We start from the raw sequence: 109,973 nt of genomic DNA, 5'->3' as shown, positions 1-109,973 counted from the left end.
AACAACCAGTTTCCCGTAACGCTGACGGGACAGCATAGCAATTGCTACTTTAACAGAGACGGATAAAAAGTTGTTTATAGAGATACTCTAAAATGCATTTGCATCTTTGCAAGCTGATTTAAAGGGGGCTTTGACATTATTATGAAAATAGACAGGGTATATACTGTACATACGTATAATAAAAACATGTTATTTAGAAATCTTTTGTAGCTAAAAACGAAATTAAAATAATAACGCTTAAAACAAATCGCTTGCCTTGTGACCAGGCTATATAATGATCTTGCATAAAACTAACATCACCCCTTTCTTCTCATCTTTCACTGTGTCATTTCACAGCAGCTGAGCCACCATCTGTCTCTGTCAGTCAGCCCGCCCGCCGTAGCGTCACTCTGCGGTCGATTCGTTTTCCCCTATCGTTGATTGGCCAATGCTTAGTCTCTCGGTAAGTAATTGGTAGGCCTGCCTGTCCGTCAAACTCAATCCGGAATTCTCAATTTAAAGAGAAACTTCGTGAAAGAGACGTGAGGAGATTTGAAAACGCAGTGAGTAACCACTATAAGACATATTTAAGTCAATTTCGAGGAACTTTAGTTAAAATAAAGTAACTGTTCTAAACATCTTCATGTTTGCTCAATGTAGTATTATATATTTTTCCGCTGTATTGCGAGCGACGCAACAATGTTCAACTGTGTAAGAACGCGAATTGTTTCTGTTCAAGTTTCTTTACAATTCAGTAAAGCAAAGAATATACAATAATGTTAAAGAGATTGCATTGCGAATTCGTCTCTTCTTAAGTGCCATTTTTTCCGGTGTGTTCTTCCGGAAATACACCTTTTGTCCCGAAATCAACTGTACATCCTCGACGTTCACAAGTGGCTTTGGGGCGTTCTTGTGTTCTGGTTCAACTCTGAAGTTCGCTTCTTTTAGTGTCGTTAATCTGCAGGGCTACACTCATGGCTCTGTAGACTGATAGTCCCTTCCAACTTGATCACTCATAGGTGCTCTGCTATCATTAGACGAATCCGTCATTTCTTATGGACAAGGTGTCAGTTAAGAGAATCCTTCCTTGCTGTCGCCGAGCAGCTATCATCACGCTAGTTTGGTGGTGCTCTAGAGTAGAGTTGTCTTAAACCGTATGCGCCAGGCTTTAGTTTTCATCATTTTTGTAATCCGGTGAATATTCCATCTTTAAACTGGGTAGTAGTCTTAATCACATGTCTGGTCTCTTGTGATCTGTGAAGAAAGCTGTACAAGTAAAGCTTAAGTCTCTTTTTCATGTTTCTATACATATTTTATTGTAAAATACTAAATTGCTCTTCTGAAGCATTTTACTTATAAATCCACGGTTTAAAAAATGCATATAACGTAAATAAGTAAATTCCCTTTTCCAGTACCATAATATTTTGTTCAGTTCGCGATACATTATAATTGCTGAGTTTCTAGTGGTCTGCTCTTTGCAGTTGTTGACAATGAATTGCTGCTCATTTCCTTACTGTTTTGCATAAGATCACATGCAAATATGTTTTCCAGAGTTCGTTCACATTGCTAAGGTGAGCACTGTGTTCCAGTAAAGCAACTCTTTAAGAAACCAGTTTAATAGAATGCTATTAGGAGGATGGGTACGAGTGGCATTCTGATATTATGCAGTAGTGCTTGCAGTTTGTTTTATTTTTTGATTTTAGAGACAGAAAGAAGGTTTGTCACTTGTGTGATTAATGCCAACATTACACGAGCAGTCACATGCTGAGTGGCCTACTGCTCTGCTAAATATTGTCTTAAAATAACAGAACCACTCCATGTTCTTAGCAGCTGCTGCTCTGTTCCTGCTACAATTATCACGTTTCTTTACTGCTGTCATCATTTGTCACTTGCAGGAAATGCTAAAATTAATCATCCGGCTGTGGTTGGACCAAGAAACTAAGTTTCTGTTTGATTACAAATGCCGTTTACAGAGTGTTAAGAATTTTGGACAATAGATTCGCTACATTTTTGAAAGGGGTGACTGCCCATGCCAATGTGTTTTAATGTTAGTTTGCATTCCACGTAAAACAGTCTACAAACATTCCTATATATTTAGGGTGCTCCACTCCTTTCTTTTAGGTCTCTAGTGGCAGGTAACAATTAATTTGTTCAAATAATAGCAAAAATTACAATAATTTAACTTCTGTAATCAATCCTGTCTCTGCTGTCTCGGAATGAATAAATATGACAGTTTTTCTTGTCATTGAAATTTAAAAAGATGCCTCATGCTGCAGTTATATAAAGCACAAGATTGTCATTATTCCTGATATTTCTTATTATTTTTATTTCACTGGCTATTATTCCTTTTTATGTTGGTTGGACACACAAGTAAGAATTTCACTACTCTTTACATTTGACTATACTGCACCTACTAGTGTTACCCAAGAACCCTGGTTTTATAAAGTTTTGTCTAAAAACCTCTCTGCTGAGATCGTTTGAGAGAATGGAATTTTTGTGTTGTGTAAAAATGATTCAACAACACATGTCTTATTCCTTCCTAAAGTGATCAGATTTCAGTGGTAACATCTGATTCCATTTGTCTCCTTTTTTTTCTATAAATTAGATAGCAGATGAAATCAATTCAGAAAAGGATTGAATACAGTAAAACCAAGGGAAGGCAGTTCTCCAAAAGGGACTGAATCTTCCTGGCTCAAACATGTAAAAGTGGGCTTTTGTGCCAGTTTAGTTTGGGGTCATGCCGAGTACAGTCTTTTGGTGCAAAACACTTATACACTCCTATACTTACACATGCTGATTTTTGGGTAACATACATAATCCTTCGTCTTTCTATTGTAACAGTACTTAATACTGTTTTAGCTGCATGATGCATAATTGAGTTTATTGAGTCAGTCCTCACTAAATTATATTTTATCACCTTTTTTCAGTGGGCACGCAATCATTTTTATGTATTGCTTAAGCATTAACAATCAAAGAATTGATTCTTTTTTTTACTGTAGAGAAATAATAGATCTGTTTATACTCCCATTCTCTTTAGTCCCTCTTCATCTACAGTTGTTATTTTAAGTTTACATACCCTGGCAGAATTTGTGTAATATTGGCCATTGTTTGGAAAATATAAGTAATCATGCAGAAAGCTTTCCTTTTAATTACAGACTATGTATAGGCAAAGCAATTTATTATCACATAATTGTGTGTGCCCTTTTTAAATTATAATGGTAACTGAAATCACCCAAATGATCCTGATCAAAAGTTTACATACCCTTGTTTGGTGGGGCTGAAAATATACATATGAGTTGACTCACACAGCTTCAAATAAATGTGTTATGAAGGGAGAGTGTCCACATCTGCAACTTCTTTGATTGTAATCAGTGTATGTGTATTTCAGTGTGTGTGTGTCAGTTTAAATTCATGCAGAGCTACACTGATATTGCTGGATACCGAGCCATAGGGAAAGCAAAAGAACTGTCAAAGGACCTGCAGGAAAAGACGGAATTGTGGAAATCAGGATAATGATATTAAAAGATATCTGAAGATCTGAAAATGCCTTTCAGTAGTGTTCAAACTATGATTAAAAAAAAAAAAAAAAAAAGTGGAAGTTTAGGGGTTCTGCTGTTACCAAGCCACGGTCAGGTAGACCAACCAAGATTTCAGTCACAAATGAGAGGATCATTTGTCGTGATACCAAGAAAAACCCACAAGCCACTTCAGTTGAAATGCAGGCTTCTCTGCAAACAAGTGGTGTTGCTGTTTCAAGATGCACAAGACAAGCCTCAAGACTTCTGGAACAACGTCCTTTGGAGTAATGAGACCAAAATTAAACTTTATGGTCAAAACCATAAACGCTATGTTTGGAGAGGAAACAATGAGGCAAATGACAAAGAGGACACCAGCCCTACTGTGAGGCATGGAGGTGGATCTCTGATGTTCTGGGGGTGTGTGAGCTGTAGCGGCACAGATAACGTTGTGAAAAGTGATGGACTAATGAATGCAGCATGTCACCGGAAAATGCTGGAGGACAACTTGAATTCATCAGTCTGGAAGCTGCACATGGGACACACTTGGATCTTCCAACATGGCAATAATCCAAAATACAAGGCCAAGCCAACCCTTCATTGGCTACAGCAGAAAAAAAGTGAAGGTTTTTGCCAAGAAGATTAGGCAGGTCTGCCACATGAGAAAATCGAGGGCCTCATCCACAACTATCACAAAAGACTACATGCCATCATTGATGCTAAAGGGGGCAATGCACAATATTAAGAACTAAATGGGGGCAATGCACAGTATTAAGAACTATGGGTATGCAAACATTTGAACAGGAACCATCTCATTATTTTCCTTATTACCATGTTTTGTTTAATGTTTGTGCTATTCCGTGATGCCTTATAGTTTAGTTTGAATTCCATTAAAAGTAATGTGTTTTGCCTGATCAGTCATATTTTCTTTAAAGTATGATACACATCTTTAAAATTCAGCCAGAGTATGTAAACTTATGAGCACAACTATACCTGAAATATTACTTTCTGTTTACTAGATGTTACTTATCAAAGTTAACTGGGAGACTAATTGTTTACTACTTAAGTTTTCTGCTTTTCCAGAATTAATAAAAACGGGAACATACATTTTATATTAAGTTTGAAATCATAAGCTGTTTGATTTGTGGTTTGAATGTGCTACTTGCCAATCTTTGCTCATTAGGTAGTTTTTTTCATTGCACTATATCTTGAGCATCGTGAAGTGAATGAACTAAATACATTTTTAACAAACATATATATAAAACAAGGAGTAGATGGAATACCCCAGGTAGAAGTCCATGCACATTCTGAGTTATGATTAAAAAAATAAAGAGAATCAGATGGGCTTCAGTCCACCAAAGTAACAATTTAGTTTAGGCACTGCAAAAATGTACGTATTACTCTTCTGTGACAAGACCTTACCAAAGGTTTTTTGTGGTCTTCATAATACTTGTAAAGCATCAGTAGTAGGTCTGGGTAAAAATAATGATTTTTCTGATTAATGTTTTTTTTTTCATTTAAATGATTCAATATCAGTTGTCAGAGTCTGAAGATCAATCTTGTGAATCTATGGCCTGCTCAGTGACTATATGTAGGTTTTTGCTTATCTACATTTTTAGTGTCCCATAACAGTAGATGTTACTAATGCGCCTTTTGTGGCTTTCTATGTAAAAAAGCATTTTACTATCAAATTGGCATATTTGACACTTAAATCGGATGTGTGGATTTTTTTTATGGATTCAAAGGATGCATCGGTAAAGAAAATCTTAGTAAAAGCAAAGTCGTATGTAAGCTGTGCAGGTCAGAAGTTAACTATTATTATAACACAACAAATTTGAGAAATCATATATCGTGACATCACCCATACGTGACAGTCACGTCACTACATTAAAAATGATTCTGTTGCAGACATGCATGCTGCACGCCAGTAACAGAGAGAGCAACCTCACTGCCTATATACAGTATGCAGAGCTGCTCAGATTACTGGCTGTTCTTCCGAAAACCTTTCTAGCATTGACCACATCAATAACCCATTTGTGTGTTGGCATGTCCAATAAATGTTGCTTCTCTTTAACCATGTGGCTAGCTGTACTGCAACAGTGGAAAAAGTTTGCAACACGCCTCACCTGGCCAAACAAGCTGGCAATTTTCAGTATTTTCAGAGTAGCCTGCGATACCAAAGTGAGCTTATGCACAAAGCAGCCAACGTGAATATCTCCATAAGCTGCACTGCAAGGATCATATTAATGGAATTGCCAACCATGATAGCTAATTTTTTTTCTTTTATGTTCAATTCATCCAATGCCGCTGTCAACAAGCATCAGCTCTAGATTCTCATTTTAAAATGCTTCCTTTTTGTCTGAGGAGGAAGTTTAAAGACACATTTTCGCAAACTGATCAACGTGGCTATTACATGTGAGCAAGTGAAGATATGTTTAACTTACAGAATTATAGAAGACACAAGTCTTTCCACTGTGTCTTTCATTTCGACTAATTCAAGATTATTTTAAATGTCCAATGGGGGAATAAATTTGGCCTACAGTTTAGTTGAAGGGTGTTTACATGGAGATTCACACACACACAAATTGCTTATTGAATAACATACTTATTATTTAAAAAGCAATATTTGATTATTTAATAAAAGTATTTGCTAGATGATATAGATGTTTTGTAAAGTATATGTCATTGTATTGTATTAAAACAAGGTCCCACCCCCCATAATATGTGTGGACTCCGATGTGGCAATACATATGTTAGTTATATTATGGAGAATTTTGAATGAGTGCAGTATTGTGATTTTTTTTTTTTTTTTTATAATAGCAGTGATATTTTGTTCTGCATCTTCCAAATAACTGATCATTAATAATCAAGTTTTATTCTTAAATATTATTCCATGTTTATGTATATGTTATGTCACTATGTAGACACCCTTCAAATAAAGTGTTACTGAAATTTTGTCAAATTATTTTAACTTTCTCTATGCATAGTTAAGTAATCTCTAAAAAAGCCTCTGCTTCAAATATATTAGTGCATACTACTTCAGTTAAGATAAAATCAATGTCAAATCGGGACATTGTGAATTGAAATCAAATCAGGACATTGGTGCCAATATCCAGCCCCAGTCAGTAGATAGAGTATTCATCTAAGTGCAGTGTGGCATATTGACAGTAAACTTACCTTTTAATTTGAAGGATTCACAGGTGAACGGTCTTTGTTACTTATGGGCCCATCTTCAAGAAATTTGGTACGCGGGTTCCCAGTGCTAGCTGAATCCTACTTACGTACATATATACGTCCATAGCCTGCAGCTCGGTCACCGTGTGAGGCGGCATTGGTTCCCCCATCCCCACGCCTCCCATGTAGTTGGCTGCCTGCCTATATAAGGCTGTCCGTCGCTCCAGTCTCTTCATTCCCTTCCTTGCTTCACCACAGTATTCACATCTCCCTGCTGATAACTGCAGCCTTTTTATTTAATCCATGGCTTCTCCACTGTTGTATTGTTCGTTTATTATTATAGTTATTGTGTAGGTATTTTAGACTTGGTTTACATTGTTCAGGTACCCATTTCCTTTATCGTTTCAACCATACCTCCATTAACATGTCTATCGAGGTGATCACCATCGATCAAAGAACTGTCACTTACCGAGTGGTCTCCATGCCCGGAGATGGCGCCTGCCTTTTCCATTCTCTGTGTTGCATATTGTACGACCATATCAGGCTCACTCTTGATATCCGGAGGAACATTGTGTCTTATGTATTGAATGACTGGGACAGGTTCAAGGTGTGGACTGATGACAGTACAGGAGATAATTATACTACACAGGAGCACTATAAGAGTGAAATGCTTAAGCCCTTCACCAATGGTTCTGCATGTGAGTTGATGGCTGCTGCTGAATTGTTCGGTTGTCGCTTTCAAGTGTGCCGAAATGGCCAAATATTTTACACGTTTGGACAACCTCCAATGCCTCTTAAACATCTTAGATTCACAGGTGACGATTTGAGTAGTGGACACTTTGATGTTTATGAATGTTTAAACTCTGAAAAGCTGGATGCGAAGTTATCGATGAAACCCATTTCAATTCAAATGCCTCCAATTTCCAGTAAGGCTCTGCTTCGCAATGACAATTAATAAGTCTCTGGGACAGACCCTACAAAAGGTTGGCATTGATTTGAGGCAAGATTGCTTTTCACATGGCCAACTATACGTTGCATGCTCAAGAGTAAGCTCAGCATACAGCTTGGTCATATTACAACCGGAGGGCCGAACTGACAATGTGGTATACAAAGAGATCCTTAACAAATAATTATTGGTATAAATACATTTATCCATGATGCTAATGTAAAATAAGAAGTTCTGCTTTCCACACTGCAAAAAAGATAGCATCACTGTAAGACATGCAGAGAAGAGAAACCAGGTGCATCATAGGAGTGATGGATTGGTTGAGGAAAGTAAATCTCTTTCACCTTGAGCAGAGAAGGCTGCGTGGTGGCCTAAATTGGATCTTTAGAGGTCTTAAAGTCATAAAGTGGATCCATCAGACTTTTTTTTAATTAAACCACTGACGCTCATACTCGGGTTTGCTGTCAGATGTATGTTTAAGGAAAGGGAGACAGGGAAAAGACTTCTTCACAAAAAAGAAGTAGAAACCTTGACAACTTTTGAAGAACACAACTATTACCTACTGTATAAAAAAACAGTTTGGTGAACCAAATAGTTTTCTTTCGGTTGGGTAACTTTTTGTGTTCTTATTTGCCTCTTAAATGTTGATTTTATTTATTTTTTTTAATTCTTACTAAGATTAATAACTAATTTTACAGAGCATGAGGACTTTTATTTCTTTCTCTTCAACAGGAAATATTACTGGTAAACTAGCTACTGTATCTTTTTCTTTATTCTATTGGGCAAACAGTATGACTAATACCAGGGTATTTTTTATTCTTTCTCAAATCTGTTGACGGTGTTTTTAAACTCTATGTATCTGTGAAGCACAGTCTAGGTATATTCTTTATTCACAGCTTTGGTTTTTAAGCCACAGACTTAAAATCTGGCACATAAGTATTTCCTTTGGATCGCAACCTGCTTAAACACTGTTTCTGTGTCATACTTGAAACAGCATAATTCAGGTTTTTGATGTATAGCTTTTATACTCCTCTGTCACCTCTAACCACCTCCTCCCCATGCAGTGTTGTAAATAATTGGGGTGGGGAGAGGGCAGGGAAGGACGAAAATGTCCAATGTTTAAACATTTTTCCCCCCCCAATAACACAAGGGCAGGGCAAAAATTACCTAAAAAATACACATACTATTAGTGGTAATTTAAAAGGTATCTCAATTGCTTTAAAATTAGACTGTCTGATTTACATCTAATATTTTGCTGTTCCCTTATACTGCTTTTGTATGCATGCTAACTCCTTCAGCACACTCTTTCACAGTAGCCACTGTGCGACCAGCGGCTACAAAGTCTGCGGCAACATGTAGGGCAATACAGCATATCACTATTAAATGGATCAATCTACCAATCTTTAAGAAATTTAAGATACATTTTGTTGAAATAAAAATGTGTGCTTGTAACATACTTTAATTGTCTTACTAGGGTTGCTTAGTTTTCCATCACAGTATTAAGCACAAGATTTCATGACTGGTAGCAAAATATAACAGACTGGCTAATGCTAACTAAAACATTATGTTGGCAACCAGGCCAGAAATCTATATATCAGTGGTTCTCAAAATGTTGTCCACAAGTGTTAGTCATCTGAAATACAATACAATACATATCATATCATATTAGAGGAAAGTGACTTCAATTTTTATTTAGGTTTTTATTTGAAACCTGTCAGGCAGTTCTCCCAGATCTGTGATATTAAATGAACTGCAGTCCACAAGGAATGAGTGTAACACTACCGCCATGAAGAGTACCATCTGACATTCTTGTGGATGGTAACTATTTTGTTAACTTTGCTATGCATGAGCACATGAAGGCGATTTGCAATGAGTCAACAGGATTAATTAACAAAAACAAGTGAGAACTCTTATATAACAGGAAAACCATATTCATGTCTTCTCCATCTCTTTGTGTGCACAGGCTCCGTGGCTTGCTTACGCCATCATTCATCTTTACTGTAATTCTTTTATTACACCATGCACTACTTTGTTACTGGCAGTATATGCACATACGGTACCATAGACTACAACAGAGCTGTCAAACTTGACTACTGAGAGCAGCTGTAGGTTTCATTCCAGTCACTTTCTAAATTGCATTTTAATTGATTTGCTTTTACGATTTGTAATTGTTTTTACCAAGAATATTGCATAAATAGAAGTTTTCCAATACCAAGAATGGTTTTGTAGTAAGTACAACAAGTTTTAACTATAATAAGGGTTGGCAATGTATAATTTGCAATTCTTTTTTTCTTTTCCACTCTCTCATCCTGGTAGTGCTGTATAACTGTTACTATATTGTGTAATCTCCGGTAGATCTACTGCCTTATCTAACACTTAACAGTTTATTGGTGGCTACTGCCTTTCTTTCTGTGGCATCCAAAGCTGAACGGTTATTCTTGCAAACTGTTTAAAATCGGGTAAAAACAGTAAAATTATTCAGCTGTCCATTCAACAGGTTTACCCATTTGAAACTATTATTTGAAATTTGAAGCATTATTTTTGTCCAGAAATCATGAGCAGGTCTTTCGGGGTTATGGAAAGGAGTGATTGCCCCCACCGCGTTACAAGCAGTATCAGAGTATTTGGTTCTGTGCCGCTACCCTTGCAAACAGTTTTTAACCAGAGGCCACTGAAGGTATATAAATTCTCAACTTGTTTTCTGTAACTTATCTGAAAACGAAAAGTCCACTGTGAAGGCAGCTTGCCATTGAACTTGCACCGCCATTTTTATTGTGCTGTATCTGTTTAGAGTCTTCAGCTACAGTTGATTGCTCTTTTTAACTATTTTGCTGCTGCTTTATTTTTAACCTCCTTAGTGCTTAATAATAATAATTCTGTACATTTATGTAGAGCTTTTCTGACTACTCAAAGCACTCTCCATACAGGGAGGACCTGGGAAGCGAACCCACAATCTCCTTACTGCAAAGCAGCAGCACTACCACTGCACCACCTGTGAGGTTAGTGCTTAGTGTTTACTTCCAGGAAAACACGCCAAAAACTTCTTTTTTTTTTTAACTAAAAAATATTGCATGTAACAGAAACATGTAAATACCAAAATGCCAACATAAATGCAGTAGAAATGGTATATCCAGTGTCCACTGCTGATGCAGCTTTAGTACACATCTTTTGTGTGATATGTTTTGAAACAGTCACCCAGGCACAGCCCACTGTTGCAATCAGATCAGTAGAAGCGTGTATTTTGGCCCACTTTTCTTATATTTTTTCAGTGACTTGCGCATGATCAGGTAGAATGTCAGTGCTTTATCTGCACTATGGACTAGAGTTGGGCAATATATCAAATTTTTGATTCAATTAAATTTAAAAAAAAATCAATATAGAAAAACTAATATCGTGATGTTTTGTTTGCTACAACTTCTTCTGAGCATTAAATAAAATACACAAAATCTCCAGTGCCACATTCACAGTGTGTTTATGTCAACTTTCCCCATGTTGCCTGGTGGTGGCGAGTGTGTAGTGAAAATCAGAAGTGTTTTGAACACATAGGGATAGCTGTTCTGTTTGCAATAGTTAGACTTTCACCAGGATAACAGTTCAAGAAGTATAATATTTAAAAATAAAACAAGTTACTGCATATGAAAAGGAAAACCAGACACATGTGGTGACTGCAACTTTCTCTTCTGCCTTCCCTGCTCAGCAACTTTCCATAAAATGTTTGCTCTTCCATTGCATACTGTATGAGCAGATAGGTTGCAGGTGGAAAGAGGTAACAGCTGCAGGGACTCCCCAACTACAGTATATTGCAAAACACAGTTTGGCTATTTAACTTGCACCCAAAAATTACTTTAAGTACTTGGATAACTACACTGACCAATAATTTACATCACACCAGAAATGACACATCCATACAGGGTAAGCCCTCTGTCCATTTCAAATGCTGTTCACTCCGTGTTAACTAAAAACGCCAGTCTTTTTAGTTTTTTCTTTTTTGTCTGAATTATTCAGGGTTCTTGTAACAGTTATAAGGTACAGTGGTGGTCTGTGAATCTAAGATTATTCAACATCAAATGTCAAATTCAATGAGCAGAGAGGTTAGTCATAGAATAATACATTTAGTAATTAATGAAATAAAAATCAGCGTAAAAGTTTAGGTAGTTGAAGTGTCTCGGTTTCCAAAAAAATACCACCCCCTCCTCTCATTTTAAGTGCCCCCTTAGAGATTCTTCCTTGTTGCCGACTCTATAAAGTACCAATTGATATCTTAGAGAAGGAAGGAGTAAAGAAATTGCTAAGAACGCTGACTGCAAAAAATAAGTTGTTTTTTTTTTTAATCACAAGCACAGTATTTTTCTATGCTAGTGAATGCTGTAAGATAAATACTGTACTCCCATACATCATTAAGATTGTTACAGACAAGAAAAAGCATGGTTATGTAAAAACTTGGAACCATTACAAATGATGTAAATCATAAAACAATATATGTATAATACACATATGCACATGCATTACGATCAGTGATTCGCACAGTAAGAATCAAGAGCTTTGTTTTCATTACATAAAACAGTCAAAATCAAACTGAAGTGCAAAGTAGGCAGTACATACACTGGGAGCTTAAAAATACGTAGGGGAGATATAAAACAAAAATGGTTGGGAAATAAAAAGTTATTTGAGCTGTTTATTTCAGGTACATCTGTTTATGAAATTGTTAGTTTTTTTTTCTTTTCAAAATGTGTCCTCTTTGCTAATATTTCATATTATTGTGAAAAAATATATATATTTTTGGACTCTGTATAGAACACATGAATAAACATGTCTATATGGTGCCAATCTTCAATCTTTAAAGTGTTTTGACAGCATATCATGAAATATCAAATATTGCATTTTTGGTCAAAATAATAGCAATATCAATTTAAGTCCATATTGCTCAGCCCTATTTGTGACTACAAATCCTTGGTAACTGACCTCCATGCGAAGCACCTCTAAAATCCATCCTCGCGGCACTGCTTCTTACTCATATTCTGAATATATCAAGCTCTTGTGCAACAAGTTTTAATTTTCTTTTATAGTTTTCCTTGACATCTGTCCTTCCCATATTAAGGCAGTGAAGTAGAGTAAGTCCAGAAAATAGAGGAGGGTGCATGGTAATGATTGTATTCTTATTCCTTCTAAGATTAGTGCCTGTTTCTGGAGAACCCAGTTGTGCTGCCAGATATATTGTTCTTGGATGAAGCTTGCTTTACAGCAGTAAGCACGTGTCTAACAGAGTAGACAAGCTGGATGTTTCCCAACCCTCTACGGGTAGGCAGTACATTGTAGGTGGCTCTAAAGATGGACATAGTTCTGTTTCCTTCCATTTTCGAAATGCCGTTCCTTGTGAGTTCCTGATGCTTTCCCATCTTGTCCATTGACCCTGAATAACCTGTTTCTCGATCCACTGTACTAATTCTTTTCAAACCTAACATTTTTACTTCATACATGCAATACTTTACATTTACTTACATTAAATTTCATCTGCTACAAATCTGCTCAAGCCTGTATGTTGCCCAAGTTCCTCTTTAATGATTCAGTGGATTCCAGATTATCTGCGAATCCACCTAGCTTGGTATCCTCTGCAAATTTAACCAGCTTGTTACTTATATTCCTATCCAAATCATTTACACATGATTTATGACGTACTTCTGCTATTACAAACTCTCATTATGTTGTTGATCTTAGTTTTTGTACCCCCTGAAGTCAATTTTGTCACTATTTTTTCACCTTTACTTTTATTTCTCTTTATGTTTCTAATTCTTAGTTTCATGTCCTTTACTTTTATTTCTCTTTGTTTCTAATTCTTAGTTTTATTTTCGTGTTGTCATTGTGCCACATTTTGTGTTGTAAGATTTCAGTAGTCAGAAAAACTAAGATTTACATGTGAAAATGTAAGTATGGTTTGACTGAAGATCAGATCTTGATATGTATCTGTAGTCACAGGTGGTATAACAAACATCATGCCACATGTACATGTTGTATTCCACTGTATAATTTTAATAAACATACTGTAAATGCAAATTTCAGATCTGTAAAAAGTAAGCACACCCCACCCCTAAATTTATCACTACCTGAATTACCTAAATTAGAATCGGTTCAACAGGTAAGGTGCCAATGATTAGAATGTCATTAGGCTGGGTTTATATTTGATACTCAGAACGTTAATGTGCATCATGGCCGCCACACACATCTAACGCTCTTTTGACATGCTCTCTGATCACATTGCCAGAGGTGTGCACGAGTTACAGTACCTGAAAAAATTTAGATGGTGTGTGTGTTCATGTTTTGGTACAAGGTGTAAGCCTCATTGTTTACTATCAACATCTCTATAGTGACAGACATGCTTGTCAAAACCATGCTCTTTGAAAGTGGATGTGTAAAAGTGCAAGATGAAATGGAAGCCAATTTGAGACAGATCTGTTCATGCAAAACAGAAAATGTCTGAGAAATGGATTGGGGATTCGCCCATTGCAAGATAACACAGTGCGACGGCAAGCCTCATTGCAGCTGCAACAAGGTCAATGTGCGTGCTTCGATATTTAATGAATGGTTTGACGCAGTGAAGCAAATTGTGAAATTTACATGCTGACATACAAAAGTATTCGTAGTGCGTTACTTCTTCCATTTCTTGCATAGGCAAAACAAGCGTTACATATTCCCTATTGTAGTGAAGTCAAACATATAAAGGTCTCACATACCATCTTCTGTGTCTGTTGTTTTTATTTGCACCTTTGCAACAGCTTCAGAATGCAAAGAAGTTTTATGTTCAGCATTTTTCTTCCCTCAACTTACAACACATTGATATTATTTTCTCACAGTGATGATGTCTTGCACTGCCACCTGGTGGAATCTTCCAGATTTACAAAAAAATGTGTGTAAGTATAGACAGTACACTGATTACATAGCAGCTGCAAATATGTCACACAGTGTTAAGTATCCCGACCCTAAGAGAGGACCGCGCCTGAAGTTGTCTTGATACATATTTAGTTTGTTGTTGAAATGTGTTCCGTTATCACCATACCTAGATTAAAAGAGCTAGCCTTCAGAAGGCAGGGTATAGTTGTGTATTCTGGGGGGATTTAAAAAGGATCTCCAAACAGCTGGAAATAAACCATTGCACTGTCTGGAATATCATACACGAGTGGAGAAGATTTGAAATAACTGTTGTAAATATAAGAAACAAAAATGGAAGAGTTGGGGCATCTAGTGGCAAATCCCTATTAGTTGGTGGAGAAATTGGCATCCATTCAGTTGAACAGCTGAAAAGCTGTTATAGTGCTGGTATATTTAAGGCCTTCTCAATGGAAGAGGAGGGCCCAAGTTGTCAGAGCAGAAAGTGATGTCATTTTTCCACATGCTGTAGACTTTCAGGTCTGCAGATAGGAGAGTTAGGACAGTACTGAACCATAGCTGTGGGTGGAATTACTAACAAATGAGCCCTGAAGTTGCTACACAAATAGTCCCAGTCCTGATTATTTGAGAGAGAGAGAGAGAGAGAGAGAATCAGCTTTGACATGTAGGGAACCCTGGCAATTTATGACCTTAAACATAAACGTCCGGACATCCAAGAGCCATCTACTGATTTGTGATTTGACTCTTTGTGCAAGGCAAGTTACTGGAGAGGGGCATGTTCTATGACTAAAGTGAGTTTCTGGCCTAGAATATAATACCTTATCTGTTGTATAGCCACCTTGATCGCAAGAACTTCCCGTTCAAATGCCGCATACCTTGACTCCTGGTCCAGTAATTTCCGGCACAGATGCATCATAAGGTGATGAGCACAGTATATTTCTTTGGATTTATCCAGAGACCTGCTTCACATAGTGCTTGAAGAAAGGCCAGAACATGCTGCATATGTTCTGGAGTAGATATCAGTGTCATCCAGGTAGGTTGCACTATACTGTATGTATTGTGGGGATGTAGGACTTTATCCACCAGATGTTGGAATGTGGTTGATGCCCCATGCAAAGCAAAAGGTAGGGCATGGTACTGCCAGTGTCCATTGGGGTTGATAAATTCGGTCTTTTCTTTGGAGGATTCTCTTTTGTTATGTCAAGTGTGGTCAAGAATTGAGCCTTTCCTAGTTGCCCTAGGTGTTCGTCCACTTGTTGCATCATATAGGTATCAAAACGGAAGATTCGATTAAGCCTACAGAAGTCACTGCAAAAGCGCCAACTACCATCTGGATTTGGCACCTATACAATAGGGCTAGACCAGACTAAAACCATCCTCAGGAACACCAAGGTCTAGTACTTGTTTAACCTCTAGCTACACTTCTGCAGTTTTTCCTCTAGGAGTTAGTATGGGTGTTCTCTAACAATCACTTCAACTCTGCAATAATGTTGTGCAGTAAGGGAAGTCCATCTAGCATTTCCACCTCCTGTTGCTGATTGGGAGTCATTTAGGGACCAAATTTTAAGTTGTTATAAGGAAAGTAAGAGTAAGACTTACCAGAGAAGTTTTCAGGTTCCTGTTCCTATCTTTTCATCTGGCCAACAATTTGGTTGTTTCACTAAATAATCATTCATGTCTTTCCTTTCTTTAATTTGTTGGGTCTTTGTCAGTGAGCTAACAGTTTGGAGTGAGAGTTGGGAATTTAAACCGTGACTTGATCACCTGGATTAAAGTGACAGAATGCCGAGCTATGCTATATGTTTGGAATTAGCTGTTGTGATGGAATAGCCTCCTAAATGTGTGTGCGTGAAACTGGCAACTTGGTTCGGCTGTTATCTACATTACTAATCCACAATTTTAATTTATGCATGGAGGCACCGACATGCATGTGCAGTGCGTCATGGCGCCCCAGAGTCAAACGCAGCGGCTTCCCAGAAGTCAGTAGGTGGCGCCCAAACACCGCCCAAACACCACAACCCACAGTCATATGCAGTGGCCTCCCAGAGTCAGTAGAATGTATGTGCCAGCAGTCTGTGTGGCATGTTTGGGATACAAACAATAAACGGAGGCACCTACCATGCGCTTGACAAACACCACAAGCGAAGAAGTCACGGCTCCAAAACAAAACACCTCAGGACGCAAAGGAGTCACAGCTCCAACAACACAGAGCTCAAAGGCGCCTACAGCGCAGTTCTGAAACACTACATGCAAGAGAGGCACAGATCCAACATGAATAATCCACTGTGCCACCACTCAGTGTGTATAGGTTGGAGTATGCTTCCTAACAGTAAACGACTTCTACCTAACGACACAGCCACAGAACAACAAAGACGAGACACAACACCACCTGTAAACTAGACTTAATGAACGAAGGCGCCCACACAAAGACACCGCTTTAGTTCAAATAGGGTTATTCAATTAAATGTAAACTTTACCATGCCTACGACCTGTGAACTAAATCTGAGGTGCAGCGTGCACGCCAGGTTGTACAGCCGCCCGGACAATAAATGAGTGCACCCACAATGCGCTTTTGACAGAGCACAGGCAAAGGAGGCACGTATCCAAATGGAGGGAGCTCAACGATTAGTAATACAAACACGAGCCCGTATGGCTACGACCTGTACATGAGCCCATATGGATACATGTTATTGAATTAAATGGAAACGTTACCATGCCTACGACCTGTGAACTAAACCTGAGATAAAGTGTGCACGCTAGGTTGTACAGCCGCCCGGACGCGACCGCCCACACCACTGCATATTCCCTCCATGATATTTCATCACGCAGAAACTGATTGCCATTCTTGGATTTCCGATTCGCTGGCGAATCGCGAGCTTACTTGTGGTTGCTAACTTGAACCAAAAAGTCCGATGATATTACCCCTCAACTGTGTATAATATTACTGTACAGCAAGAAATTATATTCAAAACTCTCCTATTGAGTTTAAACTTTGTAAACTCCCAACACGTGAGATTATGTGCCATGATTGCTTATACCATAAACATTTGCAAAATGTCTTTTTATATTTTCTTCATCTGGGATGACAATTAAGAGACAAAATGGGGAACTGTCTTGTTTTATGAACAAATGCAAATTGCAAATGATTTATTACTACCGGGGAATGAACACATACAGTGGAACCTTGGGTCACAGACATCTCGGACCACATACAAATCGGGTTACGACCAAAAAGTTCGCCAAACTTTTGCATCTGTTCACGACCACACACTCAGGTGACAAACAAGCCAGTTTCCCTTCTGGTTTGTATGCGCCGCATGTGTTCAGTCTCTCCCTGTGCAGCGAGCGCGAGAGAGAGAGAGAGCCCAAGCAGGGGTGTTTTGGCCGACACTCGGTGGGGCAGAAGGAAGCGGTCGCTCCAGCTGAGCGATCAAGGAGCTGGAGTGACCAGAAGAAGTAAGTAATCATTTAGTTTACTATTACACTGTGGATTCTATGGTATAATTAACTATTTTTGTGCTTACAAATCTTTAAAAAATATATATATTTACATATAGCTCATACGGTCCGGAACGGATTAATTGTATTTACATACAATCCTATGGGGGAAATTACTTCAGGTCACGACCAAAATTGGGTTGTGACCAGAGTTTTGGAACGAATTACAGTCGCGACCTGAGGTTCCACTATATATATAAATTTAAATTGTTGTGCCCATGCTGTATACTGAGAAGCTATTTTGCATACCTTTTGAAAGCTAAAAGATACAATTGAAATTAATTTGCAAAGTCATGAAAAAACACATTTGCTTCAACAACTGAAAGCAACCTTGCATGTCTCTAAAATGATGTAGGAATGTCTTATTGATTAATGCTGATGCAAAACTAACAACTAAAGGTACATGTGTTCCAGTATTTTGTGAATTCATTGAAAATTTTTTGGGTGTTTATGATGTATGGAATCTTCACTATTTGCCAAAAACAATGCTCAAAGAGCCTTTGAAACAGTATCAGGTAACAATAATATTATACAGACACATTAGACTGCATTAGACAGTACTTTAACATAGGCCACAGGCTAAAGTGACAGCTTACAGTACTAATGTCAAGCTCATCATTTCCGCAGTCGGCGTTCTGTTCAATAACTTTTTTAGCAAATGGGGGGGAAAAAAAAAATCATTGCACATTAACTGATTCATTTACTGCTTGAAATTTAATTAGCTGCAGTAAAGAAATATTAAAAACTAGTAAGCCCGCGATTCGCCAGCGAATCGGATATCCAAGAATGGCAATCAGTTTCTGTTCCGTCCGATATCTGGATGGATGACATATCATGGAGGGTGGGTGCGTCTGGGGACATGTCATTTAATTACATACGCATATCTGTAGTAAAGCGGTCTCGTTTTGTGGAGACGTGATTTCGTTGCCTTTGCTGACACCGACCGCTGGCAGAGTGGAGCAGAGCAAGTTCAGCCCTGCGCCCATATCCAGTTTATGCCGTGTAGTTTGGACATCTGGGGCTTCCGTACTGTAATACTGTAATGTGATTCACATATGCGCTGAATCCTCTCGTTTTTGTTTTCTCTATCATGGAGGGTGGGTGCGTCTGGGGACATGGCATTTAATTACATACGCACATCTGTAGTAAAGCGGTCTCGTTTTGTGGAGACGTGATTCCGTTGCCTTTGCTGACGCCAACCGCTGGCAGAGTGGAGCACAGCAAGTTCAGCCCTGCGCGCTGAATCCTCTCGTTTTTGTTTTCTCTATCATGGAGGGTGGGTGTGTCTGGGGACATGTCATTTAATTACATACGCACATCTGTAGTAAAGCGGTCTCGTTTTGTGGAGACGTGATTCCGTTATTGTCTTCTCTATCATGGAGGGTGGGTGCGTCTGGGGACATGGCATTTAATTACATACGCACATCTGTAGTAAAGCGGTCTCGTTTTGTGGAGACGTGATTCCGTTATTGTCTTCTCTATCATGGAGGGTGGGTGCGTCTGGGGACATGGCATTTAATTACATACGCACAGCGGTAGTAAAGCAGTCTCGTTTTGTGGAGATGTGATTCCGTTGCCTTTGCTGACACTGACCGCTGGCAGACTGGAGCACAGCAAGTTCAGCCCTGCGTCCATATCCGGTTTACGCCATGTGATGTGCTGCAGTGCGGCAGTGCGCGTGCACCTCGATGTGCTCAGCGCCCTGCGTCCATATCCGGTTTACAACCTTCAGTTAGTAAGATGGATATGTACGACAAATAGTGCTTGTTGTACAGTTGCGTACCATATACAGCATTTTTACATTGTGATCAGATTTGTTTAGTTTTTTTATGTGCCTTTGAGTGCCACTAATATAAAAAAATAAATGGCCTGTGTACCATGATATAGTTGTAAATTATTGAGGTCCAGGGCCTTCAGTGCATGGTCCCCAAAATGTAAGTATTTACTCGATCAGTTAGGTAGTGCTATGTTAGGAACACAGCACAAAAAAAAAGTTTTGTTTTTTTTTAAAAGGCAACAGATTGACTTTGTAAACTAACAAAAAACTGACTTTACCATGAAGCGACTTTGAGGATATTTTATTTTCATAGCGTTCAATATCTTGTAGCATATCATATGTGGCACAGCATAGCATGTTTGAGTAGACCAAAATCAGATTAAGTAACTTGCTCAGACTCTGTAGTGAGCTGCTTTGAAAAATAAAGTTAATAGCCTGTGCATCTCTGTTCAGCTTGAAACCACTGTATCTGCTATCACTCTGCAGGCAAAAATACTGGATTTTTATGGCCTGCATTTAAAGCAGTCATAGGATTAGATACAATATAGTTCATGATAGGAAGGCATCTCTAATGTGACTTTTAATAAAGAAAGAAGCTTCAACAAATTTTATAAAAGACCATAGAAGTGTAAAGAGAAAACATTGCTGAAAAGTCAAAATGACTACATTGACTGTCAAATGTACTGTAGATTGTAATAAGTAGTTTGATCTGTAAGGTAGCATTTCTTGCTGATATCTGTTTTATAGTTCCAAGCTACCTTCTGAGGTTTCTTAAAAAGGCAGAACTTGTTGAATAAAGTTCATAGAAAGATTTTAAAATAGACAACATAAAAGATGAGAAATATTTGTGTTGCCCTGTTTGATTCACCTGCTATGTTTTCTCAATAATAGAGCGTAATCATTAAAGTATCTTGTTTGATCAGCTGGGGAATTTGTGCAAATGTTTTTCTCTCTTTCTTATATACCTTTTGAAATTTTGCAGATTTCCAGGACATTTCCCAGTCACATGGTCCCAGTCAACAATGTCAGAAAACTCAAACAGTAATGGATCCAACTCTAGTTGGACCATGGTTAGCCCAGAGGTAAAAAGAAATTAATTTATTTTTGTTCTTTTTTCCCTTATGCCTGGCAAACTAACTGTTTATTTTTCTTTTTTAGGATTCTGCAGCAGAAACTGAGAGCTCTGGAGACAATGGCATAGAAAGTCTTTCTGCTGAAACAGTAGCAGGTAAGAATTATTACTGAAATTATTTTGCTGGAAGATACACTTTTCAACTGACTGTCATTTCAAAATTTATACACAAAAAATGAAGATATAAGTAGTATAAAAATGAAATAATGTCTAAACACTTAAATAAAATAACGAGAAAATAAAGGTATTCTCACGTGTACAGGACAGGTTGAGAAGCATACACTGTGTTGCTGCACCCACCTCATAACAAAACAGCTCTGGATCCGGGTCGGCAACCCCCAGGCAGATCTGCGGTCCAGTCCCACCCTCCAGAAATGACCATCTATCTGCCATGGCCTGGTCTAGCTGCTTGGGTCCTTAACAATGAGGTTCCTGTGAGCCGGACACCCTTGAGGAATCACACCATAACTGAGGCTCCCTCACAAAGTGGGTAATGTACCTCTTTAGGGACTTTGTGAGCAACCACTCGTTTTGACACAAAGTCAAATCAGTCAAACCGAATGTCAAGTCTTTGTCATTGGATAGTGTCCATATAACAAAACAGGAAGCACCAGGACTCTTAAGTTTTGGACCTTCGTCCTTTTGCAGAGATACTGGGAGTGCCACACACCCCTTTCCAGTGACCTCATGATCCCCCCAATGCACTCCGAATTCATCTACTGACTTCATAGGAAGTGTCACCAGAGACACGAATGTCGCTGCTGAGGTAAGTAAACCTCTCAATAAGCTCAACACCCTGCCCAAGAGGTTATTAAAGAGGTTATTAAAGCCCGGATCTTGGTTTTTATCCAGCACACTTGTAAGCCCAGACACTCGGACTTCTCGCTCAGTCTCTGTCTACTAGAAATCATGTGGCTTGGCTACTACAAGGGGCTATATATGACATTCCACTTAATGTTAAACTTTTAGTTCATGCTTGACTCATTTTTGACTTCATGTTAAACTTTTAGTTCATGCTTGACTCATTTTTGCTGAGTTTTGGGTAAGTAAATTTGGAGCCCCATTTTTCACTATTATATTACAGAGCATGCAAATCAAGTACAAGTGATACCAAAAATTAGATAGATAGATAGATAGATAGATACTTTATTAATCCCAATGGGAAATTCACAGTTACGCACCCTTCTGGGAAACAAGAGAAACCACATATTAAGTTCTATAGTCTGAAGCGCTCAAAATTACAAGGCATTTTGTTTATAAACTGCGGAAGGTGTTAACTGAGTAATAATTCCATGAAGCTCAGTGTTCACTGCATTAAGGTTCAGCTAGGTTGAGGCCTGTGGTGTATATATAACAGCTTGTATACTTTCTCTGAAAAGAATGCTTGAAAGCCTCACATTTTGCCACAGATGGTTTAAGTATCCATTAACGGCCGAGTGCAAAAGAGGCTCAGTGGCTGAAAATAGGATTCTTGGATTTCTTGCACTATTGTTTATTTTGGAGAAATAGGACCATCTCTAAGTTTGAACTAAGATATATTTATTATGTTTCATTGTGGATAGTTATTATAGAATGCTCCTTTATCACACCTCAAAATCTTAGCTCTAATATCTAGATAGCTGTTTGCATAAAGTTTTTGTCTCAGTGGAGACTTGCATTAGGGACCAGGGGCCTCATGTATAACGGCGTGCGTAGAACTCGTACTATAACATGGCGTCAGCACAAAAGCGGGAATGTGCAAACGCATAGAAAAATCCAGATGCAGGAATCTGTATGTACGCAAACTTTCACGTTCTTCCACTACATACTTTTCACGCTGATCGGGATTTAACGCACGTGCACACGCCTTCTGTCCCACCCCAACTCCTCCCAGAATTACGCCTCTTTGAATATGCAAATCAATATAAATAGCCTTCTGTGAAAAGACAATGGGAAAAGCACGGGGAAAAATATAAGAATTTCAGCGAATACCAAGTGGAGGCAAAGGAAAAACATATTATTTGTTGGTTTAAACAGTGATAAACTGTTGATCGAGTGACAGAGTGTCGGATAAACTCGAAAGCTCAAGTTCACAAAGTCACACAGTGCCCGAAATAAAAAAGAAATCACATATCAAAGTCACGGTGAAAAGGCGGGTCGTAGCCCACCGTCTGAGTGTCATATGAAAGCTTATTAGGGTACAGACAGAAAAAAATAGGCACACAGTGGGGAAAAAAAGCACAAAATGTCAACTTTAATCTCAAAATGTCCACTTTAATCACGTAGTTTATTTTGCCATTAAAGTAGAACATTATAAACTTCATCTTAAAATCGTTTAATTTACTAGTTTCTCAGATCCCATTTTAACTAAAGTAGCACTTTAAATGCTTTGTTCTGTATTTGATCTTCTATGTGTGTGAATCACTACCTGCTTCTTAAACGGGCTTTCTCTTTCTCTGACAGGACACATAATCCATTACATTCGCGATATTACAGCTCTCTGGATAATTAAAATACTGAGATGTATACGTGATATCTTTTTCATGATGATAGGAATGAAAGCCTCACGCAAGAGGCTTGCTGCGCCATGCGCGACCTTCGATGAAATAATTTATTACAGAAGTACTGTCTCTTTCAAACGTACTAACCTCCAATTCTTATCCTTACTTTTCTTTCTCCAAATACCCAATCGCCACACAATCAGCTCTGTAATAGACGTGGAGCCATCTGTAAGCTTAGAACGCCGATTCTTCAAAACTTTTAAGGAACATTGAAATATCTTCGTAGTACATGTTTAATTATTCTATCCGTCTATCCTTCCAGTGTCGCGTCAGCACGAGCAAGAAAACAACACAATGCAGGAACAATGCCTGAACTAACTAGCGCTGCAGCACCGCGTCCTCACATTTAATTATTAACAATACAGATTATTTAAATGAAGTTAAAGTTTTATCTGTATAATATAATCCACATATTTTGCTGCATTTCATCTTAAAAATGATATCGTTCTCATATGTAAATGCGCACTTTATAAAGTGGCGCAGGTTGTGCAATATTATAACTGTAGTGCAAGTTTACAGTGAGGTAATTATATTTATAAGTACAAACAGTTCTACAAGGAGCACTTGATGGACAGATTGAGTGCATTTATAGTTCTTGGGATGAAACGTATTCTAAACCGCGAAGTCCGTACAGGGAAGTCTGAAACGTTTTGCCGTGGCTCAGGCAGCATCTGCTTCATGCTGTGTACCGATAATCCTCTTTCCAATCAGCTGCTGCTGTGATTCCCCACTCAGATACAGTGATATAAATACTCCGAGTGGTGCAGTGAGACTAATATGGAAAAAGATGATCTGTTGTGGCAACCCTTAACGGGAGCAGCTGAAAGAAGAAGAAGATGCATTGAGAGTAACAACGCTAAAGCAGTTATGGTATTTGGAATACTATGGCTATTCCCTGGACCATTATATTGCTGCAGGTTAATTAAAATCAGATGCATTACACTAATAAACAATATGCAGTTAGTTTCAGTGTATTTATAAAGCCGCGTCAGGAATGTGGGTCTAAGAAAGATAGTGTAACCACACAGGAACAGTAGCACTGCTTTGACGCTGGGTGCCGCCTGTCTGCAAAACTGAGCGGAAAAATTGCGTACACCAGGGTATGAGGTACCGTGGAAATGTGTGTGGCTTTACGCCAAGTTTAGGTTTTATACATCGCAATTTGAGCGTGGAAACGTTCGTACGCAACATTTCTGTGCGTACGCACTGTTTATACATGAGGCCCCAGGTTATGAAAAAAGACAAATGTTCATTCTTTTTACTTGCTTAATCCAATGGTGCCAGGATGTAAGGCAAGAAGCAATTTTAGATCATACAGTGGTCTGTTGCATCATAAGACCACTCAATGTTTTTGAACAATGAGAAGAAACCAGACTTCCATAAGGTAACCATATAAACAGATAATGTTAACTGCATTTTCTTCCAGCATATGCATGTTTTTTCTTTCTAACATAATGCATTAATTCTCCAGTCTATCCAATTTTATTATTAAGTATTGTTAGTATTATTAGTATTTTAAAAATAAAAACTATTTCAAATATATGACAAATAAGCTTGCATATTTGTCTCTTTACAGAATTTCCAACTAGTTCTGAATTGGAGCCATTGCTCCCACATACAGAACAGCTATCATCATTTGAAGATCAGCCGGTGAAGAAGGTATGCTGCTGGTGTCACAAGTTTAATGTGTAAGCTTTACAAAATCCTGATGCCTTGCATAGATTTGCAAAGTCTAAAAACTTAAAACAAACCAAATATTACTATGTACATTAGAAGGACTGAGCCAAAGGCACATTAATTGTGAAGTGTTCCTCTGAGAGTTGCCATAATTACATCATGGAAGATAAAAGTATTTGTGTAAATGACAATTTGAAAGAGTGAAACTACACTATTTGAGGAAATAAGCAAGAATGACTTTACATATAAGCTGCCACTAATATTTTTTTCAAGTCATTTGAATGCCTAAAACTATTTTAACATTTCCCTTAGCACAATATACAAGGTCTGACAATTAAGTTCATGAACTTGCCACCGTGCACTTACATTGGCAACACTGTACAAGCATCTTGGTAAGGTTTCATAACTTTGGTATATCTGTGTCTCGCAGCTGTGTTCGTGTCGATGTGTGGCGGTGTCTTGCTGAGAGGCGCTCATTATTCTGTGTTCTTGTGTGCTGTTGCGAGAATGTTGGAGCTTGCATTAGAGCAACGAACAAACATTACATTTCTTGTTAAACTTGGCAAGAGTGGACGTGAAATCAGGGACATGAAGAAAACGGCAGTGTACAAATTGATTAAACGTTTTTCTGAGGGGAGAGAAAGTGTTACTAATGAAGAGAGGTCAGGGTTGCCAGTAATGAGCAGAACTTACGAAAACATTGCAAAAATTTGTCGTTTGACTGTGAGAAGCATAGCAGACCAAGTAAACATCGATAGAGAAATAGTTAGGAAAATCTTAACTCAAAATCTTGGCATGCGAAAGGTGTGTGCAAAAATGGTCCTGAAGGAGCTCACCAATAAACAAAAGCAAAGGAGAGTCGAAGTTTGTGAAGGCCTTTTGGAGAGGCAAGACAATGTTTTGGGCCATGTTATCACTGGTGATGAAACATGAGTGTACCAATACGACCCTGAAACAAAGCATCTTAAACTGTACAGTGGAAGTCAGCCAGTTTTCCATGACCAAAAAAGTTATGTCAGTCCAAATCAAGAGTCAAAACGATGTTACTAACCTTTTTTGATATCAGTGGGATTATTCATTATGTGTTTGTATCAACTGGACAAACAGTTTACCAAGTTTACTATTTGGAAGTGCTGAAAAGGCTGCGTGAAAAATCAAAAACGACCTGAAACTTTCACCAACAACTCATGGCTCTTGCAAACAGTAAACAAATAACACCCTTCTTACTCACCTGATCAGGCCCCCAATGACTTTTTTTCTTTACCCGAAGATAAAGGAAATATTGAAAGGAAGACATTTTGATGACATTCAGGACATCAAGTGTAATACAATGACAGCTCTGATGGCCATTACAGAAAAAGATTTCCAGAATTGCTTTGAAGGGAGGACTATGCTCTAGCGTCGTTGCATAGCTTCCCAAGGGGAGTACTTCGAAGCTGACTGTAATGATGTTCAGTAATGAGTATGTAGCAGTTTTTCTAGGATGAGTTTGAGAACTTAATTGTCGGACCTCGTATTTGAACCTTGGTCTTCTGTAATATCATTTGGAACATGTTAAGGAAACAATGCAATAGAAGAAATAGTAATTATATAATTTGTCATTTCACTGTACATCTTATAACAATGCATAGCACTAGCACTCAAATTTGGGTTTAGATCTAGTATGTGCAGTTCAATTAGTTTTTTTGTTTGTATTTTATTTTTTACCTGTTTTTAGTTTTCAGCAAATTTTTAGTTTTTGTCACAATTTGTTTTGTTTTACACGCTGAAACTGTCTACATGGCCACTGTTTTGCATGTCTAAAAACACAATATTCTATATAGTTGTCAAATTATATACTGTTCCTGTTTTATACTGGTCAGACAGTTGTACAATCTGGTACAGAATTCACTTGTCTCATGATAATGTGACAATTCAATAGTGAGACCAGCTATGTTATGGGTTAGAGACGGTCGCTCTGAACAGAAAGCAGAAGACAGAGCTAGAGGTGGCAGAGTTAAAGATGCTAAGATTTGCATTGGGTGTGACGAAGATGGATAGGATTAGGTACGAGTACATTAGAGGGTCAGCTCAAGTTGGACGGTTAGGAGATAATGTCAGAGAGGAGAGATTGCATTGGTTTGGACATGTGCAGAGGAAAGGTGGCGAGTATATTGGGAGAAGGATGCTAAGGATCGAGATGCCAGGTAAGAGGAAAAGAGGAAGGCCTAAGCAAAGGTTTATGGATGTGGTGAGAGAGGACATGCAGGTGATGGGGGTAACAGAACAAGATGCAGAGAACAGAAAGATATGGAAGAAGATGATCCGATGTGGTAACTCCTAACGGGAGCAGCCGAAAGAAGAAGAAGATTTTTTGCAATACCTTTGAAACCATTATTTGAACAGTGTTAACAGCAGAAATATAGTTGAAACGTTGTACATGTATAAAGTACATTTCTTTCAAACATTTTTATATAAAATAATGAACATCTGTTATAGTAACATCTGAGATCATTCACTCAATAAGGGACATGCAAAACCTGCATGCTTGAAGTCTGTTAGAACTCATCTGTGACTGACAGTCAATTATGGTCAGTAAAATCTACAGCACAAGTCATTGGCAAGTGAGAAGGCTTTGGTATTTGCTCTTAGGTTTACTGAGTGATAGCTGAAAAAGCCAAATAAAATCCTGTGAGATTTGGACGGCTGCAGGGAGGGATATTTGCATGTGCACAAACCTCATAACCACAAGGCTTTAATGAATATACCAGCAACTACATGTGCTCACATGTATAGTATACACAAAGACCAGTGAGCTGATGTCCAAAATTACAAAAACAAAATAATAAGGAAATAAAAATGAAAACACAACTAGTTTGGGTTTTTAGAAATTATTTAAATTTTATTTTGGTTTTAGTTTATTAAATGATTATTTTTTTGTTAGTGACATTTTGATTTAGTTTTCATTAACAAGAAAAACGTATATAATTCTGGACTTCGTTTACAAATTGTGATGAGAATTATACCACAGATTTGTACCTGGTGCAATAAGACCTAATTAAATAATTGAAAGATTGTGTTCAGAATTGAAGTATAAAATTGTTTTCCATTGCTGATATACATTTTTGCATTGATTCAAGGTCTTGCTGGAAAAAGAAGGTGCAGAAAGTGAAACATTTGAAAAAAATCTTACTCAGGAAGAATCAAATGTTGTTACCATCCCTCAGTCTATTGGCTGTCTTGAGGAAGATGAGGAGGAGGGGGAGATTGGCCAAAAGTCTGGCACAGCACAGAAAATGGCTAACATTGGCAAACAAGCAGGTAGGGCAAGAAGGCTATTGACATGAAACATTTTCAGTTTATAATAGGTGCAGCAAGGCTGTGTAAAAGATGAGATTATTGAAGCAGTCCTGCACCTTGAAAGAAAACAAATGAAATACTTTACATTTTCATCTAATTTGCCTCAAACTGTTCTTGTAGGAAAAACAGCATTCTAATGTTGTTGTGCAGAGTCTTCTCATTTATTCTTGCTAGAAGAAGAAAAATATTAAATACCTGTATGACTGTATGAGTATGTAATTAGAAAATGTTTTTTAAACCTGAAGGGATCTGTCTGTAATGTGGAATCTCAGAATATTTTTGATGAATTTCTATCTCAGTGTGAGTTCTTGTATTGTAATTATTGCAATGGTTTTCAGCCTCAGTCCTGGGAGACTATCTTGGCTGCAGGGTTTTGTTCCAGTCAGTTTCACAATTGGGGGTTAATTTTATCTTGGGGTGATCTTCTAATTTAAATAGTAATTAGATACTTCTAGATAGCAAAACCTGCAGGCACAGAGTTCCCCCAGGACTTAAGATTAGGTACCACCTGTCTAGAGCAAACTGGAATCCATATTTTACTAACTTAATTTACTTGAGGAAAAATATGCTTTGTTGACATATGCTGGAAATCTTATTTTATTCCTCTTTAACTCATGATTTTTCTTACTTTCCTTTCTGCATAGCTTTAAAATGGGTACCAAATTCTACATTGACTTACCCATGGTGAGACACACAGATAAGCAACTCACTTTAGCTTTGCTGTAGATTTTACAGAAACACTGCAGCACTGTACTATACAATTTGTCACTGTGCAAAATAAAGTAAATAATTACAGCGACTTCCCAGTCTGTGACTTACAGTACCAGGTGAAACATATCTAAGCACAGAATAAAAGCAGTAGAATATCTAGGGTGGGGGTGTCTCAAGTCCAGTCCTGGTGGGCTGCAGGTTTTCATTCTAACCCTCTTCTTAATTAGTGAGCCGTTTTTGCTGCTGAATAACTTGTTTTGCCTTAGTTTTCATTGATGTGACTCAGACCCCTTAGTTGTTTATTTTTCCTTAATGAGCAGCCAAACTATAATGAGACACAAAACAAGCCACCATATGACCAGCTAACTTGAAAATAAAGAAAGGTGAAGGTCTTGGTCATGTTGGTCTGCTCAGATCATCAAAACATCTTGACAGTGGTCTAAGAAAAAGCAGAAAGTCAACAGTCTGCTGTGGCAGAACGAGAGCAGCAACAAGTCATGATATTCAATAACAGCTTTAATTAACAGCAAGAACTACCTTCTCATTAAGAAACTGGTTGGAGTGAAATTGGCTGGAGTTTGACGTTCCAATTTAGCTGGTCATCTGTTGGCTTGTTTCACATCTCATTTCTGTTTAGCTGCCATTTAAATGAAGAAACGAATCAATTCAGAGGACTGAATCCTTAAAAGCAGGGCTATTAAAATTAAGGGAAAATGAGTTAATTAACAGTGTAAACTGCTCGCTGATTAGGAAAAGGGTTAGAATGAAAACCTGCAACCACTGTAGTAGTCCAGGACTGGAGTTGGACACCCCTGTTCTAGGGCATTTTTTTGGTCTGGGATCAGTCACTGTTAGTACAATTAAAACAAAAAATGAAATGTATTTTAATTGTACTTAATATTCTCTCAAAATATATATACTGTATATTTATTTTTTATTATACCAGTTGTACTTTTAAAATTAGTTTGTAATACTTATTGTGGAGAAGTAAGTAAGGTTCAGTGTGATTTATGTTTGAAGTGCGGTTGGTGATCCCATTGGTACAGACTGTGTCTCTGGATGGCATCTGCAGATGGGGGAAGCGGCTGATTGGACGCAAAGCTGCCGGTATGAGAACAGCATGCTTACAGGAGGAGAAGCATGTGCCGAGCTGAACATTTGGGCAACAGCATTTTAGATGATATTGCTATTTCCGTCACTGGTGCCTGCTTAATGGTGGATGGAAGCCATGGACAGACTGGAATGTTCTTATAACTAAGACACAATATCACAGTCTGATTGAATGCTTAAATTTACATGGTGAAAACATGACAAAGTTAATTACGTATCTTTCTTATCTGGAACCCATGCTTTAAAACCTGATGTTTCAGGTATATAAAAAGTCTTTTGTGCAGATTTTAAGTATAAAGTCAACTACTGCAAAGATGTCTTTTAAATAATTATTTGCATGTGGTAAGTTTTTTACAAGGTTATTATAGTTTTGCCTTTTTATACTAGTTTTTATTTCTGTATTATTTCTGATCTTACTTGGAAATTAAGTTTTTAATTAGTCTTAATAATATTTTTTAATGTAGTGTTCATGTTACTCAAAAAAAAAAAATTCTAATTTTTTTTTTAATATATTTTAGGTTTAGTAATTCTGTATGGTCAAAGAAGTATTATGTAGTTACAACCTGACAGAACTGTTGATTTAATGGTTTTGGTAATATTTGTTTAACGTCAGTGGAATCCTAGAGATTATGTCCCATTTAAAAACAAGTAGAAACAAAACAAGGTACTGAATATAAACAATTTTATGAGATGCTTATATTTTTTTAATCACTTGTTCTAAAAAAAAAAAAAAAAAAAAAAGCAGTTTTGCATGCAAAGTAGTAATCAATATTTAACTGGAATAACGCTAACAACAAACTGCTGAAGTAGCCTTATGCTGCAAAAATGAAAAAGAAAATAGTTCTTTCTACATTACACAATATGCTTTTTCTACATTATCACCATAAAATGTTCTTATGCAGCACACAGGTTCTTTAATTTGAGGTTGAGAGAAGTAGCACATTTTCTAAACCACGGCACGTTGCATAGCCTTGTAGTCTTGGCAGTTTCAATGAAAAAATGAATTTGGGTTTGTTTGTGTGTTTTGTGTTCTACTGAGTTTGTGCCCCCAGCTGCTGCTCTTTGCAAACATGATGTTACTGGTCATTGTCTTGCATTCTGTGGACATGGACTTGCATGTGTCCTCTGCTTGCTGGCACTTTTCAACTTTTCATTTTCTTTGCCCTGAAATATGTCATGGGCCAATTTGTGATGACGCTGTTGGTGAATTTAAAGGTTTGTGGGGTTTTTGTTAATAATCTGTAAAGCACAAAACGTAACCTGCTCCAAGACAATGTGCTTACTTACCAGTGTCACTTTTTGATATTGTATTCATAAACTCAAGGCTTTGTCTTTTCTAAAACATTTTTTATTAATCATTTTCGGCTTTGTTGTCATTTACGACAATAACATTTTTCTAGTATTGTTTTGCTACTTTATAAAATCCATAATAGCATATTTATCTGATGTCCATCCATCCATTCTCTTCCGCTTATCCGAGGTCGGGTCGCGGGGGCAGCAGCTTGAGCAGAGATGCCCAGACTTCCCTCTCCCCGGCCACTTCTTCTAGCTCCTCCGGGGGAATCCCAAGGCGTTCCCAGGCCAGCTGAGAGACATAGTCCCTCCAGCGTGTCCTGGGTCTTCCCTGGGGCCTCCTCCCGGTTAGATGTGCCCGGAACACCTCACCAGGGAGGTGTCCAGGAGGCATCCTGATCAGATGCCCGAGCCAGCTCATCTGACTCCTCTCGATGTGAAGGAGCAGCGGCTCTACTCTGAGCCCCTCCCGGATGACTGAGCTTCTCACCCTATCTTTAAGGGAAAGCCCAGACACCCTACGGAGGAAACTCATTTCAGCCGCTTGTATTCGCGATCTCGTTCTTTCGGTCACTACCCATAGCTCATGACCATAGGTGAGGGTAGGAACATAGATCGACTGGTAAATTGAGAGCTTTGCCTTGCGGCTCAGCTCCTTTTTCACCACGACAGACCGATGCAGAACCCGCATTACTGCGGATGCCGCACCGATCCGCCTGTCGATCTCACACTCCATTCTTCCGTCACTCGTGAACAAGATCCCGAGATACTTGAACTCCTCCACTTGGTGCAGGATCTCTCTCCACCAACCATGAGAGGGCACTCCACCCTTTTCCGGCTGAGGACCATGGTCTCGGATTTGGAGGTGCTGATTCATCCCAGCCGCTTCACACTCAGCTGCAAACCGATCCAGAGAGAACTGAAGATCACGGCCTGAGGAAGCAAACAGGACAACATCATCTGCAAAAAGCAGTGACCCAATCCTGAGTCCACCAAACCGGACCCCCTCAACACCCTGGCTGCGCCTAGAAATTCTGTCCATAAAAGTTATGAACAGAATTGGTGACAAAGGACAGCCCTGGCTGAGTCCAACTCTCACTGGAAACAGGTTCGACTTACTGCCGGCAATGCGGACCAAGCTCTGGCGCTGATCGTACAGGGACCAAACAGCCCTTATCAGGGGGTCCGGTACCCCATACTCTCGGAGTACCCCCCACAGGATTCCCCAAGGGACACGGTCAAATGCCTTTTCCAAGTCCACAAAACACATGTAGACTGGTTGGGCGAACTCCCATGCAACCTCCAGGACTTTGCTAAGGGTGTAGAGCTGGTCTGCTATTCCGCGACCAGGACGAAAACCACACTGTTCCTCCTGAATCCAAGGCTCGACTATCCGACATTTATCTGATGTATACAATATAACTAAAACTTTTAGTTTTGTTTTGGGAGATGATGTTTGACATCAAAAAACAAAGTGCAGAACAGTCCTTGAGCCAATACTTATCCTCAATTAAACCACTTGTGTGACACCCTTTGTGATTTGCTCTTCTCCTAGATTTAGATCTAAAAAGGACAGCTTGTGGCTATGGGCCTCTTCTGAAATGCTCATCTCAGTTAGCTTTGTCCTTCACAGAAAGTGGTAATATTGGAATATTTCAAATAATAAAAATAGCTTGTAATTACCACACTACTGACAATAATTGAGTGGGAGAGAGAAATGACTGAATATCTGTGAAGTCTTCAGGCTACTAGCATTTATATTTATTTCAATATCTTGTTTTAAAGTGTTCTTATTCTGTCACATATTTACACTCTTTCCATATGTCATTTTGTCATTTAAGCCAGATCTTCAGATAGTTAGTTATCCAACATTGATATTGTGGCAGTGTTGCAGCACCATTAACCCTCTGGAAAGTGTGACTGTAGATTCTCTTAAGGAGGTTTTCTTTACCTCAGCAGAGTAGTCACTTAGCTGTTCACACCAGTGTAAGACTGCAGATTTAAGTGTAGGAGGAGACAAACCTGTGAATGGCACAGCCACTCTAAGCACCCAGTCATATTTTTGAGGAGATGTTAGAAACACTTCAGGAGGCAGCATGATGTACAAATATTTCAGTATTGAAAATAAAGTAATAAGGAAAATCCATTATGAATGACGGGAGTGGTCGCTTCTTTGTGTCATTTACCCATCTTTGTTTTTAAGGAGCATGTTCCCAAGTATACTTTTACCATAAACATATCGTTACTTTTCACCACACTACATGTGTTAGCTTTTCTAGGCACCCTCTTAGTGTGTTTCTTATTTTCTCTGTGTGGATATTCAGTAATGGTTATAAATGTAGCATCAACATTACATAAAATGGTCAAGTGGGGCTCTGGATAGCATCTTTTATATCACGTTGTGCTTTAAACAATTGTTTTGAATTTCTGGAATGTAGTGCACTTAAGCTGTCTGTACAGTGCATCCGGAAAGTATTCACAGCGCATCACTTTTTCCACATTTTGTTATGTTACAGCCTTATTCCAAAATGGATTAAATTCATTTTTTTCCTCAGAATTCTACACACAACACCCCATAATGACAACGTGAAAAAAAGTTTTCTTGAGGTTTTTGCAAATTTATTAAAAATAAAAAAACTGAGAAATCACATGTACATAAGTATTCACAGCCTTTGCTCAATACTTTGTCGATGCACCTTAGGCAGCAATTACAGCCTCAAGTCTTTTTGAATATGATGCCACAAGCTTGGCACACCTATCCTTGGCCAGTTTCGCCCATTCCTCTTTGCAGCACCTCTCAAGCTCCATCAGGTTGGGTGGGAAGCGTCAGTGCACAGCCATTTTAAGATCTCTCCAGAGATGTTCAATCGGATTCAAGTCTGGGCTCTGGCTGGGCCACTCAAGGGCATTCACAGAGTTGTCCTGAAGCCACTCCTTTGATATCTTGGCTGTGTGCTTAGGGTCGTTGTCCTGCTAAAAGATGAACCGTTGCCCCAGTCCTGGATGTCTCTGTCCATTGCTGCAGTCATCTTTCCCTTTATCCTGACTAGTCTCCCAGTCCCTGCCGCTGAAAAACATCCCCACAGCATGATGCTGCCACCACCATGCTTCACTGTAGGGATGGTATTGGCCTGGTTATGAGCGGTGCCTGGTTTCCTCCAAACGTGACGCCTGGCATTCACACCAAAGAGTTCAATCTTTGTCTCATCAGACCAGAGAATTTTCTTTCTCATGGTCTGAGAGCCCTTCAGGTGCCTTTTGGCAAACTCCTGGCAGGCTGCCATGTGCCTTTTACTAAGGAGTGGCTTCCGTCTGTCCACTCTACCATTAGGGCCTGATTGGTGGATTGCTGCAGAGATGGTTGTCCTTCTGAAAGGTTCTCCTCTCTCCACAGAGGACCTCTGGAGCTCTGACAGAGTGACCATCGGGTTCTTGGTCATCTCCCTGACTAAGGCCCTTCTCCCCCGATCGCTCAGTTTAGATGGCCGGCCAGCTCTAGGAAGAGTCCTGGTGGTTTTGAACTTCTTCCACTTACAGATGATGGAGGCCACTGTGCTCATTGGGACCTTCAAAGCAGCAGAAATTTTTCTGTAACCTTCCCCAGATTTGTGCCTCGAGACAATCCTGTCTCGGAGGTCTACAGACAATTCCTTTGACTTCATGCTTGGTTTGTGCTCTGACATGAACTGTCAACTGTGGGACCTTATATAGACAGGTGTGTGCCGTTCCAAATCATGTCCAATCAATTGAATTTACCACAGGTGGACTCCAATGAAGCTGCAGAAACATCTCAAGGATGATCAGGGGAAACAGGATGTACCTGAGCTCAATTTTGAGCCTAATGGCAAAGGCTGTGAATACTTGTGTACATGTGCTTTCTCAATTTTTTTATTTTTAATAAATTTGCAAAAATCTCAAACTTTTTTCGCATTGTTATTATGGGGTATTGTGTGTAGAATTCTGAGGAAAATAATGAATTTTAGAATAAGGCTGTAACATAACAAAATGTGGAAAAATAGATGCGCTGTGAATACTTTCCGGATGCACTGTATATAGGCTGTACAAGAGCCCACATTCCATTCAGGTTCCCAGGTTGGTTTAAAACATTACACTTCTTTCCAACCATTATTACACACATTTCCTACTCTTTCCAGTCTGCTGCATGATTTAATTCCAATGGATTACTTGCCACATCTGAATTTCTTTGGCTTATTGTGTGGGGTTTTTATTCCCCAGTGCTGCTCATTCAAAAATGTTTTTACAGAGTGTGTTGTAATCTGGTTGATATTGATAAAGTAAATAGATGCTCCTACTGTGCATGCATTTTGCTTGGAATGGATTCATCTCTTCTTTGTGTTGTGAAGTTGTTTGAGTGTTGTATTGCATAATTTCCAAAAGTGTAATGTAGCTGCATCCATGATTCTTTACTGTACCACATGTTTTGTATATGTATGAATCCAACATAAATACTCCAGAAATGTATCTAATCGAATCCTTAGAGTGTTGACTACTTTTAGAATGTTTTTCAATTCTAATTTATTTTAGGAGAAGATTTGGATGAGTTGAGCTCAAGTAGCGAGGAGAGTGGAAACACTGTACGGAGGAGACTTGGTACTGAAGCAAAGTCCCCAACTGGGGCCGACTTCATTGAGAGAGGCCAGCATGAAGTACGTGTGGATCAGGAGCAATGGTGGGATGGACTTACTCTGAACAAGTGTATCATTGGCGCTTTAGTTCTTCTTGGTTTGGGAGTAGTTTTGTTTTCAGGTGAGTACATCGTGACGTAAACCATTACGCTAACAACAGATGTGTTTTAACCATATGAAACTTAAACCAAAAATGAAACCTTTAAATTCAGAGTTTTTAATAAAAGAAAAGGAGTAGCCTAAATATAAAAAAATAATAAAATGGCCATGAAAGAAAACAAAATAATCTAATGATCATATTTTCATAAAATGTAATAATGTTATTGAGTTTATTTTCTAATGAACACTGTAGACAGTGAACAAACCTGGACCATTATTTATATTTTCAAATAATTTACCATGTTCATCACTAATACTTTTAGAAATTGTGAATTCACAAATCAGCACTATTACAAAGGCTGCTGAAACACAATACACATTCATAAAGCCATGCTGCATTTTATTGCTTTATGTATTTTGCTTCAAATAGGTCAACAAGACAATTAGCAGCCAGAAATATAGATTTACTATAAAAAGAAAGAAGTACGTCTCTGCAATGCAGACTAAAACTTAAAAAAATGCACTTATCAAGGGGAAACCAATTACATGAATGAAGTTTAATGAATCACAATATGAGAAATGAGTGTTGTATAAGTGTAGTATTTTTCTGGAAAAAATACTGATTTTAATTATATAAAGTTAACATTTTTGTACATTCTGTGTTTGTTAAACTGTGAAATATGAACATTTTTTATTAATTGGCATTTTCCTTTTTTTCGGTATTAGTAAATTAAATTGCATACAGTATATTCCCACTAAATGCAGAATCAGATTTTGCTCCATACTAGTGTATAATTTTCCCCTTCCTGCTTTTGTGTCTATCTGAACTCTGTTTATTTGCAGGTTCTTATACTGAAATTGAGGATGGTGAGTATTTGTGGTATATCCTGGGGTGTCTGATTTGTTTACTAATCATGAGCCACATAACTAAAAACTGCTGTTTTGCTTACTTTTGCGCTCATTCCTGCTTCCATTTATGTCAAATTCTGATTCTGCTTATGGGGAGTTCTGTGTCAGTTAGCTTTGGGAACTGGGTAGCGCATTATTTGAGTTCTGATTGGATGCTGGAAAAAGTATGCCTGACAAACAGTGTAATTATTCAACTACTTTAATAGTTGTATGATACAGAATTATATTTTTGAAAAGAAAAAGATTACAAAATAATATACCACATGGATGATTATTTAGGAATAGCTTAACAGTAACCAACCTATTAAGTAAACCATAGTAAATGCTTTACAATTTTATTAGCAATCAAAAGTATACATAGTGTAATATAATGTGAGAAAATTATAAGTGTGGACTGTCAGGGCTTGTCTTGATATCGGTCACTTTTGAATAGGAGCTGTGTCTTTCACAGATATTGGCTCTGTATCTAATTTCTACTTCCTGCTTGGAGCATGTTTAAATATCGGTAGGTGGGACTTCTGGGCTTGGACAGGAAGTGATGTCAAATGTCTACTGGCCATTCTTTGTCAGGTCTACAGGCAGATAGAGATGGGGAGTTAACGAACGTGCCCTCTATAGGCCGGGAGTACACATAACGTCAGCCCCAAAGATATCCCCTAATCTCATGAGTTGACAATGGTCATGCAATCACCAAAGAAAAAGGCAAACCTTGATCATTTGAATTGACAGAAGACGGCATCATAAAAGACAAATTGTGTATATTACTCGGGATAAGTCCACTTTATCAATTTTTAACATAATGTGAAGAAAAATGATTATATTGTGTAATGTGTATTTGGGGGAAGTCCTGTTCAACACTGTTAAAAGTTATTCCTCTTTGACAAGTTGTTTTTTTATCTTTACTCTGAGTTTTAAATCTGTCTTCTTAGTTATTAAGTTGCCATAGTTCTGTGGTTCTGAGTTGTTGCATGGTGTATCACAACAGTGCTGGCCTCCATGTACTGTATGCCCTGGTTAATTTGTAATAATATGCACAAGATATTGAAGATACTTTTTTTTTCTCTAACACTCGTTCATGACATAACATTCCCAAACCTGCTTAAATCATTTCAGTTGTGTAAAATTACTGTAGTGGCAGAATATTCAGAAAATCTTCAGTGTCAAACACATCTGCACTCTAGGCACCAGTTAGGGCGAACTTAGAATGAATGCCCTTGCAAAGTTGCTTTTAAATAGCTTTCTGTCTTGATTTGATTTGGCCTTTGTATGTCAGCCCCCCCAATATGCCAGTTGTTTTTGTGCTTGCTTATGCCATGTTTAATCCACTTTAAGATAAATTCCAAAAACGATGGTTTTTTCAGATGAGGGGCTGGAGACACAGGAACTGAAACAAGAGGCTTTAACCCAGACTCTGGTGAGAAGGAATGATATATAATATTTCATATAGAAAATCAATAACAAATTTTGTATATGTAGATAGAAACTGGCCATTGAATGGGTGAATTTTTGCACATTTTTTTATGTTGCAGCTTTGTGCTAAAATCATTTAAATTATTTTTTCTCCAAATCAATCAACACTCAATACCCCCAGAATTACAAAGTGAAAACAGGATTTTAGAAATTTTTGGAAATTTATTAAAAATAAAAACTTAAATATCACATTGACACATGTATTCATGCCTATTACTTAGTAATTAGTTAAAGCCCCTTTGGCAGTACAGGCTGGAGTCTTCTTGGGCATGACACAACAAGAGCTGCATGCCTGGATTTGGAGATGTTCATTCTTTTCTCCAGATCCTCTCAAGCTTTGTCAGGTTGGATGGAGACCATCTTTGGATAACTATTTTCAGGCCTTTCCATGGATGTTCAATTGGATTTAAGCCTGGACTCTGGCTGGGCAACTCAAGGACATTCCCAGAGTTATCCCTAAGCCACTCCTCTGTGATATTTGCTTTGGGCTTAGGATCATTTTTCCTATTGGAAGGTGAACTTTCAACTCAGTTTGAAGTCCAGAGTGCTTTGAAGCCAGTTTTTAAGGACATCTCTCTACTGTGCTCTGTTCAGCTTTCTCTTAACTCTGTCTAGTCTCCCAATCTCTCCCACTTGAAAGCAACGCCACAGCATTAAGCTGCAACCACCATGCCTCACCAATGGAATGGTATTGCATTGCAAGGACTGAGTTTCCTCCAGACATGATGCTGAAGTTGGTTTCATCAGACTAGAGACTTGTTTTTTACAGTTTGAGTCCTTTAGGTGACTTTTTGGAGAGACTTCTGTCTAACCACTCTGTTAAACAATCACATAAAGCCCAGATCAGTGGAGTTCTACAGTGATGGTTGTCCTTCTGGAAGTTTCTCCTATCTCCATATAGGTTCTGTGGAACTTAGCCAGAGTGGTCATTGGGATCATGATGCACCTCTCTTGATCACCCTTCTCCCATGATTGCTCAGTTTATTCAGATGGCGAAGTCTAGGAAAAGTGGTAGCTTTTCCATGTTTATTCCATTTAAGAATTATGAAGGCAGCTGTGCTCTTGGGTACCTTCAGTGATGCAGAATTTTTTTTGTACCCAAATCTGTGCCTCAAAAAATCCTATCTCTAAGCTTCCTGTGACCTAATGGCTTGATTTTTGCTCTGATACACATTTTCAACTGTGGGACCTATAGACAAGTGTGTATGTTTCCTAATCATATTTAATCAGTTGAATTGATCACATGTGGATTCCAAACAAGGTGTAGAAATACATCAGCCAAGATCAATAGATTGGGAGGCACCCAATCAACTGATGTTTGTTTGTTTGTTTGTTTATTTCACTTTGTCATTTTGGGGTACTGTGTGTTGCGCGATAGGGGGGTAGAATAATATGAAATGATTTTAGCACAAGCCTGCAACATAGCAAAATGTGAAAAAATGAAGAGGTCTGAATAAAACCGTGCGTGTATTCAATAACAAAAAAAAAAAAAAAAAAAAAAAAAAAAGTATTAATCACTGTCAGGGCAGATTTTATTTTTATTTGCACTTTGTATTTTAAATATTACTGACCAAATTGGTGAATTTAATTTTTTGAGAAAAAAAATTAAATCATTTTTCTTGATAAATAGATAGATATTGGACATTGCATTCGGTATTCGTTTTTGGAGGTTATCGATTTGATTTAAAATAAATGTATCAAAAATTTAGTTACTATAATTATTTTTTAGAAGGAACTAGCTATTGTTGAGATGTCTATTGGGAGAATGAGCCTACCTATGTATTTTGTGACCATTTGCCTTGTTTATTCATAATGAATAAGTACTATGCCTCAATCATAAAATTTTAACTTATTCATAAATGCTTATATTTAGGATTGGCAAAACATAAATATGGAACAACTTCAAGAAGACCCACAAGCACTGCAGATATTGACAAAATTGTTGGACAAATTGGCTAAAGAAAATCAGCAGATACGTCTCATGCAGGCACAGCTCCAAGTGAGTGCAACATCTGTTTATTCACCTTTTGTGTCTGATTTGTTGTTGTTTGTTTTGTTTTCACTGGTTTGAGCAGTTATTTCTCTAAAAGCATTTGAACAGATTATTTTCAAATCTACCGTTAATAAATAGGGTCAATGGTAAATTCCTAAAGGTGTAAAAATCATTTTGCTAGTTTCACATGTTTACCTTGTATTGCCATATAAAGTTCTGTTTTCATTTTTGGCATCTGTGAGAGAAAGATATGTCCAATGTTTATTGGCACGTGTTATCTATAAAATTTGTCTTCTAGGGAAGAGATGTAAAAATGTGTGAGCTGTTAACAGAGGTGTTATACCAACCAAACTCTCATTGTTTTTCTGCAATTATTATCACAAGAATTTAATTTATTTTTGACCATTTAATTAGATTATCCATTTCAGTTTAATCATGTTGTGCACTAAAATGGACACATTTAATAATGTAAATTACATAGGTAAAGCTCTATAACTATTTTACAGGGAGTGATGGTTTCCAGAGACCATATAATATACACGGGTCACAACACAATATCACTGCTTTTTTGTGTTTGTAAGTATTAACTATTGCAATTTATTAATGCAGAGTGTTGTATTATATTACCCCGTTTTTATTTGGTAAACTAGAATTGTATCACTGTTGATAGCAAATGTGTTAACTCTGTTAAATTGAGCGAAGCGGTTCTATTAATAGGTGTATCATACTAAATTTTCTTTTTTAATTTTGGAAATGGAATTCAGGTATTTCACGCAGCGTCTTTGCATTAAGAGTGGTCGTATTTACTTGCAATGCCTCACACACACACACAACACACACACATTGTAAAATTTCACCTCTTGGTAAGTCTTTGAGAAGTGAGCTCTTAGGGTTCTGGTGGAGTCAGCCAGTATTAGAGATTAGTTTATTTTGTATTTAAACTACAGGTGTATATCTAAAATTCTTGAGGCTTCATAAAGGCTCATTGTATGTTTATATGTATTCTACAAAAACATACATTATTGAAACTGCTTAATAGTATACAGTATATAATATGGAAACAACAATCTGAGAAACTTACTAACTGTAAGAATGTACATGAAGTGTATATTTATACAGCTCTGTTGCTTAAAATGATACCGTAAATTGTTTTCTTTGTATATACGTGTTACTCTTCAACTAAGTGTAATAGTATAGTGGAGAGACTGGTGTTCTTGGTCGCCGAAAGGGTTTTTTTTTTTTGTTTGGTTTGTATTGTTTTTTCTTTTTTGTTTTTGACTATAAAATACTAAAGTATTATGGGAACCCCTCTTAGAGAATGAATGAGCCATTGTTGCATCATTATTAACATTCAGTGCATTTCTTTTTTTTTTTTTTACGGAATACATAAACATAGTTGGCTGCTTTATACATTTCTGAACAGATTGTGCATGGCTCTCGCACCACATTTGGAGTTGGTCAGAAATTAACAGTGACCATATTAAATACAATTGTGAGTGAAAATGTGTTTTCTGTCATTATAGAACAGTTAAGTAAGCCGAATGAGGTGTTGGCAGCAGATGGGTACCAGCCATGTGAGAGCAGCAGCTGTGCACAGAGTGGATGAGATCTTAGAAAGTGAATTGATTGGTGGTAGTGACATGCATGATGTCACACTACCATTCTCCTTCATAACTCTGTCAAATCTTTGGTGCTGCATTAAAACACTAAAGTTCTTTATGGCAATGTGGTATGTCACTAAATTTTTACTTTTTTGTGTTGGGTCTTTAACAGACAGAGGATTTCCATTCCAACTTCAGGCTAGGATGCTGAGCTGAGGATGTGTTGTGCTGTGCTGATAAATATGAGTGACCACAAAATCTCCAGGTCTTACACAGCAAAAGTGTTGTACATCTGATATTTACCCAGACACTATGTGGACATGCATTTTAATGGCAGGTGTAAATGTAATTCAGTTATGTATATAATATATATAATTAAATATATGTGTGTGTGTGTGTGTGTATGTATGTATGTATGTATGTATGTATGTACTGTGTGTGTATATAGATATATATACATATAGATATATAGATATGAAGTGTCTATTAATTTGAGATATAAATCATCAGGAACTTGATGTTTCTTAAAGACTTGCAGACTAGGCCCTCATCTAAAATATAAGTACAGCTAGTGTCTTTCACAAACAAAGATTGCTTAATAAACATTTATTATTGTCCTACTGTATTTGTATTTTCACCCATTTCTTGTTCATTATTGTTCTGCAGTAGTCCTCAAAGGCAACAACCAGACAGGGGATTTGGGGGTACCTCATAAGAACACAGATACTTTTGAAAATGCCATTTTCATTTCAAGAGTTTTCAGAAAACTATTTTCTAAAAGTTTATCATTGACTCTGAAATGCCAAAAATGGGTAAATCTTTCTTATTGGGAGTAATTTGAAATGCCATAAGTACAGGTTAAATAAAATAACTTATTTCTCTGCGGTAGGGCTGGTGCCCTGCCCGGGATTTGTTCCTGCCTTGTGCCCTGTGTTGGCAGGGATTGGCTCCAGCAGATCACCGTGACCCTGTGTTAGGATATAGCAGGTTGGATAATGACTGACGGACTAACTTATTTGTGTGAACAAGCAAATATAACTTCTTGTAAAGGTATGGTTGCCAAAGTCAACTGATGCGGAGAGGTTAGGAATTGACCATACAGTGAATGTAGCATAACAGTCCGCACAGTCAGTGTCTGATCACATGAAAACATACATCAGCATTACTGAAAAGCAACATTATCAAATTTCTCCTTTTTCCCCATTCACACTACTGTGTAAATCCAGACCTTTTCAAATGCATAAAATTTCTGAAGATTTCAAAATGATAGATTTTTTTTAATGTTCAAAAAAACACAATTTAGTATCTGCGATACTAAAGCCCAGATATCTGCTACAGAGCCATAGTAATAAGCTACAGGAAAACACTCTGCCTCTCACACTGGATGTTGTCTTCTAAAAAGTACAGTGAGAGCTTCATCTTCGACCTGACAAACTGAGACTTCATTCATAACTTATTGAAAAAAACAAAAAGGAAAATGTGTTAAACTAACAGATTTCTTATATTTTGTCAGTATTAATCATTCTACGGTTTACAAATTACATTTTTTTTATTTGCGATTAAGCCCTTGAGTAATGAGAAAAGCACTATAGAAATGTAAAAATTATTATCAATTATTACAAGCTTGCAGTATTTTGCTTCTGGTAATTAAATGCAACCAGTCACTGGAAACAAATTTGCTTATTTTGAAGCTGACCTAATTCAGCCTACAATTAATATTCCCAAACTATTATCACAAATGCTAATGCTATTAACCCCATGCTAAGTTTGTCACACTTTGTGAAGTGTACAGTGAAGTTTGCTTGGCGGATGGTGATGATTTGGGGTTTCTAGGTAAAGCTGTGCTGAAAAAGTGAAAAGCGTTCAGATTACTACATGGTTTATATTTTTATTAAATATAGCAGATCATAAATATATTTATTAAATACACTATCTTGTAATACATCATACTAAGAATTGCACTACATATTTGCACTGTATGTCATTTGTATGTGAGTAATAAAATGTAATTTTATTTTAATTTGATTTGAAAGCCAAATTAAATGCCAAGTCTACTGATGAACTCCAGTCACTTTCTAAACACTTCTCAAGGGTAATTGAAGCAAACGGACGCACCTGACCACAATTTGAAATGCCACAGCAAACAGTCGGAGTACTTCTATAAAGAAGACATTTCAGTGTTTAATTTGTAATAAATTCGCAATTTTTTCTGAAAATGTGTTCACTTTGTCACTATGGTATATTGAGTGTAGATTACTGGGTAAAAATGGTAAATTTATCCATTTAAAATTAAAAAGGCAATACAAAGTGTGCAGAAAGTTAAGGCTTCCGAATACTTTCTGGATCCACTGTTTACACTTTAAATGAAAAGTAACCGGAAACATTAAGTAAACCTCAGCCATATAAATATTGTAGAGTGTGAGGGTTTGAAATAGATTGAATTTAATCAGGAAAAATGCAGCATTGCAATCCCTTTTGAAACAGTGCCTTTGGGGTAAATTTTTCTTTAAGAAGTCCTTTATTTATTGTAACTTTTATGTTTTCCTCACTTTTAAGTTGCCAGATATTTCAGTCCTGTATATCCCTTTAATCATATGTGGACTAGTATTTTAGAATGATTTAACTTTCCCAATATTGGTGTGTGCATGTGTGTGGTCTGCAGTGAGCCTGCCCACCATCTGGATGTAATTTCTCCTGTGCGCCCAATTAAGCTGGGATAGGCTTGCCCACCTTAGACTTGATTGGATTAACATCTCCAAGACTATTGGACGGATGGGGCTCCCATTCACTTGCGTAGTATTCACTGACACCTTTGAATTATTAAATTCAATTTCTGTATCTTCATACAGCATAAAATCAATAAATGAAATTAACATACTAACATACTGAATTAGCAACAATGCAATGCTAGTCTCTTATCAAACGTCAAAGAAAAAAAAAAAGACCTGCAGAGTAACAACTTCTAGACTTTCCCCCTCTTTTTGCAAAACCAAAATAAGGACCTTAACCTAAACTAAAACAAAACGTTCAGAAAAGGTGTTTACAATTATCTGTAGATTTCTGCTTCTTGTATGTGCAGCAGTCCTCATTCAAAAATACATGCCCCATGATCCTGGGCTGGGAGCCTGTTGTTTCCATGTTTTAGTAGACTGCTGCCCAGTCCAGGGATGTTGCTTACCTTGTGTCCAATGCTGCTCACTCGCTCATCCATTTTCTATATCCATTGTAAGTTTAGCACAAAACTGTCGGGTGTAAAGCGTGTCCCATTTTTTTCCTGGGGCATAATTACCCCATACACCATTACCCTTATTCAGCCATACAACCTGACTTCAACTGAAACCACAATAAAGTTCATGTGTGGAAAATATTTTTTTTTCTAAAACAAACATTCACACTAATAATCTGTGGATGGCTAGCGCTAATTATCCTTTAATTCGGTATATGAATTATAAATGTCCTTGTGGATGTGGAAGGAAAACCTATTTAGACACCCAGAGAACATGTAAAATGGTTAACAATGGACAACAATTGTGGTCATTGTTCAAACACAATAGCACTGACTTTTCAATTTACATTTGCACTGTATAACTGATTTGCTGCTGTGCACTGTAAAAAGCAAAAGAGAATCCTTTGACCTGTCTTTGAACCACCTGGCCACACCAGTATATTAGTTTATAGCAATTACCACAGTGAAGATAATAGAAGTTCTTAAGAAAGAAAAAAAATGTCCGTGTTCCCAGAACAACCTACTTGTGATATATTTTAACTGCTCAGATGCACAATTTCATATTAGTATTACTATCAAGCAGTCTTAAATCTGTGTTTTTTTTCTTTTATAGAATAACAGAAAGAATCAACCATTATATTGTACTTTCATGAAGTACAAAAAGTAGACTTTAATACATGAGTAAACATATTAAAATTATTATCTACTGTACTAACACGGCTAACACGGTACAACACCCTAGTACTATCTACTGTACTGTAACTTAACAGGTTAAAGACTCTGATGCATAGTTTGTTTACGTTTTCATAGAAGATTTAACCAGTGTTGCTATCTTTTGTTGTTACAGTAAGCATTTATGGTTATACTTTGAATGTCTTGAAAGGCACAATTAAAAAAAAAAAAAAAAAACCAGCTGCTGTTTTTATTTTCTATTATAAAAATATACTCAGATTTTTTTTTCTGTGTGGATGTAAATGTCACATGGATGTACTGTTGTGTGTGTTTTCATTGAGTATTTACTTATTGTGTTACAACCATCTTGACTGGGATGCCAGTGTGAGCTTTACTCTGGTAGAAGTACAGATGCACCATGCCCCATTTCAAGTGTCCACTGCACCACCTGGTGGTCTTTTTAAGGTAGTGCAGTCACTTTATTGCAAGGTTCTGCAACAGTGCCATCTCATACCATAACATAACCATAACACAACACTTCTTTCACATTTTGAATGACTGCATTTGTATCAGTCAGTAGAAGACATTAAAAAAGAAGGCTAATGATTGCCTTAAGACTCTGCAATCCTAGTGATTATACACAAGTATTTTTTCCAAACAAAACTCTTGTCATTTTTTTTAATACGGGTCATGGTATCAACAGGCTAAACAAGGCAGACCAGATTTATAGAGAATTTACAGGTACAGAAAGTGCTCTGTGCCCACTGCATCCCTATGGGTGGTACCCAGTGGGCATTCATTCTTGCTAGATGCTCAAATCATCAAGTTGAATTTTCTATAGATCAAAGGAGCTATACATCTACTATAAGGATCTTCTGGATGGCTGAGCTCCTCACCCACTTTTGGAGAGTGTATTCAGCATCCTTGATATAGCTGGTCAATTGTAGTTCTGATTTTATTTACATAGGAGGTTGAGAGCTCGCACTGGTAGCGCATTGTCGCACCCGCCACACAACGAAGCACCTGGATTGGGACCCGAGTGTAGCAGGTGAAACCTCAGCAAGACCCTGGAACAGTGTGAGGTTTTTTACGGTGGATGGAGTGCCAATCCTGCCACCACCCCCCAAGTTTTCCCTGCAAGCAAGTCATACCCAGGCTGAAGCAATTGCAGGTTAAGGGTCTTGCTCAAGGGCCAATGGAGTAGAGTCACTTCTGCCCTTTACGGGATTCAAATCAGCGACCTTCCAATTGCCGGCATAGATCCCATGCCTCAGCCACCACTCCGTCCTTACTTACTCAGTTAGTACTTTAAATCTTGTGGAAAAATAAGGATGAGAACATACATACTGACTGGTTATTTCAGAGCCTTGCCTGGGTACTTGGCTCACACTAATCATCACCGTCGTCCTGTCCATTACATCCTAGCTGTATCAGCTGCTTATTTAAACTTGTATTCTTAAACTGCTCAACCAGAGTCTGATGTCTCTCTATGTAAAGCAAACTAATGGTTCAGTTTCAGTCTGTTTTAAAACTGGATTTACAGCTTCTTGTTTGCCTGCCGTTGTGTTTTGGTTGAAAGCTCCACTATCCCTCATGTGTATTAACGAGTTACCTTAGAGTGGCAAAATACACAGAAACATTCATGATTTTTTTTGTAGCATAAACGTTATTTTATCCACTAGTTGGCAGCAGAATACTACGGCGAGAGTTATTTGGTCCTTACACTGTAAAGTGGATTATTAAAGTCATTCCCTGACTCTCGCTTATCCATTACATAGAGTTCTGAACTGAGTCATACTGGGAGGTTAACACCAAGGAGGTTATTCTAGAATAGTTGTCCGAGTGGGCTATGCAGAGCTTTTTTTAAATATTTTTAAACACTCTCACTCCATAATAATAATAATTCATTACATTTATATAGTGCTTTAGTCAAAGCACTACCACACAAAGAGGACCCAGGATGCAAACCCATGATCTCCTTACTGTGAGGCAGTAGCGCTACCACTGGGCCACCTATGTGGTGCAAATCCGAAGACTGCAGCTTTGTTGCTCTCCATCTATTCTCCCATTTTCGACATTCTACTATAAGGTCTTGAGTACTCTTATTACACCAAATTCTAGGCATGTAAGTTACTTTTCTTTTAATTGTAGTTGTTGTACTCAAAACCTCTTTCAAAGTTGCACAAATATTTGATGTTATCTGATCTAAGTTATTTTTCACAATTATGCTTACATTTCTCAAAATATCTACAAATTTTGATGCATAGTTACAATCTAGATTTTGTATCCTCTTTGTTGTTTTTAATTTGCAAGTCTACTGGTTAAGGGCAAAGCCTAATGAAGCCTAATTCAGTAGTGATCAGAAATAACTTTTATTTAATGGAATCAAATTTTAAATTTGAATCTCAGTTCTGTAATTAGATCTAATGTGTAGTTATGGCTATGAGTTGGGTCTTTCACAATCTAGCAAAACTCTACTGAGAGTAAGTAAATAAGTAAAACACTTGCTAAAAGTGCTAGTTTCCACATCAATGTGTATGTTAAAATCAAACATTAATCAGTATATGATCATAATTTATGGCTAAATCTGTCTAATCTAATAAGATAAAAGGCTGCCAAATTCAGTATGTGGTCTATAGACTAGTAAAACAGTTGTACTGGAATCTGTTTTAATATCTAATACGAGTGCTAGGAAAGATGTAAAATATTACCTCAGTTTTTAGCAGTGTGCAGTTCATCACACAGAATTAACCCAAGGCCACCTCCTTGAACGGTTTCTGTTGATATGTGAAGGAGTGTATAACCATTTGGTGATGTCTTGGCTAAGGGAGTATTGTCAAAATTACTAAGACAGGATTCAATGAGAAGTGACCAATCAGATTTGTACTTAAAGCTGCTTTGCTCAACGATACCGTTTACTAAGAAGCATTTTAAACTGCAAAGACTTGTCTGTACTGTTGTTATATTTTTTGTTTTAATGTGAATTAAGTTGCTAATACCAGTACCCCTAGTGGAGAATCTGATTTTAACTCTTTATTCTTTGGTTATCAAGTGATTTAGATTTTGCTTCAGTAATGGTGACATTTTTTAAAAGCGACATTTATATTACAGTACGATAGATTTTGCGATGAACCACATCTTGTATGTTTGTAAGTTCTGCGTCTGATTGTGTTGGTGCTTTATCTCACCCCACTTCTTTATAGAGGCATATTGCTAATTTGATGGACAATATTGTTACTGTGTGCATGTGTTTGGAGTATTTGGACAGTTGAGTGCAGTTAAGTAAAAGCAGGCTGATTTTTCTGAGGAGTGGCTGTATGAACTTTATTGTTTATAATTGTACATGATTGCCAGCCATTTTTTCTGAAAGTAAATGTCTAATTTTGTAAAAATCTGCCTTTTGAAACACTTAACATTTAGAGTCGTGTACAAATTAAGTACACACCATGAAATGTTTTTTCTCTTTTAACATATCTGGCTGTGTCAAGATGTGATCTTCATTTATAGTTTCTTTAAGTAGAGGTTATGTAACAAAAATAAGAAAATTTAAAAGGAACAGATATTCCATTTCTCTTGGAGGCAAATGTAAGTGCACCCCTGACTCTAATAGCTGGTATTGCCCCATTTGGCACAAAGAACCAAGTAGGCATTTCCTGTAACTTGTCTAGCAGTCTTTGACATTGACTGGGAGAAAGTTTTTCCTACTCCTTCTTGCAGGATGCTTTCAACCGTGAGATGTTTGTGGGGTGTGTTGGGTGCGCAGCCCGTTTCAAATCTCCACCTAGCATCTTGATGAAAATTAGATCTTGGCTTTGACCTTGCTATTCAAGAACAGTCCATTTTTTCTTTCCAGCCATTCATTGGTGAATTTACTGATATGTTTAGGGCCGTTGTTACGGTGTGTTGCAAGGTCTACTTTCAGTCGAGCTTTAGTCTTTAGACAGTGGTTTCACATTATCTTCAAGTAGCCTCTGGTAAAATGAAGAATTTAAAGTGTATTCTGTGATGTTAAGCTGCCCAGTCTCTGATACAGCAAATCAAGCCCAAATCATAACATTTCCACTACCATGCAATACAGTTCATATTAATTTCTTCTGGTCAGATGCTGTCTTTGGTTTTCACTAAATCTGCCTTCTGGCACTGTGGCCAAGTAACTTTTATCTTCACTTCATCTGTCCAGAGCACACTGCTCCAGGAGTCCTGGTCTTTGCCTATGTGTTCATGGGCAAAACATTCTTTTTGGACAGCAAAGGTTTTCTCCTGGTACACCTCCCATGTAGATCTAATTTGTTCCACCTCTTTCTAATAGTAGGCTCCTGCACATTGACATTAGCGGTGGCAAGAGCTACCAGGGGGCCCTGTGATGAAGGCTTCTTTCAGCATCTTCTGTTCTGCTCTCGAGCTGAACTTGCTGGGGTAGCTTGGCCGGGACACGTTGGCAGTTGTTTGAAATCTCCTCCCCTTATAGATATCTCCTGGATAGTAGAATTGAGGTCTTTTTAAATCCATTCTTAAACTCACAGGCATCTATAACTTTCGTTGTGAAGGTCACAAAGAGCTCTTGTGATCTAGGCAAGGTGATAACGCACACTTCAGCAACTAAGAACAAACCAAACTAAATGCCTGACGTTTAAGTGAGACCATCTCCTCCAAGATCCTCGCTAATGATCTTGTTCTAATCGTTTGCACCTGATTCTAATTTTAGGCATTTTAGGTAGAGATGCATGTAGAGGTTGTGCTATTTACACATATGGATTTATGTTTATTTAAATTATACCGCAAAATGTAAATGTGGTATGATGTTTGTTGTATTTATCTCCTTTATCAATTGATACTGTGTAAATGAAGAGCAAATTTTGATAAGTCCACATTTATACGAGTCCTCCCTTCTGTTCATTTCAATATAAATATGTCGTTAAAATGTATGTAAATTTTACAGATCTTGTTTGAAAAATCTGTTTTGACTATAAAAAGTCCATAGAAACATAATAAATATTACTCCAAAGAAAACTAAATTTGCAAACAAATCCTAAAAATAATAATGATAATTCAAGATTCCCTCCCCCATAAAAGGTTTGATTGGACATTTTTGTTTTTTAACTCTCATATACCATTTTGTGTACTCTTGTCATGCTTCAAATATTTAACTGATTTCTAGATTATTAATTTTAATTTTAACTAAATTTTTTAAGTGTGAACTTTTTAAACTTCAGAATAGCCTAAATACCTGATGTGCTGGCTTCTTTTTTTCTCAGACGGAGAAGGAAGAACTACAAACTGTGCTGGAGAAAACTGAAGCCACCATGCAATGCCCGGAACTTGTTCAGAAGAACACTCAGCTCATGCAGAAAGTTCAGTTGTTGCCTGCCCTCCAGGAGGAGGTAGAGATTCTACGACAGAAGGTGACCGAATTTAACGTCACAGGTAGTACTTCTTCACTGTTAAACATAACCCTGGAGTCTGAGAACCGAAGACTGGCAGAGGAACTAAAGATTGAAAAGGGAAAAACCTCTGCATTGCTGAATCAGAAGGAGACCTTGGTGGCCGAGACACTGATGTTAAGACAAGAGCTCGATAAACAAAGAGTGCTTCTAGAGAGCATGAGAACAGAGCTGGAAGGCCTGGTTGGAAATTCAAATGGCACTTACACAGAAGGCGAAAGAACGGTTAGAGGAACACGAATTAGAGAGAGCTTAGTGGAACTGGAGAAGAGACTGGCTTTGGAGCTCCAACATTCTGAAAAACTGAAGGATAAAAAATATAGCCCTCACACACGGTTTCATCAAGATCAGAAAAAAGAGATGAAAAATAAGGTTGAGATGGCTGGGGCAGGTAAAGTGCATGAATGGAAGGAAATGGGAGACAAGAAAGATTTTAGAAAGAAAGAAGGGCATGTAGAAGGCCAGCTGAATGAAAAAGAGGACACGTGGAAGACTAAGAAGGAAGAGGAATGGAAAATGAGGAAAGAAGGGGATTGGAAGACAAGGAAAGAAAGGAATATAAAGAGAGAAGATGAGGAAACTTGGAAAGATAGAAAGGAATATAGTTTGCACAAAACTGAGCATAAACATGTACATTCACAATGGAATAAAGAAAACAAACCACAGGGAGAGGACAAGGGTGACATGCATAAAGTTAAAAGGCACTGGGAAACTCCTGGAGAAGGAGCAGCCAGACCTGATCATCGTCATCATGAGCATAACAAGTTTTGGAAAAATGATGGAGAGCGCAAGAAGCATTATCGAGCACCAGAAGGCTGCACAGGCATTGAGGAATGTGCTCACAAGGAAGGCATGGAGCACTTCAAAACCTCACTGAAGCCTGTCCAACAACAAGACTTTGGGAAAATTCTTGGTGCCTATCTTGAGAAGGTGAAAGATCAAATCAGCAGACAAGAGCTGAAGAAGTTCTCGGATGGATTCTTTGAGAATGGTGTCTTTGTTCACGATCGGATGTTTTTCCGAGATTTTGTTGAAGACGTTGAGGAAATGCTTGAAGATATAATCGAGAGACAGGGAGGGAATGATGATGAGGTTGAAGAATTTGACGAGGAGGTCTTCCACCATTTCTTTGGTGTTGAACGTGGCAAAAACAGGTGGGTGGAGACCAGAGGTATACGGTAAATGTTAAGATACTGTACGTAGATATATAGTTTTAAAGTTTATGTTGCATGTGGATCCTAGAACATGTCTGATTATACAGGTAAAATTCCGTTACAATGAACTCCCAGGGACCTAAAAAATATTTTGTTGTAACGAAAATTTTGTTGTAATGAGATTCTGTATTTGTTACTATAGTGCTTTCTTTAACTTCCAGGTGTTTGCAATCATTTCAATAGCTTCTTTCGCGTTAATTTTAATCTCCTCCTTATGCTGACGAGAATTTTTCTCAGCATGTCCTTGCGATAATACATTTTCAGGGGTGCGAATGATGGCCAAATTCAATGGCTGAAGCACTGCTGTGCAATTGGGTGGGAGGAATTCCACACAAACATTATCTAAATGTTGGAAGCACAGTTATCAATCAGGAGCTGAATCATCCTTTTCTTCTTCATATTGTGAGGTTTCTGAACTCTTTTGAGACCCCCCCACTCCCCACCCAACGGTAACAAGATGCTGAAGTGCATCCCGAAGCGAGATTGCCGCGTCTGTGTAAGCTTGTTTGTCCGTTGCCGGGGCAGGGTAACAACAGGCTCATAGAGCTGCAGTGAAGCGACACAGAAGCAAATCATTAAAGATCGGGGCCGCGCCATAAGTGTCTTGCACCCCAAAACACGAGGCCAAGTCTCAGTACTTTAGCAAAACCAGCTTTATTCAGCTTGAAACAGGAACAGCAGGGTTATTTATTGTAGTGGGATCTGCCACTCTGCTATACACAGACACAGCAGTTCAGTGATCAAGTAATCCTGTTGCCTGCATTTACAATGTACCTTACATATCACCCATCGAGAACTTTTCTGTTTACTTTGGCGGAGAGACGCAGCACAGCTTTGAGCTGGATGTTGCCCCAACAACAGATAAAAAGTCTTCCATAGACGCAGAGTTTGGACTTCGGGATGCTCTTCGGCATGCTGTCTAGTTGAGGGAGGTCCCAAGAGAGTTTACAAACCTGACATTTTCTTGAATGAGTGCCGCATTAATAGGAATGTTTCTTGAACGAGCATCACTGAACCTTCAAATGCAGCAGTTCACATACGTTTGCAACCCGAGATTTTTCTTCTTTTTTGCTTGGTCTTTCAAGAAAGTTGATAGCGATAGCGAAATTCCGAATTCACTGGCAACGTCTTTTTTTTTTTTTTTTTTTGCCACAATTGAGAGCAGCAAAAATGTACATTTTTTTGTTTTTTTCTAATATGAACTGTTATTGTTTTTTCATGTCTGCCATTTCTATAGGAGGGTGACAATGAGTTAAATTCCAATGAATGTTTTTCAAATGTTGACGAGCAATAAGCAAAGGTATCACTGAAAACCACAGAAAACAAAAACAGCAAAAAAAAAAAAACAGTACGAGGAAAGTTCGAAGAAAGAAACAAAATGTACAGTGTTTCTGTTTGGGGATCGTTGTGCACAACTGAGCTGTGGCCACAGAACTAACTGCTCTGTGGATGATTCATTCAGGCATTTCAATGTCTTTTGGGCACTTTGTTATAATGAAAGTATCTGCTGAATGTATTTCGTAGTAATGAGATTTCTATAGACTCGTGTCATATGGGGAAACTGTCGGGACCATAAAAATACTTTGTTGTATTAAAGATATTCGTTGTAACGGAATTTTACCTGTATTAGTTTTCAATCATGGAGCCACATGATTTTTTTACCAGCTTTTGTTTCTTAATACGTAATAATTCAATTTTGTTATTGCAGAAATAATAAAATACACTTTATTATACAATAAGTTATTTTAGAATATTCAGTAATGACTCAAATGTTTTTATCAAAAGTATAGGAGGCGACCTGCCATTTTTGCCAGACGCATTGTATTAAGCAGTTTGTCTGTGTCCTGACTGCTGGCAGCGTTTCAGCAGACCAATAAACCGAGGACTGTCCAAGATCTGTCAACACTCAAATAACCACTCCAGAGCAGTATCGATGCATCACATCAGACTGGTCCATCTAAGAGGTGCATAATGATAGAAAAAAAAATGGAGAGGCCCACTTAGCTGTATCCAGGTTTAGCATAAAATCTGTAAAATGTTTGGCATCCATAGAGTTCTGGTAGTCAGAAATCCTGCTTGTACTTTTCAACTTCATTACTGTATTGGGCTCAGGTGTTTTGGTTTCTTTGATTATTGTGGTTTTGTTTCTGGTTAACAATTCCTCAGTTCATCTCCTGGTCCTTTCTGTGCCAATTATTGCCTGCCATATAATTTAGTCCCTTCAAGACAGCCCACTTGGCCTGCCTTTGTTTCTGACCTTAACTTTGTAGAGCACCTTTAGGATGCCCTGAATTGCAACTTCCATAGATGTGACCCTCTGCCTCCTAATGGCCAGCATCCCACAGCTGCAGATTCAGAGGCTCATTGGATGAGTGTGTCACACGTGTCAAACATGGGACAAGATAGTGAAGGACTGTAAGACCATGGTTGTTTAGGTTCACAGTTGATATTTTGTCCTGTTGTTTTTCTTGTTGTACTGTTTTCCTAACTGTACTCTGCTTTTTATATTTATTCCAGTAATGAAAGTGGATATTACAGTCCAGCAGTGAGTGTGAATTTCTAATTCCTATCAGTATTATATATCCACTCACAGACACACAGTGGGCTCAAGGATTGTTGGCACCTGTTATAAGAGAAAAGTCGAGTATTAATAAAAAATACATATAATGAGCAGTATTGTGTCTTTATGAAACAAGAAAGCTGTAGGCTGCAATTTTAAAGCAAATGTTTTCTTGGCTGATCCAAAGTGTGAGTGCAGGTGTGTACACGAGTGTACCCTGCAAAAAAACTGACCCTCTGCTCAAGTCCGTTGTCTGTCTCGGGCCCTGTGCTGTTGGGATATGCTGCAGTCCAACACAATCCGGAACTGGATTAAGTTGTGTTATTGTTAAATGAGCAATGCTCGTTTTTCTGCAAAACATCATTTTTTAGCCTAAGGGTGAATATGAAAGCTTAGATCAGAGCAGAAGATACTAGTATGTGATGATAAGTCACTTTACTGAGAGACAGCCATAGTTAAGGAGAAGTGGTGGATTGGTTTTAGGGGATGCGAGATTCTGAAATGTTTGACATAAAGGGACTGGCAAGTTTTATTTGCCTGAATGTGTGTCCACACCAGTACTTACATTTTTTTAATCCTATTGAATGGGTTACCCAGTTAAAATGGGCTCCTTGAGGTTGTACAAGTTGACTAAGTATTTGCATTTTAGGCCATGATCTTAGCACATATGAAGAAGGGATTCATTCCAAGCTAGTGCATCTTTTCAATTTATTGTACAGTGGAATTCTTACTTGCATATCTGATCAACTTGTAACGCATCACCGCTCTCCAGCGTCCTGGTCATCACATCACGTAATACAAATCAAACATGGCCCTTACCTTAAAACATCTGGTGTGCCCATACATTAGTGACGAAGCACTCCTAACCTGCACTTGTCTTTGCTTGTATACTTGCGTTCATTTTTGATACTCAAAGTCTTGGATTTCACTTTTATTGGAAGGAAAATCCTTTGATTCTTAAAACAGCATCTTTATGTTTAACAGGCATGAAAAGAATTTTTTTCCTTCTGCGGAAGAGTACATATTATATTAATATTGTACTTATTGTGATCCTGTTTGGGGAAAAAAAAACCTGTAACAAGTGAAAAGTAAAAGAAGCTGTACATTGGCCTACCTCCAGAGGGTGCAGATTTGATATAATTCACAAAGTTATTTCACAGATGCCAAAGCATGTGCTTCCTTTTCACTTTATTGAAAGCAAAAGAGTGTGAAAATCATCCTAGCAGTTTGCTTCACTGACTTTTATTGATAGGAATCATGTAAACAACTAAAGATGATGTCACATTACACAAATTGAAGTCTAGGGCTATGTCAGACTTTCCCAACAGCAGTTGCAGATCTTGTTTCCAGACCATGTCAGTGTAAACAACTGAAAATTGCTCACCATGTCACATTTACCAATTATGTGCCAAGTTCCCAGCACAATTGTGGACACAACTTTTTTGTGACAGCCAATAGTGTGCTGCCTGATGTCACTGTGTGAAGGGTTAACAGCTATTGTGAGTTCAGCCCTTTTCTTTTTTCCGTTCTGTCATGGTATGTCAAACATGAGACAGCAGACAGATGAACTTCTACTCTTGTTTGTGAGGGTCCAAACTCCAAATGTTCCTTATTCCACGTTGCAGCATTCATTGGTTGTCAGCTCTCATGCACACAGAGCCCACCCCAATGACTAAAGACAACTCAAATATGTCTGATTTTGTTGCATTGCCAGGCATATAACATTAGGTGAGTGGCTTCATGGCACTGCACTGGCACCTGCAGCCAACTCTTTAAAAGCACATAGATGAAGGCAGCAACTGAAAATCACTGGAAAAGTGCCTTAACGTGACCTAACCTTTTAGTTTTGTCATAGAGGTCTCTAGTGTTGGTAGATATTAGACATAAAAATCACTCAGAACTTACTAACATGCAACAGGTCTTAAATTCTTTTCTTTTAGGCACAACATGAAGGTAAAGATGAAGAAACAGTGGCAGCAGCAGCAGCATCACAACAAACCACACAAAAAACAGAAAGATGGGATGAAGAAGCACTTCTATAAAGATAAGCGAGAGAAATACCAAGAGGACTGGCCTCACAAGAGGAAGCGCTGGGAGTGGCATGGGGCCTCAGTGAGCCACCATCCAAGACATTAAAAGCCATCCTTGCAAATACAATCTAAATAAATATAATAATAAGGAAGCCCGTCGATACAAATGTGACGTCCTGCTGCTGTTACCTGCTGCATCTTGAGGGTATTTATTATTATGTGTGAGTGTTGTGTATGAGTGAGAACATTTGTAAATTAAAGCAAAACAAATGATTATTAAGTAGTGCCAAATTTTTCAAAGAAGTGAAAACTAATTTCGTATCCTACTGTATAGAATTAAAGTTTGGTCTGTATTAATTACGAAGCACTTTTTCCAGTAACGACTATTGTGAATTTGTTTTTAGAGAGTGTACTTGAATGGAATATTCTCACAAATGAGATGTTACATTTTACGTCTTGAGTTCTGACCAGTCACTGGTAATGTTGGAAAAGGCCGCAGGTGAAGTTCCGAATAAATAGAGATGTATATTTACAGTGCTTTAGTTAGTTAAAATGCTACAGCATAGACTTTATTTTCAGTTATGAGTTAAACTAAATGTTAGATGCCTTTTGTTGTTTTTTTTCAGGATGAACTGAAAGCTCAATGCTGTTTTGAGTTAATTTGATGACTTATGAAAAGCATCCATACAATGTATTTATATTTTTATTTTGGTTCTGAAAAAATGCTGTTTATGAAATTCCCAAATGCCTAAAATGTATGGTATTTTTATTTTGGTTCTGATGAAGGAGGGCAGGTTAAAACAATGCCATTTCATTTTCTCTGCTTTGTTTTCATTTGTGTTAGAATAGATGAAACAACAAAGAACCAAATTAATCAGATCTTGGGCCTAAAAGTGTGAAACTGCACAAATGGTTTCCCCTGAAAACCCCTCAACTAAAAGTGACCACAGTCTGTCCTCAAAACTCTGCACATTCACAGATCTGTCAGAAATGGTAAATTACTTCTGGCAGCTTTTCATATTCCAGCAGGTGAGACTTTATATGCTTTGTCCCAGTTTCAATATTCAGTTTCAAGTTATATTTTTGTATTGTGTTTTTCGTAGTACTTTGCTTTTCTAAGTTTTCAGTAGTATGGAATGCCAGCCTGCTCATTAGTTGTAGGCTTAGGATTCATAAGCCAGTGGGAAATGGCAGTCAGATTAAGCCCCTGCCTGGCACAGTGGCATGGACTGAACATATCACGCATTCTCCAATTTTTAGTTTTATTGAAATAGTCATTTAAAATATTCAACAATCTATCAGTCACTTTGGTTAAGTCTAAGATGGTGACTGTACCATCTGGTTAAATTCTCGGCTTCACAAATTTGTGTCGTCATTCCCAGTTGAGCTGTGCTCTGTGCATGTGGCTGTCAGGGTTGGGTTCTTCCCTTTCAATAACCATGTGCTGTAGATATTTCTGATGTGTAACTTCCTGCTCTGGGAACATATTAAAATGGTTTGTTTTACTGAATTGAATATTAACTTGTTGACAAGATACATTTGTTTTTATTATTTCAAATTATATTTTCTTCACTCTAATAAGTCATTTCTTTCCGTGTTGCATTTTGGAAATCTTATTTATTTTTTCCCTTCTCAACTTTGCCTATTTCTGTTAAAAACTAAGCAATGCTGAAAATAAACTTTTGGGGGAAAAATGAGCACAAGTGAGGTATTTTGTGTCAAAGCTGTCCGTTTTTCACTTTTATAAACAGAATGGTAGGCATGCAAATTTAATTATAATAATCACACAATGCAAGGGTATGAAACTAGTTTTCTCAACCACTAGGGCATACTGTATGTTTAAGTTCTGTTTTACTGATGTCAGATATTTCAGGTATATTCGTTTGACAAACCATCTTCGTAACGGAAGAGATGCTTCTTGCATTTTGATATATTCTTGTATGAAGGTAAGTGGAACATTCTGATTTGGTCAGAGATCTAAGACATCTGGAATATAAAACGCCATGTTTCAAAAAGTAAAACCTTAAATGAGCTTGCAGGAGCGTCTGGACAGCAGAGCACAGGGCAGGGCTGAGTCCTCCGTTAAAGCTGGAGATAGGAGTTACTCGCACTGGCAACCACAGAACACCTCTGCATGCCAGTGCACTACAGTGGGTGTTGTTTATCAGGGTCTGTCAACAGAATACCCCCTAACACAGCATGTGATACTCCAGAGGACATAACAACATCACAAATGTAGCCAGGGCTACGCCTGCTTTACCCTCCATGTTAAGTAGTCTGCTTCTGTAGCAACGATCAGGTAGACCAGGGTTCTTATTTATGGGCAAAACTACTTGCAGAAACATTAATTCATTTTAAGATTAAGAAAATAGTGATGAGAAACCATGTGTGTATATGTATGTATGTATGTATGTATATATGTATGTATGTATGTGTGTGTGTATACAAGCCACAGCCTGTGACAATGTGGGTTCGCTCCACGCTCCCTTTCAGCTTCTGGGAGCCCTTGAACCCTTCACCGTCGGTAATGTTACCAATGAGCTTGGCAGTGAGGCATAACAATGGAGCAAGGGGATGGTGTAATAGTGGAAAGTGCTTTTATTTAAAACAACAACGAAACAGTATCTAAATTAAATACAGTGCAGTGCTTCAAATCCTCTTTAATAAAATCCCTGTGTGCGTCCATGTGTCCGTGTGTGTGTGTCTTCTGCTGAAGTGCGCATGCGTGGGACATGGTGCAATGCTTCAAAGGCCACCTGACGTGTCACACAAGACAGAGGACGGGACCTATAAAATATCGCGCGGCCGATCCAATCGGATTTCGGTAAATGAGGTAAGACCTAAAACATAACGCACGAAAAATCCAATTGGGTACTGAGACGCGGAGACCAGCTTCCCCAAGGAGGTGGGATTAGTGTTTGTTGTTGTGCAAGTGTTCACTCTGAGGATGTCAGATTTGCGATTAACAAACTTGGCCCGGTAAAGTGTAAAGTGTTTTCCTAAATATATGAATTTTACATGATATTACAATAAGATGACTTTTAAAAGTAGATTTATTTTCGCGCACATAAAATCCATTGCTGGGGAGACACCATACATACAATAATCAGCTGCACGCCAGCACAGATTAAAATACTTGCCGGAGAGACGTATTACTGTGAGAGAAAATTAAAGGCACACAATACAGTAACGCATATTACAGCCACATACAAGTCAGTATGACTGTAATAGAAAATAAACGGTTCCTACTAATGTTTATGCACTACTATTCTAGCGCCCGTTTTTGTAACGGGCTTAATGTCTAGTCATTAAATAAATAATCCATAAAATAGGTGAACTAGTGGAGGTTAAAAAACACCATAGAAAAAAAACAATCCTTTAAAACGAGGTTAAATCAATGCTGGAAGCAGTCTCTTTAAAAACAAGCCGGTGTCTTTTATCTGTCGGCTCTCCTGCTTCTCCCATACAGGCTTCTCAACAGGGGAGTCACCCTCTCAGCAGCTGACCTTCTCTACTGTCCGGTTGCCTTCCATTCCCTGGCTCTGTATGGCTTGCTTACCTGACTGAGACTTGGGTTCCTCATCGGCCAGGTCTCTCACGCTGAGGCACACCTTCCCAAGACTCCACGACTCCCGCTGCCATCTCGGCCTTACGCAGCCAGCCATCCTTCATCCCCGGTCACTCCAGCTCCTTGTTCACTCAGTTGGAGTGACCGCTTCCTTCTCCCTCACCGAGTGTCGGTCAAACACCACTGCTAGGGCTCACTGTCCAGCTGACTGCATGCGAGCACACGCTCGCTCACTCACTCACACCGGTTCTCCTTCAGCTTCCTGCCTTCCTCCTCACTCCCGCAACCTCTGTTTCTTTTTACTCTTTTACCCTTTTCCTCAGCTGCCTCGCGCTTCTATTTATGAAGAGGACGTGGCAGCTGTGGCAAATCAGCAGCCCCGGAAACGATCATGGCTGCGGACGGTTTCTCAATTGTGAACTTAGGTGAGAAACGGCCACATCATGAATCGCCCCGGGACCTGCTTCAGCCACACAATCATGCCCCCTCACTAAGCCGCGGGTGCGGCGATTATTTATTTAAAACTGGTCTTTCATGGGAGCTGTGGACCCGCTATACCACATTCCACCGCCCTTAAGCCTTCAGCTGCACGGGAAGGCTCCATGCCACTGCCAACCCAGTGCAACTGGTGGCCCCGGTCCACAGCTCGGCCACACTACACTGACCATGAAAAAAATTCTTAATTCTCTATAAAAATTCATTCACTTGCAAAGTAGTCTTCACGTGGGGCATTCCACTGAGACTGCTGTGCTGACCATTGTCAGAGCGCTATGGCAGACTAGAGCAGTGCGGTGGCCCTCAGTGGCTCCACAGTGATTAGACTCGTACCTTAATTAAGCAAGCTGCTCTTTATCAGTTTCTATGTTTTTTACAACCATCTGGAAATTACAAACTGGATATGCTATACTTTTACTGAATTAAGCAGTAATATGTGTGTGCTTGAGCGGGAAGAATTGTTTTTCCTTTATTTTATTATTATTTTTTTTTTTTTTTACTTTTTGGTTATTTAAATATTTCAACAAGTGGTAGCACTGAAGTAGCTGCTCCTTTCAGATATTTTCCTTTATTATATTATTTTATTTTTTTATTTATTTTTTTTTTACTTTTTGGTTATTTAAATATTTCAACAAGTGGTAGCACTGAAGTAGCTGCTCCTTTCAGAGTCATTTGTGTTGGTGTCTGCTCTGCTCAGCATTAATTGTCTGTAGTCCGCTACAATTAAGAAAGCAAACTTCACTTCTGTAAAGATACAGAAAAAATGCAAACCTGTCTTATTGTCATAATTGTACATCACTACTCATTTCTGGCACTGCTCTTAGATGGGTCAAGTCCTACCTCTTACGTAGATCCTGTTGGGTGTCATGGAGAAGATGGTGTCAAAATTTTGCCCGGTAAACACAATGCCGCAGCGATTGGCCCTGGGCGCACTCTGCTCCGCTCCTTGTACACGTCCTCATTGGGTCCCATCATGAAGTCACCGATTCTCATATCACTATGGTAAGGCCAGTGCTACTCCTCTGTACCTGTCATTTCCTCATAAGAACAACATGTCCTTGGCTAAAATAAAAGTTCAGTATGTCTCAATGACAGAATTAGTAAACCTAAATATACATACAGCTTTTTAAGATAGTGATGAGAAGGGCCTGAGGAAGTAATCCAGAATTTAAACCCATAATGATCAGAACTCACATTTCTCTGCACATGATAACTGAATTCCACACCTAGCCTTTTTCCAGCTCTTGTAATTAACCAACTATTGATTCTTTTTCCCTGCTATTCCCAGCATCGAAGTGTCAGCCTTGATGAGAATGCTACATTCTGAAGTGGCCAGCCCTGTTAAAATAAAATTCCGTCTCTGCAATTAAAATAAATGTTTCCTCCTTCTCCAAAGATATGAGGCAAGAGTGCATCTGAACCACTTGGAGGGACAAAAGATGCCATGCAGCTAAGCATTCAAAAGGCCAGCATTGGCTTCATCATGATGTAGAGGTTAAGAAAACCACTGAAAAGAGTTCTGCAGTTGACTCTCACTCCACTTCCCAAAGCTGCTGTGGCTTGTCATATTGGCACATGTCAGGGACATCTCTCCCATCTTTGAGAGGTGCCATACTGTGCACACACTTGTGCATAGACTCAATAATTCCACCTGCCCAAGATGGCCGCCTCCCTCCTGTTAACACAACTATTACTGTCCACTTCTTACAGTTGTGTTTATTACTTTGTTCCTTTTTATGGACATTCCTGGGTGGCAGGGCTTAGAGGATGATGTGCTGCATAAGCCTGCATAAGCAGCAGTTTTGCCAAGTATTTTGGAGTGAATGTTTGTGCAAGCCTGCACAAACATTCACTCCAAGTCTTGGAAAGGGTGGTGGGGAGCGTCCTCAGCTAATGTAATTCAAATTTCAAAAGGTACAATGTGCTGGATTATATATGCCAGAAAAATACTGTAGATCTAGTATTTCTAAAAGAAAGCAAGTTAGTAGATGATGATGTGGCCAGCTTGTTGCTATGGGTCTGCTGCGAAGGCACTAAAGCTTCAACCAAATGATTCTGCTGCTACATTTACCACAATCAAAGATGAGTCCAGTCTCCTCACTGAAAATACAGCTGAAATGAATGAATAAATACTTTTAACTGCTCTTCACAGATTACACCACTGCCTTTTGTTCTGATATGATGGCCTTTTTCGGTGAGCTGGCTCTCTTGATAAAAAGGCCACCATGTTAGATGACCTGATCTCCTTCAGTCTCTCTGGCACATGCAGCTGAAGGAGCCCTGAGGTTTATGAGATTGAGGACAAGACAAGAGTATTTATTGTCATTTCATCCATATACAATAGTGCAGCATACAGTGAAACGAAACAATGTTCCTCCAGACCATGGTGCTACATAAAACACAGGACAATGAAGAATCCACAAGACATAACAAAGACATATAACAAGGTGCATGTGAGTCAAATGTGCAAAAATGTGCAACACTGCAGAACAGAACAAATATATCAGATATCAGTCCAGTCCATGAATGTTCAGGAGTCTGACTGCTTGGGGGGAGAAACTTTTGCACATTCTAGTGGTGAGGGCCCGAATGCTTCGGTACCTTTTTCCCAATGGCAGGAGTGTAAACAGTGAATATAAGGGCTGTGTTGGATCATTCACAATGCTGGTGGCTTTGCGGATGCAGCGTGTGGTGTAAATGTCCATGATGGAGGGAAGAGAGACACCGATGATCTTCTCAGCTGTCTTCACTATCTGTTGTAAGGCTTTGCAATCCCTGACTGTGCAATTTCCAAACCAGACAGTGATGCAGTTGCTCAGGATGCTCGCTATGGTTCCTCTGTAGAATGTTGTTAGAATAGCTGGTGGAAGATGGGTTTTCCTCAGCCTACGCAGGAAGTAGAGCCGCTGCAGGGCTTTCTTGGCTGAAGAGCCGGTGTGGGACCAGGTGAGGTTCTCTGCCTGGTGGACACCCAGGAATTTAGTGCTATTAACGACCTCAACAGTTGAGCCGTCAATGTTCAGTGGCAGATGGTCACTCTTAGTCTTCCTAAAGTCAACAATCATCTTTATTTTGTCTACATTCAGAGACAGGTTATTGGCTTTACACCAGTCCGTTAACTGCTGCACCTCCTCTCTATATGCTGACTCATTGTTGTTGCTGATGAGACCCACCACAGTCGTGTCATTGGCAAATTTTATAATGTGGTTAGAGCTGTGCATTTCTGCACAGTCATGAGTCAGTAGTGTGAACAGTAATGGACTGAGCACACAGCTTTGAGGGGCTCCAGTGCTCAGTGTGGTGGTTCTGGAGATGTTGTTTCCAATTCTGACTGACTGAGGTCTCTCAGTCAGGAAGTCCAGAATCCAGTTACAGAGGTAGGTGTTCAGTCCCAGCAGGCTCAGCTTTTCCGTCAGCTGCTGAGGAATGATTGTGTTGAATGCTGAGCAGAAGTTGATAAACAACATTTGAACGCATGTGTCCTTATTGTCCAGATGAGCGAGAGCCAGATGGAGAGTGGTGGTTATTGGATCATCTGTTGAATGGTTCCGCCGGTAAACAAATTGCAGGGGATCCAGTGAGGGGGGCAGCAGGGTTTTGATGTGCCTCATGACAAGAATCTCGAAGCACTTCATAATGATGGATGTGAGTGCAACGGGACGGTAGTCATTGAGGTTGGACACTTGCAACTTTTTTGGCACAGGAACTATGGTGGTGGTTTTGAAGCAGGTTGGGACAATGGCGGTGCTCAGGAAGATGTTGAAGATGTCCGTAAAAACGTCTGCCAGCTGGTCTGCACATTCCCTTAGTACTCTGCCAGGAATATTGTCTGGTCCTGCAGCCTTCCATGGGTTGACTTTTCGTACAGTATTTCTCACATCGGCCACATTCAGATTTAATGCCTGGTCACTATGAGGAGAGGTGGTCTTCCTCATCACTACGTTGTTCTGTGCCTCAAACCGTGCATAGAAATTATTCAGCACATCAGGAAGGAAGGCGTCACTGTCACAAGTAGGTGGTGGTGTCCTGTAATTAGTGATAGACTGGATGCCTTTCCACATGCTCCGTGCGTCTTTGTCATGTAGGAAAGGTCCATGGATTCTCTGGGCATGTGCGCGCTTTGCTGCTTTGATGGTGCGGGATAGTTTGGCCCTCGCTGTTCTCAGGGCGATTTCATCACCTTCCCTGAAGGCACAGTCCCGGGTCTTCAGTAGCACACGCACTTCCTCTGTAATCCACGGTTTCTGGTTGTGGCATGCAATGATGTACTTCGAGACAATGACGTCATCAATGGACTTGTTGATGTAGCTGGTCACTAATGACGTGTACTCCTTCAAGTTTATACAGTCCCTGTTGGTTGCAGCCTCACTAAACATGTCCCAGTCAGTGCACTCAAAACAGTCTTGAAGAGCAGAGATGGCTTCTGTTGGCCAGGTTCTCACCTGCTTCAGAACCGGTTTGGTGTGTCCGACGAGCGGTCTGTATGCTGGAATTAACATGACAGAGATGTGACCTGAGTTTCCGAAGTGGGGGCTGGGCTCTGCCCGGTATGCGGCAGGGATGTTTGTATAAGTAAAATCTGCCATGTTCGTCCCTCTCGTTGCAAAATCCACAAACTGATGGAATTTAGGGAGCACTGCTTGAGATTCGCATGATTGAAATCTCTTGCGACAAAAACCAGTCTGTCCGGGTGTGTGTTCTGTATGTCTGGGATGGATCTGTACAGCTCCCAGAGCGCTTCCTTAGCATTAGTGTCAGACCCCAGTGAACAGTTGCTCAAATGTTTATCTATACTCTTGAATCCATGATCTTTTAATGTACATATTCCTTGAAAGTATTGGTGTGGGTTTAATTGGATATACTTTATTATATTTTAATTTATTCCATTTCTGGGTTATGATGACTGGAGTCCCATCACGTCGTACTTGCTTACATATGGGGCCAGTTTAGAGTCACCATTATCATGATTTGTTTTAACTGGGAAATTAAAAAAACCCCACAAACTCTACCCAGGTGACTTTAGACACCCTTATTCGCTCTTAAAATAAAGCAGCCAGTGTGGTTCTTCAGAGCGATGCCATATTGGAGCCATGTTTGGTTCTCAAAAGACCCATCATCCACTTGAAGTTCCCTTTGTTTGTTTAGATCCATAATGGGCTCCATACAGCAGATAACCATGAATAGCTGGGAACTGATCTGTGAAATACCCGTGGGTTCCTGATTTTAGAAGGACTCTTGTTGCATACAGTAGCGCAGGCTCTGGTTTTCTTAATCTGCTACTGTCCTGCTAAGGTTGCTTACCATACATTAAAGATTTATCAGGTGGTAGTTCTGCAAAGAACCCAACAATCCAGTAAAGAACACAACATGCTGTTAAAGGAGCAGTGTTTTTAAGAATGGAGGAGAAACGCCTCCTGGAGGGCCGCAGTGCCTGCAGATTTTCATTCCAGCCACATTCTAGATTAGTAACCAGTTGCTGCTGATAATGGAGCAAACTTCCTTTGTCCAAATTTTAATTGATTTTCCTTAACCAGCAACCAAAGCGGAATGAAATACAAAGCAAGCCAACAGCTGCCCAGCTAACCGGATTCCGAATTTCACCTTTGCATTCCTCACACAAAATTGATTTTGAAGAGAATATTTGGAAAGAAAATGAAGACATGATAAATATCTTATCTATTCTGGTCTACAGAAAAAAATTTTTTAATGATCTCCAGGGAAAAAAAAAAATCAATTTCAAGAAGAAATGTCCAGCATACCAGAATTAGGCCACCAACAAATTATACAATTCAATAATATGTTTAATTTGCATCTAATTAGGAAGATGGCCGGAGTGAAAATGGTGGTCCTCCAGAAACCGAGTCTGAGAATGCTGAGGTAGCTGGTCATCAGTTGACTTGCTTTGAATCTCATTATTATCTCGCTCTTGGTTAAGGAAAAAGGAAACAAAGGGTTTAAATTCAAAAAGTGCAAGCCAGTTAAAATGAAGGCAAAAGAAGTCTGTTCCATTGACAACGGTAATTGATTACCAATCCAAAAAGTGATTAGAATGAAACCTGACCTTCCAGGGTCAGAGGAAGCCATTGGGCTGGTATTCCTGTTCCCACAAGGGATTACAGACCTTGGCCAGCAGGTTACCCTCATGGCAGGCAGGCTTGGAGTCTCCTCAAGGCTAAGCAGTCATGGAGTCCAAGTTCACATCCACACTACGTTTTCATTTAAAAATGTCGTTTTTAATGATCTCCATCCACATTATTGTTTTCAAATCATTCATGAAAGCATCTCTGTCCACACCGAAATGGCCAAACATGCATAAGCTGTGGCTACTCACCTACACTAGATACGCACACGTCAGCGGAATCAGAGAGAGGAAGTGTCACCCATGAAGTGATGCCATGGGATTTATTGCAAAACTGTAGCGACCGGTGCATGTATGAAGAATTCAAACCGTACAAAATGCAATTCAGATGCATATGGGTAAGCAACTCCTCCATGTCCAATATGTCGGAGTAGGGTTTTTGTCTGTGAAGGATGATAAGTCGGGGAATGAGATGTTGTAATGCACAGGATCCAATCAGGGAAAACGCTCCACAATAAGCACAAACCGGTCAGAAAACAATTCAAATCTGCAGTTTCACAAATCTACATTTTCACCATCCACTCTGCAGTGCCAACCTGGCATTTTCAAAAGAAATGCCAGAGTAGTGTGGATGGATGTGTGCGAAAACGTCGTAAATTCAGGAGGAGAGTACCAGTAGCTGGTGAACATGGATGAGCAATAGTCAATATACTAAGTGACAGGACCTCCATGACTATGAATAAAACCATTTAGCCATTATTGCATGTTGTTAGCATACAGTGGCATGTTTCAGAGATGGACAGCACTTTATTTGTGCCCAGGGAAACATTTAGCTTTTTACAGAAGCTCTATAAATAAATATAATATCAAACAACAACCCTCCTCTGAAATACACAAAAAGAATACACAAACACTTCTGACTTGCCTAAAGATAAACAGAACAATAAAAGAGCATATGGCGCTAAATTAATATTATTCAAATGAAAGTACCAGAATACAAGAACATCAGTCTGAAATAAAGAACGACTGTGGCCCGCGTCATGTGATGACTTTCATTGGCCTTTAACAGAAAGCAAACAATATTTAGAGTGGAGCTTGATGGCTGTTAATGGCAGGGCCTGGTTTTGGTGACAGTCCATCAGCACTGACGGTGGCCCGCTCCCTGCTCGGAGTGCCTGGTGGTGTCTGCTGGAGCGAGGGGATGTTTAGCCAAATCTGTCTGTGGGCTGATTATAGCATTTGAGGAAAGGCTTTGTGTGCTTCATAAGCAGTAATACGCAATAACCCCTTCCACAGGCTCTGTAATTTTAGGCAAACGTTGAGCTGCAATTATGTACTGCGTGGATAATGAAAGACTTGGAGAGAAAAACGAGCCATTGTCTTAATGAATCAATGCTCTGTGATGTGAAGGTTTGATTCTGCTTTATTATTATTTTATTACGTATTTCTCCCATAGTTTCTTCTACACTGAGCTCTCTGATTCATGGGTTTGAGCTTCTGCAGGTGATGAAGAGAGAAGATTTTTTTTTTATTATTCTTTTTTTGTCAGATGTCTTGAGAAGTCAAGCAAAATGACACCTTTTACTGGCTAACTAAAAAGATTACAATATGCAAGCTTTCGAGGGAACTCAGGCTACTTCTTCAGGCAAGATGGTCAAACTCTGGTCCGAACATCTTGCCTGAAGAAGGGGCCCCGAGTTGCCTCAAAAGCTTGCATATTGTAATCTTTTTAGTTAGCCAATAAAAGGTGTCATTTTGCTTGACTTTTCACTACATTCATAATGGCTAACACGGTACAACACCCTAGTAATACTTTGCCAGATGTTTTACATTGAAAAAATATGTGCCTTAGATTGGCAACTCAATTTGAGCTAAATGTGCCCTGCAAGTAGTGTGGTCAAGAGTGGACCTTTAGGGACCTTCAGTTCTCGACTTGATGTTATTTTAGAGAAGTCAGGTAACTAGGACTGGCAAGCTGGTTGGGCTAAAGGCCTGTTCTTATCACAGTTACTGGAATGTTCTGGCCTGACACCCCATGCACTATCTTGACTCTGATGCTCCTAACAGAAAATGGATTTTACCCAATGGTGCCAGGGCTGAATAACCAGGAACATTTGAAGAAGAGGGTTGTGTGGGAAAGAAGCTTAAGCAATGTCAAGGTGCGCATTGAAGTGGTGGGTCCTAAAAACTTGAAAACTGGGAGCACCTTCAGTGGTCATGGGACGCTTTGCCCATAGCCTGAAGCAAGAGTTAGGTAACTGTGTAAAATGTAAGGGAGAAATGGTGTGGTCTGAGATTGTTTTCTTTTAAAATTGCACTTTTTAAAATGAAAATGTAGTAGTTTAGATGTAGCCTAAGTGTCTCAGATCACCATAATTAGATTAATTCCGAGCAGTCAAACTTCTTGATCTAATTATCTTTACCGTGAGTAAGAAAATAGCAACAAAAAAGAACAAATGGCAGTACACCAAATAAGAATTAAGGACATATTATCAAACTAGCCATAAAAATAAGTAAATGACTTGATTAAAAAGCAGACGAGTCGACTACACAAAGTGAGAACGATCCTCAAGCAAAGCCGCTAGGTGACTGAATTATAATTAGCAGAGCCAGTTAGAACCGAATCTGAAGAGGAAGCCAAAGCAGCTTTATAATAATAATAATAATAATAATAATACATTTTATTTATATAGCGCCTTTCCCATGCTCAAGGCACTTATAGAATATAAGAAAGAACGGCAGGGTATACAGTATATAGCATTGTACAAACCAGATAAATAAATAAAGATTACAACAGAGAATTCAGAGAAAAAGCCTAACAGACAACATAATTGATGGTCTCGCACACACATACAGGTTACATGAGCATCTTGACAGAGAAGTAAACTGAGAGAATAAAGTCAAGTAGAGCTAAAAGCCTTCCTGAACAGATAAGTTTAAAACTTTACTTTAAAGAACCACACTAAATGAATTCAATGAACAAACCATACTGGTGAGCTCCAGGCTGGATTCAGACCCAAGTAGACAAGCAGCCTCAGGATATGACATCTTAGAGTCTTTACATAAAAGATACGGCACTATGGCTGCCTCTTTGTATCATCTCATGATTATCTGTGAGGTACTTACCCTTCTGAAAAGTGGCAGAGTTTAAGTATCAATGTGAACATTTACAAATATGGTAATTGTCTCAATAATATGTATAGTTTAAAAGAAAATGCTCAGAAAAGATGAAGAAGGATTGGTTAAAGCCCTGTTTAATGCAAACAATAAGATTTCTGGTGAAGACAGACTCTGCTTTACCAGCGATCTCATTGTGGAGCAGACATGACACAGTCATCCAGGTCAGTGAGTAGATTTATATGCTGCCAGGAGGTTATGAGGGGGGCAGAGTAGAACTAGTTGTGTTAGGACAGGGGTCCGCAAGTCAGTCCTGGTGCCCCGTAGTGATGGCAGGTTTTTATTCCAGCCCAATTGGTTCATTAGTAGCAAATCCTTGCCAATAACACATCTCGCTAGAGACACAAAATGGTGGTACTCATAAATGACTCAAAAAATATCAACTATTAAAGCAGGCCTCAACTCACAAAACTGAAAACCAAAGTGATCCCTGGTCTAGACCCCCCCCCCCCTCCCACCCCATATCATATGTAAAAACAGCCAATTAGTGTTACTAAGAGATAAAGAATTTACTCAAAAACATGTTCCAAACAGCAGGTCTTTTAACTGGCAAAGAACTAAACCAGGAAAATAAACATTTGCCAAATTTACTAAACCAAAACTCAAAGTTGAAAAATATGCCCTGAAATGATTTTGATTACAATCTGTATGCACAAATGATTTTGTTTTCAGAATCCAAATCTGGCAGCCACAGGATGCGGCACAGTCACTCACTCACTCACCGGCCACTTTATTAGGTACACCTGTTCAACTGCTTGTTAATTTGAATATCTAATCAGCCAATCAGATATCAGCAACTCAATGCATTTGGACCTGTAGACATTGTCAAGACGACCAGCTGAAGTTCCACCCAAACATCAGAATGTCAAAGAAAGGTCATTTAAGAGACTTTGAACGTGGCATGGGAGTTGATTCCAGATGGGCTGAAGGCCTGGGATTTTCACATGTTATCATCTCTAGGGTTTTACTGAGAATGGTCTGAAAAAGGATAAAATATCCAGTGAGTGGCAGGTGTCTGGGTGAAACTGCCTTCTTGAACATGACAATGAGTTCACTGAACTCAAATGGCCTCCACTGTCACCATTCTGAACCCAGTAGAGCACATTTGTGGTGGATCGGGAGATTTGCATCATGGATGTGCAACCAACAAATCTGCAGCTATCATGTCAATGTGGGCCAAAATCCCTGAGGAATGTTTCCAGCACCTTGTTGAATTACAGCAGTTCTGAAGGCAAAAGGGGGTCCAACCTGGTACTAGCAAGGTGTACCTAATAAAGGACTGGTGAGTGTAAGTCAGTCAGTCATTGTCCAACCCGCTATATCCTAACACAGGGTCACGGGGGTCTGCTGGAGCCAATCCCAGCCAACACAGGGCGCAAGGCAGGAACAAATCCCCGGGCAGGGCGCCAGCTCACCGCAGGGCACACACACCCACACACACACACACCAAGCACACACTAGGGACAATTTAGGATCGCCAATGCACCTCACCTGCGTGTCTTTGGATTGTGGGAGGAAACCCACGCAGACATGGGGAGAACTTGCAAACTCCATGCAGGGAGGACCCGGGAAGCAAACCCAGGTCTCCTAACTGCGAGGCAGCAGCGCTACCCACTGTGCCACCATGCCGCCCAGTGAGTGTAAGTAAAATAATGAAAATAGAATTATGAGGGCAATCCCAAAAGTATGGTCTCCTATTTTTTTAGAAATACAAACAAAAGTTTATTTTCTATAATGTTTACATCATTTTAAAGGTTAAAGACTTATTTGTTTTTCTACATAATTGGCATTTCGTCAATGCATTTTTGTAGACGCTGTGGTTGTTTTAGAATGCCCATGTCATACCAGCTTGCCGCCAAGTCTTTCAGGAAGCGTTGAACCTCATCTGTCTCAACCGCAACTGTCTCGTCGGAAATTGACGGTCTCCTGCGCGAACTTCGCACTTGGCGGTAGCGTTCAACGGGAGCTCCATTTTCAAGGGCTGCCAAGCCAAGATTGAGCATCCCAGTGAAGCCACACATGCTTGTTTGGGAGTGGAGGAAGCACCAATCACAACAGTGTGGCCAACAGCTGTACGAACAGTTTCTCCACGTCCCCACCGCTTTGGAGACCTTACTTTTGGGATTGCCCTCATATCATAGCCCCAGATATTAAACATACAAAACACATGTAAGACCACACTTTAGATGTTCTAAAACCCCAGAATCACACTGGCTTGTGTTTGACGTTGGTGAGTTTAGCGTCCTGCCTTCCCAGAACCCTGAAATTAGATGCACAATTTCTGTGAATATTCGGCTGTGTTCTGTTCTGTTTTATTGTTACTTCATTTTCCTGGGGTCACCTGCAGTAAATAAAAATGACGAACACAACCCTACCATGGTGTCTGCACTCTGGCCCAGTCAGTCTGCACGTCCATCCCGGGGGTCCTTCACTGTTAATGTGAATGTGTCCCGGTGTGTGTGAGTGTGCTTGTGAACCCAAGTCTGTACAAATGGACTTTCAATCTGCCCAGACTGGCTTCTGCTTTGCAGGTCTCACTTTTGATATTCCCTGCTTACACCTTGTGCTTAATCTCTGCTATCTTTGTATCTAGCACAGCAAGCCCATCTGAGGTATTAGCATATAAAAACAAAAATGTTTCCCTGTAACCACAAAATATTTTGGGTGTAACTTTTTAAAATATGAAGTTTCATTTTAGCTGCATAGTAACTGTTAAGTTTGTTCTTTCCGTGGTGTCAAATGTCATTTCTCTCTGTCACTGCATTGTGAAAGTTTGAAATGTGACAACTGTGGGTCGATGGAGTCGCACAACACGTATTTTCTTTACACATTTTAAATAACTGCAAATGACTGAAAATTATCTTCTAAAGGCGATAATAGTGTTGGATCAGTTTTTTGAATATTTATACTTTGAAACTGTGTATTGCTTTTAAAAATTTCATTTGACAATGGGGGCTCCTTTGATGCCCTTTTAATAATTTGATATAAATGGGAAGCCACAAGGAGCTTGACTTACTTCACTTGTCACGGTTTCTTTTTTTTGTTTGTTCTTTATTTCGCCTTATACAATTTCTTGTGTTAGGAATTTGTTATTTTTTGCATACCCCTTGGGGTCAGAGCGCAGGGTCAGCCATTGTACAGTCTTGCTCAAGAGCCCAGCAGAGTAGAATCTCTTTTGGCAGTGACAGGGATTCGAACCAACAACCCTCTGGATACCAACACAGATCCTTAGCCTCAGGGCCACTTTTGTGCTCCTTACTCCAATCATGCTGGAGTCCAGAAGTCCCAGAGTCCAAAGGACTGACTTCATGTGTCAACACCAAGACGTATTTAGGAATCACCTGAAGCTATGCATCCCAGGACTTAAGGACGTTGCACTTTGACAGACTCTGAGAATTAAACCTGTTCAGTCTCAAGCAGAGGAGCCTAATCCAGGTCTTCGGAATTCTCAAAGGTAAAGTAGATCTGTTAGAACTCTTTCAGCTTGTTGCTTAATCACATTCTTGAGGGCATCAGCGGAAATTAAGGAGAAATGCATTTAAGACTGAAGCCAGAAGGGATTCGTGAACAACATACTGCGCCATGTAGTTGAAGCAGAAACCTTGACAACCTTTAAGAAGGCTCTTAATGAAATTCTGGGATAGCTTAGCTAGTAGCTAAACTAATGAGCCTGATGGACTGAAGAGTCTCCTCTTGTTGGTCAAATCTATTGTCACACACGTGCGATTGGGAGGCAGCTAAAGGGCCTGAATAATAGTAGTACCACTCCAGACCAGGGGGTGGCAAGCTGCACTGACTTTCTCTCTCAATCCTCTGCAGACCATCCATGGGAAATCCCGCTACGTCCTGGCGCTATTGATTGCATCATTTCCGGTCCCGATGATGTTACTTTCTGCCCGGGCCTAAAAAGCCGCCATATTCTCACACTCAGGTTAGTTCTGTTTTTGCACTTAAACCTGTGAACATCTCAACAAAATTACCCATTTGCAGCCAGGGCACAATATATGGGCAGCTGCCCCAAACCTTTTTCAGTGTCTTTCGACTGTTATTGTGACATTATACATATAAAATGTCTGTGCCCAGGCGTAATATCTTTCAGTGCCCACAAGAGGGCTGCTGTGCACAAAGATGCACAAAGAAAGAAGGGCATAAGGGCTGGCATATCCAGTGAACAGAGGTTCCTAAATGCAGAACATGATCACGACAGACAGACTGTACATTTTATGCCCGTTTTAATCAATGGGCCTTTTGCTATGCTAGTTTCTTGTGCTCTTCGATGTTCTTAACCAGAAACCCAGAGAGCCTGGAAAGGCCCAGGAAGATCCTGGAAGGTGTTAGAGGACCACACTTTCCAGTTAAGTCTCTGGTGGATAATATAAAAGGCAACAGGCCTAAGTGGATGACCGTTTGCTTTATCTCCTTAAGGAGACGGGACCTCTCCTAAGTGGCTGCACCAAGAGTGAGGGGCACACACTGCATAAATAAATGAGACCGAATGCCCGGGCTCAAGGAAACCTGAACAGTATGGAACGCATTGTTCTCCAGGTGCTCCCTAGCAGTCACAAAGTGAACATTCTTTATTATTGATAATGAAGTTGCTAAACCTGGTGTTTAATTTAAGTGTGAATCAGACTAATATTTAGCATTGGGTTGTCTTGTTGACTGTAGGATTCTGTAGCTGCACGTGTTCATAACAGAACACAATTTATTCTGTTGAGAAAATCATGGAGATATTTTCTGGACAGTGAATCCAGTATGCGCCCGTTAATCTTCAGTCAAGTTGGAAATCTGCAGCAAACCAATGAGTGCTGTAGATGAAGAGGAGATCAAGAGTGCTTTTAAGGTACTGGGCCGACCATGTTAGGCAAAGGACTGAAGGATTTCCCCGTATCTAAAAACCTGCTTTTTTAACATTTTTTATTTTCTTCATTAAACTTGAAACTTCAGAATAAATACAATCATGCAACTTGTACCAATTCTCTGGGCTGACTTTCTGTTCGCATTACATTGTCAGGTATCTGTTATTGAAAAGAACAAGACTTTAGGAGTCTAGAATCTTAAAACTCAATGAAGTAAAAAAACAAAAAACACCCTTTGAATTTCATAATGCACTGGTGAGGCCTCATCTTGAGTACTGTGTGCAGTTGTGGTCTCCAGGCTACAAAAAGGACATAGCAGCGCTAGAAAAGGTCCAGAGAAGAGCAACTAGGCTGATTCCAGGACTGCAGGGGATGAGTTATAAGGGAAAATTTAAAGAGTTGAGCCTTGTCAGTTTATGCAAAAGAAGATTAAGAGGTGACATGATTGAAGTGTTTAAAATTATGAAAGGAATTAGTACAGTGGATTGAGACTGTTATTTTAAAATTACTTCATCAAGAACACGAGGACACAGTTGGAAACTTGTTAAGGGTAAATTTCGCACAAACATTAGGAAGTTTTACTTTACACAAAGAACGATAGACACTTGGAATAAGCTACCAAGTAGTGTGGTAGACAGTAAGACTTTAGGGACTTTCAAAACTTGACTTGATGTTGTTTTGGAAGAAATAAGTGGATAGGACTGGTGAGCTTTATTGGGCTGAATGGCCTGTCCTCGTCTAAATTGTTCAAATGCTGTAATAATGGTGTAAATACCACCCTACCCCATAATTAAGGTATTCAACCAGATGCAGTAGGGACTGTGCACAGTGCAAAAAAGGAAGGGCAATGAAAGCCTCCAGCCATGGCTACTCCCCACAAGCAGGGCTGCCTGCCTCTCCTGCAACTGCCCTCTTTTGTTACTGTTTCAAAATCGTGGAGGACAGAGTGCCAGCTGGAATCTAAACCTGTGAAGTAAAATGGCACACGACTGCCAGTACTGGTCAGATGAACTCATTGTACACACAGAGATGTATGGCAAGCCGATGTTAACATTTAGAAACATCTCAAAAATAAATTTCAGGCACCTTAGAATGCCATTCGCCTTTAAAGACATCAGAAATGTGTTTCCACATCCAGTATCTCAAAATACATTTCTTTACATTTTAAGACATCTCCAGAACATTTTGAGATGTTACATGCATTTTAATGATATACAACATCCATCCATCCATTTTTCAACCTGCTGAATCTGAACACAGGGTCACGGGCGTCTGCTGGAGCCAATCCCAGCCAACACAGGGCACAAGGCAGGAACCAATCCCGGGCAGGGTGCCAGCCCACCGCAGGACACACACAAACACACCAAGCACACACTAGGGCCAATTTAGAGTCGCCAATCCACCTAACCTGCATGTCTTTGGGAGGAAACCCACGCAGACACGGGGAGAACATGCAAACTCCACGCAGAGAGTGCCCGGGAAGCAAATCCGGGTCCCCAGGTCTCCCAACTGCGAGGCAGCAGCGCTACCCACTGCGCCACCGTGCCGCCCGATATACAACATTCATTCTGAAATTTCAGAAAATTAATTATTGCAAAATTGTCAGTGTTTTCAGTGGCATTTCCTGTTGTGGTGAAATATGCCACAAGAAAATACTCAAAAAGAGTTGGGGAATGTCCCCATATTTTGTCAGACAGACAAAGATGAAAATAAGGCCAAAAAGAAATAAAAAAATGATCACAATCGACACATACAGTCAGAATCATGGCGTTTATATAGCGAAAATAAAAAACATGGTGGAAGGAAGTGACACAATGGAAGAGACATCATCTGGAATGGCCAGAAGTGACATCATTATGGCAGAGTCGGAAGTGATGTCATCGGAGATGGCTGGAAGTGACATCACTGTTCAGGTACCGGAAGTGATGTTATCAGATGTTTTGTTGTGTGAGATCGTGGCCATTTTGTGAGATCGGAAGTAAGGTGGGTGGATTGTGCTTTTTCTTTTTTATTTCTGCAGACAAAGAGAGAGAGACATCAGTGCATATGGCTGCTTCCTAAGCACACGTGTGTGACACTCTCTATTCTAAGATACCTTGAAATTAATTTGAAATATCCAAAAATGTGTGGGAAGGTGATTTGACACATGCATTTCAAGATATCTCACAATGTTGTGGATGCTGTTTTAAGATATCTGGAAATGTAGCCAAGATATCGTAAACTACATTTCAGATATCTTCATATCACCTGAGTTTTCAGAGGTCTAAGATACATTTTAGATGTCTCAGATTCATTTCATGATATCTTAAAATGGGTCTCGGCTCCATTTCAGATTTCTTAAAAGGTAGTTGATGATATGTCCAATTTTATTTCAAGATGTCTCAAAAAAATTGTATGGTGTACCCTTACCCAGCCAGGAGATCAGGGATGGATGTGTATCCTGTCCTGGATGATTGCTATTCCCTTTCTTTGGTGAGGAGGATGATATAATGAAAGGACGGGGTGACTGTGGGTTCTCCTGTTACACTGGGTGGCTGCATCCCTCTGCGTGGGAGTTGTAGTTCCTCAGGGTAGCCCTGGTGGTGTCCTTGGGGGCCGCTAGAGGCAGTGAAGGTTCTACCTGACCAAGCAGTGCTTCCTCAGTACAGTGCTGTCATACCATAAGTCATCCTGGGTCCAGATTTAAAGGAGCCCTCTGCCTTACTCAGGTGAGTTGGAGCCATGAGAGGAGAAGGACAACACTCACCTGTCAGGTTTGGAGGAAGACAAAAAACAGAATGAGGATTGTTTATTGTGAAGAAGCCTGTGTGAAGTATTTTATTTAATAAAAATTTGCTTTTTGAACCTGGGACTTGTGCTGGTGAAGTTATGTCTGTGGTTTTGGGGTCTGAGGCACCCCCAGGTGATCACAAACATGTTAAGATTACTTGAAAAAATTGTGAACTTATTTCAAGACTCTAAATATCAGTTACAATCATCTACAATACAATTCAATATACACTACTGGTCAAAAGTTTGGGGTCTCTCAGAAATGTCATGTTTTTGATAGAAATCGTTCTTTTTTACCAAGATACCATTAGATTAATTTAAAAATATCAAAACTATGTTTGTATTGCAGAGGACATTGGTATATGGCATATATTTAGTGAACTGAGGACATACAAGGCATCTGTTTCTCATACCACACACTCCAATGTCCTGCTCCTCTTATGCAGTTGTGTATCTGGGCCTTCCCCTTCTTTTTCTATCCTGGTTAGTTCAAGTTCGCCCTCTTCTTTGTCTCTCAAGGCAGAAACAGACAACCTTTGTGTGAAATCTTCAGCTTGTTAGCAAGCTGTCATATTTAATAAACCTTCATTCTGCAACACTGACACATTTCTTGAGAAAGCTGTTTCATTTTGACCATCTTTGATCCTAGAACTGAACTTTAGGTTTCTGAGGTGCTAATGCAATCACAAAGGTTTCTCTAATAACCAGTTAGAAATAACACATGACTAATTAGAAGGTAAACTAAGGACGTTTACCATTAAGAAACTGAAGGAATGGCTGATGAAAATGGGGCTTTGCAGCCATATGTCAAATAATAAATTAAAAATCAGTCATTTCCAGCAGAAATTGCCATTTTTCACGCCAGTAATGCCTTGGCTATATTTTGAATCAATTTAATGGTATCTTGATAAAAAAGGTAATAATTTCTATCAAAAATACGAAAATTTCTGTATGACCCCAAACGTAAACCAGTAATGTATCTCAAATAAGTCACGGAAGTCCGTTTGAAACAAGTTGAATTGCACGATAGATTATCTCAGACTGAACAGAGTACAATTGCAACATATTTTTAAACCTGCTTGAGATATCTTCAAATAGATATTTTTTCAGGTAACTGTAATTCATTTCAAGGTATCATGAATGTATTTCCAGATGTCTTAAATACCTCTACATGTCAATTTAGTTTGTCATTGTGATGAAATTGTTCAGTATGTGTTTTTTGTTTTCTTGCTTAAGAAGCTTGATGCTTATGTTTAGAATTATTAATAGTGTGCTGGTAAATGCTCACATTTTGTTGATGTTTTTGAATAAAAATGTAGACATGCACCATGTCCAGGCCCCATGACCCTGAACTTGAAGGAATCTGAGAATGTTTTGTTGTTATATCTCCTTTAAACGTGCAGTTGAGACATTAGCTGGTAATATGAATGCATGTTCTCACTTACAGGTCTGCTGCACTGATCTACAGCTTTCTTATTTCTTGGTGCTCGGAGAGGGCAATTCTGTATCCGGTCTACCAGCACGGTGTGGTATGTGTTGTGTTGTTCAATCATCAGCTCCAAATGCCAGTTAAAACTCAGGCTGTAGGAGAGCCCAGGCTGATAGGGATACTGTATACTGCAATGACGGGTGGTGCAGTACCTCATAGCACCGGAGTCCTGGTTTCAAATCCAGTCTCAGTTACCATCTGTATCCTGGCACTCTGGTTTTCTACACACAACCCAAAATCATGCAGGTGAGATTACTTGGTGACTTTAAATTGTCTCCATGTGGTTGTGAGTGTGGGTGTGTGATGGAATGGCCCCCCATCTACAGTAGGTCTGGGTCCTGCCTTGTCCCTATTGCTGTTTTTAACAGACTCAGGACCGGATAAAAGAGATTCGATGATGGATGGCTAGTATACGGATTATAATAATACTGAGACAACTGCTAAGAAAAATGGCATCCAGTAGTTTTGCTGAACAAATCCTAATAAGTTACACTCACTTGTCTTCCTTCCTTCCCTTTTCCATATCACATTCTTGTGGTTTGCTCTCATACTTTCAGATCTGGATGCTTTATCGCTGCTTCATTCACTTCTAAGTTTTTCACAACCAGGGGGTCCGATTTGCAGATGTGCCTTTCCCAGAATTATACAGGCCACTGGCAAGCAGGTCATAATATTATTATACAAAAAGATGTGCTTCTATTAGGTTAGCTCGTGAATGAGTGTGGGTCTGTGCTCTGTGATGAACTGGTGCCATGTCCAAGTCAAGAACTACAACGACAGACATCAGCTCCCTGTAACTCTAACCTTGATAAGCAGGCTGGAAAAATGGCTGGATGGATGAAATTAAGAGCTTAAAATGAAAGAAAAACATATTCAGGTCAAATAAATGCACTGGCTGTCAGTAATGATGGCTGGGCAGCTGTCATTTTATCAATCTCCTGCTGAACTGAGCCATGAACGTTGATACAACTAGACACTTAGGCGTAACAATGACATTTAAAATCTACATTTGCTTGCTTTAATACACTAATAAGCACATATTGGACTTGGCTGGTAAACTCGCCAGCTCTTTTATTTTCCTCTCCTGCACTCTCCTGCTGCAGTGTTCCTTCTGTTAGGGTCACCGGAGACACCGACAGGATTGCAATCTCAATGCATTTTCTTGCTGTTTTCTGACCCCCAATCCCCCCCTGCCAAGCAGCCCCTTGTAGCATCACTTTTAACAGTGAGGCGCATGAAATCTACATGGGCAGAGCTTCACCAGCTAGTGTCTGGTGGGCTTGGTAACTTTACATCAACAGGTATAATAACTGCATGCAGGGAGGAGCGTCTGTAAGGAATCTCCCAGCCTACTCAGCACTTTGGGTGCCCACCCATCCTCCACTCCGCTTTTATACATTTCTGGTAGACACCTTCATAACAAAATGTGCTGAGCACTAAAAAAGCTGGGGTTTTCCTTATCCTTATTTTGCCGTATGGAATCTGTCTGTGATAGTAAGACGTAACGAATGAATTAAAAAATGACAATGCCCTCTTTTATTTTTCATTCATTTATGATCAGCTGAAAATGAAAAAGGCTCAAGTGCACCAGATTGAACCAGTCGTAATGGCTGTTGGGCAAGTAAAGTTCACTTGAGAGGCGATTGAATTTCAGGCTGAAGTGTTTCACTTTGATTTAAACAACAATGAAGTAACCAGATAGTGGCTGAATGGTTAGGTTTGGCTGTCAAATGTTTCTCAGTTCTTACAGTTTTTTTTTTTTGCTGGCATGCTAGAGACTAAAAATGATTATTTGAAAAAGAGTTAATTGTTTAATTGCTGTTTTGAGTGACACTGGCATGTTAGTCATAGTTAAACATGATGTCTGCAATTCAGCTTTAGGTCATCATCTTTGGGTGAAGCACATTTTTATCATGGCTGTGTTTTTGTAGTGCTGGGCAATGATCTCAGTGTGATTGTCATACGTGGCAAGTGCACTTCATGCTTATCAGAAACATTAGAACATTTTTGACAAGAACAGGACATTCAGCTCAACAAAGACTGTCAATCCTCCCCACCTAATTTCTCCGCAATAACATCAAGTCGAGATTTGAAGGCCCCTAAAGTCCTATTCTCCACAACAATGCTAGGTCTATGGTTCTCCGTGTTAAGAAAAATCTTTTTGGCATGTGCCATAGTGTTCTTGTTAAATTAATTTTAAAATAACAATCTCAATCTACTGTACTAATTCCTTACATAATTTTAAAGAAATCAGTCTCCTCTTAATCGCCTTCTGCTTAAACTGAAAAGTCTCTTCTCTTTTAATCTTTCCTCATAACTCATCCTGGAATCAGCCTAGTCAAGGCGCTATATAACCTCACATTCTATTAGCCTTCTTAATGGCTTCTGAACACGGTCTGGAAGTTGATAGCGTAGAGTCCACTGTGACTCCCAAATCCTTCTAAAAGATGCACTTTCAATTTTCTGACCTTCCATTGTGTATTCTAACCTAAAATTTTTACTTATTAAACGCCGATTCTTCAAAACTTTTAAGGAACATTGAAATATCTTCGTAGTACATGTTTAATTATTCTATTCGTCTATCCTTCCAGTGTCGCGTCAGCACCAGCAATAATACAGCGCAAGGCAGGAGCTATCCATGAACTAGCTAGCGCTGCGGCACCGTGTCCTCACATGTTTAATTATTAACAATACAGATTATTTAAATGAAGTTAAAGTTTTATCTGTATACTATAAGCAACATATTTTGCTGCATTTCATCTTAAAAATGATATTGTCATCATACGCGCTTTATAAAGTGGCGCAGGTTGTGCAATATTATAACTGTATTGTAAGTTTACAGTGAGGTGATTGTACTTATAAGTACAAACAGTTCTACAAGGAGCACTTGATGGACTGATTGAGTGCGTTTATAGTTCTTGGGATGAAACTGTTTCTGAAACGCGAGGTCCGTACAGGAAAGGCTTTGACGCGTTGTGGCTGAGGTAGTGTGTACTTGAAACTGTGTAGCGATAATTCTTTTTCCGATCAGCTGCTGCTGTGATTCCCCACTCAGATACAGTGATATAAATACTCCGAGTGGTGCAGTGAGAGTAATATGGAAAAAGATGATCCGCTGTGGCAACCCATAGCGGAAGCAGCTGAAAGAAGAAGAAGATGCAGTGAGCGTAACAATGCTAAAGCAGTTAAGGTATTTGGAATACTATGGCTATTCCCTGGACCATTATATTGCTACAGGTTAATTACAATCAGATGCATTACACTAATAAACAATATGCAGTTAATTTCAGTGTATTTATAAAGCCACATCAGGAATGTGGATCTAAGAAAGAAAAGGTGACCACGCAGGAACAGTAGCACTGCTTTGACGCTGGGTGCCGCCAGTCTGCAAAACCGAGCGGAGAAATTGCGTACGCCAGGGTGTGAGGTACCGTGGAAATGTGCGTGGCTTTATGCCAAGTTTAGGTTTTATACATCGCGATTTGAGCGTGGAAACGTTTGTACGCAATATTTCTGTGCATACTCACCGTTTATACATGAGGCCCCTGGTTTCCACTGGGTGGACTCAATTAGCTTACAACCTGACATTGACAATAATGACCCTTTGCAACATAATTGTGACTACTGTCCCAACTACCACATTTCATTTGGAATTCCTGAACTCCATTATGTAAAGAATATACAGTCCTCCATGTCCATGTGTTGTGCATCTGCTGATTCAACCAACTGTGAATTAAAAATAAAAAAAAAATTCAGAAAGTTGCAAAAAAGTAATAAGTGAATTTCACGTGCACCAAGCACTGCACTGACTCCACAGGAATGAAGTGATGTGTAGGCATACCCTGCTGTAGCCTCCCAGCATTTCATAGATCTTCAGTCTCTCTCCAGCGCTCATTGTTTGCCTTGCGTTTCGTTTGTTTGCTACCTGTGTTGTGTGTGTAGCTAGTTGCTTTAACATTCAAGCATTGTGAGATGGGGTTCTAAAGGTTTTCTGTTAGGAAGCCTGGCGCTTGCTCTTTCTCTCTCATGCTCTAAGTAGCAGCACAGTTTGCGATGCATCTCTGATTCTCGTTGTTTCTGATCGCTTTGTAGGTGAGATCAACTCTTAAATCTTGTTCTCTTCACACAGGTTTCTAAAAGTGTTTGCTGTTGCTTTATATTTTTTGTGCTTTAATAAGAAGCAGTGACGTAATTATTTGATGATTTAAGCAGAAGTACTGTAGATGCGTAGGAAATGCAAAACAATTTCCTGCTGATTCTGGCTATTTCTGTTTGCTTTTTATCCCCTTGAGCCTAACTGCAGCTCGGAACTGGCAGTACATTTAAAAGGGGACTTGAACAGTGATCATGGTTAACTTTATTTGACCAGATAAGACATACACAACACAGAGCACACCACCTTCTTTATACAGCAGATGACAGGAATTGAGAGACCGATGTAATACAAAAAGCAATTAAGTGGTCAACGCAATCCCTCAGAAGCTAAGAGTGTGCATTAAGTGTTAATATCTCAATGAGAATATAAAAATCTTAGACCTTTCGAAAAATGACATCTCGCTTCGATTTAAGGTATATGTGAGGATGTGCATAGGTTTTATGCAAGTACTACTCCATTTTACACAAGGAAATTGAGGAGGCGTAGATTTTGGTATCCATGGGGAGTCCTAGAATCAATCCCCCACGAATATGGTGGGCTGAATGAAGCTTTTTTTTTTTCCTGTGTTTCTCAGTATTTTGTATTAGTTCTTTTACCTCAATTTAAATGCTAAAGACGGCTATAATACCATACAAACTTCAGTCCATTTTTCATGTTCAAAAACCCATTTTGTGTTCAGGCGTGCACTTGATGTAAAACAAGAGCTGTCATGGTAGATGGGTTCTTTCTCCCCAATGCTTGGCACAATAGCATAGGAGGTCAGATCCTTAGGGCCAAAGATGACCTCCTGGTTTTGAGTTTAATTGCAGAGTATGAAGAAGGCTCAGTAACAGTTATGGAGAGGCCATTACCAGGCTAAGTACTGTTTTCCCGTTTTTGGAGCAGCCATATGTTCTCTATTTTAAGAGACTTGTTACAAAGGGGCAGTCAGGCCAGAAACACCTCATTCTCATTGAAATGAATCAGTGACGAAGAGCTGTAAAATATAATCATTGCTTTGTTAGACACACTTTCAGGATGCTATGATTAGACACAGTCAAAGATTACATATTTCTAATTACTTTATTTATTAGAGCCAGGCAGCAAAGGATTCGAAAAGAAGCCATTTAAACAGGTTCAACATTTTCCCTAAATATTTTAATTAACATGTTTGTGCTTCCATTATGAAAATATTTTTTCCCTTCAGGATGCGTTCCACTGTTTATGAAAACAGGCCAAACTGATAATTAATGTATTATGCAACACATCTGTATAATGCCTTCCTGTGACTGTAACTGCCAAGACAGTCAGATCATAATGTCTGTCTATCTATCTATCTATCTATCTATCTATCTATCTATCTATCTATCTATCTATCTATCTATCTATCTATCTATCTATCTATTCATTCATTAATTTCAAGTGCCAGGTCAAGTCAGGTGTACACAGAACTGACATTCTTACTTGTATGTTTCCCACAAACTAGTAACAGTGATACTACAATACAAACAACAAACAAATGACAAACAGTATAATAACATACATTAAACACAATATCAGATGATGGGACAACATCTGAGCAACAGTGAAAAAGGTCATTAGGAAGGCTGAAACACAGTTGGAGAATAATATTGCAAAAAAGGTGAAAGATGACCCAAAGTGATTTGTTCCTATTTTAGTAGCAAAACAGCAGTCGAGGAAGAGGTGAATTGCATCAGGAATAGTAAAGGGGAACTACAATATACAGTGAAATAGCAGATGCTCTAAACTTCCATCCATCCATCCATTTTCCAACCCGCTGAATCCGAACACAGGGTCACGGGGGTCTGCTGGAGCCAATCCCAGCCAACACAGGGCACAAGGCAGGAAACAATCCTGGGCAGGGTGCCAACCCACCACAGTGCTCTAAACTTGCATTTTATTAAAGTTTATATGTGCAGAGGCCAATAATCTCCTAGAATTAAGAGGGGCTAATGAGTGACTGAGATGGAGACGTACTTTTTGGGTTAAATAGGCTGAAATCAAACAAATCACCAGGACTACATAACACATACGCTAAAGTGCTTATAGAAGATGGTGAGTACATATATAAACCATTGCCACATATTTTTCAAAAATCTCTGGAAATTCCTAAAGACTGGAGGCTACCAAATATTAACCAGATTTGTAAAAAGGGTGATCAGGCAGACCCAAGTAATCACAGGCTAATAAACTTAACATGCATTACAGGTGTATTAATAGAAGGAATTGGTAAGGAAAAGATATGGTGGGAAGGTAAGCAAAATTACACCTTTTATTGGCTAACAAGAAAGATTACAATATGCTTCTTCAGGTAAGATGTAAAACTGTAATTTTGCTTAACTTCTCACCCCACCCATAATTACTAACTCGGTACAACACCCTAATACTAATGAAAAGACTGAGAGGCATATGCCTTGAATCGACGTGTTGGTAAATACTCAACATGGGTTCAGACGAGGAAAGTCATGTTTCACAAATATGCTGGAATTTTATGGGGAAACATGAAAAGAATACAAGGTGAATGTGATATTTATCTTGATTCATGGAAGGTTTTTGGTAAGGAACCCCATGAAACATTAGTGATCAAACTAAAAGAAGTGGGAATTCAGGTCATGGTCTATAGGTGGGGACAAAAATGGCTCAAATACAGAAAGCAAAGGGTTAAGGTGAGGGGACCTTTTCAGAATTATGTGATGTTAGAAGTTCTGGGGCTGCTGCTCTTTTTTTATTATACAAAAGCAATCTGGACAAGAATATCATCAATAAGCTGGTTAAGTTTGCAGATGATACCAAACTAGATGGAAAGGCAGAGAAGCAGTTAAATCTTTAGAGAGGGTCGTGGACAGCATATTGGCTTGGGCAGATTTGTGACGGATGAAATTTAATATCAGTAAATGTATAGTATTGCATGTCAGAAGTAACAATGTTAAATGCACACAGAATGGGAGGTCTGAAATTAGAACTCAACTCTCAAGCTAACATGCTTCCATTGAAACATGTGTTTATGCATCATGAAGTATCTGTGTTAATATAAAGTTTTGAAATAAATGAGAGAGAAGGGGAGGACCAAGAGGCACAGATCTGTTCCTGACCCCAAAACATATGGATAATGTTCTCACAAAATAAAAAATCTTCAATGTAATATAGATCTGTCTTGGAAGAATGAAAGCACTAACAAGCCATATAATTACAGTAATCCCTCGCTATATTGCGTTTTGACTTTCGCGGCTTCACTCTATCACGGATTTTATATGTAAGCATATCTAAATATATATCACAGATTTTTCGCTGGTTCGCGGATTTCTGCGGACAATGGGTCTTTTAATTTCTGGTACATGCTTCCTCAGTTGGTTTGCCCAGTTGATTTCATACAAGGGACGCTATTGGCGGATGGCTGAGAAGCTACCCAATCAGAGCACATGGTTAAGTTCCTGGGTGCTGATTGGCTCAGCGACGGAGCACCGAATTTGATTCCGTTTTGCGTTAACCAGGAAATCTCATCTCGCTCATCAGCATCAACGTGTTTCGCTGTGTAAAGAGTTAAACTGTGCTCTTTTGTGTTTATCTTTGTGCATAGTCAAGCCCTTCATTATGGCTCCAAAACGATCTACTCCTGCTACTGCTTCAGGGGCCGTGTCCAAGTGCCAACACAAGATGCTAACGATTGCCAAAAAGGTAAAAGTTTTGGATATGTTGAAGGAAGGGAACAGCTACGCCGCTGTAGGACGCCATTACGGTATCAATGACTCCACGGTTTGTTATATTAAAAGGGAGGAAAAGAATATAAGATCTACAGCCGCAGTGTCCTTTAACCAGGGCATGAAACGAGTTGTAAGTGGACGTAATAAGGCAGTAGTCTGGATAGAATCTACTTTAGGGATTTGGATTGAAGACTGCCGGAAGAAGAACATCCCCTTGGACACCAATATCATCCGAGAGAAGGCCAAGCAACTTCATGATAGGTTTGCAAATTCCGAGGGTGCTCTAGATGACGACCCTCAACCAGGAACTTCTGTTGAATCCCCCAGCAAGAAAAGTGAATTTACTGCCGGCAAGGGCTGATTTGAAAAATTCAAGAAAAGGTTCAACTTGGCCAGTGTGAACCTGCATGGAGAGGCTGCCTCCGCAGACAAAGCCACAGCCGAGAAATATGTTGCCGACACATTCAAGGCTATCATTGAGGAAGGCGGATATCAGCCTGAACAAGTGTTTAATATGGATGAGACGGTCCTATTTTGGAAGCGGATGCCGTCTCGTACTTTTATCACAAAGGAAGAGGCAAAAGATCGCATCACGCTGGTCATGTGCGGCAATGCTACGGGCTTTATGATAAAGCCTGGGCTCATTTATAAGTCCAAAAACCCCCGGGCCCTGAAAAACAAGAATAAAAACCTGCTGCCTGTGTACTGGATGCACAACCCGAAGGCCTGGATTATGAAACTCCTGACGATGGATTGGTTTCACCAATGTTTCATCCCGGAGGTAAAGATCTATGTGGCAGAGAAAGGGCTGGAGTTCAAAGTCCTTTTACTGCTGGACAATGCTGGAGGTCATCCCTTGGATCTATCCTACCAAGGCGTTCTTTCCGCTGAATACGACATCACTGATTCATCCAATGGATCAAGGAGTTATCTGGGCTTTCAAGGCATTGTACACCAGGAACACCCTGCAACACACGATCAAGGCAATGGACATGGACAGTGACTTTTTCCTGAAGGAGTACTGGCGTAAGTACATGATCACATCGTGTCTGGTGAACGTGCAGAAGGCCCTTAACGATATGAAGAAAGAGATGGTTAATGCCTGCTGGAAGAAATTGTGGCCAGAAGTTGTGCATGACTAAAAGGGCTTTTCTGCAGAAGAAATTCATCACTCGGCGGTTGACAAGGCAGTCAGGCTGGCAAAACCGCTAGGAGGAGAAGGATTCAACTATATGACTTTTGATGACATCTGTGAGCTGCTTGATGCCCACTCCGAGACGCTGAGCGACTAAGATTTGGCTGAGATGACCAAGTCAGCGAGCGAGGAAGATAAGGAACAAGAGGACCCAACACAGGAGGAAGACGCCGGCCTAACTCTTGAGCGTCTCGCGACCATTCTACGAATGGCAAAAGATCTCCAGACATCGGTTGAAGAATGGGACCCGCAAATGATTCGTTCTTTGCAATTTAGAAATGCTCTTGACGATGCCACGGAAGTGTATAAAAACCTCCTTACACAAATAAAAAAGCAGCTTCAGCAACTGCCCATCACAATGTTCCTTACCTGCAAAACACCGCCTAGTACGCCTTCAGTGGAAGAAGAAACTCCAGATGATGACGGTGTTGCTACACAGTTGCCTGAAGAGGCTCCTTTAGAAGAGCTGTAACGATCTCCTTTGTTGTGCAGTAAAATTAAACTCATCGTTATCGGACAAGTCGTCGTGTCATTGTTGGCGAGTACCCATAACTAATTTTATACGTACTTAGTACATATACGTATGTTTAGTGTAACTGTACACACATTTTACTGTATACAATTTTTCTTGCATTGTACGTATTTATTGCTGGTGGCCTGTCTATCATAATGGCTGTAACATATGTGATATCGGAGACGCTAGATATCTTTAAAATAACATTTAGGTTTTACTGTATATAAACAGTGTGTTTACCTAATATCTAAGAATATTGTAGCAGTGCTACTGTTAGTGAGAACTGCATCTCCCAGCAGTCCCTGCAGGGGCTGTTGGGGTCAAAGGTGGTCAAAGGAGTTTAAAAGGAGGGCAGGTGGCCAAAGGGAAAAAACGTGTGTTTTGTTGTTGTATTTTGTGTTCCGTTTACCTGTGAGTCTGCCTTCTGTTGTTTAAGCCGTAATTAGTTTTGTGTCCTGGATTGTATTCGTTGTTGGGGTCTGGATTGTCTTCTGTCAACCTGTGTCCTGAGGATTGTTTATGGATTCATTGGCTTCCCCGCAAGAAAAGGAGCGCTCCTGAACCATCCATCCATCTTCACCCTTACAGTGGCTACCGGTAGGACTGTTTTTCATTCCCTTGCAGCGTGCAGATCTCTGGACTCACTACTGTCATCTTTCATTTCTTCCGGTGTTGTTTCCATTGACTTTGCTGTGTGGAGTTCCATCCATCCATTTTCCAACCCGCTGAATCCGAACACAGGGTCACGGGGGTCTGCTGGAGCCAATCCCAGCCACCACAGGGCACAAGGCAGGAACCAATCCTGGGCAGGGTGCCAACCCACCACAGGACACACACAAACACACCCACCCACCAAGCACACACTAGGGCCAATTTAGAATCGTCAATCCACCTAACCTGCATGTCTTTGGACTGTGGGAGGAAACCGGAGCGCCCGGAGGAAACCCACGCAGACACGGGGAGAACATGCAAACTCCACGCAGGGAGGACCCGGGAAGCGAACCCAGGTCTCCTAACTGCAAGGCAGCAGCGCTACCCACTGCGCCATCGTGCCGCCTATTGGTTTCATTTATACGATTTAATTGCATTACATTCTTTAATTGTTGTTATTCCCCTGTGTGCTGTATTTTTTGTTTCTGTTTGTGAGTGTGTGCGGATCGAGCCAAGGCTGGGAATGTCCCTGGGATCCACTATAAAAAATAAATAAATCACTGTAATCTTGACGGTGTGAATCTTAGTGGTACCGGACTGCTACAATATAAAGGGTTTATGCTGTATAACTCTGCAGGAAATGTTTATAAAAGAGTGTGGGAGAGTTTATAAGGGCTTAAAATATATAAAAATAACCATATAAACATATGGTTTTTACTTCGCGGATTTTCACCTTTCGTGGGGGGTTCTGGAACGCAACCCCCGCGATCGAGGAGGGATCACTGTAAATACCAAGTTTCATTATTTGCTAGGCCTGGCTTCTAATTATGAAACTGGTTGGCATGAAAAGCAGTACTGACTGCAGAGTTGAGTACCCTGATGTAGATGAATAGGATAGAAGAGCCTACTGAGCTGGATGGCCTGTTCACGTCACGGTTTTCTAAAACAGACATAAGGGCACATATTAGGTGCACTCCTGCATCTGTCTTTAAGTGACCACTAAGTAGCCTTATAACATGAGGATAGGAACTGTCCCTTAACCTACCGAGGAGAGGGCTAATGCACCTGTGCTGTTCGCAAAAACACAGGAAGGAGCCAAGTGACCATGAAGGATGGCCAAAGTCTCTCTAATAAGACTGTTAGCCTTCTAAGACAGTCATGCTGCGGAGAATTAGAACAAAGCAAAAGGTCAAATTCTCCCAAAGGGCAATAACAAAATAAACACATAAAATAAATCAAAATTGTACTAAAAATATTCACTGTACATGTGAATTACCATCTATGAAAAAACAGAAAAGAGCAGTTGAACCTTTGAATTGCAATCATTCAAAAATGCATTTTGGGGCAGAAGTGGTTTCTATGTATAGTTCTAACTAAACATGTCAAGTCCAACTTGTAAAAGTGCAGATCTAATCAAGATACTGTATGTAGTATGCTGATTTCCAAGTAGAGATCAGAAGCAGGGTGCTGTTGATGATAACAAATCTTCAAACAGTCAGCACACACATGTCGAGCGAAATGCTAACTGATAGCTTATAAGAGCTGGAATGTAACTGTGACCAATTTATACAGTTTGTACCATATCTTATAATTGACTAAAAAATTTGAATTAGAATAAAACGTGTTAGCCAATTATTTCAATGCAGACAGCAGAAGCCTATGCTGGCGGCACTAGGAAAAATCAGGAATCAGCCCTGGATGGAGCTCAGCATGGCACTCAACAGCCCACACGGTGCCAGTTATCCAAACCTGAGCATTTTTAAGACAAAAAACATATGAAAGGTCTTGGAGAACACAGTGTGTGAACAATGTGTGACATCAATTATCTGGAACGGATTGGGTCACACTATCACAATCTTTTTCTTATTTCCAGTCTTAAAGGTCAGTACTAAAATACACGGGCGGCACAGTGGCGCAGTGAGTAGCGCTGCTGCCTCGCAGTTAGGAGACCTGGGTTTGCGCCCTGTGTTGGCTGAGATTGACTCCAGCAGACCCCCGTGACCCTGTAGTTAGGATATAGTCGGTTGGATAATGGATGGATGGACTAAAACACACTTCTTTATTTTGCATTCTACAGAAAGAAATCAACTAAAGAAGATGGATTTACAAATAAGACAGAATGATGTCAAATTGAAGTGCAAAAGGCACAGGTGCTTAATTTCACATCCATAGCATAAACAGCACCCATTCTGCATTGCACCTGCCCAATCCAGCTCAGGGTTATGAAACATATTCAGCTGCCATAGAAGCCATCCTGGAATGGGCTGTGATGCCCTGTCCCTCCTTTCATCCTTCTTACCAATTCTCTCAGCCACTTGGCATCCTGCAATCATTGCATTAAGAATCACGTCTCACGTCAAAAAGATACTCATGGACAGTAAATGGCAGACCAGTTGTTATGAAATTCAACCATCTATCCATCTTCAGAACCTACTTAATCGAGTTCAGGGTGACACACAGGGCAGAAACAAACCCTGGACAGGACCTCAGCCCACTGCATTGCACACTTAAACACGACACACATACAGTGGCAAGAAAAAGCATGTGAACCATTTGGAAAGATACGTTGGTTTTTTTTGTGTCTACTGTATTAATCCCCAAGGGAAGTTTTCTGCATTAACTGGTCATTAAATGTTATCTGATCTTCAGCTAAGTCACAAGTACAGAAAAACACAATACGCTTAAGCTAGTAGCACACAAATAATTATAATCTTTCACATGTATATTGAACACACCATCAAACATTCAAAGTGTGCTATGGAAAAAGTGACTGAACCTTTTGATTTAATAACTGGTCAAACCTGTTTTGGCAGCAATAACCTCAAACAAGAGCTTCCAGTAGGTGCAGATCAGACCTGCACAACGTTCAGGAGAAATTTTGGACCATTCTTCCTTGCAGAACTGTTTCAGCTCGGTCATATTCTTTTTTTTTTTTTTTTATATTTTTATTTTATTAATTTTTATTGTAATCATTCCATACAAACAGATCAATTTATAACCCAACAAATTTGAAGACAAATCAAACCCCACCCCTGAGAAGGAGAGCTTAGCTAAAGGAAAATTGCTTTAGGCTTTTTAATAAGGCAACATTAAACAAAAGAAAGGGAGAAGTAAATATCTATATAAATAAGAGATAGAGAAGGGAGTTAAATGCAATAATAGTTATTTCTCTTATTCTAAAATAATATTGATTAAATCCTGCCATGTTTTGAAAAAATGTTGTACAGATCCTCTAACTGAAAATTTGATTTTTTCCAATTTCAAATAATATAAAACATCGGTTTCCCACTGACTTATAAGAGGAGAATTAGGATTCTTCCAATTTAACAAAATAAGTCTGCGTGCCAAAAGTGTAGTGAATGCAATCACCGTTTGCTTGTCCTTCTCCAATTCAAGTCCATCTGGAAGGACACCAAACACAGCTGTTAATGGGTTAGGAGGGATTGTGATACTAAGGCTGTCTGAGAGGCACTTAAAAAGTTTTGTCCAAAATGATGTTAGTTTGGTGCAGGCCCAGAACATGTGACCCAGTGAGGCAGGAGCTTGGTTGCAGCGCTCGCAGGTTGGATCCTGCCCTGGAAACATTTTGGACAGTTTTAAGCGAGACAGATGAGCTCGATATATAATTTTTAGTTGAATAATTCTATGCTTTGCGCATATAGAACTCGAGTGAATTCTCTGCTTTGCTACCTTCCACTCCTTTTCTGATATATTGATTAAGAGATCTTCTTCCCAATGTCCTCTTGGATCTTTGAAAGGTAGGGACTCTAATAGGATTTTATATAATGCAGAAATAGTGTTTGTTTCCTCAAAATTGAGCAGTATTTTTTCCAGCATTGTGGAGGGTGCAAGGTGGGGGAAATCGGGCAATTTCTGTTTAACAAAATTTCTAATTTGAGGATAGTGAAAGAAATGTGTAGCTGGGAGGTTGAATTTTGAATGTAATTGTTCAAAAGATGTAAATATGTTGTCTATATAAAGATCTCTGAGCATTTTAATCCCAAAACTTTTCCAGGTATTAAAAACTGGATATACTTGCGAAGGTTGAAAGAGGTGGTTCTCTTGCAGAGGTGCCACTGATAAAAGATTTTCCATCTTAAAATGCTTTCTAATTTTGGTTCCATATTCTGAGTGAGTAAAGCACAATTGGGTTATTAGTATATTTGTGATAACTTTCATTTATTGGAGAGCAGAGCAGGGAATATAAAGAAGTACTACAGGATTTTACTTCTATTGCGGACCAAGCCTGTGTATGTTCATTTATTTGTGTCCAGGTTTTTATGGCTTGTATGTTTGCTGCCCAGTAATAAAACTGAAAATTAGGTAAAGCCATGCCACCTTCTGCCTGAGGTCTTTGTAGGGTCGCTCTCCGGATACGTGGGTGTTTTGAGTTCCAAATGAATGAGGTTATTATTGAATCTAACTGTTTAAAAAACGATTTATTGATATACATTGGAATGTTTTGAAATAAAAAGAGAAGTTTAGGAAGGATATTCATCTTAACAACGTTAATTCTTCCGGCTAGAGTGAGATGAAGGGTTGACCATCTATGCAAGTCTTGCTTAATTTTTTCCATACAGACGCCAAAATTTTGTTGATAAAGAGCTTTATGTTTACTTGTGATATTTACCCCTAGGTATTTAAACTGATCTGCTATGGTAAAAGGTAGGGTGTCTAATCTAATATTATATGCTTAGGGATTCACTGGAAAGAGTATACTTTTATTCAGATTAATTCTAAGACCAGATATCTTTTGAAATTCTGTTAGTGCTGTTAAAACAGCGGGGACAGTGTTCTCTGGGACTGATATATATAAGACCATATCATCTGCATATAGAGAAATTTTCTGTTCCAGTCCTTCTCTGACAATCCCCTTTATCTGATAAGAATTTCGACAGTGAACCGCCAGTGGTTCAATGGCGATTGCAAACAGCAGTGGCGACAAGGGACATCCTTGTCTGGTACCACGTTCTAGTTTAAAGTAGTCTGAGCAAATGTTATTAATACAAACTGAAGCGTCTGGATTGGTATACAGTAGTTTAATCCAAGCACAAATATTCGGGGCAAACCCAAATTTCTCCAATGCAGTGAAAAGGTAATTCCATTCAATCATGTCAAATGCCTTTTCTGCGTCTAATGATAGTAATATCTCTGGGGTGTTTGATTTTGCTGGTGAATATATAACATTAAACAAGCGTCGGAGATTTGAAGATAGGTGTCGGCCTTTAATAAATCCAGTTTGATCTTGTGATATTACCGAGGGCAGCACAGCTCAGTCATATTCTTAATGTGTCCAGTGTGAACCGATCTCTTGATCTCATTTCATAGCCTCCACACTGGGTAAAGGTCTGGGCTCTGGCTGGGACACTCCAAAAGTCCGATTTTCTTATTTTGAAGCCATTCTGTAGTAAATTTACTTTCATATCTACGGTCACTGTCCTGCTGCACTTCCCAAATTCTACTAATCTTCAGCTGTCAAACAGCGACTCTGACGTTATCCAGTGAAATACCTTGATAAACTTGGGAATTCATTTACCCCCCTGTACAGCAAAGCAACACTTTGTGGTGGCACTTTACATTGCATATACTGCTGCATATTCTTCCTGACCAATTCAGTTTTAGCTTCATCAGTCCACAAAACAGTTTCCCTGTAGCGGTTGTGCAGTGCTAAGAAGGTCTTTCACAAACTTCATGAATGTAGCAATGTTTTTTTGTTTTTTGAGAGTAGCTGTTTCCCCACGCTTGCTCCATCTTTTGTGTTAGGTAGACTCATGAACTGAAAAGTTAACCTGTTCTGATGATTCCATCAAACCCTTTAGCTGTTACTCTAGGGCAGGGGTGGCGAACTCCAGGCCTCGAGTGCCGCAGTGGCTGCAGGTTTTCATTCTTACCATCTTCTTAATTAGTGACCAGATTTTGCTGCTGATTACTTCTTTTAATTAACTTGACTCAGGCCCCATTGTTGTTTCTTTTTTTTTTTAATTAGCAGCCAAACAATAATAAGACACAAAACAAGCCACCACATGAGCAGCTCCCCTGTGCCCATTACACAATATCTGAAATTAAAGAGAGGTGATGGTCTTGGTAAGGTTGATCTCTCAGGTTACCAAAACATTTTGACGGTGCTCTTAGAAAGAACAGAAAAACATCAGTTTTCAAAATGTGTGCTGTGGCAGAATGAGAGCAGCAACAAGCCATGGAATTAAATAACAGGTTTAATTAACAGCAAGAATTGTCTTCTCATTAAGAAAGTGATTGGAGTGAAATTGGTTGGAGTTTGAAGCCCCAGTTTAGCTGGTCATCTATTATTTCGTTTCACATCTCATTTCTGCTTGGCTGTTTTTTAATGAAGAAAAGAATCAATTCAGCGGGATGATCTCTTCTAACATGGCTATTAAAGTGATGGGAAAAAAGTTAATTAGCAGTGAAAACTGGTCACTGATTAGGAAAAGTGTTAGAATGAAAACCTGCAGCCACTGCGGCCCTCCGGGCCTGGAGTTCGCCACCCCTGCCCTAGGGGGTTTTTTGACCTCACTGAGCATTCTGAGTACTGTATTGCCTTTTGAGTCATCTTGACTGGGTGTCCACTTTTAGGGAGAGTAGCCATGGTAGTAAACCATCTCCATTTGTATATACAAAGTTTGTTTTAACTCTGGACTGAGGAATATGTAAACTCTTTGAAATTCAAGAATTTATTTTTATTTTAATATACTTTATTATTACTCTCCAAGGGAAACTTTTCAGGCTAAGAGCCCTTCTCAAGAGCCCAACGGATTAGGATCACTTCTAGCAGTAGCAGGATTTGAACCAGTAATGTTTAAGATACCAGCACAGATCCTTGTAACTCTTTCCAGCTTTATGCAAATTAATCATTCTTAATTGTAGATCTTCTGAGATTACTTTTTTGCAAGGCAGATGCTTCTTATGAATAGCACTCAAAATGCTTGAGCCTCCTTTTTTATTGGTCAAAATAGCTCTAAATATATATAAATAGATCTCCACTCTCCCTTCATTGAATGGACTCCAGGTTTGCTAACTCCTGACTCCAGTTAGCTTTTGTTGAAGTTGTAGGTCTAGTGGTTCACTTACTTTTTTTCCAACCTATATATATTCAATATGTACCAGAACGTCATTGAAGGTTTGTTGAACCGCTGTTTGTCTCATCCCTCACCTAGGACCAGTTTGCCTTGGGTGGCCCTACCAGGGGCATAAAGCCCCGGACAACAGAGCTCCTAGGATCATTGGGACATGCAAACCCCTCCACCAGAATAAGGTGGTGGTTCAAAGAGGTGCAACAAACCTCCATGATGAATGCAAAATTTGGACAGCGTTTTCCCTCGCCCGGACGCGGGTCACCGGGGCCCCCCTCTGGGAGCCAGGCCTGGAGGTGGGGCTCGATGGCGAGCGCCTGGTGGCCGGGCCTGCACCCATGGGGCTCGGCCGGGCACAGCCCGAAGAGGCAACGTGGGTCCCCCTTCCCATGGGCTCAGCACCTATGGGAGGGGCCAAGGAGGTCAGGTGCAGTGTGAGCTGGGTGGTGGCCGAAGGTGGGGACCTTGGCAGTCCAATCCTCGGTTACAGAAGCTGGCTCTTGGGACGTGGAATATCAACTCTCTGAAGGGGAAGGCGCCAGAGTTAGTGCGTAAGGTTGAGAGATTTCGGCTAGATATAGTCCGACTCACCTCGACGCACAGCTTGGACTCTGGAACCAATCTCCTTGAGAGGGGCTGGACTCTCTATCACTCTGGAGTTGCCCCCGGTGAGAGGCGCAGAGCGGGTGTGGGTATACTTATTGCCCCCCGACTTGGAGCCTGTTCATTGGGGTTCACCCCGGTAGACGAGAGGGTAGCCTCCCTCTGCCTTTGGGTGGGGGGACGGGTCCTAACTGTTGTTTGTGCGTATGCACCGAACAGCAGTTCGGAGTACCCACCCTTTTTGGAGTCCCTGGAGGGGGTGCTAGAGGGCATACCTTCTGGAGACTCCCTCGTTCTGCTGGGAGACTTCAGTGCTCACGTGGGCAATGACAGTGAGACCTGGAAGGGCGTGATTGGGAGGAATGGCCCCCCCGATCTGAACCCAAGCAGTGTTTTGTTATTGGACTTCTGTGCTCGTCACGGATTGTCCATAACGAACACCATGTTCAAGCATAGGGGTGTTCATATGTGCACATGGCACTAGGACACCCTAGGCCTCAGTTCGATGATCGACTTTGTGGTCATGACGTCGGACTTGCGGCCACATGTCTTGGACACTCGGGTGAAGAGAGGGGCGGAGCTGTCAACTGATCACCACCTGGTGGTGAGTTGGCTTTGATGGTGGGGGAGGATGCCGGTCAGGCCTGGTAGGCATAAACATTTGTGAGGGTCTGTTGAGAACGTCTGGCAGAGTCCCCTGTCAGAAGTAGCTTCAACTCCCACCTCCGGCAGAACTTCGACCACATCCCGAGGGAGGAGGGGGATATTGAGTCCAAATGGGCCATGTTCTGTGCCTCTATTGTTGAGGCGGCTGACTGGAGCTGTGGCCGTAAGGTGGTCAGTGCCTGTCATGGCGGCAATCTCTGAACCCGTTGGTGGACACCGACGGTGAGGGATGCTGTCAAGCTGAAGAAGGAGTCCTACAGGACCTTTTTGTCCTGTGGGACTTTGAAGGCAGCTGATAGGTACCGGCAGGCCAAGCGGAATGCGGCTTTGGTGGTTGCTGAGGCAAAAACTCGGGCGTGGGAGGAGTTTGGGGAGGCCATGGAGAACGACTTTCGGACGGCTTCGAGGAGATTCTCGTCCACCATCTGGCGTCTCAGTAGAGGGAAGCAGTGCAGTGTCAACACTGTATATGGTGGGGATGGTGCACTGCTGACCTCGACTCGGGACGTTGTGGGTCAGTGGGGGGAGTACTTCAAAGACCTTCTCAATCCCACTAACAAGCCTTCCAATGAGGAAGAAGAGCCTGGGGACTCGGAGGTGGGCTCCCCCATCTCTGGAACTGAGGTCACCAAGGTGGTCAAAAAACTCCTTGGTGGCAGGACCCCAGGGGTGGATGAGATACGCCTGGAGTTCCTCAAGGCTCTGGATGTTGTAGGACTGTCTTGGTTGACACGCCTCTGCAACATCACATGGACATCAGGGACAGTGCCTCTGGATTGGCAGACTGGGGTGGTGGTCCCTCTCTTTAAGAAGGGGGACCGGAGGGTGTGTTCCAACTACAGAGGGATCACACTCCTCAGCCTCCCTGGAAAAGTCTATTTGGGGGGTCCTGGAGAGGAGGGTCCGTCGGATAGTCAAACCTTGGATTTAGGAGGAACAGTGTGGTTTTCATCCTGGTTGTGGAACAGTGGACCAGCGCTACACCCTTAGCAGGGTCCTGGAGGGTGCATGGGAGTTTGCCCAACCAGTCTACATGTGTTTTGTGGACTTGGAAAAGGCGTTTGACCGTGTCCTTTAGGGGGGTACTCCGAGAGTATGGGGTACCGGACCCCCTGATAAGGGCTGTTCTGTCCCTGTATGATTGGTGTCAGAGCTTGGTCCGCATTGCTGGCAGTAAGTCGAACCCTTTTCCAGTGAGAATTGGACTCCGCCAGGGCTGCCCTTTGTCTCGATTCTGTTCATAACTTTTATGGACAGAATTTCTAGGCACAGCCAGGGCGTTGAGGGAGTCTGGTTTGGTGGACTCAGGATTGGGTCACTGCTTTTTGCAGATGATGTTGTCCTGTTTGCTTCATCAGGCTGTGATCTTCAGCTCTCTCTGGATCGGTTCGCAGCTGAGTGTGAAGCGGCTGGGATGGGAATCAGCACCTCCAAATCTGAGACCATGGTCCTCAGCCAAAAAAGGGTGGAATGCCCTCTCAGGGTTGGGGGCGAGATCCTGCCCCAAGTGGAGGAGTTCAAATATCTTGGGATCTTGTTCACGAGTGAGAGAAGAATGGAACGTGAGATCGACAGGTAGATCGATGCGGCATCCACAGTGATGCGGGCTCTGCATTGGTCTGTCGTGGTGAAAAAGAAGTTGAGCCATAAGGCGAAGCTCTCGATTTACCAGTCGATCTATGTTTCTACCGTGACCTATGGTCATGAGCTATGGGTAGTGACCGAAAGAACGAGATCGTGAATACAGTGCATCCGGAAAGTATTCACAGCGCATCACTTTTTCCACATTTTGTTATGTTACAGCCTTATTCCAAAATTGATTAAATTCATTTTTTTCCTCAGAATTCTTCACACAACACCCCATAATGACAACGTGAAAAACGTTTTCTTGAGGTTTTTGCAAATTTATTAAAAATAAAAAAACTGAGAAATCACATGTACATAAGTATTCACAGCCTTTGCTCAATACTTTGTCGATGCACCTTTGGCAGCAATTCCAGCCTCAAGTCTTGTTGAATATGATGCCACAAGCTTGCCACACCTATACTTGGCCAGTTTCGCCCATTCCTCTTTGCAGCACCTCTCAAGCTCCATCAGGTTGGATGGGAAGCGTCGGTGCACAGCCATTTTAAGATCTCTCCAGAGATGTTCAATTGGATTCAAGTCTGGGCTCTGGCTGGGCCACTCAAGGACATTCACAGAGTTGTCCTGAAGCCACTCCTTTGATATCTTGGCTGTGTGCTTAGGGTCGTTGTCCTGCTGAAAGATGAACCGTCGCCCCAGTCTGAGGTCAAGAGCGCTCTGGAGCAGGTTTTCATCCAGGATGTCTCTGTACATTGCTGCAGTCATCTTTCCCTTTATCCTGACCAGTCTCCCAGTCCCTGCCGCTGAAAAACATCCCCACAACATGATGCTGCCACCACCATGCTTCACTGTAGGGATGGTATTGGCCTGGTGATGAGCGGTGCCTGGTTTCCTCCAAATGGGACGCCTTTCATTCACACCAAAGAGTTCAATCTTTGTCTCATCAGACCAGAGAATTTTCTTTCTCATGGTCTGAGAGTCCTTCAGGTGCCTTTTGGCAAACTCCAGGCGGGCTGCCATGTGCCTTTTACTAAGGAGTGGCTTCTGTCTGGCCACTCTACCATACAGGCCTGATTGATGGATTGCTGCATGGATGATTGTCCTTCTGGAAGGTTCTCCTCTCTCCACAGTAAACATCTGGAGCTCTGACAGAGTGACCATCAGGTTCTTGGTCACCTCCCTGACTAAGGCCCTTCTCCCCCGATCGCTCAGTTTAGATGGCCGGCCAGCTCTAGGAAGAGTCCTGGTGGTTTCGAACTTCTTTCACTTACGGATGATGGAGGCCACTGTGCTCATTGGGACCTTCAAAGCAACAGAAATTTTTCTGTAACCTTCCCCAGATTTGTGCCTCGAGACAATCCTGTCTCGGATGTCTACAGACAATTCCTTTGACTTCATGCTTGGTTTGTGCTCAGACATGAACTGTCAACTGTGGGACCTTATATAGACAGGTGTGTGCTTTTCCAAATCATGTCCAATCAACTGAATTTACCACAGGTGGACTCCAATTAAGCTGCAGAAACATCTCAAGGATGATCAGGGGAAACAGGATGCACCTGAGCTCAATTTTGAGCTTAATGGCAAATGGCAGCGGGTTGGAAAATGGATGGATGGATGGATGGATGAAGTAAGTCAGTCAGTCATTTTCCAACCCGCTATATTCTAACAAAGGTCACGGGGGTCTGCTGGAGCCAATCCCAGCCAACACAGGGTGCAAGGCAGGAACAAATTCCGGGCAGGGCGCCAGCCCACCTCACTTCAAGTCATTATTATGTCATTATTACTATAATGAAAAAAATGTCTCTGTTAGCAGTGTGTTCAATATTTCTTGCCTGGCATTTCCTCTGTTCTACATTTACACAGATTGTTGCAGACACAGAACACACATGAAATGACACTGTATTTCAAATCACAGTATTTCATGTACCTATGTAATTCCATACCACTCATTGCCACATAAACACTTCAGCACAGACTTCAGCTGGGATAAATGTTGCTGGGTGATACCTGCTGCTAATTGTAACATTGACAAAAGTGTGCACATTGTGAAATGCGGGCAATTGGTGCAGTGATAAAGAGCTACAAGCTTCCTGGTGTATGTCAAGAAAATTTATGGAGGTCAGGAACAACAACAAACTTCATAAGCTTCAGGGATTCTAGTGTTAACTGTATAGTTGTCTCAGTCTGAGTGCATTCACAAACACAAGAGGAGGCCAGCTTTACTCACTGGACAATGTGCAAGTTTTTTATTACTAAAACACATGGGCGGCACGGTGGCGCGGTGGGTAGCGCTGCTACCTCGCAGTTAGGAGACCTGGGTTCGCTTCCCGGGTCCTCCCTGCATGGAGTTTGCATGTTCTCCCCGTGTCTGCGTTAGGAAGCGAACCCAGGTCTCCTAACTGCGAGGCAGCAGCGATACCACTGCGGTGCTGTGCTGCCCACTGAGAAAATATAAAATAATAATAATAATTTCTATTCATCTTCTTTTTGGAAGGTTTTAAAGTTCCCTATGTTCTCAATAGATGAAAAATGTCCTTTATCAATTAAAAAAATATGTCCCATAGTTGCTGGACCCCATTTTTCCATTACAGGGTTGTGGGAGTCAGAGCCTATCCCAAAAGCAGCACATGTAAAGCATGAGCTAACAGTGGTCAGTGTGCCAGTCCATCTCAAAGCAGGCTTAGCAATTTACAGTCAAAAATAAATATAATTTGCACAGTATTGTAAAGAAAATGGAATATCTAGAGGCAAGATAAATTATACACTCCGCCCAGACAGGGCCCAGGATGGTCAGTGAACTCAAGTCCTGAGACTGCAGGACACCATATCTTCATGTTCTCCCTTCCCGGAGCCACACAGAGTAGAGTTGTATGCTAGAGGTTACATTTGCCCATTTGCCGTCTCACAGCTTCTGCATCCTGGATTTGAAGCCCACACTTGTGGTGTTTGCACATTCTCCACAAGTCTGTATGGATTTTCCTCCCACATCTCAAAATGTTGGTGGCTACACACAGGTGTGTGTGTGTGTGTGAGTGAACCCTGTAATGGACTGGCACCTTTTCCAGGGCTGTTTCCTGCCTTGTGCCCAGTGCTGCTGGGATAGGCTATTTTGGGTTATGTCATCAGGACAGCTGCAATGTGTGAGCTCATTTGAAAATGGTATTGTTGAGCTATAGCTGTATAACTCCATGACACTTTGAATACTGGCTAACGTGAAAGCAAAGAGTGTAGAATAACACACCAATAATATGAACTGATAACTGCAGAGTTTTAAATAGCTACCTGCCTTGCTAATCTACAGTACAATGTCTCATGATTGTCTCATGTAACGTCTACCATCGGAAAGATTATCTGTATTCTTTTACATGTCATTTTTTAAAGATTGTCTAAAAATGAACAAAAAAATCGACAGCATATGAATGTAAGACAGAAAGGGGGGGAGGAAGAGACACAGAGAAAGAAAGAGAGCTGTGGGTTCAAGAAATCCGATATGAGGAGTGGCAAACAGCATCACTAAGGATGATACAGAGCACACACACACACACACACACACACACACACACACACACAAACATCAAATTTTCCGCTTAGCTAAGACATTCCTGGGTAATTTGTGCAAGTATAAAATGCAGGTGTCAAGAGCACAGCATACTTGTCGTGATTCACAGCTCCAAAGGTAGGTGCAGATCCTCCCTGGAACAACACTGAGCACCTCAGAGGGACGAGAAGGTGCCGTCTGTTCTTGGTGGGACTTATAGCAAATGATTTTCATTCAAAACATATTCTGAATCAGAAGCTAGTCAGTCTTCCTTTAATAAAGATTTTTCTTTAAATAGTTAAATAGTGTGTCTGTGATGATGCTTGTCTATTTAGACTATGACTATAATTCATTCAGCCAGAGTGTCTTAGATTTTCATATTTAAAACAGTTTGTATTTGCCTGGAATGGTTACACAAAAAATGTTCTTCCATAAATACTTATGAATTGTTTTATGAAGCAAAGATGTTACTAACTTGATGCATTTACAAAAAAATTGGTGGTAGCAATGGTAGCACCTCATGGTAAAAAACATGAGTGAAAGCAACAATGATGGGCTTTTAGGACAATAAAATCTGTTCATCGTGACTTTCAACTTTTAGATAGAATTAATGGCTGGTGTCCAAAGCAGGGATGGTTATTGCATTAAAGCCAATGTGGCTGGGACATGTGCAGCAATCCAAAGATCCTCTGTTTAAATAAGAGGCATCAGAAAAATGGATGGCACATAGCTCAACAATATCGTCCACTTGATCCAGTTCTTGGTCAATGGGCACAAGGCAGGAAACAGCCCTAAATGGTGTGGAAAAAAGGCATAGTGGTGCAGTGGTTAGTGATGTAAGCTCACAGTTCCAGAGTCCTGGCTTTACATTTCAGCTCATTCGCCATCTCTGGGTTTTTCTCTAACGTCGTCAGAAACATTCATTTTAGGATCACTGGTGTCTGTCTGTGTGTGTGTCTGCCCTGTAATGAAGTGACACCTTGTCTATGCCTCTGCACCTGTGAACCTAACATGTGTTTTCAGGGACAGACGGCTGGCTGGCAATCAAAGCAGTTTAAATCTTCATAAAAAATGTCAAGGTAAGTGTTTTAACCCATAATAAACCAGTTCTTTTTCTCCTACAGGTAAATCAGGGTGCAGACTTCCTCAAATTTTTGAGACAATCCCCTCCAAGGAATAACATAAATAACACAAACTACAGGCAAGTATGACTTCACTTATTCTCTTATTATTTATAACTGGCATTTTTGTTCACAAGGCTTGCTTGTTGTTTTTCTTGTAATGCAACAATAAAAATTGAGGAAAAAAATTGCAGTTTAATGACCCCAACGTAAAATAGAATTATAACATGTATAATTAGCTGACTGAATTTCTTAAAGACACAATATTTGATATCAGAGGAAAGTAGTAGCCGCAGTATTCAAATATTATTCAGCATTAAGTAAACACATTTACTCAAGGCAACTTACAAGTTCAGCTTATATGTTTATTTGTAGATATACAGACATATATTATATATATGGTGTCCACTGGGAGGCATCTGAGAGACCCAAGCCTCACACACAACTACTGTACATAGAGACAGTGCTGGGAGGAAATAAATTGTTCTTCTGTCACAAAGCTCCTCTTTACAGGTTTCAGGACAGTTTTGTGCACAAGCCCTTCTTTACTTGCTCCTCCACGGTGAGAGTTGTCTTTCTCCTCTCCTGATTCAACTCCCCCCTTTTAAAGTCAACCCAAGGGTACTTCCAGTGATCAAACCATTGTCTCCAGGAAGCACTTCTGGGTCAGGCAAAACCACCCTGGAACAGGGGATTCATTTCCTAACAACTCCCTCTGGTGGCATCCAAGGAACCATGGAGCAGCCCTATTGAAACACACTTCTCATGCTGCATCTGTGGGCATCCAAATGGGGTTTGCCACAAGGAAAGTTGCCACCCAGTGTATCGGGGGAATGACCTCAGCATGGCAGGCTATCACCTACTGTCCCACATTTCTTCTGGCCTCCCTATTGGGAAAGGGACCGCTAACTATCCTGGTTGAGATGCTTCTCCATTCAGGTCATTCATCCACAATGCTACCCGTCTTCCAAAGTGCCCCTCCAGCCTGACTTCCTGGCCGGGACAGGGAACAACACACCTCCTACCCTGGCCATGTGTTATACTGGTCTCATGGCCAGATAAGGGATCTGAGTCTATCCACACCAGTCCTCCCATGACTCTCTCTCTTTCTTACTCACCAACCCCCCGGCCTGCGCTACACACCAGCCACTTCACATCTCTGCCGCTCACGTATCCACTTTCACTAAACAAAAAACCTTTTAATTCTTGCAGATACGCCTCTGCATTGGGAAGAAACACTATTTTTCCCCAATGGCAATACGAATTAGATGATCTACAAGTCTCCGACTTAAAGTTTAAATCTGAACAATATATTCGATCTCTTTTTGCTGTTCCATTATTTCACCGAGTAATAATTTCCATTTGTTTGCACTAATGCGATTTTTACTATCATTTTTTTGAGACTTTCGAATTTTAGTACTTTCATTATCTCTAACCTGCTCTGCATGTATATCACGCCAACGTTTCTGAATTCTTTACGACGTTCTAATTTGTCATCTACTCATTGTCTTTTATTTCCGGCCCCGGGCGTGGTTAAATCTCTTGGCACAAAGTCTTGTCTCGCAGGACATGAAGGTATCAGTATGAAAAAGTCTTGTCTCGTCCTAAGATTTTTTTAATATATAAAATATATATACAGTATATATATATATATAGAGAGAGAGAGAGAGAGAGAGAGAGAGAGAGAGATACACATTCACACACATTCACTTCACTCGCTATTCCCGAGGGTGCTCCTCCATTAGAGATAGTGATTGTATTTAAAGGGATGGTATACGTATAGAAAAGTATAGAAAAACGGGGGTCTGCTGGAGCCAATTCCAGCCAACACAGGGCGCAAGGCAGGAACAAATCCTGGGCAGGGCACCAGCCCACCGCAGGGAACACACAAACAAAACCAAGCACACACTAGGGACAATTTAGAATCTCCAATGCACCTAACCTGCATGTCTTTGGACTGTGGGAGGAAACCGGAGCACCTGGAGGAAACCCACGCAGACACAGGGAGAACATGCAAACTCCATGCAGGGAGGACTCGGGAAGCAAACCCAGGTCTCTTTACTGCGAGGCAGCTTAGTTATTATCCATCCATCCATTTTCCAACCCGCTAAATCCGAACACAGGGTCACAGGGGTCTGCTGGAGCCAATCCCAGCCAACAATGGGCACAAGGCAGGAACCAATCCCAGGCAGGGTGCCAACCCACCGCAGGACACACACAAACACACCCACACACCAAGCACACACCAGGGCCAATTTAGAATCGCCAATCCACCTAACCGGCATGTCTTTGGACTGTGGGAGCACCCGGAGGAGACCCACGCAGACACGGAGAGAACGTGCAAACTCCACGCAGGGAGGACCCGGGAAGCAAACCCAGGTCTCTTTACTGCGAGGCAGCAGCGCTACCACTGCACCACCGTGCCGCCCCTTAGTTATTATAGACCGCTATAATAAAAAAATCAGTTACTTGTGTATTTCACTACAACTGGTTATTTTAGACACTAATGAATATAAAAACGTAGTAAGAAGTAAAAGATTAAATGTAGAAGTAAAAAAATTAAATGTGATAAAAAGTAAATGAAAAATTAAATTACATTAACACCTCATCAAAAACAATATTAAGAGTTACTTATTCCTTTAACTTACATTTTATAAACGTTGCTTTTTTTTGCACTTCTGTTTGCATATTGTTTGAGATATTTTTCTCTTTTTCTTTTATTGGACAATTCTCTTTATTCTTGTTTTTTATTACATGCAGCTCTTTTTGTTCTTTTTTGTTTTTCGACATTCATTATCCGCTCCTGCTGCTCTTTTTCTATTGCAATCTAAAATTTGGTGCTCTTGAATAGATAACTTGCTTTTAAACGACTGCATTGAAGGTTTGAGTTAGCACTGAGAGTGTCACAGGGTGGTATGGAGAGGGGATATGCGCAGTAGGAGTAATGATTGGCCGAGCGGTGTGGAGGGGAGTGGTCAAGGCTAAATAACGCAGACATGACAGAAAACATTTTTAATATAATACAGATATATATATATATATATACAAGGCTATTCAATATGAAAGAGCAGATTTCAAAAATTAATTTGAAACAAACTGTATAAAGACAGAAACACATTCCGCACAGCACTGGATAGAGGAAAGTTCAAAGTTTGGTCCTATGGTCCTTGAGGTTGCATATACTCAACATGAGCACCATGTGTAGCGCGACAAACATCAAAATGGTAGACCATTTCTTGCCACACACAAGTCAACTGGTCCTTAGATAATAAATTCATAGCTTCCTCAATTCAATGTCGCAAACATCTGACGTGCATGGATGACCAGTGCTTTTACGTTTGCGTAAGCAACCTTCTCCTACAAATTTTTTATGCCACTCATAAATTTGCTTATGACGAGGCGGCTGTTTGTTGGAGTTCATGTTGCACTTGAACAATGGACTCACACTTTGCAAATTGCAGCACGCAAAATGATTTCTCTTGTGGTGTTCTCTCCATTTTGTTATAAACGAGAAATAGAGCTCGGTGGCATTCACTGGTACTTTTAGGCAGGCTTTTAAACTTTCAACTTTCCTCTATCCAGTGATGTGTGGAATGTATTTCTGTCTTATACAGTTTGTTTGAAATACATTTTTGAAATGTGCTCTTTCATTTTGAATAGCCTGGTATATACAGTGTACGTTGCTTTTGATGTTGTTTTTGCAGTATTGACAGGTTACAGCCTAAAATATTGTGAAGGACCATTCCCACCCCTCCCGTGGCCTCTTTGTCCCACTTCCATCTGGCAGAAGGTACTGTAGCATCTAAACCTGTTCTGCTATCCCATGGCTGTCTGGATGGATGCCCCCCCACCCTCAGATCTGCTCCTAGTTAGTCATTTATATGCAGTACATTTCTTACACTTGTTCCTTCTGTTATTTTTTTATTATTAGGTGTTGTTATTATTTATTTATTACTCTTTATTTCATTTTATATACTCATTTACCCTCTTTTTATTAATTTAAATGTAGTCTTTTACTTGTTTTGCACTTGTCCTGTGTTTATGTACATGCTGTACACTGGTCCCGGGGCACGTTATTTTGTGCCCCTGAATGATGCAATACTGCGTATGAATGGCATGACAACAAAACCATTTGACCTGACTTGACTTGACTTATGGGTACACCATTTGAAATGGAAGCCTTGGGTTTTAAAGTCCATTGCCCTAGCCACTGCATGATACAAACTGCTCTCATTTTCTGCATTTACTTTGACTATCCATCCATTCATCTGTCCCATCTTCCAAACCCTCTAGTGCACATAATTCCAAGGCACTTGGCGCATGCATAACTGTAGTACAACTGTTTGCAAGTATTTAGAATTGGTGGGGGTCTCAGAAGTCAAAGACCAGGCTTGAACCAGCCTTCTTGTGGTTTAATGTTAAATAACTAAACGACAACAATGAAGTCCAGTAATTAGACAATACGGTATATTGTTATTGAATTATGACAAGGAGAATAAAAATAGATGACAACGGCAATAATTTGCCAAATTTGCCTTTGGCCACAACACACCTATAACAGTAAACACCTTGTTTTTGTTCTCCAAAAGCATGCGCTGGTGCCTCGCAGTAAGTAGATCATGGGTTCACACCCCAGGGCCTACCTGCATGGAAGAACCTTGAAGAGTGAGAATAGTAAAGAATTATTATTATTATTAAAGTCTGATGCAGCAATACGTTGAGCCTAAAGCTGATTCTGTTAATCTGTCATTTAGACTAGACAGAAATTATATAGTTTAAATGATAATGTGTTATTGTAATGACAGGAGGCTACATTTTAAATGAGTGTTTAGGTTACTTCATTTTATTATGGTGTTTGAATTCAGGAGATGGGAGCACAAATAACAGGCCTGCGTATGGTCTGTCTGAAATGACTTGGAAAGTGTAGTACAGTATGGTGACGTTTTTGCTTCATTTAAGCTAGTTGTCTGCAGCACAATTAAATTGGATCCATTAATTAAATCGGGTTTGAGAAAGCTGTGCTATTTATGAATTCACTCTTTTCTGGTTGGTGAGTATCCAGCTAAACTAAAGCAGGGGTCTGTAAAATCGGTCCTGGAGGGCTCCTAGTGGCTGCAGGCTTTTGTTCCAACTTGATTGTTTAATTAGAAGCCAATCCTTTGCAGTTGCAGATCTTATTTAATTTGACGGCTTGTTAGTTTTTATTCTGCCATGTCAGGTCATGTTTAGATTGTAGATTATTTTCTTTTCAAGGATCGCATCCAAATGATTTGCAGTCCGAAA

At 39.9% G+C, this 109,973-nt stretch overlaps 1 protein-coding gene across 1 annotated transcript; it reads left to right on the top strand.

Annotated features, from left to right (window-relative positions):
* Window positions 1-293: 293 nt before the first annotated feature.
* On the top strand, window positions 294-57,542 carry LOC114646072 (pre-B-cell leukemia transcription factor-interacting protein 1-like). The gene is made up of 12 exons (XM_051923273.1): window positions 294-442; window positions 20,754-20,853; window positions 20,930-20,999; window positions 25,020-25,102; window positions 28,240-28,420; window positions 30,191-30,277; window positions 36,119-36,340; window positions 37,162-37,185; window positions 38,589-38,641; window positions 40,571-40,696; window positions 51,445-52,784; window positions 57,345-57,542. The coding sequence occupies exons 2-12, from the start codon at window positions 20,794-20,796 to the stop codon at window positions 57,538-57,540; spliced, it is 2,442 nt and encodes an 813-aa protein (XP_051779233.1). The 5' UTR covers window positions 294-442; window positions 20,754-20,793; the 3' UTR covers window positions 57,541-57,542.
* The last annotated feature ends 52,431 nt before the right edge of the window (window positions 57,543-109,973 follow it).

The sequence above is a fragment of the Erpetoichthys calabaricus genome, chromosome 2, assembly GCF_900747795.2.
Source record: "Erpetoichthys calabaricus chromosome 2, fErpCal1.3, whole genome shotgun sequence".
NCBI classification, from domain to species: domain Eukaryota; kingdom Metazoa; phylum Chordata; class Cladistia; order Polypteriformes; family Polypteridae; genus Erpetoichthys; species Erpetoichthys calabaricus.
The sequence above is the reverse complement of the archived record's forward strand: the minus strand, read 5'-3'. Positions and strand labels throughout refer to the sequence as shown.

Coding starts and splice junctions, on each gene's coding strand:
- LOC114646072 (XM_051923273.1), top strand. CDS start 20,794: ATGTCAGAAAACTCAAACAGTAATGGATCCAACTCTAGTTGGACCATG. Junction 20,854..20,929: donor GGACCATGGTTAGCCCAGAG/GTAAAAAGAAAT, acceptor TTTCTTTTTTAG/GATTCTGCAGCAGAAACTGA. Junction 37,186..38,588: donor TTATACTGAAATTGAGGATG/GTGAGTATTTGT, acceptor TGGTTTTTTCAG/ATGAGGGGCTGGAGACACAG.